A 128,118-nucleotide genomic window follows, 5' to 3' on the forward strand; every position below is an offset into this window, starting at 1 on the left:
TGACATAGCATTTCATTCCTACTAAGGTGCTAGAATCCAAAAGACAGACAATAAAAAGGGAAGAAATTGGAAGCTTCAAACAGCGCTAGTGGGAATGTGAAATGGTGCCACCACTTTGGAAGACAGTCTGGCAGGTCCTCAAAGTGTCAAACATGGAGTTGCTACAAGGCCCAGCAATTCCACTCCTATGTATAAACCCCGGAGAAAGGAAACCACACGTCCACACAAACACTTGTACATGCATGTTCATAGCAGCATGACTCACAGCGGCCAACACGTGGAAACCACCCAAATGACCATGAACAGGTAAACAGAGAACAGATACACACAATGTGCTCCATCCACACAATAGAATAGTACTCAGCCATGAAAAGGAGTGAAGCACTGACACACGTTACAATGTTGACCATCCTCAAGAACACATGCTCAGTGAGAGAAGCCAGACACAGAAGGACACTGTCTTAGTCTGCTTGGGCTGCCGTAAGAAACTACCAGGCTGGGGTATTCAACAGAAATGTATTTCCTACAGTTCTGGAGGACAGAAGTCAGAGATCAGGATGCCACTACGGTCAGGTTCTGGTGAGGCTCTCTTCTTGGTTGTACGTGGCATCTTCTCCCTGTGTCCTCACATGGAGAAGATGTGAGGAAGCTCTCTGACGTCTCTTTTATAAGGACACTAATCCTATAATAGGGGCTCCACCCTCATGGCCTAATCACTTCCCAAAAGCACGACCTCCTAATACCATCACCTTGGGGGTAAGGATTTCAACATGTGAATTTTGGAGGGACAAAAACATTCAGCCAAGAACAACCACAAACTATGATTCCATTTATATGAAATGTCCATTAGAGGCAAAGCCACAGAGACAGGAGGGGGTTAGTGGTGCCGAGGGCTAGGGGAGGGGGAGGAGTCTCCTTTTGGGGGGGTGAGAATGTTTTACAACCAGATGGAGGTGGTGCTGGCTCAACATCGTGAATGTGATCAATACCACTGAGTTGTTCAAGTTAATGGTAAATGGTGCATTTTATGTTACATATATTTTAATCACAACTAAAAAAAATAATTCGTCACATCAACAACTTGACACCTCAGGGAATTTCCATTTCTGCCAAGAGAACCTGTTGGCTTTCCCAGGTGATTCCTGGGACCCCAGGTGACCTCGTGGGGGCCATGGAGTGTAAATGAGGGCATGAACAACCCCACACAGGGACAGGCCAGAGGCAGACCCAGGACTCGTTCCCAACAGCACAGGACAGAATCCGTTTGGATTTGTCATTGCACTGTGAACAGCCCCATGAGGCCGGTGGCCGGGCACTGCCTGACTGCAGCCCTGGACACCAAGGCCGTTGCCCAATCTCCCTCGCCCCAAGCCTGGGACCTGCCAGGTGAAGTCAACGGTGCTGCAGTCAGTCTTCAGGAGCTGCAGGAGCACGGGCCCAGCCACAGAGTAAGGCCGGAGCACTTCCAGCTACCTGAACACCCGCATGTTAGAGACAGGATTTTCCCGTAACGCAAGGGGTACCTGAAAGTGTGTTTCCTCAGGTAAACTGATAACACTGGCCCCTCGATGTGTGGACGCCACCCTTATGGCGGCAGAGTTGAACCCTCACCCCTCCCCGACCAAAATTGACCTCCAAGGCCTCCTGGGGGTCCTCCCCAAACCCGGAGGATGTCCTACCTGAGGCTCCTGACACAATATGCTCCCACTCAGGATGGCCAGCAGAGGTCACGCAGAGGTCGGGCCCCATGCAGCAGGACATGACCCTGGACACAGGTGTGTCCACCCTGCACAGAGGGGTCCCTACGAGCAACTGTCAGGTTACTTCTGAGGGCCACGCCTCTGTTCCACTCGAGGTGCAAGGCCCACCCCACTGCCAGCCCACGTCCCTTTCTCTGGGGCACCTGCGGAACTCAAGCCCGCACCTTCCCCAGGCCTGCCTCCCCGCCATGTAAGGCTGTCAGCATAACTGATGCCATCCTGGGCTCGTCCTTCCGCTGACCTTACCCAGGACTGTACTGGGTGGTCAATCACTTCTCTGTCCTCAAGCCTTTTGTAGTTAATAGAGGCTGTTTAGTAATTATCGGGACCAGGTGGCCTCTATGATTTGTTAGTCCCCAAACAAGGAAGACCTTCACTGATGTGTTCCCGCTGCCCATGAGGCCAGTTACCCATTCATGAACCTTGACTTAGGAATGTGTGTCCTGTTTCCAAGCACACCCCGCCCACAAGTTAACCATAACTTGTCCCGGTGGCCCCTTGGCCATGCAGAGCGCGGCAGCACAAGCTTCCGGTCGTTGTTCACCACATCCCAATCCCACCCTGTGAGTAAACTACCCGATAATAAACTGATCCGTTAATACCTGGAGCTGCCTGCCTCCGTTTTCAGTCTGACGATGCCCTGTCAGTTTGGTGGGCACTTCTCGTTCCCTCCATCCACTAACACCTCACTTACTACTGTGGGTTCAGTAGTGTCCCCCCTCCCCCAATTTACATCCGTTCTGACCCCAGAATCAGGCCTTATTTCTGAAACAGGGTCTCTGCAGATGTGGTTAAGATGAGGTCATGCTGGATTAGGGAGAGCCCTAAATCCAGCAGGTGGTGTCCTTATAAGAAGAGGGAAATCTGGACACAGACACAGAGGAGAAGCCACGGGATGATGGAGGCAGAGGTGGGGGTGATGCAGCCCCAAGTCCATGGGCCCAAGGACTTCCGGAGATCAGAGAAGCCGGGAGAGGCCAGGGCATATTCCCTGAAGTTCCAGAAGGAACCAACCGCAACTTCATTGTGTATTTCCAGCGTCCAGAGCTGCGAGAGAGAAATCTCTGCTGTTGTGACCCCCCCAGCTTGCGGCATGTTGTCACAGTCGCCCCAGGACCCCCACACCTGCCAGATGATGAGACACGAGGCATCGGAGGAAAGAGCCCCTCGGTATCTGGACGAGCATCTCCACACACACGTCTGGGTGCTGAAGATGGAGGACACGCAGCCGCCTCCCCACCCGAGCTGGGCATCGGGCTGCCTTGCTGTCCCGCTCGCTCCTGTTGTATGTCCAGTGGATGACCCGCCTCTGTTGATGCGGGCGCCCCACAACTGTCCTGTGACCTCCCCGCGCACCTCCCACCCACAGGCCGTGCTCCGGCCCTGGCCGCTCGGCAGCCTCAGCTTGGCTGCAGGGACGGGTCAGGGGACCCGCTGGCCCCGCCCAGCCCAGGGGCGGTGCCCGAAGCAGGAGGCCCTGGGCAGCCGCCCTCCGCCCTGGACCAGGTGAGGCCTGGAGCAGGCATCTCGAGCTCCTCAGGGCCCTGAGGCAGCCCCACGTGCCACCAGCCCACACTCCCCGGCAGGCTGGAGGCTCCGTGTCCCCAGGTACAAGACCCTTCTCGAAGGCGGCCCTGGGGTGTGTCTTCAAACCGCTCCACGCTTGGCCCAACCTGGCTGGGAGCCCGCGGCCGGCCGCCTTCGTAGGAGCAGACAGAGGGCATCCTGAGACCCCCGTGCCCCTGCCCCTAAGTGACGCCACCCGTCGCAGCCCAGGCCGCCCGCCTCTGACCGCCGCGTCCCCCCGCCAGCTCCGGCCCGGCCCTCTAGAGACTCCCCCCTCCCCGGAGGGCAGGGCTGACCACCCCTCGGCCTCCCTCCCCCCTCTGCCCGTCCGTCCATCCTCCCTGAGTCAGGACACGGCTTCCTCCGTGAGGCTCCTGGATTCCGGCCTGGGGGACCCACACGCCCCCACGAGCTGTGTCGACCACGAGGATTGTCACCTCAAGAGGCCCCGGAAGATGGACTCCCCGGGACCTCAGAATGGGACTTCGTGTGCAGATGGGCCACCACAGAGCTTCCCGGGGTGAGCCGAGGTCACTGACCGGTGTGCGGGCGTCCTCATGGGGGACATTTGGACCCACACACACGGGGGAGAAGGCGATGTCATGGCAGAGACGGAGACGGGGCTGGGAGTGGCCTGGGACCGACTGACCCCAGAACCCGTGGAGGAGCAGGCCCCCAGCACCTTGACCTCGGGCTCCAGGCCTGAGAGAAAAAGTCCCCTGTCCCAACCCCGCCCCCCGTCTGGTGTTCTGTGCCGGGGCCACAGGAATCCCACACCCGGCCTGCGGGGCGCGGCACTGTGCCTGCTGACACCCAGGACCGTCACCAGCCTCCCCCCCGCTGGGCATGACCCCCACTCCTCCTCGAGGAGGGACCCAGGGCCCAGGACCCCTGTCCCACACTTCCCTGTCACAGCAAACTGCCCCCCTCACCCAGCCACCCCTGGGACATCTCAGGCCCCAGAAAGGAGCCGCAGCAGCGTGGTGAACTTGGCGAGTGGCCACAGGCCACCGCACACACCCCGAGACCTGAGTGTGGCCATCTGAGAAGGGACCCACAAGCCCCCCGACCCAGGCACCCTGTTTCACAGGGCAGGTCCTCTTGCCGAGTCTCTGGAGAGGAGTGTCGAGCAGGGGTGACAGAGGCCTGTGAACATGTGGGCCAGAGAGCTCCTCCCCAGGAGCCCAGGCACAGTGAGCCCAGGACGTGTCCATCCCTCCCCTCCTGTACCCCACGGAGTGAGGATAAAGCCCCAGTGACCCCCAAGAAGAGACATGACACCCAGAGGACTAGACCATCCACAGACAGGGGACTGAGTGTCCACCTCTTTCCCTGGAGATAACAATGTCTTCACCAAAACTGCAGACTGCCCCATGTCCCCCAAACACCCAGCTTCAGTGAGCCAGCCGACAGAAAATTCCCTTGCAGGGTCCCCTGTGTTAATAGACCAAGCCTTCGTGGGAGCGGGGCCGGCCCGACAAGGATGGATGTGCTGCAACAACGGACACTCACTGGTCCTCGACACATGCCTTGTCCTACGTGGTCTGAGGTCCCACGTGGCTGTCCTTTCGCCCACCGTGTTGAGGAAGATGAACCAGAATGTCCGGCCCTATGTGTCTGACATGCCCCCGCTGGGCCCCTGGATATGAGACTCCTGGTGGGAGAAAGCGCAGCCCCTCAAGTCCTTCTCTTTGGTCTCAGGTGCAGGGACCAGCCCTCTGCGGCCCGGATGCCTTGGTGAAAGCATGCACTGGCAGGGGCGCCACCACTGAAGCAGCAGAAGAGGAAGGTCGCCGTCACCACGGAGGTGACCCTCTTCAAGAAGTACTCTGCGCAGGTGCAACCACTGGACGTAGGAGCTGCTGGGGCACGTGGTGGGGGAGGGCTGCTCCACACCAGGCAGGGTCGGTGGCTCGAGCCCGTGGCAGCACTGCAGCCCTGTGGTGCCCTGCCCGCTAAGACGCCATGCGAACCTGATCATGAGGGTGTGCACCGCACCTGATCTCAGACATGTGTGCTCACTGCTGACCCATCATGTGTGCCTGATGTCACACACACAGATGTGCTCACCTGCTCACTGCAGGCCCGTCACATACGCTTCATCACACGCCTACTCACTGCTGCCTGTCGCCCCCAGTCCACGTGGGTCGAGTCCTCTAGGAGCTCGGGGTTGCCCTGCTGGAGCTCATCAGCTGGTCCAGCGCTGCCACTGCGAAGGGGAGCCTCACACGGGTGCTTCCTGGTGTCCTTCACACTCGGGTCCTGAGCCACACTCTCCTGCCCAGTCAGTTTCCAAGAGACCAGGCGGGCTCAGACCTCTTCGAGGCGCTGGCTTAGGTAAGGGGCTGGCTTGTTTCCTGGGCAACATTACTGTTACCTCAGACTGAAGGGGGATTGTGTACCCCCCAGGGAAAGAGACGTCCATGCCCTGACCCCAGGGGCTCAGGCCAGGACCTCATTCGGAAGTAGGGCCTGCTCGTGTAACTAGGTGAGACAGGGGCCTTTGGGTGGTCCCAATCCTGTGTAACTGCGTCCTTATATGATGATGGAGACACAGACACAGAGGGGAAGCCCCATGAAGATGAAGGCGGAGATGGGAGGGATGCAGCCATAAGCCCAGGGATGCCTGGAGCCCCAAGAAGCTGGAAGAAGCAGGAAGGACCCTCCCCTGGAGCCTCAGCACTTTCCAACTGGACAGTTAGTAGGAGTGGGCCTGAACTGAAGGCAGCACCGTGGTCCCTGACCAGTCTATCTTTCCCGCTTGGCACGGTGGGGAGCAGCTCTCACGAGATGCTGACGAGTGAGTGGGTTTCCCATGAGACCGTAGGACGCTGGTCCCGTAAACAGGCAGGCACTTCTCACCCTTCCTCCTGGGCTCTGGTCACACACGGCGACCGTGCACCGTGTGGGGCTGGGCTGTCAGCCTCTGCACAAGATCCCTTGGTGTTGGTTCAAAGTTCAGCTTACAGCCCAAGAATGATGGAAGGTGAAATCCTCATCAGCCCTGTGTGGTGCAGGCAGGGAGACACAACTAATTATAGAGTTAAAAGCAGAGAGACTAAGGGTGACTCAGCCACAGGAAAGGAGTGAAGCACTGACACAGGCTATGATGAGGATGAACCTCGAAAACATGACGCTCAGTGAGAGAGGCCAGACAGAAAAAGACAATTAGGGATTCCACGTACATGAGACATCCAGCACAGGCAAGCCCACAGAGACAGAACGTGGACCGAGGATGCCGGGGCTGCGGGAAATGAGGGGTGACCTCTGAAGAGTGGGGGTTTGGGGAGATGATGGAAATGTTGTCAAATGCATTGTGCTGGTGGCTGCACAACCCTGTGAATATGCAAAGCACCACTGAGCTTAATACTTAAAGTGGGTGAACTAACTGTGTGGTAAAGAAATTCAGTCTCAATAAAGCTGTTACCAAAAGCGAAAACCTGTAGGCTTGCAGGCCCACCTCCAGAATGTGACCCCAGAGGTGCGGGGTCGGACAGGACCTGCGTGTCTGAAAGCCCCGTGTGTCCAACCAGGTGGTCTGAGGGCACCTTGCGAAATTCTCCCTGTGGCATCAGAAGCGTGGGGCGCTAGTGTGGCCAGGCCTCAGGCAGAGAGGCTGGATTCCGTGGCCTTGCTGTCCTCTCTTAGGGACTGTGGCATCGTCTCCATAGAAGGACGTGGGTCAGCTGGAAATCCGGTTCCCTCTTCTGCACGTTTCTTCTTTCTCTCCCAGCGATGGTGCCGGCCGAGCTGTGCCAGAGCAACCAAGGCAAAAGGGTCGTGCACGGAATGACTGGGAACTCTGACCAGGTGCCGTGGGCTCCGCAGAGGCAGTGACCCAGGATTGAGGCCCCAGAGCCTCCTTCCGAGTGTCGTGGCCCCGGTGCCCCTCTCACGGGAGTTGCTGTCAGGCTTGATGGTTGAAGCAGCCATGGTATCGATACCTCACTGGTAGAAACTATTCCTTTTCTTCCCTGGGAGAAGCAGGTGTCCTTCTACTTTGTTGGGGAGACCCCTTTTTTAATAAACCAAAATGATAAGCTGTAAGTACATATTAAGGATTAGGTTATATACATGTAAAGAATAATCATAAACATCAAGAAAGAGAACCTGATGAGTGGACACCCCGGAGTGCCCTTCCCTCGTCCCAGCCTCCTCCCCGCCGTGAGGTAGCTGCTCTCCCGATGTAGTGTCAGTGACTTGTCGTCATAGCTTACGCCCAAGCACGCGTCCCTAAGCAACGCAGCCCAGCTTTGCCTAGTTCCAAAGTCCGTAAGTGGGTGGACCGTGCTCGCTGCTCTATTGCTGTTCATGGCTCAGCATTGTGGCCATGAGATTCTTTCATCTTGTGAATATAGTTTTTTAAAAAATAACTTTTATAGTTTTACTACCTTTAAACAAAACGTACTCCATTGCTGTGGAATATTCCTTCGTAGCAGCATGCATGGTTCATTTCTGCATCCGCTTGTGACGGCCTCCAGGTGCTTTCAGGTTTGGCTCCTGTGGCTGTGGAGTCCATGTCCGTGTGTCCTGGTGCAGGGCTGGGGAGTTTGTGTTCAGCTGGGAGGAACACTGTGGGTCTGTGTGCACGGAGCGCGCTCTCTGAGGCCCGATTGTTTCAGAAGTGGTTGCACCGCCCGCTGCGCACCAGGCTTTCCATTGCTCCACGTCCTGCTGAGATTTGATGCTGTGTCTTCATGTCTGCCATTCTGGTAGGTGTGTGCACAGTCGTTTTCTTATGGTTTTAACCCCTCGATTGTTAATGAAGTTGTGCATCTTGTAGTTTTCATGGACTATTTCCTGTTCTTTTTTTAAAAGTTTTGAAAATTGTGGTCAAATACACATAACATAAAATGTACTATCTTAGCCATGTTTAAGTGCACATTTCACGGTCAAGAAGTAATTCACACTGTTGTGCAAACCTGACCACCATCCTCCTCCAGAACTTTCTCATCTTGCAAAACTGAGAACAGTCCCCATTAAACACTCACTCCCCATGGTCCCTCCCTCAGCCCCTGGCACCCACCACCCTACTTTCTGTCTCTGTTTCCGACTGCTCTAGGGGCCTTGTATGAGTGGGTCAAGCACTGTTTGTTTTTTTGTGTCTCGCTTACATCACTGAACATGATGCCCTCAAGGTTCATCCCTGCTGCAGCCTGTGTCAGAATTGCCTTCCTCTTTAGGCTGAATAACATTCCCTTGTATTGATGGTCCATGTTTTGCTTCTCCATTCGTCCATTAATGGACACATGTAATATTTACATTCATTTCTCATGTCCTAATATTTGTGGAATAATGTCAGAAAGTCCCAGGAATCAAAAGTCTTTTGCCATTAACTTTTTTCTTAAACTTTTTTATTGTGAAAATCATCAAAGCTAAGAAAAAGGGAAGAATACATGTCAGCTTCACTTGTGTTCAGGAATGAATGCTTTACGAATTCACTTTATTCCCTGTGTGTGCGCTATGCGTGTGCATGTGCCTCTTTGCATACATGTGCTGTGCATGTGCATAGGTACGTGCACTTGCACACGTTAATGTGTGCATGGGTATTTGCGTGCACGTGCCTGTTTGCATACATGTGCATAGGTATGTGCACGTGCACACGTTAGTGTGTGCATGGGCATTTGCGTGCGTGTGTGTTCATATGCTAGCGTGTGAATATATTTGTGCTGTGCGCCTGCACGTGTGTGTGCTGTGCTTGCCTGTGCGCACACTGTGTGTTTGCTGGAACCACTTGCAGGTTGGTTGCAGGCTGAATTGTGCCCCAGATATGTCCGCACGCACCTGCTCTAACAATCCTGCGTAGCCACGCAAAGGTCACAGATCTCAGCGATTTAAATGGTTGGAGCAGGATGTCCTGACACAGAGTCTGTCTTCCAATGGCTGTCACTGTCTCAGTAACATCCTGCACACCTTCTTTAAGCCCCATTCAGGGTGCAGTTTAGACCCATCACAGTCAGTCACCTGCCCCAGGTCCCCTCAAGCTACAATGTCACAGTTGGAGAGCCCGGCCAGGGCCCGGGGTGCCCCTCCTGTTGGCCTGGCCTCCAGGCCCTGCACTTGGCTCCCGTGTTCCCATCTCTCAGCCAGGCCCCGACTTGGCTGGGGCCGCCACTCCTCACAGGGTCCCAGCGCCCAGTCAAGGGGGTGCATTCTCCCCAACTCAGCATCGGGAGGGGGGTGACCGCCCCCACTGGGTCCCCTTCATGTGAGACCCTGTGCTTTTGAAAGAGCAGGTGCCCTGCCCTCGGGGGTGGGGGCTGGGGGGTGACATGCGGCCCACGATGGGCAGGCGGGTCCCCGGGTGGGGCGAGCCAGTGTGCAAGGAGTTCCGCGATGGGTTCTCCTACACACACACACACACACACACACACACGCACACACACGCACACACACGCACACGCTGCAGGGAAGCAGGACCTGAGTGCAGGGCTCTCAGCGGCCCTGAGCGCCCCGCCCAGAATGGACAGACCGGATCTCCCGGCCCGGACCATGCAGGACTGTCCTGCCTGGGCTTCCAGTGCGGCCGCCTCCTTCTGGAAACCTGGGAGGCTGGAATCAGGCCCCTTCTTGTCAATCCTGGCAGCAGACTGGGCTGCACTCCAAGAAGTTCGTGGCTCACCTGTGGATCCTGACCATCAGGTGGCCAGAGATATTGGTAACATTTCTGTTTTGCCTGTTGAAATGTTTAATGACAAAGATTTTGTTCAGTTTCCTGATGTGGGTGTCCTAAGATGAGAGACGCATGTGTGTGACCTGTACCTCCTATGAGATCAGCCCTAAGCTAGTTTAAACATCATGAAGTCCTGTCTACACGGTAGATTTAGACCTCTGTCTGTCTTGTCTACTGCTTATGTTTAGAGCTGACCATGTGTTGTCTATAATAAGAAGATTTAGACCTGACCATGTTCTGTGTACGCTAGGACTATGGGGACCTGGGTAGAAACCCGGCCTGGCCTCAGTACTGGGAAGATCCGTGCATGGATCTGAAGGTCAGTGCTTAGACGTCTGGGGTCTGGAGCTGAGGTGGGCTTGTCTAAGTAACAGCCTCTCTTCTGAGTGTGGTTACCTGGTCCTCCCAAGGGTCAGTGCTGTGGTCGGGGCCTTAGTCTTAATCCCTGCAAGGTTCACCTTCCCTGGGGCTTGTGGAGGATCTGCAGGGGGGCTACCTGCCGATGATTCCAATTCACCAGCACGTGCATGGTGCGTAGGGAGGCAGGTTTAGCTGGTGAAATGACTGCAGGGCAGGCAGATCGGGCAAAAGGCTGATGGGTAACAGCCGAGGCTGCTGCTGAGCTCTCCTTCCAGTCTACCGTCCCCACTCAGCAGCGTCCAGAGCTGCCCCTCGGCTTTCAGCCCTGCTGTCCTGTGAGTTTTCTCAACGAGTATGTGAGACAAGAAGGGACTGAGCCTGCCAGAACCAAGCAGTGTGTTCACCTCTAGCATGAAAGCTTTAAACACAGGTAAAATCAACAGAACCAAAGGGAAAGAGGAGGACTTCTCTGGGACAAGTGTGGGCAGAGGAGACCCACCTGCCACTTTTTCCCATCCCAGGGACCCAGCTTGTTTCCACAGTAGGGGAGCCACCAGCAGAGCCATGGTGGCCAGACCAAGGGGAGGTGTGACCCCAGGTGCAGGGTCTGGGGAGGTGGGTCACCCTGGAGACTGTGTACCTGTGACCCCAGGTGGGGGAATCTGGGTAGGGCGATTCATCTGGGACTGTGGACATGTGACTCAGGTGGAGGGGTCTGGGTAGGAAGGATCACCTGTTGAGAGAGCACGTGTGACTTTAGGTGCAGGGTCTGGGGAGGTGGGTCACCGTGGTGAGTGTGGATGTGCGACCCCAGGTGTAGGGTGCGGGTCTGTGTGGGTCTCACCACATCTGCATGGGTCAGGATCATGTACGGGGAGACCCCATATGTGCTCTTTGCCTGCAGTGTGTCCTGTCCCCTTTGAGATTTCCAACCTCTGCATTGAGGGTGTTGCCCTGATTAACCTGGGGTTCCTTTTCTTCTCTTACTCTTGTCACATTCATATGAGGTCAGGCATGTTTGAGTGGGCTGCTGCCCTGTGTTCTGGTGAGTGACGATGCTTGGTGGTATCATATTAATATCATAGCATATGTCTAATCTATGGGGGTCACCACTGCCTGGGTCCCCCTGGACAGAGGTCAGGTGAGCACAGACTAGCCCCCCCTAAGAATGGTCTCTCACGTGCTCTGAAGGTACCGTGATGACCCCTAAGGTAGGGGACTGTGTCTGGGCCTCTGACATTTGTGATGAAGGGGAGTTGAAATGGAATCTCAATTAACAAGACATTATTTTAAGAATTTATTTTAAGTGAAATAAAACACACGTCACATCCCTTTACCATCGTCACCATGTTAAGTGCACGCTTCTGAGGCATCAGATCTATTCACTTTCTCGTGGAGCCGTCACCACCATTCCTAGAACTTTTCATCTTGCAAAACCAAAATTCCACAACCATGAAAGTCTCACTCCCCGTTCCCTCCCACTGCCCCTGGCACCAACATCCACTTCAGTCCCTGAGTTTTTGACCCCAGGGCACCCCCTGGAGTGGAATCCTGCAGTGTTTGCTGATGGGTCACTTTGGAAGAGCTGACTTTCAGTCTGAAGCTCTGCCTGTTTGCATGTGAAGAATCTGCATTTAAGGAGAGGGTGTATGAGGAAGGGGGTGTATGAGGGACAAAGGTGTCCGGCGTGCAGGTGAGCCAGGACCTGACCAGCTGCCTGTTGGGCCCTCTGGTTCCACCTCTAGGCCTGTGCCTCATCTGCATCATCACTGGCCCCGCTGGCACCCCTGGGATGTTGTCTGAGTAAGATTCCCCTGGTGCCCCTGCTCTCCTCCCCTCCTCCTGCTGGTTGGGGAGCGAGCTGCTTGCTGTGTGGTCTCTACTCCTGAGGCACGAAGGACCCTGCAGCATGGACCTGCAGAGTGTGGGTGTGGTCCCAAGAGCATGGGACCCACATAGGACACAGCATTGGGGCATGACAAGTGCTAGGGCTGCCTCATCACTGACAGGGGATGTTGCCAAGATGCTGCTCGGGGGGGCGTGGTGGGTGGCCTGGGACCCCAGAGGCCCCATTCCTATCCTGGAGCTTGGAGAGTGCATCCCCATGGGCTGCAGATTCACCCCATATCTCAGCCATATCCCTCTGTCCTGTCTTTGAACTCAGGAAAACGACCTCTACTGATCATTGCCCACAACATCGGCCTGGTCCTGTTGGTATTAGGGTTCTTTAATTTAGCCATCCTGGGTTAGCAGCTCTTTTTAGGCCTGAGAAGGAACAGCTCAGGAGTGTACAGCAATTTCAGATGAAACTAATATTCAATGACTATCTCTATACTGCTAGGTTGTTGACTTCTATCAGTCATTATTCTCCTGGTTTTAGCTCTGATGTGGGGATTACAGAGGAGTCAACATTTAAATCTTCATAATCTGTGTATTTGTAGCTTCAGTATCATTACTGACCCATAGTTTGTATGGTTGGGAAGAGTTATTGCTTTCATGTATCATGTAAAGGATTCCCAATGATGATAGAGCAGCTAAGATTACAATAATGGCTGGTAAATTGTTCACATTTTCTCTACCTGTGCATCTGTTGTCTGTATATGAGGTAGTTTAGTTGTCAATATTAGTGTAATAATAGAGAGGACTAGAGAACTTATCTTAAAAATAACTATTGTGTGATGATGAAAATCTAAAAGTTCTTCCATAATCGGTGATGCTGTATCTTGAGACCCTAGGTGAAATTGATATGCCTTCGTGATAGACACTATTTTAACCTATAATTTTACTTTGCAAAATTTGCATCAGTTTTTACTTTTATCTCATTTTTTGAGAAAGACATATTTGTTATGCTGTTGGCTTCAAACTACTTGAAAAGGACTTGAGGCCTTCCTTATTTTACATTTACATCTGTAGGATCTTCAAACATAGGATATGGTGGAGGGCCTCTGTGCAACCATTCTAGGTTAGGAGTAGCAGTTTCCAGTGCTGAGACTTCTCGTTTGGACACAAATGTTTTTCACAGTATGAAGATTATTAGCATTACTGTTGCTACTGAAATGAATGAGCCTAAAGACAAAATATTTCATGTTGTGTTTGCATCAGGGTACTCAGACTAACGTAGTGACATCCCTGAGAGGCCAAGAAAGTGCTGCAGGAAGTCATATTTACTACGACAAATATACCTGTGACGTGAGTTTTGCTACTGCTGAGTTAAGTGTATAACCTGAGAATAGTGGGAATCAGTGTAGGAAGCCTCCTATAATAGTGAAGTCTTCTCCCATGGACACTACATCACGGAAGTATGCTACTACATAGTACGTATCCTGCAGGACAATGTCCGGGGATGAGTTGGCTAAGATGATTCCTGTCAAACCACCTACTGTATAAAGAAAAATAAAGCCTAAAACTTGCCAGGGACCAGCCCCAGCTGGACAGGTTTCACCCAAAGGGGAGACGGAGTCGGCGTGGACAGAGCACAAGACACCTCAGAGGATGCAAGGATCTGACAAATTTATTTTTCACGATTCCAAAGTATTTATACTATAAAATAATCTCATTTTCAATCTTAACAACCTCATTCCCATGCCAAAAAATCTCTTACACAAGCCATAAAACAAAAGTAATTTACATCAACAGATTACATCAGCAGGTTAAACAGGTTAAATAATCTTCTTATCGCTTATAGTCTCTTTCATCCCCTGTGGCCATAAAACCTCCCCGCCACCATACCCAAGTGTTTCCTAACATATCTCTAACTCCCCAGGAGGGCCAAAACCCATTCAATTTGTCTTCTAAAGTAAGCTTTTGCCACACAAATGCTCCTATTGTATTTCCCTGAACCCAACGCCCTGGCCTGGGAGTGGGGATTTCAGGTGTAGCCATTAAAGGAGCCGGAGTAGTTACAATCTTTTTGGCTTTACCCTAAGTTGGGGTCTTTCCCTAAACCCTCCATCGGAGCTGGAAATATTTCCCAACACTAATAGCAATCCCATAAAAATCACCTTAAGCAAAAGCAGGGGGGAACAAGGGGAACCACGCAGAGGAGAGCTTTGCTTCTCCATATTTGTACCTGACAGTACCAGCTTTGCTTGGCACTATGGGTCTCGTCCGTGCTGAGACTCAAAGGCACTTCCTACACGGCTCCCGGCATCTCCCCCTTTTTTATTTTTTAAAAAGGCAGTATGCAATTCCACTTTGGTTTTATATACACTCTGGAGGGCAGCTTGAATTAATCGGATGATGACTGGAAAAGAAATAAGGAGCAAAATTATAACCACTCCGGCAGCCCCATAATTTATTAAAATATGCATAAAGGAATTACCCTTAAAATAACTTTGTAAATTTTGTAAAAATTCTGCAGCAGCCTTAGAGGGATTCATATCATATTGAGAGGCTGCAATATCATGAATTTGTTTGTGTAAATGTTCCAAATCAATTCCTAAATCACTAGAATTCCATATATTTAAAATGTGCATTTGAATTTTTTCCCAGGAGTATTCAGAATGATTTACTTTTAAGGGAGTAACACATATCCAAGAATATTTTTTATGGCATGTTAAAGATAGGCGAATTTTTAAAGCAGTAAGTTCTTGACCAATATGTAAAACTGCTTCTTCAAGGGCATCAACTTTAGCTTCTAACTTTCTATCTATTGCTTCCTGAGTCGCTAAAGCCAAGGATATATTTTTTGATAAATCATTAGCATATTGTGCTGTTTGTACTTCTTTTACTAAAGTATATGTTGCAACAGTAAAAGAACTCAGTATTCCTATCAAGGCGGAAATTCCCAAAATCAAAGTAGCCACAAATCTTTTTGGCCGCATGAGCTCTCCAACCTGTCTTACAATTTCCGCCCCTATATCTGTATACCAAGATTCATTAAGTGCTACTGGCAGCATAATATAAGCTGGTCTTTTTAACACCATTATGGTTGACACATTCATTTCAGGAATAATACAAGTGGTCAGTATGCATTGCTGACAGGTAATATAAAACCTCATATTATACTGCATAATCTGCAACTTTTCACTATCATTAGAAAGCAATAAGGAATACGGAGATGACACACAGGCTTGAACATGGTACTCTTCCACATGGGTAGTAGCTCTAACTAACATTATTTTATGAGTGGTTAAGGGTAATCTCCATAACTGAGATTGATAATAGGTTTTATTTTCATGAACAAAAGTATAGACAGGAGTCACCCATCCATGACTATTCCATCTATTTACCTTCAATGGACGGGGAATATAGGAATCATTCCATGGGTATAGCAAGCCTTTCTCTAAATATGTTCTATAATCTCCTTCAGGAAAATTACTACTCCAATCTGAAATATAATATTTAGTTCCAGGAATAAATATTTTATTCTCTTTATTATACATACAATATATCCATGAAGGATATCCAGTTTTAATATTTATCCAAATCCATTCATTTGTAGCTTCCCCTACAGCCTCATCACAATCATCATATTTAGAGGGATGAACATTTTTAGCTGAATAGTTATTAAAACCTTGATTTTGTCCTACAACTTTCCCTAACAATGACCATAAATATCTTGTGGTTTTATCTTTTCCTACTGGTCTTGTGGTTTTATCTTTTCCTACTGGCTTTTTAGGGGAATCTGTCAAGAATCCTGCATCAACTACTGACAAACATCCATTCTTTGTTTGACTATTTCCTATTGACCCTGAGCCAAGAAAAAAGCATATTGGAGGAAAATCAGTCTGACCTGTGAATGAGTAATTAAAATTGATTACAAATTGTTTATAACCTTGTATTCCTCGAATGCCATCGATCAATTCAGGAAATGAGGAAGTTACTGGAATATTGGAATCTTTCCAAGTACATGTATGTAAAATAGGGGGATCTGGAAAATAAGCCCAATACGTACCGTTGGCACTTACCTGAACTGAAAGCAGGCTAAGCATAGCCACAAAAAAATTAGCAGTCGTCAAAGGCAATCCTTGAGCATTTACGGCATTCTCAGCACTCAGGCAAAGCTTTTTAATTGCTCCCCAAGTTATTGGAGCCGCTTCAATGGTGGAGGCAGCGTACCTTCTTTTTCGTAAACGAGAAGGCAATGAAGGCTTCTTCTCCAAAATTTTTGGAGAAGTTTATACTTCCTTATCGCAAGATGATTCAAGCGACAGCTGTTTCATCGGGGGAACTAACATCGCAGCCACAAGACTATCTGGTTTCACTTTCTGTGGATGCGGTTCCGCCATCTCGGCAGTGAAATTTCTTTTCTGAAAGACGCTTCGATAAGTTCCCCACCTCAGGGTGTCTGATTAATCGATCAGGAATCCAAATTGGTGAATCAAAATTCTGGGGAAAAATACAAGCGTATCCTCTACCACTAGTTAATAATATATCTGGCCCATTCCATTTTCCTGTTAAAACATCCTTCCATAATACCTTTGGTTTTATATTTTCTTCATTTATCTCCCAATGTCTCATCATAGGAGTTTTCTCTTTATCATTCATATTTAAATAATTTAATACAAACATAGAATGGTTAAGTAAATGATGAGGAGAAAAATATTTTGAATCTCCATATTGCAATTTATAAATCATATTTTTTAATACCTGATTGGTTCTTTCAATTATAGCTTGTCCTTGTGGGTTATAAGGAATTCCTGTACTATGGGCTATGCCAAACTGTTGGCATAATTGCTGAAAAGACTTAGAAACATAAGCAGGGCCATTATCAGTTTTTAACTTTTGGGGAATCCCCAAATAACTAAAGCAAAACATCAAGTGCTGGCACACATCCTTAAAGGCTTCTCCAGTCCTAGCTGAGGCTACAATTACATGTGAAAAGGTATCTACACAAACATGTACATAGGACAGCTTTCCAAAACTAGGTACATGAGTCACATCCATTTGCCACAGATCATTAGCTCGCAAACCTCGAGGATTTACTCCTTGCTGAGGTGCATTAGTTTGTGTAGGGCACACAGAGCAATTTTTTACTATTTCCCTTGCCGCTTCTCTAGTTAGGCTGAACTGATATCTTAAGGCATTAGCATTTTGATGATGCAGCTGATGAGATTTTATTGCTTCTTGTACTTTATTTTCATCTACTATAAAAATTTTAGTCAGGGCATCAGCAGAGGCATTGCCTTCTGCTAAAGGCCCTGGCAATCCAGAGTGAGCTCTAATATGGCCTATGTAATAAGGTTGTGTTCTTTTCCATATACCTTTTTGTAGTCTCTTAAGCAACTTAATTATTGTACTCTTATTCTCAGGAAAGGCTGCTGTTTCTATTGCTGGAAATAATTTAACTATATATAAGGAATCAGTATATAAATTAATCTTTTTATCCCTGGTTAATTTCATCACTTCTATAACTGCCATAATTTCTGATTGCTGTGCTGAGCAATTTTCTGTATTTAATACTTTCTTTTCATTATTAATAATATAGGCTGCCCTCCCTAAGGAGGATCCATCAGTAAATACTAATATGGCCTCTTCCAAAGGTTTCATCTTATAATATGTAGGGAAAACCACCATATGTTCCTTGAAAAACTGTAGCAATACACTTTTAGGCAAATGAAATAAAATTTGACCTCTAAATGAGGCCAGGGCTATTCCTAATGAATCTTCTAACAACAGCAAGGCCTCTAATTGATCTCTATTATAAGGTATAATTATGTTATCCATATCTTTTCCAAATAACTCTCTACTTCTCTTTCTACCTTTAATAATTAGCAAACTAACCATAAAAGGGTATGAGGCAACAATCTTTTTTGGACTAGCAGCCAAATGTATCCACTCTAATGGTCCATCTTGCCATAATAATCCTGTAGGAATAACTGGAGTCCTTAAAATAATTAAATCCCAAGGTTTGGTATAATCTAATCTTTTAATAAAAACATTTTTTAAAGCTTTTTCTATTTTTTCTATGGCATGTTTTCCTTCTATAGTTAACTCTCTAGGGGATAAGGGGTTAGAATCTCCTTGTAATATTAAAAACAAAGGTTTTAATTCCACAGTAGTAATTTTTAACAAAGGCCTTATCCAATTTATATCTCCTAAAAACTTTTGAAAATCATTTAAAGTAACCAAATGATCAGTTCTTAGCTGAAAAGGTATATGCTGAATGGAAAATTCCTGTATTAATCTGCCCAAATAATTATAAGGAGGCTCAGTTTGAATTTTCTCTGGAGCAACTTTTAATCCATACTCCTGTAAAGCTTCCATCATATCCTGCAATGCCTGATGTAAGTAGGCCTTATCCTTATGGGCCAATAATATATCATCCATATAATGTATTAAATATATTTCTTTATATTTCTGTCTTATATTACATATGGCTTGGTCTACATATTTCTGACATAAGGTAGGGCTATTTTTCATGCCCTGCGGTAAAACTTTCCATTGATACCGCTGATATGGTCTGGTAAAATTAGGAGAGGGCACACTAAACGCAAACCTCTTTCTGTCCTCCTTATGTAAGGGGATCGTGAAAAAGCAATCTTGCAGGTCTATGACTATAATAGCATAATCTTTAGGGATGGCTACCGGAGAGGGAAGTCCAGGCTGTAAAGCCCCCATTGTTTCCATTGTTTTATTTATTGCTCTAAGATCTTGTAATAATCTCCATTTTCCTGATTTTTTCTTTATAACAAATATAGGAGTATTCCAAGGACTATTAGAGGGTTCAATATGTCCTGCCGATAATTGCTGTTCCACTAATTCTTCTGCAGCTGCTAATTTCTCAGAAGTTAGGGGGCATTGTTCCACCCACACAGGTTCCTCTGAAAGCCACACTATAGGGTCAGCTGCTTTTAAAACAATGGCCCCCGTTATAAATTTGGATAGCCCACTCCATGTTTATCATTTTTGGGCTCAGCAACCACAGGATACAATCTTCCCTCCTGATTTTTTCCTAAACCTTTATCTGGGTCATATCCCATTTTTAACATTTGTGAGGAGACCCAGTCATCTGGACTATACAAAAGCATTCCCATCTGCATAAGTATATCTCTTCCCCAAAGGGAAATTGGCAGGCCAGGTATTACATAAGGACAAAAGGAGCCTGCTTGTTTATTGGTAGTATTCTCCCAAGTTAAAATCTGGGCACTCTTAGCTACTGCTGGAGCAGTTCCCAGACCTGTTAACATATTGTCAGCATGCTGGGTAGGCCAGCTGCTAGGCCAATCTTTTCCTGCTATGCAGGAAGCATCTGCACCTGTATCTAACAATCCCTGAATATTCTTTCCATTAATTTTTAGAGTTTTTAAAGGCCTGTTTTTGGTAATTTCTTGAATCCAAAATGCCATATCACTGGAGCCAAATCCTTTCTCATTCCTAGTTTCTTGAATTACATTCTTTCCTGTCTTATAATATGGTAGCAATAACAATTGTGCTATTCTTTGTCCCACATAAATTTGCTGCGTCTTATTAGAGGGAGCCACCATTATTTGAATTTCTCCTGTATAATCAGAGTCAATTACTCCAGGCAAAACTGTTAAGCCAGATAAGGAAGTTGAACTCCTACCAATAATTAAACCCATTACTCCTGGGGGCAATGGACCTTTAATCCCAGTTGGTATTTTTATGACTGGAGAGTCAGGAGTTAGTATTGTTGCGGAGGTGGCACAGAGGTCCAATCCTGCGCTGCCTGGGGTGGCCCTAAACAATTCATCGATTCCCCTGAGGGAATAAAGGGATTGAGCGTCTGGTGAATTGCCCCTATTGTTTGTTGGGCCCGGGGTTGGGCCCGAAGTAAGTTTCCCGAATTAGTTCCAGCAGGTACATCTGGAAAAACAGGTGCAGGAAATATTGGCATTTGAGCTCTGGCCTGAGGCACTGCAAAAACCCCATTAGGGGGAAGAATATGTCCGTCCTTGTGATATTTACTCCTACACAATTTAGTCCAATGATTTCCTTTCCCACATCTTTGGCAAGGAGTCTTTGGGACCCCATCATTACCAGGAGATATCATTCTAACAGGACTTGTTGGAAGTATATTTTTATTAGGACATTCCCTACTAAAATGACCTGCGCCTCCACAAGCAAAACAATTATTTCCTTTTGGTCCCTTAGGGTTTTTTGTTTTTTGAACCATATTCATCATGCATTGAGGAAGTGTTTCTCCCTTTAGGGCGGCTGCCAAAGCAATCCCTTGCATATAGGAGGGACCAACGTCAGAACATTGTTTAATGAAATCGAAAATACTTCCAGTTTTTCTAATAGGGCGAATCAGGTTCTGACAAACAGGATTGGCATTTTCAAAGGCTAGTTGTTTAGCTAACATATTAGCTGCGTCCTCATCAGTTATCACTCTTTTTATCTCTGTTAGCAAGCGAGAAACAAAATCCTCATATGGCTCCTCAGGTTTTTGTCTTAAATCTGTCAAAGTGGAGGCTTTTCCTGGAGTCAAAGGCAAAGACTTCCATGCATTCACTGCACACGTAGTTACTTGCCATAAGGCCTCCTTTCCCATATGCATCTGCTGTTGGGCTGTATCATATTCTCCCTGGCCTAATAACATATCTTTAGTAATATTAAATTTATCCCTTTTCTTATTTAAAGCATGTTGCTTAGCCACCAATTCTTCATATTCTATTTTCCAAAGCAAATATTGTCCTCCAGATAAACAGGCCTTTGTAACCTGAATCCAGTCATATGGAGTCATCCATCTATTTGCCAAGGCATCTATAAGAATCATAGTATAAGGCGCCAACGGTCCGTAATCTACACAGGCCTTTTTAAGTTCTTTTAAAAGTTTTAGAGGCAAGGGATCCCAATATACATCATCATCATCAAAACCATCCTCAAAAATAACTGGAAAGCAGGCTGCAAAAGCATAATCATCATCTTCACCGTTTATTCTCCTATGCTTTTTATATTCGCCTTGGCTTTTATTAAAAGGTGGTGGAGGTGGTGGGCCCCTGACATTTAAAGTTGGATGTCCTGACCTTTTTGAAGGGAAAAATGAAGAACTTAAAGGTGCTGGTGGGGCGGTCGGTAGACGACCCAAAGGGCGCATATCCTGTAAATTAGGCCTATTTTTCTTAGTTTCTTGCATTGAAAAAGCACCATGGGGTTCATACTTCCTTCTTTCATAATCATATGCAGCAGCATCTAAATCATCCTGATCTGCAGGAGGCAATTCATCATCAAAAGGAGGGTTCTTTAACAAATGAGGCTTAGTATCAGTAGGTGACTCATTTTTCTCCTCTGAGTCATTGTCATTAAGGTTACAGTCTTTTAAAGCTATAGCCAAAACCTCAGTTTCTTTTGATGTTTTTGGGGAAAGTAACGGAGTACATTCATCTATTACTTCTGCAGGATATTTATATGGGTTCTTTTGACCTTCAGGTAAGGGAGCAATGCTCTCTCTAATAAGGTTCCATAAAGTAAAAATATCTACTGGAACCTTCTCAGGTCCAAAATGACTGTAATATACTTGCAAAGTTTGCCCCACCTTTTGCCAGGTTTCTATATTAACTGTTCCCTGTTCTGGAAACCATGGGCATTGTTCCTGTACAAACTGAAAAAACTGAGTTAATTGCTTATTAGTTACCTTAATTCCTCTTCCATTTATCATATGTTTAACTATATCAATAAATAAGAGCCTCTCTTTGGACTCAGCGTGTCCCATCTTGACACCGCCTTACTCACCTTCCTAACCAGTATTCTTAACTGGGGGTCTGCAGCACCCTACGGTGAGACTCCTATCCGTCTGAGAAAAAAATAATACTTACCCCTTCAAGTCCCTGTTCGGGCGCCACTTGCCGAGGACCAGCCCCAGCTGGACAGGTTTCACCCAAAGGGGAGACGGAGTCGGCGTGGACAGAGCACAAGACACCTCAGAGGATGCAAGGATCTGACAAATTTATTTTTCACGATTCCAAAGTATTTATACTATAAAATAATCTCATTTTCAATCTTAACAACCTCATTCCCATGCCAAAAAATCTCTTACACAAGCCATAAAACAAAAGTAATTTACATCAACAGATTACATCAGCAGGTTAAACAGGTTAAATAATCTTCTTATCGCTTATAGTCTCTTTCATCCCCTGTGGCCATAAAACCTCCCCGCCACCATACCCAAGTGTTTCCTAACATATCTCTAACTCCCCAGGAGGGCCAAAACCCATTCAATTTGTCTTCTAAAGTAAGCTTTTGCCACACAAATGCTCCTATTGTATTTCCCTGAACCCAACGCCCTGGCCTGGGAGTGGGGATTTCAGGTGTAGCCATTAAAGGAGCCGGAGTAGTTACAATCTTTTTGGCTTTACCCTAAGTTGGGGTCTTTCCCTAAACCCTCCATCGGAGCTGGAAATATTTCCCAACACTAATAGCAATCCCATAAAAATCACCTTAAGCAAAAGCAGGGGGGAACAAGGGGAACCACGCAGAGGAGAGCTTTGCTTCTCCATATTTGTACCTGACAGTACCAGCTTTGCTTGGCACTATGGGTCTCGTCCGTGCTGAGACTCAAAGGCACTTCCTACACGGCTCCCGGCAAAAACTCATAATATAGTGGGAGGTCATATAATATTACCTCCATGAAGAGTTGCTAATCAGGGACTTCCCTGGTGATGCGGTGGTAAAGAATTGGCCTGCCAATACAAGGGAAACGGGTTCGATCCCCGGTCCGGGAAGATTCCACATGCCACGGAGCAAAAAGCCCGTGCGCCACAACTACTGAGCCTGCCTTCTAGAGCCTGCGAGCCACAACTACTGAGCCCACGTGCCAGAGCCCGTGCTCTACAGCAAGAGAAGCCACTGCAATGAAAAGGCTGTGCAGCACAACGATGAGTAGCTGCCGCTCACCGCAAGCATAGAAAGCCCACGTGCAGCAACCAAGACCCAACACAGCCAAAAGCAAAAAAAAGAAAAATTAAAGAAAGAGTTGCTAATCAACTAGATACATTTACTCCTGTAGGGATAGAAGTAATTACGGTAGCTGATGCAAAGTATGCTTCTGAGTCGACAGCTATCCTTATGGTAAACATATGATGGGCCCACAAGAGAAATCCTAAAAAGCCAGTGGACATGACTCATAACATTCCCAAATCGCTGAAAGGCACTTTTCATCCTAAATAGTATGTAATGATATGTGAGTTTATAACAAGCCCTGGTAGGCCATGAACGCTGTCTTCAGGGTGACCAAAGAATCAAAACAGGTGTTGGTATAGGATTCGCTCTCCTCCTGCAGCGTCAAAGAAGGTAGTGTTGAGATTTCTGTCTCTTAACAGTATGGCAATTCTGGCTGCTCGGACTGAGCGTGGTAATTATAGTAATATGGCTATAGCTGGGGAAGATTAAACAAATAATGGTGTTTGGTATTGGGATACGACTGCTGGTTTTGTATGAAAGACTATAGTGATAAAAGTAATAGCACCAGGAGTTGAAGAGACACCTGCTAAATGTAAGGAGGAAATGGTTAGGTCGACAGAGGCTCCTGTGTGGGCCACACTGCAGGCCAGAGCTGAATACACGGTTCCACTGGTACCAGAACCAGCTTCTACTATTGGTGATACGAGTAGGAGTAAGAATGATGGGGGAAATAGTCAAAAGTTTACATGATTTATTCGGGGAAATGCTACCTCAGGTGTCTGAGTTATTAGTGGCCCAAGTCAGTTTTCAAACCCTGCAATATAATGGGTACAAGTATAAAGAAAATTATTACAAGTGCAGGGACTGTTATGACTACGTTAAAGATTTGGGCATCTCCAAGTAGCGCTCCGGGTTAGCATAGCTCAGCCTGGATTAATATACTCAAGGTGCTGCCTGGTACTCCAGCTCAAGCACCAAATAGTAAATATAAAATGCTGATATCTTTGTGGTTTGTTGAAAATAATCAGCAGTGTATGAACAGAGGTAAAATGACTGAGCTAGCTTTAGACTGTAAATGTAAAGACAGAGATTGAGCAAACGTGGTGAAACAACAAATTGAACTGGAATTTCAGAGAAGCAGCTTCAATTCTGCCAAAGATTTTTCCTGCTTTTTTTCTCTTTTTTTTTCTTTCTCAAATGAAGGAGAAGCAGATTGAAGCCAGTTGACTAGAGGATTTGCCTGTTAACTAAAGTTTCCTGGGGTTAAAACTCACCAATCTCCTAAAGGTTTGGCTGAATTACAATGTTTGCTTTGCATTCAATTGATGTAGGATGAAGTCTTGCAATCCTTATTTTTAGGAATTAAGTAAATTTTACTTGTTTAGGGTTATGAAAGCTCTTGGTCTGAACTGATCTAAATTCGTAGTCCAGCACTGATAGAATGGGTGTTATGTGTAGTAATCGTGTGGATATTATGATTGGTAATGATAGGAAGGTTATTTCTTTGTATGTTCAAATTGTTTTATTTTTGTGTTATTTAATGAAGGGAACATAGTTAGTGATGTGGAGTATGTTAGCTGCAAGTAGAAATATATGCTGAGGACTGCTATGATGCCTGTTAGTGTTGGTAGAATGATGTTATCATTTTTGTTATCTCTTGGATAATTATTCATTTGGGTAAAAACCCTGATAGTGATGGGTGATGTCCTAATGATACTATAATGGTGAGGAGAAGGATTGTGATGGGAGGTGTTTTATCTCATGTGTGTGATAATGATACTGTTGTAGTACATGATCTGGGCATAAATAAGAAGAAGAGAGTGTTGTTATGATATAAATTCGTATGTTTAGGATTGTTATAATTGGAATGTACTTTATAATAGCTGTCATTCATCCTATATGGGCAATTGATGAGGAGGGTGTAATTTTTTCCAGGTTAGTATGGCTAAGTCTGCCTCAGCCTCCAGCTATGATTTATAATATCACTATGATTAATAGTATATTTAGCATGATGGATGGTGACATGTGGTATAAAACTGATAGGGGTGCAATTTTGTCAGGCTGATAGCATCAGGCCTGCTGTTTATGGGATGCCTTGTGTGACTTCAGACACTCAGAAGTGAAATGGGGAAAGCCCTACTTTTGTGACAAGGGCAATTGTCATGAGGGTGGATGCTGCTGGATTAAAGATTTTTGTTATTCTTTGTGTTCTTTGACCAGAGTATATTAGATTAATGATAATAGCCATTATAAGTAGTATTGATGTGCTGGATTGTTTTAGGAAATATTTGTTGGATGCTTCTGTAGCTTATGGGTTCGTGTTTTTTATTAGAATGGGGATACCATTAACCAGCGTGAGCTTGTTATACAATTATATTTCCTGAGAAAATGGTCAGTAGAATGATAGTAAAAACCATGAGAGTTTATTAGTACAGGAATGATATACGACAACATTTTGAGGGTGTGGGCCTGAACCTTACTATATAGCATGTGGTGTAATGTGGTAGCATGGGGAATGTAAAATTCTTAGGAAGAATTCAATTCCAGGAATAAGAGCATTGAAACTTCTATGATTTCCTCTATTAAAGTAACTCTTTTGTCAGTCATATTTCTTAAGTTTGTGGTGGGTTGCCTGGTATGATGACAGGTAGTGAAAACTCTCATATACATCAGGCTAATGTTAGTAGTAAAAAAACTTTTTATAACAGATATAGACATTGATCATATCAAAATTGTGGGTAGAATGCTCGAATTCATAGAAAAGAGGTTGTTAGATGTGTTTTAATGATGACTTGGGCTGTATATGATTCTGGCACCTAGGGATTGTCGAATGCTCCTAAAAATAGACAGAAACCAAGCAGGATGACTCCACTCTGTACTCAGATCACGTGAGACTTTAATCGTTGAACAGACAGTTAATAGCAGTTATACCATTGAAATGTCGTGATCCAGCATCAAGATCATAAACCATATTGCTGATATGAACTCTAGAATACAATTACACTGTTATCCCTAGTAAAACTTGTTCCGTTGATCAGTGTTTTAGAAGAACAGGTGATATAGCCTTTTGACTAGCTGGTCTAAATTTTAATCACTCAGAGGTGGTTTTATTCCCCCAAAAATAAATGGCACACGGACTCAAGGCACCCCGGCTTCAGTAGTTGTGGTGTGCAGACTCAGTAGTTGTAGCCCCCTGGCTTAGTTCCTCCGTGGCACGTGGGATCTTCCCATACTGGGGATCAAACCCGTGTCCCCTGCATTGGCAGGCGAATTCTTAACCACTGCATCACCAGGGAAGTCCCAGAATTGCAGTCTCCCTTTTAATATACCTTAAGCCCAAATAATCCTTGGAAAATTGTTACAGAAAATAAGACAATAAAATATTATAAGGACTATAAAAGAAGCATATAGTACACAGTTCATATAGACACATCACAAGCAGTTACAAAGTATACTAAAAGGGAGACTGCAATTTTAAAGAATAAGATAAATTATACCGATAAACTCCCAATCTTTCCTGAAACGTTGCAATCTGCAACACTATTGTAGGAAGCAGAAGATTCCAGGAGACATTCTACAAATGAAGGACTCTAAACGCTATGGTTGGATAAGGAATTCTGGAAGGAAGGTATCCTCACCCAAGGAGAGCAGGTTCCTATACTTCTCTAACATCACATCCCTGTACAATTCCCACTGATCTTGGGCCAGGCATTCCCAGTCCTCTTGAGAGAAATCTATGGGCACATCCTGGAATGTCAGCAGTCCCTGAAATTAAAAGTATACATACCGTGTGGCCACGGGAAGTGTTCATAATGTGACCCAAGGAGAAAACAGCAAGTTAAGAGAAGTGGTTTTAATTTAGAAGAGTGTCTTCAATTATCCACTAATATATATATATATATATATATATATATATATAAAAAACAAAGTAACTTTACCTTATTTCTAACTACAAGAAAAGAGTATGGCATGTGATCCACAAAACCATTATAGAGACTATACTTATCTGGAAAAGAAATGATAAAATGATGGTTTCAACACAGGCATATGCATTTTTGAGTGTTTTATTTATACCAAACTGGATAAAATATGTGTATTTCTCAGACACAAAAGACATGTCGAGGTAGAAATGAACCTTTCAACTATTCATGGGTACAAAAGTACACTGGGGAGATCGTAAAAGTGCAGATTCTGATCCAGTAGTTCTGATGGGCTTGAATTCCATTTTTTTCACAAGCTCATTTTTAACTAGTGATGCCACAGTCTTTGTCATTAACTACAATTGGGAATAGCAGAGACATAATAAGGACAGGTAAAAATTCATAGGTAACCTTGAACTTAAAGTGTTTTATGGATTTTACACGTGTAATAGAATAGGAAGCACAGCAGCAACAATCATTTGTGAATATTTACTGTAGACCGTGTTTCTTTCTAAAATTTTTGTGTAGGTTTACAGGAAAAGGGCCTGGGCTGCGGTCACAGTGGGCGGGGCCCCCAGGCCGGACCGCCCCTCCAGGACCCACGACGGGGCCCTGCGCTCCTGGCGGCTCCCTCCCCCGGCGCCCCCTCCCTCCCAGAAGGCCTCGGGGCAGAGCGGTCCCACCCCCTGTGCCCAGAACGGAGCCCGCGTTTCCACAGAGCTGGAACTCCCGGCTCGGGGTCTCTTCCCTCCGCCGTCACGGAACTGCCCCGGAGCCCGAGGGGAGGGCGGCCTCACTGAGGCTGCCGGCTCTGGAGGGGCCCCGGCGGCCGAAGCCGCGACAGTCGTGCGGACGGCGGGCCGGGTAAGTGGGCGCCGACCCTCCGCCTGGTCCGGTGCCCGGGCGGCAGAGCAAGACCAGCTTCTGAGGGGCAGGGGTTCGCTGCCACCCGCCGCTGCTGTGCAGAAAGGGCGGCCCCCAGCATCTGGTCCCGGGGAACTGCGATCCCTCCTCTCGCCCCTGCCCTCGGCCTGGCTCGCGGGGCCTGGGGGGCGTGGGGAGCGGGTGGGCCAGAGCGTCCTGAGGGGAAACGGGGCAAGGGAGGCGCAGGGTCCGGCTGCAGCGTCAGCGCCCCTCCTCCCGACTGCGGGGAAGCGGCTGAAAACTCCTCCCGAGGCTCGCAGGTCCCTTATTCAGCCGAGCCCCTCTGCGCTCCTTCCCCCCTGAGCTAAAGTACCGGGGGGAGGGGACAGGGCAGGGGACTGGCGCAGGTAATGGGGAGCATAAAAGGTGATTGTTAACTAAGGAAAACCAGCTCTCCCGACGTGAGGAATGTAGCGCTTTTCTTCGTATGCGAAGATGCCAGAGTCTGGGCTCGCTGAAATCCTTCCTTTGATGTGCACCTCAGCTCCCTGGGGCCTGCATTCTGTATTTGCATATCCTGAGCTCCTCGGGGCTCGCGCCTCACACTGGAGGGCTACAAGTGCTAATGACTGGGACATCCTTTGTTTACTGAGATGGCAAGAAATACTCCATTTCTCGCAGGCTGGAGGGGCAGACAGTGAAAAAGAGTCGGAGAATCTCAATCGGCATGTACTTTGGTTTACATATAGATAATATTTATACGTAACTGTGCTAATAGAGGTTCTCAAGTCCAATCAACTTGTACTACTGCCCTCTATGTATTCATTTCATCAATATCATAAGATAAATGCCTATAAAATTGACTTAATCCATTTAAACAGGATAATGATTTTTCAAGGAAACATAATAGAAATATAACAACAAAACCCTTACCACAAAAGGCTGGGTCTGGAACAACCTAAATAAATGTACCATTGTGAAAATATTGAAAGATGTATTCAGTACAAATATCAACAAAAATGACAAATAATAAGGGCAGCAGAATGCTGAAATGTTCTCTCTTTATCATTAAAGTGGCAGAAAATCATTTATTCGTAGGCACTGGGGGCAGAGAATGACTGATTTTATATCTTTTCATATTTGTGCAGTTGTTTCAACAAGCAACTTAAAGACAAAGTGGAAAAACAAGGAGGTTTGTGCCTGAGACCATGTTGATGCGAAACTAGGGGTGGCCACCTTGTCCCAGGTGAGTTAAGTTTACCTGGCCAGGTAGACTGCAGAGCTCCTGAGAAGCCAGGGCTGGAATTCTGCTGGGTGCCCCTTAGCTTCTGTGACTTGACTGATTGTGAGTCATGTTGGGGGAAAGACCTGATCACAGGAAATGGGTGGAAATAGAGTGATTTGGGGAGCAGCCAACGACATTCATCACAGCTCATGGCCTGATTGAATTTTAAAGAAACAGGAAAACAAATGCTTCTTATGGAATCAGAGAATGTGAGGGCTGGACAATCCCACAAAATGAGAAACACCCCATCCCATTTTCCAGATGAGAAAACAGAGGCCCAGCAAGGTGAAATCCCTCGCCCAAGTTGATCACTGCTGAATGCCAAACAGGGCCAGGCATCTAGCAGCTGCTCCAAAAATTTTGGTTGACTGTATGAACAATGCTGTTTCTTTCTTTCTCACTCTTATTCAGGATTGTGCCAAGAAATCACCAGGTTGCAATGTATTTCGATAAATGTAAATATTAATTGAGTTTTGTTGTGATGATGGCTTAGGCTTTGAAGGTAACAGACTTGGTTCAGATCCTGGTTCTGCCACTCAATAGCTGTTTGGCTTTGCGAAAATTACTAAACCTCTCTGAGCTTATTTCCTCCTTTGTAAAAGTAGGGATAAAACTATCTGAGCCAGCAGAGCACCTGCATCATGGATGTGCACTAAGTTTTGGTCTTTCTCACTCTCCCACTCCTTCCCTCTGTTCTTCCCAGAGAACATGTACAGAAGGATATAGTACTTTTTTAAAAAAATAATTTATTTTTGGCTGCGTTTTATCTTTGTTGCTGCACATGGGCTTTCTCTAGTTGCAGCGAGCGGGGTTTGCTCTTTGTTGCAGTGCGCGGGCTTCTCATTGCGGTGGCTTCTCTTGCTGCGCTTATTGTGGAGCACCGGCTCTAGGCACGTGGGCTTCAGTAGCTGTGGCCTTCAGGCTCAGTAGTTGTGGCGCATGGGCTTAGCTGATCCATGGTTTTTGGAATCTTCCCTAACCTGGGCTCGAGCCCATGTCCCCTGCTTTGGCAGGCAGATTCTTAACCACTGCGCCACCAGGGAAGTCCGATATAATACTTTTTAAAAGGGGGTTTTAATTTATTTCAGGAAATATACATTTTTCTTGTAGAAAAGGTTATTCCACTATAGAAACATAAACATGCAAAACGACTACAAATGCAGTATTCTACATGTTACATATTATCAGTCACATTTTTTAAATAACTGGGCAATGGCCAAAGCACTAGCAAGTGGGGAGTAAGAGGATTCAAATCTGGGGTGCCCCCACCCCAATCTCAAGAGCAGGGTGTGTTTTCAAACCCATATTTCATCTGGTCTTTGCTTCTCATCCATCCTCTGTGTCTGCCTTTCTCAAGAAGGCTCAGATCCTCCGCTTTCAGACCCTCCCGCCTGGCTGTGCCCCGGCTCCCGCCCTGGACCCTCTGCACACCTGGGTGTGCCTGCTCTCCCTGTGCGTCACCAGCTTTGCCAGGGAGCTGCTGTATCGTGCACTGCTTGCTGTACCCCAGAGTACCTAGACCCTTCTTGTACATGAAGTACACCCTCATCACCATGTGTGCACGTCCATCCCCTTACCTTATATCCTGTCTCTAAGCCAGGCTTGGGGGTGACTACAGTGTGCATTTTGCTATGTGAGCTGCTGGGATCAAAGTGAAGTTCCCAACTTTTCAAGTTGCAGGCTTGAGGGGCAGACAGTGATTTAAGTCGGGTCACCTGATTTAAAGGGGGGCTGATTGATTTAAAGCCAGGGCAGCTGACTTAAACCCTGCGTCCCTCAGCTGCAGGACGAGACCAACTTTGGTGGTGCACGGGTTTGCTCCAAGCCAGCACTGCTGTTCAGGAAGAGCTTCCAGTAGCGCCTTAGTGCAGGGGGACTTGGTTCGTTGTCTTGCCGCTGCCCTCAGAGGGGGGCCACCTGCTCTTCTGGAGAAGAATCAGGGAAGGGGAAGTGCAGAGTCCCGGCTGGAGTTGTGGCAGCCCTTGTCTGATGGCAGGGAAAGGGGGACGCGCCTGTGTGGTGTCCTGGGGCTGGACTCACCAGGTCAACTCAGCCTCTCTGCCTCCAACCTCCCTGCACACACCCCACAAGAGTCTCCAGTAATATGTAATTGCGCCTTAGGTTCTCGGTCTTCAAACTCATACCCAGGCTCCCAGGTCCCTTGATTCAGCCAATTCCTCTGTGCTCTTTCTTCTATTAGATACAGTCCCAGAGGGAGGGGCTGGGGGATGGGACTGGAGGGACCCTGGCAGCACTGGCCTCAGCTGACTAAAGAGATCTGGGGCCTGCGTTCTCACACATGTGCGAGGACCCTTAAGGCGGAATCGAGGGGGCCAGTTAGAGGCAGTCCTTGCTGTCTCAAGTGATTATGGATCACCGTCGGGTGGGGAGCCCGCTGAGCCCTGAGAAGTACTGTTAGGAGGATGTGTTCCTCCCTCAGCTTCAAGGACGTGGGTGGGCTTCAGGGCTCCGGTTCCCCTCCAGGCCTCCAGGTCCGACTGCACCCCAGCGGCCTTGCAGACCTGCCATCTTGTCCCAGAACTTGCCAGGCTCCAGGAAGAACCCAGACTGCAGAGATGGTGCCTGAGCACTCCAGCTTAAGAATTGCTGTCCCTGGGGACCCAACAGTGGAGGGAGGAAGGGTGAAGGGAGTAGGGGGGTGGGGTACGGAGGGGTGGCTGCCCTGGGAGACGTTGAGAGAGAAATATCGCTCCCCACACCCCCTGCCCCCTGCAACTGACCCATTGATGTCATAGGGTCTCAGGGCCTTTTAGTCAGAGATGCCTCTGTTTATTTACTCCTGTGTTCAAAACTATGCAAAACCAACTCTTCATCCTGTTGCTGCCTTGCCAGGACTTTTAAAGCACTGTTCTTTTGAAGCACTCGTTCCCTAAACTGCAGTTTGGAGCTGTCCCAGCTATTTAAAAGTGTTCTCCTTAAACTGAGACTAAATTCTGCTCTTTTGGAAAAACGACCTTCACTTCAGAGGAGATAGTCTTTTCTGCCCATTCCTTCCTTCTACTGCCCTCTTAAGAAGTCCTGTGCACAAAGAACTTGGTGATTTATTTTTTGCTTCATGTCAAAAAAATAAATAAAACTTCCCCATGCACCCCAAAAAGCTTTCCTGGAACATAGGTGTTTCAAAACTATGACAGTGTTTTGCAGTTAGTATACACTGGGTAGACTGCCTAGCAGTCCCTCCAAGAGCCAGAGGTGAGCGACGCCTTTACTTATTTGATTGGATGCCCTTCAAATTTAGGAAGGTCCCATTCTTATGACCCAGCAGATGAGACAAGAGCCCTGGATGGCTGTGGCTCTGATTATATAACTTCTGGTGATTTTATTTCCCTTACTGAGCTGCTGCTTCTAGGTTAAATTCATTTTATTACCTGTCCATTTTTAAAGAAAGAGTGAAAAAGTCACTCTAATAAGTCAGGGGTCTGAGCTCAGGGTTGGTCAAAGGTACTCACAGGGTGGAAGGTGGATAAAACTAGATGGGTATAATAGGAGGGTTGGCAAGTACAGCCAGGACACCTGCGTTCACTGTGCATAGTAATAAAGGCCAGAATCTCCTCATTTATCTCTGGTGGGAAGTTCTGATGGTTTCACAGGATCAAACTCAAATCATATTTAAACTAGGGGATATCCCCTGAGCATAAAAGGAAGTATCCACCCCTTGCAGGAGTCGCTGCTGAGGAATAAAGATGCAGACATAGAGAATGGACTTGAGGACATGGGGAGGTGAAAGGATAAGCTGGGGCAAAGTGAGAGAGTGGCATGGATTTATATATACTACCAAGTGTAAAATAGATAGCTAGTGGGAAGCAGCTGCATATAGCACAGGGAGATCAGCTCGGTGCTTTGTGACCACCTAGACGGGTGGGATAGGGAGGGTGGGAGGGAGATGCAAGAGGGCGGGGATATGGGGATATATGTGTACGAATAGCTGATTCACTTTGTTATACGGCAGAAGCTAACACAACATGGTAAATCAATTATACTCCAATAAAGATGTTAACAACAACACCGAAAAAAAACAAAAAAACTAAGTCAACCGCACCAACGGAGGCACTGTATGTGTTTACAGTTCAAGAAATCCAGAAGAGAATCCTTTACTCTGTATGCAATGAATCATCCATTCGAAAAGAAAAAAGCTTTCTAAGATGTTTTTTTTCCATTTATTGTTCAGAACATCATTTTTATACCTCTACATGTCTAACTATTCAAAGCCAAGTCACATGAGTTAGAGGTAAGCAGCTGATTGATTTAAAGTTGGGTCATGTGATTTAAAAACCAGTGGCAGCTGATTGATTAAATCCAGTCATATGATATGAGGAGTGGGAGCTAAAAACTGCTTTTTCATCTCTGGCTCAGAATATCATATTTACCTTGGTTTTTCTTATGATTTAGGAAACTTGAGCTGTCTCCCCTTGGAATCATCAGGACAAAAATACAGTATTTCAGGTTCATTCTTGAAACCAGCTTCTCACAGTTAAGGTGTATTGACTAAAAGATCTTCCTTCTTCAAGAGATTCCAAACCTCTGTAGGACACTTCATTGTAATTGGAGAAAAAATAAGAATGAAATCATGTCAGCAGCTGCAGGAGGCCAGGCAGCCCCCGGGACTAGGGAAGGAGGAGGAGGCAGGGCTGAGAGTTGCCATTAGAGCAGACAACCTCCAGAGGGCGCTGAAGCACCGGCAGAGCCCACCTGCGCTCCCAGTTTGGCACTGCAGGGTCAGATTTGGGTTTGGAAATGGGGTTGCTGTAACCCCAAGGAGGAGAGCAGAGAGGAGGAGTTGATTACCGGTCTCCTCTGACTCTCTGGCCCAAATTGCCTGGCTTCACAGGGGGGACAGAGTTTTGCTTTCAGCAACTAATGGGGCACTTCCAGGCTGGTGGGGTTGCCCAGTGGCCCGACAGCCTGACAGGCTGAGTGCGGTGTGACCGCCCTTTGTTTCTGCAGAATCTGTACATCAGGAGGTGCATGGCTGCGGGAGCCCATTCACCGCCCTCCCCTCAAGGGGGATGGCATCTTCCCTGGCTGTACCCTGTGATCACCAGGTACTTGAAATGAATGCAAGTTTTTTGACTTCAAGGAAGAGCTCACATAACCCCTTCTGCTTCATAATGTGTGGGATTTACTATAATGGAAGGACATTATAAAGAACAGGTAGAAAACTCACCTGTTGGTCTCCATGTAGGAGTTTATTTTGCACGAATCCCTCCTACGCGAGTAGATAGCAGAGGTTTATTTTTGTTCCCGTGTGTGTAGTTGTGGCAGAGGATGTAGGTATGGCGATTTGAAGCCCTTAAAGAAATATTCTCAGAACTCTCAAGACTTCTCTTGATTGGAACGGAGAGACCTGGAAAAGGAGGAAAAGAAAAGAAAGAGGGAGAAAGAATGACTGTTTCTCAGTAAACTCACCTTCTTAGTTGACTGTTCTGTCTTCTCATTTCTTTTAACTTCTATGTATGTCTAATGGAATAATGTAGAAAGGTTGATTTTTATGCTTTAAAAGATTTTACATCACAAAGAGACTAGAAGTGGCTAACAGAACTTATTCAACGTTGACAGAACTTATTCAAATCAATTTTAGATAGAGTCTTTGATATTAAATTTCTACACTAAAATTGGTTAACCAAATTTTCTCTTTCTTTTTGAGTGAATATTTGTAACATATTTTTGTAGATAATAATTTACTCTAGATATACAAAATTGTGAGAATGGGTAACATTTTTTACCACTTAAATGGTTTCTTTTAAATGAATAGATGGAACACTTTAAATGCCAATGTTATTTCTTACATGTTGTTTTTTATTTTCTTGATTTCCAAAACTTGTGTTTATTTAATTGATTTCTGTCTAATAATCTGTGTCTCCCCTTTATTGTTTCTTACTTTATATTTTATTGATCTATAGTTAATTTACATTATTATATCAGTTTCAGAGGTACAACGTAGTGATTCATAAATGTTTAGGTTCTTCTCCATTTATCTTATTATAAAAGAGTGGCTCTATCCCCCATGCTATACAGTACGTCACTGTAGACTATTGATTTTATATGTAGTGGATTCTTCCTCAGAATCTCCTACCACTATTTTGCTCCTGCACCCTGTCTCTCCCTGATGGTAACCACTAGTCTGTTCTTTAATCTGTGCGTCTGTTTTGTTGTTGTTGTTGTTGTATTCAGTTGTTTAGATGCCACGTGTAAATGATATCATACCAGGCTTATTTTCTCTGCAACTTATTTTACTAAGCATAATACCCTCCAAGTCCATCCATGTTCTTGCAAATGGCAAAATTTCATTTTTTGTTGAAGTCATCATTAAAAATCTTTTTTTATCCAGTAACCTATTGACAAATACTTAGTTTGACTCTATATCTTGTCTATGGCAAATAACACTGTTTTGAACTTTGGGGTGCAGTTATTTTTTTGAAATAGTGTTTTTGTTTTCTTCTGATATACACCCAAGAGTGAGATTGATGGATATTATGGTAGTTCTATTTTTAGTTTTTTGTGGAACCTCCATTCTGCTTTCCACAGTAGCTGCACTAATTCACATTCACATCAAGAGTGTACAAGAGTTTCCCTTTCTCCACATCCTCACTAACCTTTGTTATTTGTGACCTTTTTGATGACAGCCATTCTGACAAGAGTGAGGTGATATCTCACAGTTTTGATTTGCATTTTACTGCCAATTAGCTATGTTTAGCATCTTTGTGTGTTCTGGCTGTCTATCTGTATTTTTTCCTTGGAAAATGTCTATTTAGGTCTTCTCACTTTTTTAAAAAAGATTTTGGGTGTTTTTTTGATATTGAGTTGTATGTGCTGTTTCTATATTTTAGATATTAACCCTTGATTGGTCCTCTTTTTGTGTTAACTTCTTATCATGTGCAAATATTTTTGCTCTTTCAGCACGTTGTCTTTTCATATTGTCTTTGGTTTCCTTTGCTATGCAAAATCTTTTAAGTTTAGTGAAGTCCCATTTGTTTATTTTTGGCTTTGTTTCATTTGCCTTAGTAGACTGAACCTAAAACTATTGCTATCGTTTATGTAGAAGAATGTTCTGTATTTTCCTCTAGAGGTTTTATGGTTCTGGTCTTACATTTAGGTCTTTATTCACTTTTGAGCTTATTTTATATATGGTGTGCTAAAATATTGTAATTTTATTCCTTTCCATGTAGCTGACCCTTTTCCCAGTACCACTTATTGAAGAGACAGTTTTTTCTCCATATTGCCTGCTTTGTCATAAATCAATTAAATACAAGTGTGTGGGCTTATTTCTGGGATCTCTATTCTATTCCAGTGATCTTTATGTCTGTTTTTGCTCCAGTACTATTCTCTTTGATTGCTGTAGCTTTGTGGTACAGTCTGAAGTTACAGAGCCTGATTCCTCCAGCTCCATTCTTCGTCCTCAAGATTGCTTTGGCTATTCGGGGTCTTTTGTGTTTCCATACAAATTGTGAAATTTTTTGTTCTATTTCTCTGAAAAAATGCCATTGGTTGTTTGATAGGGATTGCATTGAATCTGTAGATAGCTTTGGGTAGTATAGTCGTTTTCACAATGTTGATTCTTCCAAGCCAAGAACATGGTATATCTCTCCAGCTGTTTGTGTCATCTTTTATTTCTTCCATCAGTATCTTATAGTTTTCTGAGTACAGGTCTTTTGTCTCCTTACGTAGGTTTATTCCTAGGTATTTTATTTTTTTTGTTGCAGTGGTAAATGGGAGTGTTTCCATAATTTCTGTTTCAAATTTTTCTTCTTTATTGTATAGGAATGAAAGAGATATCTGTGCATTAATGTTGTATCCTGCTACCTTACCAAATTCATTGATTAGCTCTAGTAGTTTTCTGATAGCCTCTTTTGGATTCTCTATGTATAGTATCATGTCATCTGCATACAGTGAGAGCTTAACGTCTTCTTTTCCATTTTGGATTCCTTTTATTTCTTTTTTTTCTCTGACTCCTGTGGCTAAAAATTCCAAAAGTGTGTTGAATAATAGTGGTGAGAGTGGGCAACCTTGTCTTGTTCCTGCTCTTGGTGGAAATCGTTTCATGTTTTCACCGCTGAGAACGATGTTGGCTGTGGGTTTGTCATATATGGCCTGTATTGTGTTGAGGAAAGTTCCCTCTATGCCTACTTTCTGGAGGGGTTTTATCATAAATGGGTGTTTAATTTTGTCAAAAGCATTTAATCCATTTACATTTAAGGTAATTATCGATATGTATGTTCCTATTATCATTTTCCTAACTGTTTTGGGTTTGTTATTGTAGGTCTTCTCCTTCTCTTGTGTTTTCTGCCTAGAGAAGTTCCTTTAGCATTTGTTGTATAACTGGTGTGTTGGTGCTGAATTCTCTTAGCTTTTGCTTGTCTGTAAAGTTTTTAATTTCTCCGTCGAATCTGAATGAGATCCTTGCTTAGTAGAGTAATCCTGGTTGTAGGTTTTCCCCTTTCATCTCTTTAAATATGTCCTGCCAGTGCCTTCTGGCTTGCAGAGTTTCTGCTGAAAGATCAGCTGTTAACCTTATGGGGATTCCCTTGTGTGTTATTTGTTGTTTTTCAGTTGCTGCTTTTAATATTTTTTCTTTGTATTTAATTTTTGATAGTATGATTAATATGTGTCTTGGCATATTCCCCTTGGATTTATCCTGTATGGGACTCTCTGAGTTTCCTGGACTTGATTAACTCTTTCCTTTCCCATATTAGGGAAGTTTTCAACTATAATCTCTTCAAATACTTTCTCAGTCCCTTTCTTTTTCTCTTCTTCTTCTGGGACCCCTATAATTCGAATGTTGTTGTGTTTAATGTTGTCCCAGAGGTGTCTCAGATTGTCCTCAATTCTTTTCATTTTTTTTCTTCATTCTGCTCTGTGATAGTTATTTCCACTATTTTATCTTCTAGGTCATTTATCCATTCTTCTGCCTCAGTTATTCTGGTATTGTTTCCTTCTGGAAAATTTTTAATTCCACTTATTGTGTTGTTCATCATTGTTTACTTTTTCGTTCTAGGTCCTTGTTAAACGTTTCTTGTATCTTCTCCATTCCAGTTCCCAGATTTGGGATCATCTTTACTATCATTACTCTGAATTCTTTTCAGGTAGACTGCCTATTTCCTCTTCATTTGTTTGGTATGGTGGGTTCTTACCTTACTCCTTCATCTGCTGTGTGTTTCTCTGTCTTCTCATTTTGCTTAACTTACTGTGTTTGGGGCCTCCTTTTTGCAGGCTTCTGGTTCGTAGTGTCCCATTGTTTTTGGTGTCTGCCTCCAGTGGCTATGTTTGGTTCAGGGGTTGTGTAGGCTTCCTGGTGGAGGGAACTAGTGCCTGTGTTCTGGTGGGTTGGGCTGGATCTTGTCTTTCTGGTGGGCAGGTCCGCATCCGTTTGTGTTTTGGGGTGTCTGTGACCTTATTATGATTTTAGGCAGCCTCTCTGATAATAGGTGGGGCTGTGTTCCTGTCTTGCTAGTTGTTTGCCATAGGGTGTCCACCACAGGAACTTGCTGGTCTTTGAGGGGAGCTGGGTTTTAGCATTGAGATGGAGATCTCTGGGAGAGCTTTCGCCTTTTGATATTTCATGGCGCCGGAGTTCTCTGGTACACCAATGTCCTGAACTTGGCTCTCTCACCTCAGAGGCACAGGCCTGACACCCGGCCCGAGCACCGAGACCCTTCAGCCACACGGCTGGAGGTGAGAGCAAGAGGTAACTTTCGTACATCTCAAAGACCACCAATGGGATTCACAGACCATTTTCTCTCCAGAAGTGAAGAAAACAGAATTCAGTCTTCGGCTAGTCATCCACTTTGGTAGCCAGCCTCCAAGATGGCCCTAATCATCCCCTAATTATCTCCCAATCTTCATGCACCTGTGTGGCCCCTCACACTTGAAAAGGGTTGAGTGTTTAACTATTAAGACATTGCAGAAATGACAAAGTGCAGCTTCCGAAGGTGGGTCATAAAAGACATTGCAGCTTCTGATTTGTTTTCTGCTAGATCACTCATCCTGGGGTAAGCCAGCTGCCATGTCATGAGGACACTCAAGCAGTCCTAAGTAGAGATCCATGTGGCAAGGAGCTGAGGCCTCCAACTGCAGCCACGTTAGTAAGTCATCTCATAAGTCAAAAGATTTATTTATTTATTTTTCATTGTGTTGGGTCTTCATGGCTGCACAGGGCTTTCTCTAGTTGTGTCGAGCGGGCGTTATTCATCGTTGTGGTGCGCGGGCTTCTCCTTGTGGTGGTTTCTCTTCTTGTGGAGTGTGGGCTCTAGGTGCATGGGCTTCAGTAGTTGTGTCATGCAGGCTCAATAGTTGTGGCTTGCGGGCTCTAGAGCACAGGATCAGTAGTTGTGGCACACAGGCTTAGTTGCTCTGTGGCATGTGGGATCTTCCCAGACCAGGGATTGAACCCCTGTCCCCTGCATTGGCAGGCGGATTCTTATCCACTCTGTCACCAAGGAAGTCCAGTGTGCTCCTTTTTAAACCTAGTCTGTTTCCTTTATTTTCTATCTTAACTATTCTGTATTAAATTTAAAACATAATACTCCTTTCTACCCCTCCTCTTTGAGTATTATATATGAAGAAGTATGTCTTATTTATTAATCTCAAATTTTCAGCTTACTTTTAAGAAGTAATCACAAGGTCAAGTGTTTAATACCTTTCACTTCCACCTTGAAAAGCATGGATATTAAATTGCTAATATAATTACCTTCCCTAGTCTATATTTTTTACTTTTTGTTATGTATAAAAAACAACTAAAAACATACACGGTTTGTAAGAAAATGACAAATTTTGAAAATTCAGAATCTGAATACACTCTATACCTAGCTTCTAGATAAAGACACAGAAAATTTCCAGACACTCAGAGGCCCCCTGGTCCCATTCTAGTGGCTCTCCTTAAGGTTTACTATTGTTCTGGTATGTAACAAAAAGATCACTTTACCTGTATTTTGTATTTTATATAAATGCTATGACACAGTATAACCACTTTTGGACAGGGCTTTTTATTCCCTATGTTGTTTGTGAATATACCTATATGGTTGCCTGTTGTGATCATGTATTGACACTGTTGCATAGGATTCCATCGTGTAAACATTTAACTACTAAGTAATTTATTCCAACGTGTATTACAATATGAGTGATTTTTAGTTTGTGTCTCTTGAGAATAGCACTGGTATATAAATTCTAGAACTTGAGCTTTGGTGGTGTGTGTATAAATTATTGTTCAGTATACATGTAGTAGTAAAATTTTTGAGTCGTAACTTTCATGTGTTTATCTTTTTAGATACTTCTAAATATTTTCAAAACATTTGTATGAATTTTCATGCTCAGCAGCAGTGAATGAGATTCAAGGATTCCACACATTCTTGTCAAACCTGTTAATACCTGTCGTTTTCATTTGAACTTTGTGGTTCGTAAGTGATAATTCCAAGGATTGCTTTTGTTTCATTTCATTGACTACTAAGAAGCCAAGCATCTTTTGATATGTTTACTTAACATTCTGTATTCTCTTTTTTGAAATATCTTTTGGTATATTTTCCCCATTTTTTCTCTTACATTATCTTCTTACTGAAGACTTTTTTTTAAAAAACATCTGAAGACTTCTTATTTAGTAGTTTTTTATATATGCTTGATATGAGTTCTCTCTTTCTGTCACTCCTTCTCTTTCTTTAGATGATTGTCAGTTTTTAATGTTAATAACCTCTAATTTGTTATTTTCCTCTTTATTTACTTCTTTAGTCATATTTCTATTTATTTATGTAGTCTTCTTATCTGTAGCAGAGCACATTATTTATTCTAAACCACAAAGATATCTTCATTTCTTCAATATATCTAATTATTAAGCTTTAAATTTAAGTTAACTTTCTAAACTAAATATGTTGTATCATAGTGAAAATTAATTTTTCTATGACAGCTGAAAGGTTACATTTATTCAAAAAATGTTGTATTCAGCTTTCTTTTCATTTGCTCCTACCTCTCATTGATTCACAGAGGTAAACACCACTTCATCCATGGATCTGACTTTTCTTTGATGTCTCATGGTCATTCTCACCAATTCTTACGTCCTGAAATCTTTAGCAATCCCATTATTCCACAAAAGCAAAAACCCTCCTTGGGCCTTTTTCCTCAGAAGATTGATTATTCCCACATTTTAAATGGGAGATTGCAATAAGTTAGGAGAAAATGCCACAAGGGTCTCTCTTTTTTTCACATCTTTTATCAGCCTCTGCTTGCACTCTCTGTTCAAAGATTTTTGTACAACACATTGATGGAAGATGCCAGTTGTTCCTCTCCCTGGGGCAAAAGACAGATTAATTACCTGACAAATAAAATAATGACAGTGTCTTGCTCTGTTCAAATGTTGGACAGGATTGCTTGCATCCTACTTTAAAAGTTTCAGGTGACTGAAGCTTAAGATTCCTAAGCTTTAATCCATACTTGCACCGTGCACAGCACCCAACAGGACTGCCTTACATGACCCCATGGGACTTGTGTGTGCAAGTGGAACAGATAAAAATATAAAACTATTGCTGTCTGTTTGTGTCATAAAAATGATTTTTGTCTCATTTAAAATATTTTTTTCTAAAATCCAAAAACGTGTCAGGCTAAAATATTGGACTTTCAAATATGGTAAAATCTAAGACCATATTTCTTTCCAGTTTTGTTGATGATGGGATGCCGTCAGAGATATGACTTCATTAAACACAATAGGTAAGTTTCCTTCATAGGCCTGATTAGGGAATGTGAAAATAATCCCCGGAAAAATCTGGACATTCTCTAGTTCTCCAGTATTGGTTAAGATGGTAGTATGGGCCCCTCATTGTCCTATATGTGAATGCAGATCAGTTGTGAGAGGTGGGGATAAGACAAGCAGCCTAAGTATCCTTTATATTTGTTTGTACTACTACTAGTAGAAAGAGGAAGGCTCAACCTGTCACCATGGTTGATATAGGAAATGAGCTGCTTGAAACTACACAGAAATGTACCTGCTTGTATTTTCTGTGCAGTTACCCTCTCTTTTGGTGTGCCCTGATACCTCCCTCAACTTATGTACCACCTCCAGCAGCATTAAGCAGAAATCCAAAGAAATCTATTCTTTGGAATTATGAGGAAAGGAAGACTCGAAAATTTCATAGCATGTTTTATACAAGTATACACGTCACCATCCTTATCTATGTCATGCCATGCATGGAGGGTCAGTAGGTTCAGGGGATTCTGGAAGCAGCAAGGTCTGTGGGGTTAATCACAGCTGCATTCATGGGCAAGAAAAGAGAAGGGCCTTATCTTGGTCACTTTCTCAATGCTAGTAGCTACAAAAGAAGAGGACAGCAGACGTCTTAGGGAGAAGAGCCAACATTAAATGAAATGTCCTAATTACTCTAGGCAACCTCTCATGATAGCCTCCCATAGCTCCTCAAATCCCTACATCCTTGCCCAAGGGATAGTGTAATATTACTGGAGCGTGTGACTGCAGATTAACATTATTTTGTTGAAAAAAATAAAAACAGGTTCAAGTGACAGGATTTGAAAAGGGTTCGCAGTGTGAGAGAAACTACTGTAACAATGTAGACAGAACACTTTGGATGGATTCATCATGTTTTTATTTTCATTTCTTTTTTGCTGCTTCAGAACGTGTAGTAGAGATTGGTGTGTTCCATGATGCAATCCCACTTCTTATAAGTTTTAGGTGGAATACCCCATTAGGAAAAAGTGCACGTAAGGAAGATTAGTGAGTCAAACTCCTCTGCCTCTGTCAGCAGTGGGTGAAAAAGGATTTAGACCAAGAGCTTTCATCCTTTGATGTTCAAAGTTTTCACTATATGAATCATGTCTTGTTTGTTTGCAGGTCAGGAGGCTTAGTCTCAATATCCATGTTTAAAAAGTGTTATCACATGTCTGCCAGAAAGAATTGCTGATGATACTGGAGGAAATTGAGAGTTATCCCTAACAATTAAGGGTTTCTCAGCAACATGGTTGGAACGAGAGATGGTTACACTGAGTGAAGCAAGTCAGCCACAGAAAGACAGATATCATATGATATTGCTTATATGCAGAATCTAAAAAGAAAATGGTACAAAAGAACTTATTTACAAAACAGAAGTGAGTCATGTATATAGAAAACAAACTTATGGTTACCAGGGGTAAGCGGGGGAGGGATAAATTGGGAGAATGGGACTGACATATACACACTAGTATATATTAAATGGATAAGTATTGATATGGACCTGCTGTATAGCACAGGGAACTCTACTCAATGCTCTGCACTGGCTTATATGGGAAAAGAATCTTAAAAGAAAACAAGGGTTTGAGGATTATATAATAAATATATATGTGCAAAACCTTTAACATGAAAAGAAAAATCATCTAACTGTGGTCCCTGTTATGGTGTAAACATATTGTACCTCTAATTTTCAAATTTTGAAGCCCAGCTCCCATGTTGATGGTATTAGGAGATGGGGCTTTTGGGGGTGACTAGGTCATGAGGCCAGAGACCTCAAACATGGGATTAGTGACCTAATAAATGTAGGAACAGAAGATCTTATGCCCATTACATCATTTCATTGCAGAGCCAGAAAACCCACATTGTGAACCAGAAATTGGTCCCTCACCAGACAGTAAGGCAGCTGGCAACTTGTTCTTTTTTTAATTAATTGATTGATTAATTTTTTGGCTGCGTTGGGTCTTAGGTGCGGTGCCACGGGCTTCTTATTGCAGTGGCTTTTCTGGTTGCGGAGCACAGGCTTTAGGCGTGCCGGCTTCAGTAATTGTGGCACGTGGGCTCAGTAGTTATGGCTCATGAGCTGTAGAGCGCAGGCTCAGTATTTGTGGTGCCCTGGCTTAGTTACTCCATGGCATGTGGGATCTTCCCGGATCAGGGCTTGAACCAGAGTCCCCTGCATTGGCTGGCGGTTTCTTAGCAACTGCGCCAACAGGGAAGCCCTAAATGTCTGACTGTTTGTTTTGTAATTTAGTTCATGTGTAGCCAATTTTAGATTCCACCTATAAGTGATATCTTATGATAAGTCTCTTTTTCTGTCTGACTTACTTCACTTAGAATGATCATGCCTAAGTCCACCCGAGTTGCTTCAACTGGCTTTATTTCATTGATTTCATGGCTGAGTAATACTTCATTGTACATAAGTACAGCATCTGCTTTATCCATGTTTTCCTTCCAAGGACATTTAGGTTGTACCAACTCGAGGCTATTGTAAAGAGAGCGGCACTAAACGTTGTGGTGCTTGTGTCCTGCGGATTTGTTTTTTTCCAAAGATGTATGCTGATGACTGGAAGTTCCGTATGCTCTGTACATCTGTTTTATAGAATTTTTAGGAAACACAGTACACTTCTCTAGAGTGGCTGTTGGCAAATTACATTCCCACCAGCAGCGTAGAGGGCTCCCATTTCTCCACGCCCTGTCCTGAATTTCTGCTTTTTACACTTTGTGAGGACGGCCCTTCTGACTGATGCGAAGTGATACCTGCTTGTAGTGTTGATTTGCATTGCCCGCCTGTTTGGTAGGCCAAAAAGGGCGTATGCGTTTTTCCTTAATATATTCAGGAAAAACGCATACACCCATTTGGCCAACTGCATCACTGGCGAATTCAGCCGCTTTTCATGTGCGTTATTGAGGAGTCCAATCTACCTCTTGAAATACCTTTGCTGCAATTCTGTCTTGCTTTGAAGTCCTTTTTGATGACTTACCTCAAGAGATTTTTCAACAATAGGTATCATTTACAAGCCTGCAGGTTTGTGAATTGCAGTGCCCCAGAGCACCATTTTTCAACTTGCTTTTTTGGGAACTTTCCACAAAACAGGAGGGTTGCTTCAAGCCCTATTCTGGTTCTGGGGGCAAGCTGAGCCTTTGGTCAATTCCTCTTCCTGATTGGAAATTAGAGTGGCATGTGGCTGTCCAAATATCTAGGGCTTGTCTCTCATTGGTTCCCCATTTCTGCTTCATCCTCCGGACAAATTCCAAACTGTGCGGAAATAGGATGTTGAAGGTGCTGATTTCCCCAAGTGGGGAGATTAAGAAAGGCTCGAGGGGGAAAGCCTACCACAGAGAGATGAGGAGATGAGGTGCCTTTTCCAAACTTTTCCTGATCAGACGGTGTACGATCCTTTGGGTGTCCCATGCATGTTTTATCTGTGGGAAGGATCCCCTGTCCCTGGAGATTTGGGACCCATGGAATGGGGACCAGGCAGTATTACTCTAAAGGGGCTACATTTGCATACCCATCCTTATAAAGCCTCTCACCCCACGAGTGTCTAACCTTAGGTCCCATCCAGCTGTGGGTTTAGACATGGTCAGTCCAGGTTGGAACACAGCCCACTGAACGAATTCTGTACGAATTTCTATCTCTCTCAGTGTCTTTGTTTTTTTATTTGTAATTTATTTTTATAATGGGGTATAGCTGACTTTCAATGCCCTGTTCTTGCTGCTGTACATCGACTTGATTCACTTACAGAGAGACATAAGTAAATTCTTTTTCAGATTCTTACTAGTCATATATATTCTTTTCCGGTGACTAGAGTGTGCTGAGTCCAGTTCCTTGAGCTGCAGGGTAGGTCTTGTCGATTACCTATTTGGTCTTTGGAACGTATCTGTGCTAATTTCAACCTCCTGCTTTATGCCTCACCCCACTCCACCTTCCCCTTTAGCAAACAAAAGTGTGTTTACTGAATGTGTGACTCTGTTTCTGTTTGTAATTTAGTTCATGTATAGCAATTTTTAGATTCCACCTGTAAGTGATATCTTATAAGAAGTCTCTTTTCTGTCGGACATATTTCACTTAGAATGATCAAACCAAAGTCCACCCGAGTCGCTGCAACTGGCCTTATTCCATTGATTTCAAGGCTGAGTAATATTCCATTGAACATAAGTACCACATCTTCTTAATCCATTTTTTCCTTCCAAGAACATTTAGGTTGTATCCAAGTCTAGGCTCTTGTAAACAGAGCAGCACTAAACGTTGGGGTGCCTGCATCCTGTCGAATTTTGGGTTTTCCAAGATATCCGCCCATGAGTGGAAGTGCCCTAGGCTCTGTAGCTCTGTTTCTTAGATGTTTTAGGAAACACCATATACTTCTCCAGAGTGGCCGTTGGCAACTTACATTCCCGCCCCACCCCCCCACCCCCACCCCCAGCAGCGTAACAGGGCTCCCTTTTCTCCACGCCCTGTCCTGCATTTGTGGTTTTTACCCTTTGTGAGGATGGCCCTTCTGACGGCTGCGATGTGATATCTCTGTAGTGTTGATTTGCATTGTCCACTTTTTTTTTTTTCTTTTTGCAGTATGCGGGCCTCTCACCACTGTGGCCCCTCCCGTTGTGGAGCACAGGCTCCGGATGCACAGGCCCAGCGGCCACGGCTCACGGGCCCAGCCGCTCCACAGCACGCGGGATCCTCCCGGACCAGGGCTCAAACCCGTGTCCCCTCCATCGGCAGGCAGACTCCCAACCACTGCACCACCAGGGAAGCACCCGCTTTTTTGTTTGGCAAAAAAGGGCGTATGCGTTTTTCCTGAAATATTCAGGAAAAACGCATATGCCCTATTTGGCCGACTGCATTCTTGGCGAAGTTCAGCCGTTTTTCATGTGCTTTAAGGGCGAGGCCAGTGTACCTGTTGAAATCCCTTTCCTGCAATTCTGCCTTGCTTTCAAATCCTTTTTGTTGACTTACCTCAAGATATTTTTCGACGATAGGTATCATTTACAGCCCTGCAGGTTTGTGAATTGCAGTGCCCCTCAGCTCCATTTTATAACTTGCTTTTTGGGGAACTGGCCACAAAACAGCAGGATTGCTTCAAGCCCTATTCTGGTTCTGGAGGCAAGCTGAGCCTTTGGTCATTTCGTCCTCCTGATTGGAAATTAGAGTGACATGTTCCTGTGCAAGCATGTAGGACTTGTCTCTCATTGGTTCCCCCCCTTCCTCTTCATCCTCTGGACAAATTCGAAACTGTTCAAAACAGGATATTGAAGGTGCTGATTCCCCAAGTGGGGAGATTGTTAGGAAAGAGGCTGGTGGGCAGAACCTGAGCACCAGGAGATGAGGAGATGAGGTGCCTTTTCCAAACTCTTCCCGAACCTACGGTGTACCATCCTCTGTGTGTCCCATGCATGTTTTAGCTATAGGAAAGGTCCCATGCACCTGGTGGTTTGGGACCCATGGAATGGGGAGCAGGCAGTATTACTCTAAAGGGGCTGCATTTGCTGACTCATCCTCATGAAACCTCTCAGCCCAACGAGCATTCAGCCTTAGGTCTCATCTCTCTGTGGATCTAAATGTCGCCAATCCAGGTTGCATCACAGCCCCTGAACGAATTTTGTAATAATTTCTCTTTCTCTCTCTCTGTTTTTGTTTTTGGAATTTATCTTTATAATGAGGTGTAGGTGATTTTCAGTGCTGTATTTCTTGCTGCTGTACATCCACTTGATTCAGTTACAAAGAGACATCAATAAATTCTTTTTCAGATTCTTACCAGTCGTATCTATTCTCTTCCGGTGTCTAGAGTGTGCTTTATCCAGTTCTTTGTGCTTTAGAGTATGTCTTTTTGATTCCCTATTTGGTCTATGGAATGGTACCTGTGCTCATTTCAACCTCCTGTTTTATGCCTCACCTCACCCGACCTTTCCACTTTAGCAATCATAAGTGTGTTTTCTAAATGTATGACTCTGTTTCTGTTTTGTCATTTAGTTCATGTGTAGTCATTTTTAGATTCCACCTATAAGTGATATCTTATGATAAGTCTCTTTTTCTCTCTGACTTATGTCACTTAGAATGATCGTACATACGTCCACCTGAGTTCCCGCAACTGGCCTGATTTCATTGACTTCATGGGTGAGTAATATTCCATCGTACATAAGTACCACATCTTCTTTATCCATTTTTTCCTTTTAAGGACATTTAGGTTGTATCCAAGTCGAGGCTCTTGTAAACAGAGCAGCACTAAACGTTGGGGTGCCTGCGTCCTGTCGATTTTTGGTTTCCCCAAATATACACCCATGACTGGAAGTGCCCTATGCTCTGTAGCTCTGTTTCTTAGATTTTTTAGGAAACACAATACACTTCTTCAGAGTGCTCTCGGCAATTTACATTCCCACAATCATCGTAACAGGTCTCCCTTTTCTCCACGTCCTATCCTGCATTTCTTGTTTTTACACTTTGTGAGGACGGCCCTTCTGATCGATATGAAGTGATACCTCTTTGGATTGTTGATTTTCACTGCGCACCTGTTTGGTTGGCCAAAAAGGGCGTATGCGTTTTTCCTGAATATATTCTGGAAAAAAGCATATGCCCTTTTTGGCCAACTGCATCGTTGGCGAAGTTCAGCCGCTTTTCATATGCTTTAATGGCGAGTCCAATCTACCTCTTTAAATCCCTTTCCTGCAATTCTGTCTTGCTTTCAAGTCCAGTTTCATGACTTACCTCAAGGCATTTTTCGATGTTAGGAATCTTTTACAACCCTGCAGCATTGTGAATTGCAGTGCCCCTGAGCTCCATTTTTCAACTTGTTTCTTTGAGATCTGTCCACAAAACAGGATTGTTTCAAGCCCTATTCTGGTTCCGGAGGCAAAGTGAGCGTTTGGTCAGTTCCTCTTCCTAATTGGAAATTAGAGTGGCATGTGCCTGTCCAAACACCTAGGGCTTGTCTCTCATTGTTTCCCCCCCTTCCGCTTCATCCTCCGGACAAATTCCAAAGTGTGCGAAACAGGATGTTGAAGGTGCAGAATTCCCCAAGTGGGGAGATTGTTAGGAAAGAGGCTGGAATGGCGAACCCGAGCACCAGGAGATGAAAAATGAGGTGCATTTTAGAAACCTTTCCCGATCACATGGGGTACCATCCTCTGTGTGTCCCATGCATGTTTTAGCTGTACAAAGGGTCCCCTTCACCTGAAGATTTGCGACCCATGGATTGGGGACCAGTCAGTATTACTCTAAAGGGGCTGCATTTGCTGTCCCATCCTCACCAAAACTCTCATCCCCACGAGTGTCCAGCCTTATGTCCTGTCTAGCTGTGGATCTAGATGGGGTCAATGCAGGTTTCATCACAGCCCCTGAACAAATTTTGTAACAGTTTCTCTCTGTCTTTTTTTGTAATTTATTTTTGTAATGAGGTGTAGCTGATTTTCCATGCTGTCTTTCTTGCTGCTGCACATCCACTTGATTCACTTACAGAGAGACATCCATAAATTCTTTTTCACATTCTTACCCGTCGTATATATTCTTTTCTGGTGACTAGAGTGTGCCCAGTCCAGTTCCTTGAGCTATAGAGGAGGTCTTGTCGATTACCTATTTGGTCTTTGGAACGTATCTGTGCTCATTTCAACCCTCTGGTTTATGCCTCACCCCACCCCACCTTTCCCCTTTAGCAGCCATAAGTTTCTTTTCTAAATATGTGACTGTTTCTGTTTTGTAATTTAGTTCATGTGCAGCCATTTTTAGATTCCACCTATAAGTGATCTCTTATGCTAAGTGTCTTTTTGTGTCTGACTTATGTCACTTAGAATGATCGTACCTAAGTCCACCTGAGTTGCTGCAACTGGCCTTATTTCATTGATTTCATGGCTGAGTAATATTCCATTGTACAGAAGTACCACATCTTCTTTATCCAGTTTTTCCTTCCAAGGACATTTATGTTGTCTCCAAGTCGAGGCTCCTGCAAAAGGGCTGCACTAATAGTTGAAGTTCCTGTGTCCTATGGATTTATGGTTATCCCGAGATATACACCCTGGCGTGGAGGTGCCGTATGCTCTGTAGCTCTATTTTTTTAAATTAATTCATTGTTTTTGCCTGTGTTAGGTCTTTGTTATTGCGTGCGGGGTTTCTCTAGTTGCAGCAAGTTGGGGCTACTCTTCGTTGAAGTGCGTGGGCTTCTCATTGCACTGCCTTCTCTTCTTGCGGAGCACAGGCTCTAGGCGTTGGACTTCAGTACTTGTGGCTCACGGGCTCTAGAGCACAGGCTCAGTAGTCGTGGCGCACGGGCTTAGTTGCTCCGCGGCATGTGTTATCTTTCCGCACCGGGGCTCGAACCCGTGTCCTCTGCATTGGCAGTTGGATTCTTAACCACTGCGCCACCAGGGAAGTCCCTATAGCTCTGTGTTTTAGAATTTTTAGGAAACATCGTACCCTTCTGCAGCGTGGCTGTTAGCAGTTGACATTCCCACCATCAGCGCAGCAGCGTTCCCTCTTCTCCACGTCCTCGCCTCCATTTCTGGTTTTTACACACTGTGAGGGCGGCCATTCTGACTGGGCAAAGCGATGCATCTCTGTAGTGTTGATTTGTTTTTCCCGCATGTTTGGTTGGCACAAGGGCGTATGGATTTACACCTTTACGCCCTTTTTGGCCAACTGACTCGTAGGCAATGTTGAGCAGCTTTCATGTGCTTTAACGGCGAGTCCAGTCTACGTCTTGCAATCCGGTTCCTGCAATTCTGCCTTGTTTTCAAGCCCTTTTCAATTACTTACCCCAAGACATTTTTCCACCATAGTTGTCATTTACAACCCTGCAGGCGTTGTGGATTGCAGTGCCCCTGAGCACCTGTCTTCAACATGTTTCTGGAACTAGCCACAAAGTGGCAGGATTGCTTCAAGCCCCATTCTGGTTACAGGGGCAGCCTGAGCCTTTGGGAAATTCCTCTTCCTTATTGGAAATTAGAGTGGTATGTGCTGTCCAAACACGTAGAGCTTGTTTCTCATTCTTTCCCCCGCTTCCCCTTCATCCTCCGGACAAATTCCAAGCCGTGCACGACCGGCTGTTGAGTGTGCTGACTTCCCCAGGTGGGGAGACTCTAAGGAACGAGGCTGGAGCGGGGATCCCTCCCCTAGGACATGTGGAGATGGGGTGATTTTCCAAACCCTTCCCGCCCATCCGGCCTCCCATCCTCTGGGGTTCTGTCCGGACACCGCGGGGTTTCCAGTGGTGCGGGGCTCTGGCGCCGACCTGGAGGGAGCAGCCCTGCTACCCGCGCCTACAGCGCCGCCTGCTGGTCTCTCCGTCCTGCCATCGGGCACAGTCTTCACCTTCCCCGCTGCCTCGGATGCTCTGTCTCCGCACTGTCCTGTGATCAGCCCCTCCTCCCCACCGCCGTCACCCCCAGCTCCACACTCCTCCTCCAGCCTCAGGGATGACCCAGGACCCTTCGTGGGCTCCCCGCCTGCCCACCCTTCGTCTGTGTCCTCAGTCCACCTGTGCAGACAGGTGAGGATCCCCTCCAGAGGCTCCCAAGGGCTTCACCCCTACATCCTCCCCAGGGTCGGCCCGTGTCCTGTCGGGATGTTCCACCCTCAGCAAGCCCCCAAGTACATGGCAAGGGCAGGCGTCAGGCCTGCTGCGTGCACTGCTGTGCATCCTGCTGTATACTCAGGCATGACCCTGCCCCAAGGTGCAGGAAAGGCAGCCTTACCTCGGGACGTGGGGGGAGGGGCTGCCCACAGGGTGGACGTCAGCTCTCGGCTCACCAGGCAAGGGCAGCCGGGTTCTCGCTCCTTGGACCCTTTCTCACCCAGCCAGACCATGACCAGGCTTTGTTCCCACCCCTGTTGTCCCTCCATTGGCCTCGCTCTTGTGAGCAGAGCAGGACAGTGTGGTCTGTGATTACAGGCTGAGACACACAGACACTGGCTGACCTGCATGCACCTAGCTGACCCCACGGAACGGGCACTGCACCAGCGCCTGTGCGGTGTGGGTTCATCTGCCCACACAGAGGCTGGGCCTCTGTCCTGGCTCCAGAGGTCACCTTGAGTCTGACGGGAGTGTCCATGCTCCGTGGGTCTCGCTCCAGGCTGGTCTGTGCTGATGGCGTGATATACGGTGGGACTTCCTGAGTCCCCCCCCGGGAGCTGGAGGCTAAGGTCAGGCACATGGTGGTCCCACATTGACGTGACAGACCCCAATAAACCCTGCACTTCAGGACTCAGGTGGGCTTCCCTGGGCTGCCACAGCCAAGGAGGCTGGACCCTGCTTGTCCCCCTGTCCTCGCTGATTTTAACTTGCATCCTTCACCATAATAAACCCTGGGTATAACAGCTTCAGGGAATTCTGGGAGCCTCCAAGGAAAAAGAAGCCAGGGAGGGGGTCTCTGGGTCCCCAACTCTGCAGTTGGGGTCAGAAGTCGGTGGGGAGGATCTTGGGGCCCTGGAATCTGAAGGGCCCCCCAACCAGGGGAGGGGTAGGAGACCCCGGGTGGTAGTTAAGCTGAGTCCAAGGCCCTCCCGCGTAGGAGGCTTCCTAGCCCCAGGGATCTTGAAGAGGCCGGCTCCCTCCTCCCCTCCACCTCCAGGCCTGGTCCCTGCTCTTGAGAGATTCCCTAGGGTGGGGTCCTGGTGCTGGAGGTGCCCCGATGCTGTGGCCTCCTGAGTCTCCAGGGAGGATAACGGGAGTGGGGGAAGACTTGTTCACAGAAAGGGAGCTTCTGCCGGAACAGAGCCTGGGTCTGCTGCCCCCGACCCCAGGTGCACCGGGGCAGGAATGTGAGAGCGAGGCTCCCTCCCCTCCCAGGACACACAGGACACATGGGCGCTGGTCGCTGGACTCCCGCACAATATTAAAATCTCCCACGCAGGCCTCATGGATGAGAGACACTATTTAAAGACTATTAATGGGGCCAGGGGGGCCCAGGGAGTGAGGCTGATGTGAGGAGAGTTGGAAATCACCCAAGGATACGCTCTCTCTGCAGCGACCCCCCAGGTGAGCCCAGGTGGAGGTGGACCCATCAAGTCAGAGCCCACATCCTGGGTCTTTGGGGGGCAAATAGCCAAGCACCCCCAGTCCTTGCCTCCACCTGCTGCAGTTAGGGCCTGCCCTGTCTTCTTCATGGCCAAGTTCTCACCCCTCCCAGAAGGCCTCTTGGGGCTTAATGTGATGGGGATGTCCATGGCAGGACTGGAGGCTCTGTGGTGGGCTGGAGGCCACATGGCAGGCAGGCGGGCTCCCACCGATCCTGCCGGTCCACACCTCCTGGTCATAGGCCCGCACAGAGTCCACCAGGCTGTGGATGTGGTAGAAGGTGCCAGGGACCGGTCCAGCCCATGCAGGTGTCTGACCACCGAGCGGTCTGTGTGGAGTATTCCCAGGGAGCCCTGGCCGTGCTTGCACCCTCCCGGGAAGGACACGTCAGCGTGGTCCCTGGAATGACCGGGAGGTCAGCCAGAAGCGCCCCCCACCCAACTTCACTGTTACCACAAGCAACAAGAGACAACTCCGTGCAGAAAGACAGAACATCACCAGCCTGATGCTGTCCTGAGGAAGGTCGGCTGGCATCTGGGAACTGGGTGCTATGGTGGGTTGAATGGGGAAGTCCCCCCAGAAGTTATGTCCACGTCATGCCCCCCAGAATCTGAGAATGGAACCTTATTTGGAAGTAGGGTCTTTGCAGGTATAATTAGTTACGGATCTGAAGATGAGGTCATCCTGGATCAGGGTGGCCCTGAATCAGTGACAGTGTCCTTCTAAGAGACTAGAGGAAAGACACAGACACACAGGAGACACCACGTGAAGATGGAGGCAGAGACAGGAGGGATGAGGCCACAAGCCCAGGGACGCCTGGAGCCCCCAGAAGCTGGAAGAGGCGGGAAGGACCCTCCCCTGGAGCCTCCGGAGGGAGCGCGGGCCTGGGACACCTTGACCTCAGACGTCTGGTCTCCAGGACTGAGAGAGGACAGGTTTCTGTTGCTCTGAGCCTCTGTGGTCGTTCGTCACAGCTGTCCCGGGAAGCTAATGCAGCTGGTGAGCAGCTCCCTGGCCTGATCTAAACCCTCCCGCCTCCCGTTAGGGGCAGCCCCCTGCGCCTGTGCTGTTTGCACAAACCACGTGGCTCGTGCTGAACCCCGGCTCCCCTTCTGGGCACCGGCATTTTGGAGGGTGAGGGCAGACAACACCACGTGACCAGCCCCCAGCCGGGTACCAAGCCTCTAATGAGCTTCCCTGGGGGGACGGGGGTGGGGGTAACTGTAATGGCTCTGACCTTGTTGCTGGGGGAAGAGACACCCTAGAGACCCTCGAGGGAAGGAGGGGGCATGAAGGGTCACGAGGTGACCGGAGCAGGGGCCCTCCCCCCCGGGCATCCCTACTGTGTGCTGTGACCCATCTCAGCTGTGAGGACACAAGTCACAAGCATGTGCTGGGTCCTGTGAGCCTCCCAGCCAGTCCCTGAAGGTGAGGGCGGCCCTGCAGACCCCAGCCTTCTCCTGCACGTCTAGTAGGTGGAAGACCCACTTCTCCTTGCAATTCCAGAAGCGGTTCTGGAGCTGTCCTGGGAGGGCTTCTGGGGTTATGCAGGCTGAGCCCCTGTTGCTACGCCCCACTTCCCCACAAGAGCCTCCAGAGCAAGCTGTTTGCCCTGTTGCCTGAATGACTGCCCACCAGTTTTCTCAGGAAAGAATCGGGTTTCTGTAGCGGCATCTACAGGCAGCTCTGCATCTGGGCCCACGTTCACATCTTCTGTGTAAACACCGAGAACCTTCCCTGACACGTGCCCCCAGCTGACCCCCTCCACATGCCGACCACAGGCCCCAGTGTGGGCGTCAGACTGACCGCCCATCTCAGCCTCCTGTTGTTGTCAGAGCTGCTCCAGGCTCTGCTCAGGACCCGTGCACCCACCTTTCACAGGGCTGTCCTGCACCCCCACCTTCAGCAGGAGTTCCCCTAAGTATTTAAGTGAAGGGGTCCAGAGATAAGAAACGATGCTACAAACAAACAAACAGATGGAACCAGCTGGGACCAAGATGGCAATGAGTGTGACCTCCAACCGACCCCGAGTCTCATCACGTGTTGAATTTACTACATCAGCATATTAAGTGACACACCCACGGGCGGCCGTGGCTGGACATGAAGGACCAGAAACGGGTAAAAGGAGGTGGTACCCCAGCCCCTTGGAAGAAGCCCCGCCCCTTTCCCCGGAAGGCCTCTTCATCCCATCACTAGCCTCCCTCCTCCTCCCTTTGTCTTTACTCTTTAAAATTAAACCTCTCTCTCCAGGAGGGCAAGAAGGTGACCTGTGAACTCAGTTCCCGCTTCTCCACTCTTTGGCCACTGGGTAGAGCCTGTGCTGTGTTGGTCTCGGCTTTGGTTCTGTTATTTGCCTACTTGAACCCACGTGGAAAAAGGAAACCTTCCCCGCTGGGGCAGAGCGCCTCGCAGGCTGGGGCCCGAGCAGGGTGCACATGACTTCACTTGGTAACAGTCTGTAAGGGGACGGTGGTCTCTGCCCGCGGGGTGGGGAGGGAACACCTACAGCCACAGCACCGGCTCCGTGGACGGCACGGCCCCTCGTGGGCCTGGACCGTGTGCTCTCGTCCCCCCACGCCTGGCACCCGACAGTCATGACGCGGTGACACTGGCTGCTGGGCGTCCAGTCAGGAGGGACCAGAGGCAGCACCTGGTGCCAGGTGAGACGTGCCTTTTCACGGGCAGGGGACATAGGAGATATTAGGACTTTGTGTCTAGAAAACAAACCAAACGGCCAGAAGGTGATCTGAGCTGTGGACTTGAAACCCACGTGCAAGGTGAGGGCTCCCACTGGACACTGGCTCGGGAGCTTCCGCACAGGCGAGACCACACCCGTGCTTCCCGCTCGACCCCTCCAGGCCTCCCTGTGGGCACAGCTGGGCCTGCGCCCCTCAGGCTCCCCGACCCAGAGCCTGGAGGGCTGATGCTGCTAGGGCCTGGGGATGCGAGGGGTCCCTCCACCAACGTTGCTCGGCCCCTCCTCCCCAGTGACCAAGGGAGGGAAGCCCCGTGGATTGTGAGGCCCGGCACAGGCGAAGCTCGCACCACCCCCAGCAACCCCGGCCCCGCCCTGCTTCCTCAGGCCCCCGCCTGCCCCTCCCGGTGCCCGCGTCCCACCGACCCCCATTCCCGGTGTGGACGTCCACGTGCACAAGCCGCTCCATGTCCTGTTCCCACATGGGACACCCCCATCCCTGCTTCTCCCTAATGACGGCCCGGACCTCGAATGTTCTGGGCAGGAAGAGGGCCGAGGAGGACGCCGGCCTGTCCCGCCTGCCTCCCGGGGGCCCAGACACAGGGCTCGGGGCTGCTGGGCCTTGAGGTCTGGATGCTCCCAGGTGTGGGATGAACCTGCCACTGCCCGCTGGAGCTGCTCCTTCCGAGATTCGGGAACCAGGGGGCCCCACCAAATGGAGCCCGTCCCCAGGCTCTGCTGCAAGTCTGCTCGGATTTGCTCTCCCGATCCTGAAGACAGACCTGCGGGAAACAGGGCCTGCGATTCCCACACTGACGGTGTTCTGTGGAATTTCCACTAGACCCCTTCCTACCCTGTTCTGAGCGAATTACTAGCCAGTCCATGCTACCATCACCCCATGAGCAGACCAGGAAGCTGAGGCTCCGAGAAGCCAAGTAATCCAGCCGGAAGCACAGCTGTGGGACCACAGAGTGGGGTCTGTACCCGCCGCCCGCCCAGGGGGACTGCCCACTCCCCGCAGCTTCCACGCCTGTTCCCTTCACCCCCTCCCGGGGCCAGCTCACAGAGCCTCCTCTTGGGGGGATTCACTTACCTTCTTCTAACAGGATCCGTCTCACTGTCCTGTTCTGGGATCACCCGGAAGCTTGTCACCGAAGCACGATCAGCCTCACGTCACCAGGGCAGCTTTCCTAGATCACACTCACCACCTGCACGTCCACTCTCAGCTCAGACCCAGAAAGACCCCCTCGGCCCCGAGCCCCATGGCTCTGCCTGGGCTCCCACCTCCTCCTGCCTGGTCCGACCCTCTCATGTCCCCTGCAGGGTCACCAGGAGCTCCCACCTGCCCCAGGCAGGCTGTCTGCTCTGTCCTGGGGAGGCCTCTGTGGTGTCAGGTGGAAGACACAAGAGGTACCCGTGGGGCCTCCCTCATGCAACACAGTGGCAAGCACCCACCTACTGATCTCATCATCCTGGATGGACAGGGGTTCAGGGGGTCTGTGGCAACTCCTGGTTCTCATTTCATCCCAGCACTGCCCACAAGGAAGTTGCTAAGCAACTCTGTGCCGGCTGCACAGAGAGGACGCTCATACATATAACCCCCTCCCAGCACACGGGGCCCTCGTGGTCAGGCCCCTCCCAGGGTATGGAGCTCACCTGAGCAGGTACCCAGAAGCCCCCGGGGCCCTCATGGTCAGGCCCCTCCCAGGGTATGGAGCTCACCTGGGCAGGTACCCAGCAGCCCACGGGGCTCTCGTGGTCAGGCCCCTCCACGGGTATGGAGCTCACCTGTGCAGGCACCCAGCAAGTCTGGGCACGCAGGAACCGTGCACGTAGCCCTCAATGCAGAGCACCCCCAGCTCACCTGTCGCTCAGAGCTGACACAGAGCACCTCAGAGCAGGACTTGAACGAACAGACAGCAGCTCCGACAGGTCTGTGACCCTGGGCTTCACTCTGGACGGCCTCCCTCTGCCTGGTCTTCCAGAGGCTTCCACTGCAGCCGGGGCACCAGGCCTCTGTCTCCACCCACCACCCCTCCTCTCCCTGACTCCTGGATTCCTCTCATTAGGAGAGGGTCTTCTTGAAGTTGTCTCCCACTCATGGACCAGATAAAATTATTAGAAAACAAGCTAGAGCTGCAGCCCCTTGTCTATCCTGACCCTCAGGAGCCCACACCTGTTCCTTGGACCTGGCCGGTGCAGCAAGGCCCATTTTCTGCAGCTATGAGCCCGTGATGGGCGAGGATTGGCTGACCTGGGCAGCATGACCCGGCCGGCCAGCCCTTCCCAGGTGTGCCTGGTTTGAGGTCAATATAAACCGCTCCAGCCAGCAAGAGCCCCTGCAGCTGTGCCTGACGCCATATTCTCTGCCCCGTCAGCAGTGTCGGGGCTGGGCTGCTGGGAGGGAGTGAGGGGCCACGGCTTTGTGGGTGGCCCGGTGTGAGTGGGGCTCTGCTGGACTTTCTGCAGGAGTTGCTGGGCTGCCACCTGCTAAAGAAGAGGATGTGTCACACATACCTGCCGCTGGAATTTCTCCCTGGGCAGAGGTGAGGAAGGAAAAAAGCAGTGGGGGCCGGGACAGGAGGGGTATCTCAGGCAGGGAAATAGAAAGCTTCCAGAAGAGCGCCCGGGGCCAGGACCATCCTGGCTGGCCTGCAGGCACCAAGTCGGCCTGCGTGCTGTCGCTGGGGTGGCTCCACGGCCCTTCCTGTAGGCTTTCAAGTCCTTGTACATATTCAGGTGTTTTACCTGGGAAGGGTGGGAACAGTTCAGCAGCAGCTGGCCTGGGGCTCAGCTCACGTTTACTCACAGACGCCTCGGCACCGTCCCCCAGCTTTGCAATGAGGACGCTCCTTGCGGGGGGGCTGCTGGCTGCATGCGAGACGATTCCCCACCTCTGACCAACTTCAGAATTATTTACCACTGGAGCAAGTGCCCTGATAGGGTTTTCATCTGTGTAACTAGTGGGTTCTTAATTAGCAACGTGAACGGTGACATCAGAGGCCCTGAATCAGGATGGAAATACTTATCCCCAGCATGTACAGGCGTAAAAACCTGGGGAGGCCGTGTACAGCCGGCACCCTTAGGAATGGGCTTCTGACTGACCCCTCAACATTCTGGTGTCCAGCCTCTGCTTTACGATTTTTGGGGCCCAGTGCTGACTCTAAGGGCTCTGCAATCCAGCGTCTATCGGCCTTTAATGAGACCCGCACTTCCACGATCCTACAGAACAGGGTCTGTGTGACTGCTCTGTGGCTTCTGTAACAAATGACCACAAGCTGGGTGGTTTAAAACAACAGGAATTCATCCTCTCCCAGTCCTGGAGACCAGACATCTGAGATCAAGGTGTTGCAGGACAGAAGTCTCTCCAGAGGCTCCAGGATAGGGTTCTTCCTGCTTTTTCCAGCTTTTGGGGGCTCCAGGCATTCCAAGCTTGCGGCTGCATCCCTCCCGTCTCTGCCTCTGTCTTCACGTGGCTTCTCCTCTGTACCTGTGTTTCTCCTCTTTTGTCTCTCATAAGGACTTTCTCAATTGGATTGAGGGCCACCCTAACCCAGGATGACCTCACTTCGAGATCTTTAACTACATATAGAAAGACCCTTTTCCCAGATATGGTCCCGTTCACGTGTTCTGGGGGGGGGGCACGTCTTTCGGGGCCAGCATTCAACCCATTGCCTGTGTATAAAATAACCCTTATTTTAGGAGATTGCCAAGGTCTCGTATGGACGGGCACAGACAGCAGCCATGTGGGTGGGGTCTGGGCAGAGTGAGGACCCTGGAATCACCTGGAAAGGATGAAGTCCTGGCTGCATTAGGTGAACTCTTCCACCACGGGGCACGTGGAAACAGCCACTCCCCTCTGTCTGTGGAAAGGGACCCAGTGCCGAGTCCAGAAATGGTTATATTGCAAAGCTGGCTCTCCTGGGATTTCATCATCAATAGCACCATGTAACCAATAACTACAGGCTTGGAGGAGTCACTCTCTGGCACATGATGACAGCACTGTCTCTTTAGGCTCATCCAGCCTAGAATAGGAATGTTTGAAGGAGAAGAGTTTGGGAGATTGCGAAGCTTGGTTGTCCAGGAAACTGAGCAGGTTTGTCGAGGAAACTTCTCCCTTAAACTGAAGGCAGGGCTGGGAGAGCTGAACTCCAGGGATCTTTTAAAGGGGATGCTCTGAAGCACCATCACCTGAGAGGTGGTCTCAGTGTGAGCTGGGGTTTGAGAAAAGTGTGATGAGATGAAGCCTGACTTTCTGTGACAGCTGGGGAGGGGGTTGTAAAACACCTTGGCTTTTAAGGCAGAAGTTTGTTACTGGAACAAAGTGTCTCCCAAAACTGGGCTGGAGCTCAAGATGTGTCTGTCCCCTTCTTGTGAGAGTCCAGGGCAGGTGGGTGTCAGGTCCCAGGCTCTGGCCCCCTTGTTTCTCCTCCCTGCTTCCAGGTGAGGGCTCCAACCAGCAGGGTGGGGTGACCAGGTGGGCATCATGCCCTCTGTTGTAGGATGCAGGCTGGCCAAGGCCCTCACCACCTCCACCCCTTCCCCTTGGTAACGCGAGAAACTGCGCCCCAGCTGTAAGGGGTGGGAAGGCTGGGAGGTGCAGGGTAGCTGTGAACAGGAAAAAGGGAAATGGGTTCTGATGGGCAGCTGCACGGCCCTGTTGTGACGGTCACCTGGACGGTAGCGCACAGACACTGGGGCCTGTGAAGCTTCAGTGCTCTGTGGTTCTGGAAATCCTATAGGAGACGGTCCACAGCAGGTGAAGCTAATGCTCTCAGTGGAGCTGGTGAAGCCCAAGATCTGCAGTTCAGACTGAAGGTGCCGATGTACATACAGGACAAAACCATCTCGTGTGAATGGACTTCACGCACGTTTAACACGAATACAGTCATGTTAATGCCTAGCATCTTCTATCTTGTGCCTCTCCTCAGGGACCCCCTCCTCAGTTCCTGAGGATCCTGTAACTCACGTACAGGGGGATGGAGCGTGGGCTCTGTCCAGTCTGAGCCCTGAGTTAACCCTGCATGTGAGTCTGCTCAGGACCGCCGTAACAAATAGCACAGACAGGGCAGCTTGGGTAACAGACCTATCTCCCAGTCCTAGATGCTGTTGGAGATCAAGGTGTGTGCACGCTGGCTTCTCCTGAGGCCTCTCTCCTTGGTGCTCAGACAGCCATCTTCTCCCCAGGTCCTCACATGGTCTCCCCCTGTGCCTATCTGTGTCCTAATCTCTTCTTGTAGGACATCAATCCTATTGGATTAGCATCCACCCTAGTGACCTCATTTTTACCTTGATCACCTCTTTAAAAATCCCATCTCCAAATACAGCCACATCCTGGGGTCCTGGGGGTTAGGGATTCAGCATGTGAATTTGGGGGGACGTGACTGAGCCTATACCATCCTCCTTAGGAACCAGGTGTGCCTCAGTCCTTCCTTCCCTCAAGTCACACGAGGTGACGTAATGGCTCAGGGAGAGGCCACTCGTGCAGAGTTTGTGTCCCAGCTGGGGACCCCTTCTCTGCTCTCTTTGATGAGGCCGTGGCGGTGCCTGCCCCGTCCTGAGGTGAGCAGTTCTGGGCTTTCCTGCCTTGTCGCCCGGCCTGCTGAGGTGCTCATAGGAGCCAGCAGCCTAGTGGGGATGCCGGGGACTCTCAGAGCCTTGGCAGGTGTCTCTCCCGGCAGATACCCTAGTGGAAGTTGGGAAACATTTGGGGGATTACAGGCGGGAGAGAGTCAGTCTCGTTTATGCTTCAGAAAGACCAGGTTGGGGTGGGATGTGAGACACACCGTGCGGGCAGGGAGCTTTGTCAGGCCTGATGGAGGAACCAGGCACCAGGTCGGGCTTGGGCCAGGGCTGTGGGCGTAGAGGGGAATTAGTGTGGGAACTGGCCACAGACTGTTGTCGAAATCTCGGCTTCCCTGTGCACCGAGGCCAAACAGAAATACGGAGACGGGTTTTGGAGGAAGAGAGAGATGGCTTTATTTTTCTGCCAGGCAGAAGGGAAGACACAGCTGGTTAGAGCCTCAAGAACTGGGCACCCCTCCTCGAGAATCAGGGAAGATTTTATATGTGGGGCTCCCGCAGTCTGGGGTATAGGATAAGGATAAAAGTAGTGAAGGTCTTGCATTCCTCCTTTCTTCTGCGTTACTTCAAAACTGTCATAGCTGGCATCAGGCTGCCTGGTAATTGGGGTCCAGCAGTCTGGTAATTGCATACGTTTGCCTCTGGTTTATCGGTGGTGACCTCGTTTCTGAAATGCAAAATCTACAGGGGGTGATTTGTTATGAGGGGCGTATAGAATGTAAGTGCTGGACATAATAAGGTTAGGGAGTGAGAGGCAGGGGATGTAACTCACAGAGTTAGCGGTGATGGGTGCCGAATGTAAATTACATAGTGTCAGGGAGTGAGGTTAGCTTTGTAAAGTACAAATCTAGTTACTACAAATGAGTGACAGGAAAACAAGGAGTGATGAACTCTTTCAGACCAGGTTATGTTTCTTCTCTAGCCTGTTCGCTGTTCCTTTTGTTTTCCTTGTTCTCAGGGCAGGGGAAACTTCATTTCTACTTTTGCTGCAACAAGACTGGAGGAGCAGATGACAGTCACTGGGGCACAAGGAGGGTGGGAGCCTGGGAGACCCCAGTGTTACCGAACAAAACCTGGGTCCCCTTGTCTGAGTGCAGTAAAGCCAGTCTACTGACACCGGGTGTGGTGAAGGAAAGTGCAGCCTTAATTGTAAAAGTGCCAATTCAAGGCCAGGCAGCCTGTGCTCTAAAACCCCAAGCTCCCTGAAGGATTTCAGTAAAGCAATATGAAAGGCCAGGTGAAGGAGGGGCGTCGCAGGGTATGTGATCAGCTGGTGCACAATTCTCTGGTTGATGGTGAGGTAACAGGCGGTTAACATTATAAATTCTTAGGCGCCAGAAGCTCCGGGGCTACCTGTTCATGATCATCAAGTAGTTAAGTTCTTCCACTTGGTGGTGGAGGAAGCGTGCTTCAGATACTGTTATCCAGGTACCTCAGAGAGGAGCTACAGCAGAGCATGTGGGGGAGGGGTCTGTCCTGGGAAGGCCCAGTAGGGTCCTGCTCGGTTACACCCGGTGCCTGGGCTCGGCAACCTGGGATGGTGGGGCTGCTCCTGGGTGTGGGGAGCTGCAGGCCCAGTCCTCTGAGGGGCCTGTTAGCCCCCAAGGTGAGATGGGGGTGCAGTGGCTGGACAGAGGCGTCTGGCCTGGGAGAGGGGTCCAGGCTGGAAATGTCACGGGAATCATCACAGGGAGGAAGAGGAAAGGCCAGTGGGGGCAGGTAGGTCACAGCAGACTACATGCAGGTGACTGCGGACCTGTTGGAAGCAATTCAGAGCCAGAAAGGAGTGGCCGTTAGGGGCTCAGCTCCATTCTCTTGTTCCTTTGTAAAACCGCTGTGTCAGAGTTTGAGACACCTCCAGGAGACGTCTGGGCCCAGTGCTGCCATGGCTTCATCAAAGGGCCCAAGGGGAACAGAGAACCACTGCAGGCCCCGCCCATGTCCGCACTGGGAATGAACCCCATCGGGGCTCCTGGGCTCACAGACTTGAGGGAACCTCTGTCCTCAGGACCGGTCTTCCTCCCTCCTCTCACCTGCTGGTCAGAGGCCCAGGAACCCCCAACCTGGCTCCACCCCCGGGGCCTGGATTCAGAGGCCCAGGAACCCCCAACCTGGCTCCACCCCCAGGGCCTGGATTCTGGGACAGCTTAGGGGTAAGCAAGCCCCTCATGCTCCTTTATCTGCCTGGGGGTGAGAATGTCTTAAACGCTGCAATTGACTGATTATGGAGGGCTGAGTGTTTCCAGCAGGTATGGGTGGAAAGATGGGGCGTGAAGTTCCTATGTCTGCAGGGTCTTCCCAGCATGAAGATCTGTGTGTTTCCCCCGGCCAGTCAACATCCTCCCAGGAAGCCCAGCTCCAGGATTACGAGGGCAGAGGCTCTCCCCTTGCTTATCCGTAACTTCCCACTCCCACAGCAAGGCTGTGGCTGGCTCCCTGGCTCCCACCATCCGCCATTTATCTGTGCATTGCTCCTTTCCAGGTTACATGTGCAGAGGTTTCAGAATTGTTAGCTACTGCACCCTGGAAAGAACTTCGTAGAATAAAGCCCACTGTTTATATACGGTCCATTTTGCCTTTAGTCTGCAGATTCCATTCATTTCCAAAGGTGACTTAGGTCAGCAGCTTTTACCCCATCCCCTACAGTGAGTTGTTTCCATATATTTCTAATACAGTTGGATTCTGTGACATTATGTATTCCATCCTGCAACACGCCTACATCCTAAGTAACTAAATTTGAATAGATTATGATTGGCCCCTTGGGCTATGCACATCTGTGGGCTTAGACAAATGCATAGTGACAGGTATCCACCCTAGAGTATCACGTGGACTACTTCAAACCCCCCACCCCATGATCTGCTTATCATCTACGTAGCTTTGCCTTTCCCGGGATGTCATCGATGGGGTCATACTGTGTGCAGCCTCCGCAGACTGGAGTCTTTCACTTAGCAGCATATACTGAAGATTTATCCATGTCTTTCCATAGGTTGGTGGTGCATTCTTTTCTGCTGAGTAGTATTCCACTGCACGTGTATGGGAGGAAAAACAATTTTCCCTCTACTTTTCTAGGTTCTTGGTTGAGGCCCTCTCCCACCCCTGTAATAAAAGACAGATTACCAGGAGAAAAGCCGAAGTTTAATAACATGTATAACTTCTGAATACAGGGGGGATACCACAGAAAACTGAATCACTCCCTGAAATGACCAAAACCATCCCCTTAAATACCGTCTTCAGCTAAAAACAGAAGAAAGATGCTGGGGAAGGGGGGAAGGCCAGTTATGGCAGGTTATCATGCAAAGCATAGTAAACAAGAGTATGATTGTTTGCACATTTAAGTCAGGACTTCTCCATTGAAAAGAGTTATTTAAGATTTTATTATCCTTCTATGTTTGGTGCAAAGAGGGACATACCCTTATAAGTGGAGATTTCTCTATTGTAAATGTCCCTCATAAAACGGCAATCTCAGTTTTCTGAGATTTTTTAAAAATAAATTTATTATTTTATTTTTGGCTGTATTGGGTCTTTGTTGCTGCGTGCAGGCTTTTCTCTGGTTGTGGCGAGCAGGGGTTACTCTTCATTGCAGTGCGCGGGCTTCTCATTGTGGTGGTTTTTCTTGTCGTGGAGCACAGGCTCTAGGCATGCGGGCTTCAGTAGTTGTGGCCCGCGGGCTCAGTAGTTGTCGCTCGCGGGTTCTAGAGTGCAGGCTCAGTAGTTGTGGCGCACAGGCTTAGTTGCTCTGCGGCGTGTGGGATCTTCCAGGACCAGGGCTCGAACCCGTGTTCTCTGCATTGACAGGCGGGCTCTTAACCACTGAGCCACCAGAGAAGCCTTTTTTCCTTTTTTTTTTTTAAGCAGACCAATAATCCTTATGCCAGAGAGACATATTTTAGGGTGGCATATTCTACTCGCCTTGACATGGATGTACCCCAGTTTGCTTATGCATTCATCTTTTGAAGGATATCCTGATTTCTTCAAGTTTTTAGCCATTATGGACGTGCTGCTGTGCATAATTGCATCCTTGTTTGCATTTGGACATAGATTTTCAAAGCAGTTGCCTAAATACTGGAAGCATGATTGTTGGAGCCCAACATGAGACTTGTTTAGCTTTGGAAAATCTGCCAAATTGTCTTACAAAGTGGCCGCACATGCATCCCCCCAGCTATGAGGGAGAGTTCCTTTTGTTCCTCGCCCTCTAGCAATTGGTATTGTCATAGTTTTGGAGCTTAGCAGTCCTAATAGGTGTGCTGTGATAGCTCATGATTTTAATTTGTAATTCCCTAATGGTATATGATGCTGAGCTTGTTTCTGTACGACTTTTACTATCTGTATATCTTTTTCGGCGGGATGTCTGTTCAGATCATGCTGTTCGTGTTCATGCTGAGAGGAGCCCTGTCTCCTCAGGACCTGCTGGGGCTTTGGCTTCTGGAACACGTGGGGCTGAGTCCACGCTGATGGCCGAGCTTCAGGACAAGCTGGGGTCAAGTCCACACTAACAAAAGCCGGGTCTCCTCAGGACCCACTGGGGCTTCAGCTTTGGGACACTGGGGGGTCCAGTTCATGCTGACAGGAGCCTGGTCTCCTCAGGACCTGCCGGGAGGTGATGCCGCTGAGGGAAAATGTGAGGAAAAGTGAGGAGAAGGTTCCTGTACGTTGCTGACCGCTGAGGGTGTCTGTCTTCAGAGGACCCAGGAGAGGAAGGGCTTGATATGGAAAACTGGGTTTTTGGCCCCTTTTGCGTGTGGTGTAGACAGAGTGCAGTGTTGTTCTTTGGTGTGTGGCATCTGGTTTTCCCAGCATCGTTCATTGAGGGGACTGTCCTTGCCCTGGTGTGTGTTCTTGGCTCCTTTCTTGTGAATGAACTGACCGCATACCTATAGGTTTATTTCTGGGCTCTCTGCTCCGTGTGCCTGTTTTTGTGCCAATTCCACACTATTTTGGGACTGTAGCTTCATAATGTAGTGTGAAGTCACGGAGCGAGATGCCTCCAGCCTGTTCTCCTTCCTCAGGGTCGCTTTGGCTCTTCTGGGTCCTTTGTGGCTCCACACAGATGTTAAAATCGTTTGTTCTGTTTCTATGAAATGACATTGAAATTTTGGTAGTGGTTGCGTGTATGTGTACATTGCTTTGGGTAGCATGGACATTTTCACAATATTTTCACCCATGCGCACGGGATATCTTTCCGTTGATTTTTGTCTGTTCAGTTTCTTTCATCAATGTCTTAGTTTTCAGTGTGCAGGTCTTTCAAGTCCTTGGTTGAATTTATTCCTAGTTTTTTGGGGGATGAGATTATAAATGGAATTGTTTTCTTAATTCCTCTTTCTGATAGTTCATCATTAGTGTATAGAATCACAAATGATCCTGCAGTTTTACTAAATTCATTTTTTTAGTTCTGACAGGTTTTTTTTGGTGGTTTTATGTAGAAACCTAGAATTCAGAAATCCCACTGTTTTCCTCTACATCCAGGTCATCCACTGCACCCAAGACATAGTGGCTCCTAATATTATCTTCCCACGGTGCCTCTCAATACCATGTGGACAAAGTGATTAGCATCACCACTTTGGTTGAATTTGGTCTGGGTAAGAAGTCTTGACCTCTCTAGCAATGTTTGATGTCATCTCTGATTTTATGGCATATTACTGACATGGTTGTATTGAAAGGTATTTTCTAGTAAATTTCAAACTTAAAGTTTAAATTTTAAATAGCAATACAAAGTTTTCTACATTCACACCAAATACTACAGTGTGTTTTAGCCAACACAGGGCCAGTCTCCCAGGGAACCAGGACATAACCCCAAAATGAGGGATAATTATGGTTTCCACATTATAATCCTATCCACAGGACCACTTCAGCTTTCACCAGCTGCCCCAACTTTGTGGAAATGTCTTTTCCCATTCTAATCCAGGTTTATTTTTCTGGAGCCATCACTGGGCTTTCCCTCATTTTAAAAACCTTCATGGATTGAAAGTGTACAAGATGAGTATGATCTCGTGGCTTTTCCTGTATGGCTTCTTTCACTTAGGATGTTTTCAGTGTTTATCCATATTGTAACATGTATCATTTTTTTTCATTGTGATTGAAAACACATAACATTTATCATTTAAGTCATTTTAATTATACATTTCTATAGCATTAAATACATTCACATTGTTGTAAAAACGTCCTCATCACCCATCTCCAGAACTTTTTCATTTTCCCCAAGTGAAACTGTAACCATTAAACACTTATTCCCCTCAACCTCTGGCAACCTTTGTCTACTTTGTCTTTGAATTTGACTTATCTGGGTACCTCATACTAGTGGAATCATAGAATGTTTGTCCTTTTCGTGTCTGGCTGGTTTCACTTAGCATAATGACTTCAGGGTTCATCCACATTGTAGCATGTGTGAGAATTACCTTAGTTTTAAAGGTTGAATCATATGCCATTGCGTATATACTACCCTGTACTTATGCATTCATCTGTTGAAGGACACTTGTGTTGCTTCCACCTTTTGGCTACTGTGAATAATGTTGCTATGAATATGGGGTACAGATATCTGTTCCAGTCCTTGCTTTCTAATATTTTGGGTGTATACCCTGGAGCAGAATTGAGGGATCATACGTTAATTCCATGTTTAAGTTTTTGAGGAGCCGCCATACTGTTTTCCACAGCAGCTGCACAATTTTACTTTATTCCTTCATATGACAGAATAATGCAGCTTACGGATCTACCTTATTTTGCTTATCCATTCACCCGCTGGTGGACATTTTAATTGTTTCTACCTTGGGTTATTGTGAACAGTGTTGCTATGAATATTGGTGTATACGTTTTTATTTGAACACTGTTATCCGTTCTTTGGGTATATATCTAGGAGTGGAGTTGTTGAAACATATGATAATTACATTTTTATATTTTTGAGAAAATGCCAAAGTTTTGTACACATAGATTGCACCATTTTACATTTCCATAAGTAAAGTTTAAGGGTCCCCATTCCCTACATTGTTGCTAACATTTGTTATTTTTATTTATTTTTAATATAACCTTTCTAGTGTGTGTGAAGGTATCACATTGTGGTTTTAATTTGCATTTCCATCATGACTACTGATGTGTGACATCTTTTCATGTGTTTGTTGACCGCTTGTATGCCTTGTGTGGAGAACAGTCCATGCAAGTCCTTTGTGCCTTTCAAAACTTGGGTTGCCCTTTTACTGAGTGGTAAAAAGTTCTTGATATATTCTGGAGAAAGTCTCTTATTAGATATATAATGTGCCTATGTTTTCTTCCATTCTGTGGGCTGTCTTTTTACTTTCTGGAGAGCCTTTTTTGATGTACAAACGTTTGTAATTTTGAGGAACTCCAGATTATCGGTTTTTTTCTTTCATTGCTTGTGTTTTAGTGTCAGATCTAAGAAACTATTGCTAAATGCAAGGTCATGAATCCCTTGGTTTATTCCAGAGTACCATCATCCCTCGGTATCCACTGGGCTAGGGTTTAGGTCTGGGGTTTGAGTCAGGTCAGGGTTTAAGTGTCAGGGGTCAGGGTTTGAGAGTCAGGGTAGAGGGTCTAGGGGTCTGGGGTTAGGGTGTTAGGGTTAGAGGTTAGGGTTCCTTAGGGTTAGGGTTAGGTTTAAGCATAACTGGCCCCCATTGTCCTCCCTTTATCTTCTCTGAGGTCTCCAGGATGGATAGGATTTGCCCAGGGTCACACATGAGTCAGGGAGGTGAGCTGGACCACTGTCTTTCTATCCCCCAGTCCTGGGCTCTGAGAAAAGAGTGAAATTTCTGTACTGTCTCTGAGTGTTTCACATCGAACGCGATGTCAGTCACGGGTTGTGGAGGGTGTCTGGAGTCATGCATGGTTGCATCCTTGTTAACAGTGCAGTCATTCCTGTCCTCCCATCTGGGAAAGGTGGTGTTGGCCCTGCTCTGCCTGGGCAGCCCCAGTTCCAGCAGAGTGCCCAGACAGGAGGGCACTCAGTGGACATGTGTGGATTAATGCAGGACTGGGTGTAGCAACCTGCCAGCCCCCTGGCTACTTGAGGGCTGGTGGGACCCTCCTGGGGCTGCAGGCATCCTTTGTCCCATCTGAGTGGGTAGCAATAGACAATCAAGTCTCAGGCAGGACAATCCTTGGCCTCTGACCATTCAGGCAGGCATCTGTGGTCCTCTAGCTCAGTTCAGCCTGGGCCCTGTCAAGACCCCACGGACAATTAGTGAGCTGACCATGCTGCTGAGTAATGGAACAGCTACCTGCGCAGTGTAGACATTCCTTTAAGATGTTTCAACTACCAACATCCATGTGGTTGAGAAAAGGGCCTCCCCTTCAGAGCCTTCACAGCCTCGTAGCCTGCCAAGTGAGGTAATAACCCTCTAAATATTTGAGTGTGTCCCTGACACAACCACCATACAGCACACCATGGCCCTTCAATCCTTTGTCCTTTTAGGTGTTAGAAATTTTTTTTAATGGAATTTTATTAAGAATTTATGTTCATCAAGACAAGCATTTTAGTGTCTAAAAGCAACCCATGGGCAGAAAGAAAACATTTATAGTATATTTATCTGACAAAGAACTTATACCCATGATATATTAAAAAGAACTCCTACAAATCAGTAACCTCTTGCAAATTACACAACACATAAAAAAACTGTACAAAAAGAGTTGAACCCTTCTCACAAGAGCATGTCCAAATGCTTAATAAACATAAAAAGATGTTGATCTTCATGAGCCACAAAGGAAATGAAAATTAAAACACCCACAATGGAAGATGATATATTTGTAATACAGTTGCATGACACAAAACTAGTACACAGAGTATAATAAAGTATTTCTGAAAATCAAATCAGTAAGACAGACTACCCAATAGAAAAATGGGCAAAAGACTTGAACAGGGTTTTCACAGAGAAGAAAATCCAAAGAACCAATAAACCAGTAAAGGTGGTCAACTTCCCCCATCATCAGGGAAATACAAGTTAAAAACCACAGTGAAATATTACGATATAATGACTAGTCAAGTAAAGTCTACCAATAACAAGTGTGGGTAATAATTTAGAACTAGTTGTTAGAAAAATTTTGACATTCATATTCATTAAGAATCAAAGTTATGGGAGAAACTGGGCCTCCCAATGGGAGGTTCACACTGAGACTGGATTGTCTTGGAGAGCCATATGCATCCATGTGGCCTCTGGAAACCTGCCAATTATGGGTTCCATGGCATGGAATAATTCTCGAGCCTCCCGTTACTTCATTGCACAAGTGTCCTTACAACCCTAGCATTTGGTTTCTTCCCTTAGAAAAGGAGAGAGAAGAAACTGGAAAAGGAGCAGTATTACTTTTCAGGGATGGGTAGTTAATATGGCCAGGGAGATGGCATAACTCAAGGGCTCCCACCTCTCAGGGGCAGGAATGAGGTCTGTGTGTCTTCTGACGGCACATGGGCTGTTTTGGGCCATCCTCTGAGATGTGAGGGCCTGATGCCCAAGGCAGGAGACTTGAGTTTACCAACAAAAATGATCCTGCCTTTTCAGCAAGTGAAAGAACTTGCAGTCTTGGGAGGACAGTAAGAGCACTGGATGAGTTGCTGCAGCCCCTGACCCTAAGAGAACCCCTTTCTTCCTCTTGTGTCAGATTCTGTGTTGTGCAGTGAGCTGTCATTGACATAGAATCTGCTGCTTTCTCCCAGCCAGCATCTATTCTCATGTCCAAGCCTAGTGCCTCAGTTTTCCTTTGGGAATTACATCTCACCTGCTTCCAGTCCAGATAGTTCCAGAAGGATGACCCCATGTTCCACCCAGCTCGAAGATGGGTTTACAACCCACATCTAGCCAGTCCCATTTTCCATCTTCTGGTGATGGGTCAAGGATGAAAGTGAAACCCAAGCCAGGCCAAAGGTATTCAAAACCATGACTTTTCTTAGAACCCAAGAAAAGAGAAAATTTTCTCGGAAAAAGGATGGTGGGTGGTTGTCAGCCTAGAATTTCTGTTGGCCCAAGGGCAGTGAGAGAGCCTGTGCCTGTGAATGGAGTCTCCCAAAGGCACTGAGCAGGACAAAGGTTTGGAAAGAAATAAGGTCACACAGAGACAGTGTGAGACACTAGACCTGCCAGGTCCAAACTCATTCTTCAAGTTGCCACTTGCAAGTATTAAATTATTTCTACCCTTACAATAAATACTAATTTATTTTACTTCCGTAAGTGTGTCCAGTCGCTGGGAAAAGAAAAAGTCCTGGTTGATTCATCTCAGTCGATAATCCCTGACCCTTCCTCAGGTGTCCTCACTGGGTAGGCGTGGCTGGGGGAGGTGAAGACACTGGGTGAGGTCATATACTAGGGGAGGTGCCAAACAGCTCTGTCCCTGCTCCTTCCCTGTCCCGGGAGAGGGAAAGCCTGGAACAGTGATAGGATAGCCAGTAGGGGAAGAGGTTCCTCAGTGGTTAATTGGCCTTTTTGTGTTTTCCTTCATTTAGGGTCCATTTTGGTAATGTGTTTTTACAAAGAAATCCCCCTTCTCCTCTAGACTTCCAGTTTGTTACAGCAGGTTTCTCTTACTTGATGTTTAACTTTTCCTGTCTAATTTTCTACAGAATCATCACAAATAATGAACAAATATTGATACTTTACTATTAACTGAGGTCTCTATTCATGTTCCCTTTGTTATACCTTTCCTTGTTCCAGGGTCTCATAGGACATGGGGTCATCATGTCTGTTTAGTCTCTTCTGGGCTCTGACAGTTGCTGAGACTCTCCTTGTTTCCATGACCTTGACAGTATAGGGGAGGGCTGCTCAGGTATTGTATAGACTGCCAGGCGCTGGGATTTGCTTGGTGATTTTTTTGTAATTAGACTTGGCTTTGAAAAAGCAGACCACAGAGGTAAAGTGACTCCTCTTCACTGTATATCAAGAGAACAGGCTCTTAAGGGAATTTCTTCCTTATATTCTTAACTTTGGTCACCAGGCTGAGGTAGTGTTTGTGAAGTTTTCCCACAGTGAGGTTAATTTTTTCCCATGTCCATCCTGTGTGTCTTATGTAGGAGGCAGTCATAATGCAGAAGCCACACTTGAGGAGAGAGGGGTGAGCTTCACATCCTTGATGGACAGCTGAGTGGCTCTATACATTGTTTAGAAGCTTTCTGCACAGGAGATTTCTGTTTAACACCATTCATCAAAAACTATGTAATTTATTTTTACCAGTTTGGACACGTGAATAATTATTGTAAACTTTTGGTTATAATCCAGCTCTACATTATTAGACTGCTTAGTTCATTCTTGCTTTGGCTGTTGAGAGCTTTTTCCATTTGCTCCTGTTTTCATTTTACATAATTTTTCTTTTTGGGTTTTTTTAAATTTTTGGTACTTCTTTACTTTCTGATATTTTAAGATTATCCTGTTTCATATATTTACTGTCTCAGTCCTAGCATCAGCCCTTTCTTCAAAGAGCCCTTGTTCCTTTTATTAGAGAATGGTATTAAAGACTTACATGTTGGAGCTGAATATGCTCAGCTGACAGTACATCGAAATATATGCATGTATCCCAGCCTGTGCATATACACATAATCATAAAGATTTCCATGTGGAACTATGTGTGTCTCTGTTAGGCTAAAGATACTTTATACTGATGTCTCCAACCTGATCTGTTATGACATGGATATTGCAACCTTCTTTTGTTTGTGACTTCTCACTCCAGTGGTAAGAAACCTGGTTTCCACCATTTTTCATGGCACATATATACAATGGAATATAACTCAGCCATAAAAAGAAACAAAATTGAGCTATTTGTAATGAGGTGGCTAGACCTAGAGTCTGTCATGCAGAGTGAAGTAAATCAGAAAGAGAAAGACAAATACCGTATGCTAACACATAGATATGGAATTTAAGAAAAAATAATGTCATGAAGAACCTAGGGGTAAGACAGGAATAAAGACACAGACCTACTAGAGAATGGACTTGAGGATATGGGGAGGGGGAAGGGTAAGCTGTGACAAAACGAGAGAGAGGCATGGACATATATACACTACCAAACTAAGGTAGATAGCTAGTGGGAAGCAGCCGCATAGCACAGGGAGATCAGCTCGGTGCTTTGTGACCGCCTGGAGGGGTGGGATAGGGAGGGAGACACAAGAGGGAAGAGATACGGGAACATCGGTATATGTATAACTGATTCACTTTGTTATAAAGCAGAAATTAACACACCATTGTAAAGCAATTATACTCTAATAAAGATGTAAAAAAAAATCAATAGAAAAGTGAACCTAAAAATAAATAAATAAATGCAGTGCTTGTTCCATCCGATGACTGATATAGTAGTGCCAGTACTGTTAGCTACTACTCCCCATGGGAAAGAACTTACAGAGTCCACTGTGTATGTATGGCATATTTTGCCCTTGGCCTACAGAGTCCTCTCATTTCCAAAGTTAACTTAGGTCAGCCCATTTTGTCCCACCACCAACCGTGAGTTTTTTTCATACTTTTCTAAATCAGTTAGATTGTTTGTTACATTCTGTATGCCAGTCTTTGACACTCCCATATCCGAAGTAAGTAAATTTGAATAGATTATAATTTACTTGTTGGGTTGTAAAAAAATCTGTGGGTGTAGACAAATGCATAGTGACAGGTATTCACCACTGAAGTATCATACGGACTTTTCAATCACATATTCCACAAACTGTTTACCATGTCTGTTTTGCCTTTTCTAGAATGTCATATAAATGAGGTCATAGAGTGTGTAACACTTCAGACTGGGTTCGTAAAAGAATATATTAGCAATATAAGTGTTAGATTCATCTATTTTTTTTGCACGGGTTGATGATTCATTCCTTTATATCTCTGAATATTATTGCATTGCATGTATAGGAGAGGAAGAATAATTTTTCCTCTACCTTTCTATGTTCTTCATTGAGATCCCCCTTGTAATGAAAGGGAGATGAACTGGAGAAAAACAATCAGAAGATTAATATATACCATGCATACCTTCTGTATACTTGAAAGATACCCAGGAAAACTTAGTCTGGCCCAAGCCATTACCTTAAAGGTTACCTTCAGCTAAGAACAGAAGAAAGATGTTAGGGAATGGAGGAAGCCATTTAAGGGAGGTTTTAGGCAAAGCACAGTAAACAAGGGGATGGTTGTTATGCAGATTTCCATCCAGACCTGTTTCATTGACAAGGTTTTTTTTTTTAAATATTTATTTATTTGGCTGCACCAGGGGTTAGTTGCAGCATGTGAGATCTAGCCCCGTGACCAGGGATCGAACCCAGGCCCCTGCATTGGGAGTGTGAAGTCTTAACCACTGGACCACCAGGGAAGTCGTGACAAGTCTTTCTTGATATTTAGTCATCAATTCCTGGTCCAGAGAGGGACATAGCCTTACAAATGGAGATACCCTTAATAAATGTAAATTTACCTCATAAAAGGGCATTTTCTACTTGGTTTTCAAAAATTCTCCTGGGTCTGCTCTTTTTTAAATTAATCAGTCCAAAATAATCCTTTTGTTAAAGGGACATATATTGGGGTGGTATATTCTACTCCCCTTGACATGGATGTGCCCTAATTTGCTTATGAATTCATCTACAGAAGGACATCCTGATATCTTTAAGTTTTTAGCCATTATGAATAGAGCTGCTGTGCATTACTTGATCCTAGTTTTTGTTTGAACACAGGTTTTCAAAGCAGTTGTCTAAACACAAGACGTACACTTCTTGGATCCTAAGGTAAGACTACTTAGATTTGGAAAAAACTGCCAAACCATCTCCCAATCTCGGTTGTACATGCATTCCACCAGCATCTTGAGTATATTCTTGTATGCTTGTTTTAGTATCTGTTTATCTTCTTTGGCCAGGTGTGTGTTTCAATCTTTACCAAATTTTAATGGCACTGTTTGGTATAATTTGAGTACAAACCTTTTATCAGATATGTGTTTTGGAAATAGTTTCTTCCAGTTTGTGGTTTGTCTTTTGGTTTTCTGAATAAGTTCTTTCATAGAGTAGAAATTTTTAATTTTATAAAGTCCACATTATCAATTATTTTTCTTTTGTAGATTGACTTTTGGTGTTGCGTGTTTAAAACGCATCACCAGACCCAAGGTCATGTAGATTTTCTTTTTTTTTAATAAATTTATTTATTTATTTATTTTTGGCTGCGTTGGGTCTTCATTGCTATACGTGGGCTTTCTCTAGTTGCGGCAAGCAGGGGTTACTCTTCATTGCTGTGCGCGGGCTTCTAATTGCGGTGGCTTCTCTAATTGTGGAGCATGGGCTCTAGAGCACAGGCTCAGTAGTTGTGGCGCATGGGCTTAGTTACTCTGCGGATCTTCCTGGACCAGGGCTCGAACCTGTGTCCCGTGCATTGGCAGGCGGATTCTTAATCACCGCACCACAAGGGAAGTCCTAGATTTTCTGTTTTCTTCTAGAATGTTTATAGTTTGGTAATTTAAACTTGTCTGTGGGCACTTTTGAGTGAATTTCGGTTTACGTTGTAAAGTTTGTGTCTACATTCATTTCATTACGTACGGTTTCTAATTAATTGTTAACCATGTTTTGAGAAGATACAGTGAGATACTTGGCTCCATTTCAGTTTGGATTTCCAAACTTAGTATAAACAGCAGAACAGCATTCAGGATGAGGCCTCTGGGTTTGTGAGTGTGGCGCTCCCGGTACTTCTCTGATGTCCCACAGCGGGCAATGTATACACCTGTTTGACCCTGGGGGCACAGGTGCATCCGGCCCACAGACTTTGCTCTGTGACAAGCTGACGGGAGCTTTGTCTCCTGTCGGGGCTTAGGTTTCTGGACCACGGGGCAGTGTCTATACTGACTGGAGCTGGTTTTTCTCAGGACCCACTGGTGAGGAGATGTCACGAGAGGAAAAAATGAGAAAGTGTGGAGAATCCTCCTGTGCAGCTGACTGTGGGGCGGGTGGGGTGCATCTTCAGGGGACTCAGGAGAGAAAAGGTTTAATGTAGAATACTGTGGGCTTTTAGTTAGTTTTATGTGCAGTGTAGATGGTGACCAGTGTCATTCTTTGGAATCTGGTGTCTGGTTTTCCTGGTTCTGTTTGTTGATGGCTTTGGGTAGAATAAACACTTTAATAATAGTAATTTTTCTGATGCACGAGCATGGAATATTGTTTTCCATTGTGTCTTTAATTTCTTTATCAATGCTTTATAGTTTCCTGAGTATAGGTCTTTCATCTCCTTGGTTGAATTTATTCCTAAATAGTTTGTTCTTTTTGATGGAGTTGTAAATGGGATTGTTTTCTTAATTTTTCTTTCTGATGGTTCGTTAAGTGTATAGAAACAAAACTGATTTGTGCGTATTGATTCCATGTTTTGCAACTTTACTGAATTTATTTTTTTAACATTTTTTGAAGTAATGTGAAAATTTTTAATGCTAAAATCTCACTGTTTCTACTGCACCCCAGGTAATCGCAGGACCCAAGACTTGGTAGCTACTAATATACTCCTCTCATGATGTCTTTTTTAAAAACAAATTTATTTCATTTATTTTTGGCTGTGTTGGGTCTTCGTTGCTGTATGCGGGCTTTCTCTAGTTACGGCGAGCGGGGGCTACTCTTCGTTGCAGTACGTGGGCTTCTCATGGCAGTGGCTTCTCTTGTGATGCATGGGCTCTAGAGCACAGGCTCAGTAGTTGTGGCCCACAGGCTTACTTGCTCCACGGCATGTGGGATCTTCCCGGACCAGGGGTTGAACCCGTGTTCCCTGAATTGGCAGATGGATTCTTAACCACTGCGTCACCAGGGAAGTCCCTCTCACTGTGCCTCTTAATACCATGTGGACTCCTACAAAGGAAATACCAGTCACAATTTTGGTTGAACTTTGTCTGGGTAAGTCTTGGCCTCTACAACAAAGTTTGTTGACTGTCTTATCTGATTTTCTGGCATAGTGCTGACATGCTTGTTTTGAAAATTAATTTACTTTCCAGTAATTGAAAATGTACAGAAAAGCTTCAGTAATGGCAAAAGCACTCACATTTGCCACTTCACAAAATGCTCACAAAACCATGACTCGTTCTGGAGAAGCCATGGGATAGGGAGAGGGACACTCTCCTGAGGAATCAACACATAACCCCTAAAAGAGGAAACCATGATGTCTACATTAGAATTTAATACTCAGACCCACTTCAAATTTCGCCTGTTGTCCCAACTGTATGAAAATGTCCTATTCCCTCCCGATCCAGTTTTCTTTTTCTGGACCCATTACTGAGTTTCCCCCTCATTTGGACAACCTTGATGGATTTGAAGCAGGCAAGATGAGTATGGGATCTGGGTGGCCTTTTCTGCATGGCTTTTTTCACTAAGAATGTTTTTAATATTCATTTATGTTGTAAGAAGTATCAGCACTAAACTTTTGTTTCTTTGTCATTAAAAATACAAAACATGCCATTTACCATTTAATTCATTTTACGTATAGAGTTTTGTGGTATTAGCTACCTTCATATAGTTGCACAAACAAGTTAACTAACATGTGTACCTCCTATGTGCATGGGAGATACCCAGGAAATTGAGTAACACCCTGAAATGGCCCAAGACATCACCTTAAATACCGTCTTCATCTAAAAAAGGAAAGGAAAAAAAAGGAAAGGTATAGCTGTTTCTGTCTACATTCATTTGATTGTGTATGGTTTCCAATTGATTGTCGTATGACTAGTTTTGGAGAAGTCATGGGATAGTTGGCTTCATTTCAGTTTGAATTTCCAAATTTAGTGGATTCTGCAGGCTTGATACAAGGTTTACAAACTTGATATTGGATCAGGACATCCCATGGTGTAATTGGTATTAATGGTTTGTTCAACAGTTAAAGTTCTGTGTGATATGAGTACAAACTGGAGTAATCGTGGTTAGTTTCTATCTGTTATACATGTGACCCAGGATGAAAGGACAAGGGAAATAAGGCCTGCTTTATAAAAGTGTCTTCAAACTAATTGATGGTATAATCTCAACCTAGTTTTTTAAAAATTTATTTCATTGAAGTATAGCTGACTTACAATGCTGTGTTAATTTCTGCTGTACAGCAAAGTGATTCAGATATATATACACACACACACGTACTGTTTATTACATATATACATATGGTTTATTACAGGGTACTGAATATAGTTTCCTGTGTTGTACAGTAAGACCTTGTTGTTTATCCATCCTATATATGATAGTTTGCATCTGCTAATCCCAAACTCCCAATCCATCCCTCCCCTGTCTTCCACTTGGCCACCACAAGTCTGTTTTCTATCTCTGTGAGTCTGTTTCTGTTTTGTAGATTCATTTGTGTCTCATTTTAGATTTCACATATAAGTAATATCATATGTTCTTTGTCGTTCTCTGTCTGACTTCACTAATATGATAACCTCTAGGTCCATCCATGTAGATGCAAATGACATTATTTCACTTTGTTTTATGGCTGAGCAATATCCCATTGTGTGTGTGTGTGTGTATATATATATATATATATATATATATATATTTTTTTTTTTGCTGTACGCGGGCCTCTCACTGTTGTGGCCTCTCCCGTTGCGGAGCATGGGCTCTGGACGCGCAGGCTCAGCGGCCATGGCTCACGGGCCTAGCCGCTCCGCGGCATGTGGGATCTTCCCAGACCGGGGTACGAACCCGTGTACCCTGCATCGTCAGGCGGACTCTCAATCACTGCGCCACCAGGGAAGCCCCCCATTGTATATATTTATCACATCTTCTTTATCCATTCATCTGTTGATGACATACGGGTTGCTTTCATGTCTTGGCTATTGTGAATAGTGGTGCTATGAACATAGTGGTGCATGTATCTTTTCGAATTATAGTTTTGTCTTCTGGATATGTGCCCAGGAGTGGGATTGCTGGTTCATATGACAATTCTATTTTTATTTTACTTATATTTTGATAAATTTATTTACTTTATTTTTTATTTGTGGCTGTGCTGGGTCTTCATTGCTGTGTGCGGGCTTTCTCTGGTTACGGCGAGTGGGGGCTACTCTTGGTCGCAGTGCGTGGGCTTCTCATTGCGTTAGCTTCTCTTGTTGGGAGCATGGGCTCTAGGCACTCGGGCTTCAGTAGTTGTGGCATGTGGGCTCAGTAGTTGTGGCTTGTGGGCTGTAGAGCGCAGGCTCAGTCGTTGTGGCACACGGGCTTTGTTACTCCGCAGCATGTGGGATCTTCCTGGGCCAGGGCTCGAACCTGTGTCCCTTGCATTGGCAGGCGGATTCTTAACCACTGTGCCACCAGGGAAGCCCCAGCAACTCTATTTTTAGTTTTATTAGGAACCTCCATGCTTCTTTTCATAGTGGCTGCACAAATTTACATTCTGACCAGCAGCGTAGGAGGGTTTCCTTTTCTCCACACCCCCTCCAGCATTTATTTGTAGATTTTTATTGATGACCATCTTGCCTGCTATGAGGTGATACCTCATTGTAGTTTTGATTTGCATTGTTCTAATAATTAGCGATGTGGAGCATCTTTTCATGTGCCTATTGGCCATCTGTATGTCTTCTTTGGAGAAATGTCTACTTAGACCTTCTGCCCACTTCTTGATTTTTTTTCAGTTTTATAAGCTGTTTGTATATTTTAGAAATTAGGCCCTTGTTGGTCACATCATCTGCAAATATTTTCTCCCAAACAATTAGCACAGTTGCTGGGACGGCTGGATACCCACACGCAGAAGAATAAAGTTGGACCCTTACCTCCCTCCCCATCCCGTATACAAAATCAACACAAAATGGATCAAAGGTCTAGATGCAAGAAACAAAATTCTAAAACTGAGAGAAGAAAACATGAGAGTAAATCTTCATGACCTTGAATTTGGTCATGATTTCTTAGATCTACCAAAAGCACAAGCAACAAAAGACAAAATAGATGCATTGGACTTCCTCAAGATGAAAAACAGTTGTGTATAAAAGGAGCAAGGAATAAGATAATCCACCATCCAAAATGGCCCAAGGTGTTTGCAAACCATGTATCTGATAAAGGACTGTAGCCCACCAGCCAAGCCCCCGGTGGTCCAGGGGAGTGTCTGTGCGGCCCCTCCCGTCCTCGGTGATCAGGGGATTTCAGGCCCCACAGCACCCGAGGGGTGGACACGGGTCATCCTCAGCACCCTCAGGGAGTGAGAGCTGGATGGTTTTGAGCCCAGATGCACTCCCATTACTGCCCTCAAAGGCTGAAGGCTTCGGCATGCCTCCAGAAGGACACAGAGTATTTGCAAGTCTTTGAGGACCAAGGGGACAGTCTTCACTTTTCTGAAAAGGGCATCTTATTACTTCACAGCGTGACCATTTTCAATCTGGCTCTCAGGGGTGCCCTCCCACCTCCCTGATTTCTCTGAAAGTGGCCATGGTGATTTGGCTGCCCCCCGTCCCCACACCAGGTGACAAGGCCAGTAGGGCCAGACCCTGGTGGTCCTTAGCTTTGCTGGAGACTAACCCAGACTCTCAGCCTGCGATTGAACGTGGACGCCCCTGCTTCTCCCCGTCACCGATTGTCATCTCCTCCTCTGTCTCTCTTCCTCCTGCTTTTCAGTCTCAGATTTACCTGACGGCCACCACTCACAGCTCCCGCAGAGCCCAGAGATTTCTCCTGGAAGGAAAGGTTCTGGAAAATCAGAGGGATAAATAAAGGATGCAGCTGATTCCCGCCTTGTGCTGACGCCCAAGAGGGTGAGGAGAGTGAGTGTTTTCATTAGAATTTGAAATCCTCCAAGTAATAGATCATTGTGGGGGCATCCAGTGTTCTCCTGCTTATTCTAAGAATGTCATTCCTGGATTTTAATGCAGCAAATAATTTATGTTATAAATATGCTGGGGGAGATCTATTTTAAAAATGTTAGAGGTAACTCCAAGGGTTTTTACAACAAACAAGGACATAGAACCCTGTTTCCAGACACTGGCTGAGCGATTCCTACCCTGAGCCTCAGTCTCCTGGAGGGCAGAGTGGCCATGGCCCTCCTCCTGCAGGTGAGCCTACTCAGGCACATCCCACGTGGGACCACTGCACTGCAGAATCTTAGAGTGGCCAATGGCAGGCAGCTGGCTAGAGATGCGGACAAGAGAACACTGCCCAGCAGCCTGGGACAACCCCGGGGTGAGGCCTTAGTAAGGGTCAGTGTCAGGTCATTAGTTAGGGCCAGCATATCAGGGCTGGAGTTAGCACCAGTGTCAGGGCATTAGTGAGGAATACAATTAGGGTGTTAGGTAAGGAGTCAGGTCATTAGTTACAGGTAGAGACTTCATCGAGGCCTTAGTTAAGAAGAACATGGGGGCTTCAGTTAGGGACAGTGTCAGGATGTTAATTAGGGCCAGCAACCAGGCCTTAGGGATAGTGTCAGGACCTCAGAGAAAACTTGAGGGCCGTAGTATAAGACAGTTCAGGCCATTAGTTAAGGACACATCAGAGACTTTCTTAGGGACATATTCAGGGCCTTAGTAATGGACAGGATCAGGACGTTATTTAGTGACAGTATATGCTATGAGGGACAGCGTCAGGGCCTCAGTTAGAGATAACTTAGGGCCTTAGTAAGAGAGAGTTCAGGCCGTTAGAGATATCGTAAGAGACTTTCTTAGGGACATATTCAAGGCCTTAGTTATGGACAGGATCAGGGTGATAGTGTCGGATATCTCAGTCTATTAGGGTCACCGTCAGGGACTTAGAAATAGTTCAGGCTGTTCCTTAGGTATATTCTCATGGACTTAACACCAGAATCAGAGATGTAGGTATGACCAGTGTCAGGGTGTTATTGTTGAGTTGTCTGCAGCTATTAGGGACATTGTCAGGGTAATAGTTAGGGAAAGAGGCAGGCCATTATTGTAGACAGTGTCAGGGCCTCAGGTAGAGACAGCGTCAAGGCCTTAGGAAGGGCATCAGGGCCTTAGTTAGGGACAGTGTCAGGACTTCAGAGGAAACTTGAGGGACTTAGTAAGAGACAATTCAGGCTGTTAGTCAGGGACACCTCACAGACTTTTTTAGGGACATATTTAGGACCTTAGTAATGGATAGGATCAGGACATTATTTAGTGACCACTTAAGTTCTGAGGGACAGCATCAGGGCCTAAGTTAGGGAGAGTGGCAGGGTCTTAGGGACAGGGTTAGGGAATCTGTAAGTTACAGTTCAGGCCATTCATTAGCTTGGGACAGCATCAGGGACTTTGTTAGGGAGAATGTCAAGGCTTCAGTTAGAGATAATTTGCAGGCCTTAATTAGACACAGTTCAGGTTGTTACTTAGGGACATCTTCAGAGCCTCAGTTAGCGACAGCATCAGGGTGTTAGTTAGGGAAGGAGTCAGGTCATTATTATAGACAGTGTCAGTGCCTCAGGTAGAGAGTGCATCAGAGTCTTAGGGACATACTCAGGGCCTTAGTTATAGACAGGATCAGGGCATTATTGAGAGATATATGAGGCTATTAGGGACAGCATCATGGTGTTAGGGAAAGAGTTGGGGCTCTTATTATAGACAGTTTAGTGCCTTAAGTAGAGACATCATCACAACCGTAGTTAGGAAGAGGGTCAGGGCCTTGGTTAGGGACAGGGTCAGGCCTTAGGTGAGGGCATCTAAGGCTATTAGGAACATCATCAAGGCCTTAGACTGGGTCAGCATCAGGGCGACCAGTGTCAGGGCATTAATGAGGGGCAAAATTAGGGTGTTAGTTAGGCAAAGAGTCAGGTCATTAGTTACAGGCAGTTTTAGGGCCTCAGATAGAATCAGCATCAAGGCCTTAGTTTGGAAGAACATCAGGGCCTCAATTAGGTTTAGCATCAGGACGTTAGTTAGGGCCAGCAACAGAGCCTTAGTTACGGACAGTATTGTCAGGACCTCAGAAATAACTTGAGGGCCTTAGTTAGAGACAGTTCAGGCCGTTAGTTAAGGACACTTCAGAGACTTTCTTAGGGACATATTCAGGGCTTTAGTAATGGACAGGATCAGGGTGTTATTTAGTGGCAGCCTAGTCTATGAGGCAGAGTGTCAAGGTCTTAGGGACAGGGTTTGGGTCTTCATAAGTTATAGCTCAGGCCATTAGCTTGGGATGGCATTAGGGCCTTGGTTAGGGAGAATGTCAAGGCTTCAGTTAGAGATAACTTGAGGGCTTTAATTAGACACAGTTCAGGCTGTTACTTAGGAAAACTGTCAGGGCCTTAGTTAAGAGTAGTGTCAGGGCGTTAGGGACAAAGTTAGGGTGTTAGTTACAGAAAGAGTCAGGTAGTTAGTTACAGATAATGTTAGTGCCTTAGGGAGACATAGCATCAAGTCCTTAGTTAGGAAGAGCGTCAGGGCCTCAGGGACACTATCAAGACATTAATAGGGCCAGACTCAGAGTGTTAGGTAGGGCCATTGTCAGGACATTAGTTAGGGGCAGCTTCAGGGCCTTAGTTAGGAACAGCATCAGGGCCTCTGTTAGAGAAAACTTGAGACCCCTAGTAAGAGACAGTATAAGTGTTAGTTAGGGACAGTGTCAGGGACTTAGGGATAGCATCAGCACCTTAGTTATTGACAGTATTGGGGCCTACGTTAGGGACAGTGTCAGTGTCTATTTAGGGAAATGTCAAGGCCTTAGGGACAGTGTCAGGGCCTTTGTTAGGGCCAGTGTCATAGCGTAATTAGGGGAAAAGGCCATTAGTTAAAGACAGACTTAGGGAATTAGAGACAGTGTCATGGCCTTAGTTAGGACCAGTGTCAGGACATTAGCTAGGGATAGTGTCAGGACCTTAGTTATTAACAGCATCAGGGCCTACATTAGGGACAGCATCAGCGTCTAGTTAGGACCAGCGTCAGGGCCTTAGTTAGGGACAGCGCCTCAACCATTATGAGAATAAAATATTCTGATGCTTATAAACTACCAAGTCTCTGTATTTCATTTTAGCAGCCAAAGAGCTGGCTGAGGATAAATGTCTCTGAGCTTGAGTACCTATCAAGAGAAAACTTCAAATCTCAAAACAAAAGAGAAAATGGGCTGGAAATAAACCAACAGAACCAAATAATAATTGTGGAACAACTAAAAATGCTATGACATATACATAATGGGTATAGCAGGAGAAAAATAGAAAACAAAACAAAAAAAAATATATATATATATATATATATATATATTTTTTTTTTTTTTTTTTTTTTTTTTTGCAGTACGCGGGCCTCTCACTGTTGTGGCCTCTCCCGTTGCAGAGCACAGGCTCCGGACGCGCAGGCTCAGCGGCCATGGCTCACAGGCCCAGCCGCTCCACGGCATGTGGGATCTTCCCGGACTGGGGCACAAACCCGTGTCCCCTGCATCGGCAAGCGCACTCTCAACCACTGCGCCACCAGGGAAGCTCCAGAAAATATTTTTTAAATGACTGATAATTTCCTCAAATGAATGTCTCACACCAAAAACACAATGTGGGAACTCAGACAAAAATGTGAATAGTAAAGAAAACTACTGACTAATATCTCTCCAGAACTTAGATGCAAAACTCCTCAAAAAAAATTAACGAATTGAATCCAATAATGTTTTGACAGAATTGTATACCATGAATGAGAAGGATTTATCCCAGGTATGCAAGGCCTGTTCCACATTCTAAAATCAAATAATTACAGCCATCATATTAACAACCTAAAGAAGAAAACTATATTATCATATCAATAGATGCAGAAGACTTTTTTAAAAAATCCAACACTCGTTCTTCATGAAAACTCTCAGTAAAATAGAAATAAACAGGAGTTTTCTCAAGTTGATAACAAAAATCTACAAAAATTTTCACCTTACATTGTGCTTAGTGGTAAGAAATATGAAACTTTCCCACTAAATTCAGTTAAAAATCAAGGATGTCCCTTGCTCATGCAATAAGGCAAGAAAATAAATAAAATACAGATTGGGTAGGAAAAAACAAGAAAAGCAGCTCAGTTAAAAAGTGGACCAAAAAAAAAAGTGGACCAACACAATTTACAGCCACCTCACCAGAGAATACAGACACTTTGCATGTAAGTATATGGAAGAATAATCCAGATTACATGCTGTCATTAAAATGCAAATAAAAAATACAATGATACACCACTATGTAACCCTTAGGCCAAAATGTGGAACAATGACAGCAACAAATGCTGTAGAGAATGTGGAGCAATAGGAACTCTCGTTCGTTGCTGGTGGAAATGAAAAATAATAGAGCTACTTTGGAAGACAGATTGACACTTTCTACAACATTGAACATACTCTTACTGTACAATCCAGAAAGTGTTCTCGTGGATGTATACTGAAAGGAGTTAAAAACATTTGTCCACAAGAATCTGCATATGGATATTTTTAGCACCTTGATTCAATATTGCCAAAATGTGAATGAAACCAAGGTGTCCTTCAGTAGATGAATGGAAAAATATATTCTAGTATATTCTGGGAATGGAATAATATTCAGCACTAAAGCAGTAAGCTATCAAGCCATAAAAATATATGGGAAATCGTTTTCTCTCTTTTGAAGTAGAAATGGTTTAAAATAATGTTAGTTTCTGTTGTACAGCATGCTGATTTTTTTTTGCAGATTATATTCCATTATAGGTTATTATAAGATATTGAATAAAATTCCCTGTGCTATACAGTAAATCCTTGTTGCTTATCTATGTTATGTATAATAGTTTGTATATGTTAATTCCATACACTAATTTGTTCCTTTTCCCCTCCCTTTCCCCTTTGGTAATAGTAAGTTTGTTTTCTCTGTTTGTGAGTGTCTTTCTGTTTTGTATAAAAATTTCTGTATTATTTTTTTTAGATTCCACCTATAAGTGATCATACAGTATTTGTAATCCTCTGTCTTATTTCATTAAGCATAATGTTCTCTAGGTCCGTCCATGTTGTTTTAAATAGCATTATTTTATTCTTTTTATGGCTGAGTAATATTCCATTATACAGGTACATACACATCTTTTTTTTTTTTTCTTAACGTCTTTATTGGAGTATAATTGCTTTACAATGGTGTGTTAGTTTCTGCTTTATAACAAAGTGAATCAGTTATACATATACATATATCCCCATGTCTCTTCCCTCTTGTGTCTCCCTCCCTCCCACCCTCCCTATCCCACCCTTCTAGGTGGTCACAAAGCACTGAGCTGATCTCCCTGTGCTATGCGGCTGCTTCCCACTAGCTATCTATTTTACGTTTGGTAGTGTATATATGTCCATGCCACTCTCTCACTTTGTCCCAGCTTACCCTTCCCCCTCCCCATATCCTCAAGTCCATTCTCTAGTAGGTCTGTCTTTATTCCCGTCTTGCCCTTAGGTTCTTCATGACCATTTTTTTAGATTCCATATATATGTGTTAGCATACGGTATTTGTTTTTCTCTTTTTGACTTACTTCACTCTGTATGACAGACTCTAGGTCCATCCACCTCACTACAAATAACTCAATTTCGTTTCGTTTTATGGCTGAGTAATATTCCATTGTATATATGTGCCACACCTTCTTTATCCATTCAACTGTTGATGGACACATAGGTTGCTTGCATGTCCTGGCTATTGTAAATAGAGCTCCAATGAATATTTTGGTACATGACTCTTTTTGAATTATGGTTTTCTCAGGGTATATGCCCAGTAGTGGGATTGCTGGGTCATATGGTAGTTCTATTTTTAGTTTTTTTAAGGAACCTCCATACTGTTCTCCATAGTGGCTGTATCAATTTACATTCCCACCAACAGTGCAAGAGGGTTCCATTTTCTCCACACCCGCTCCAGCATTTATTGTTTGTAGATTTTTTGATAATGGCCATTCTGACCAGTGTGAGATGATATTTCATTGTAGCTTTGATTTGCATTTATCTAATGATTAATGATGTTGAGCATTCTTTCATGTATTGGCAATCTGTATATCTTCTCTGGAGAAATGTCTATTTAGGTCTTCTGCCCATTTTTGGATCGGGTTGTTTGTTTTTTTGATATTGAGCTACATGAGCTGCTTGTAAATTTTGGAGATTAATCCTTTGTCAGTTGCTTCATTTGCAAATACTTCCTCCCATTCTGAGGGTTGTCTTTTCGTCTTGTTTATGGTTTCCTTTGCTGTGCAAAAGCTTTTAAGTTTCATTAGGTCCCATTTGTTTATTTTTGGTTTTATTTCCATTTCTCTAAGAGGTGGGTCAAAAAGGATCTTGCTGTGATTGATGTCATACAGTGTTCTGCCTATGTTTTCCTCTAAGAGTTTGATAGTGTCTGGCCTTACATTTAGGTCTTTAATCCATTTTGAGTTTATTTTGTGTATGGTGTTAGAGAGTGTTCTAATTTCATTCTTTTACATGTAGCTGTCCAGTTTTCCCAGCACCACTTATTGAAGAGGCTCTCTTTTCTGCACTGTATATTATTGCCTTGTTCATCAAAGATAAGGTGACCATATGTGTGTGGGCTTATCTCTGGGATTTCTATCCTGTTCCATTGATCTATATTTCTGTTTTTGTGCCAGTACCATACTGTCTTGATTACTGTAGCTTTGTAGTATAATCTGAGGTCAGGGAGCCTGATTCCTCCAGCTTTGTTGTTTTTTGGTTTTTTTTTCCTCAAGATTGCTTTGGCTATTCGGGGTCTTTTGTGTTTCCATACAAATTGTGAGAATTTTTGTTCTAGTTCTGTGAAAAGTTCCACTGGTAGCTTGATAGGGATTGCATTGAATGTGTAGATTGCTTTGGGTAGTAGAGTCACTTTCACAATGTTGATTCTTCCAATCCAAGAACATGGTATATCTCTCCATCTATTTGTATCATCTTTAATTTCTTTCATCAGTGTCTTATAATTTTCTGCATACAGGTCTTTTGTCCCCTTAGTTTTATTCCTAGATATTTTATTCTTTTTTTTGCAATGGTAAATGGGAGTGTTTTCTTAATTTTACTTTCAGATTTTTCATCATTAGTGTATAGGAATGCCAGAGATTTCTGTGCATTAATTTTGTATCCTGCTACTTTACCAAATTCATTGATTAGCTCTAGTAGTTTTCTGGTAGCATCTTTAGGATTCTCTGTATAGTATCATGTCATCTGCAAACAGTGACAGCTTTACTTCTTCTTTTCCAATTTGAATTCCTTTTATTTCATTTTCTTCTCTGATTGCTGTGGCTAAAACTCCAAAACTATGTAGAATAAGAGTGGTGAGAGTGGGCAACCTTGTCTTGTTTCTGATCTTAGTGGAAATGCTTTCAGTTTTTCACCATTGAAGATGATGTTGGCTGTGGGTTTGTCATTTATGGCCTTTATTATGTTGAGGAAAGTTCCCTCTATGCCTACTTTCTGGAGGGTTTTTATCATAAATGGGTGTTGAATTTTGCCAAAAGCTTTCTCTGCATCTATTGAGATGACCATATGGTTTTTCTCCTTCAATTTGTTAATATGGTGTATCACGTTGATTGATTTGTGTATATTGAAGAATCCTTGCATTCCTGGAATAAACCTCACTTGATCATGGTGTATGATCCTTTTAATGTGCTGTTGCATTCTGTTTGCTAGTATTTTGTTGAGGATTTTTGCATCTATGTTCATCAGTGATATTGGCCTGTAGTTTTCTTTGTGACATCCTTGTCTGGTTTTGGTATCAGGGTGGTGGTGGCCTCGTAGAATGATTATGGGAGTGTTCCTCACTCTGCTATATTTTTGAAGAGTTTGAGAAGGATAGGTGTTAGCTCTTCTCTAAATGTTCGATAGAATTCGCCTGTGAAGCCATCTGGTCCTGGGCTTTTGTTTGTTGGAAGATTTTTAATCACAGTTTCAATTTCAGTGCTTGTGATTGGTCTGTTCATATTTTCTGTTTCTTCCTGATTCAGTCTTGGCAGGTTGTGCACTTCTACGAATTTGTCCATTTCTTCCAGGTTGTCCATTTTATTGGCATAGAGTTGCTTGTAGTAATCTCTCATGATCTTTTGTATTTCTGCAGTGTCAGTTGTTACTTCCCCTTTTTCATTTCTAATTCTATTGATTTGAGTCTTCTCCCTTTTTTTCTTGATGAGTCTGGCTAATGGTTTATCAATTTTGTTTATCTTCTCAAAGAACCAGCTTTTAGTTTTATTGATCTTTTCTATCGTTTCCTTCAGTACTTTTTCATTTATTTCTGATCTGATCTTTATGATTTCTTTCCTTCTGCTAACTTTGGGGTTTTTTCGTTCTTCTTTCTCTAATTGCTTTAGGTGCAAGTTTAGGTTGTTTATTCGAGATGTTTCCTGTTTCTTAAGGTAGGATTGTATTGCTATAAACTTCCCTCTTAGAATTGCTTTTTCTGCATCCCATAGGTTTTGGGTCATCGTGTCTCCATTGTCATTTGTTTCTATGTATTTTTTGATTTCCTCTTTTATTTCTTCAGTGATCACTTCGTTATTGTAGTGTATTGTTTAGCCTCCAGGTGTTTGTATTTTTTACAGATCTTTTCCTGTAATTGATATCTAGTCTCATAGCTTTGTGGTCGGAAAAGATACTTGATACAATTTCAGTTTTCTTAAATTTACCAAGGCTTGATTTGTGACCCAAGATATGATCTATCCTGGAGAATGTTCCATGAGCACTTGAGAAAAGTGTGTATTCTATTGTTTTTGGATGGAATGTCCTATAAATATCAATTAAGTCCATCTTGTTTAATGTATCATTTAAAGCTTGTGTTTCCTTATTTATTTTCATCTTGGATGATCTGTCCATTGGTGAAAGCGGGATGTTAAAGTCCCCTACTATGAATGTGTTACTGTCAATTTCCCCTTTTATGGCTGTTAGTATTTGCCTTATGTATTGAGGTGCTCCTATGTTGGGTGCATAAATATTTAAAATTGTTATATCTTCTTCTTGGATCGATCCCTTGATCATTATGTAGTGTCCTTGTTTCTTATAATAGTCTTTATTTTAAAGTCTATTTTGTATGATATGAGAATTGCTACTCCAGCTTTCTTTTGGTTTCCATTTGCATGGAATATCATTTTCCATCCTCTTACTTTCAGTCTGTATGTGTCCCTAGGTCTGAAGTGGGTCTCTTGTAGACAGCATATATATGGGTCTTGTTTTTGTATCCATTCAGCCAGTCTGTGTCTTTTGGTGGGATCATTTAATCCATTTACATTTAAGGTAATTATCGATACGTATGTTCCTATTCCCAGTTTCTTAATTGTTTTGGGTTTGTTATTGTAGGTCTTTTCCTTCTCTTGTGTTTCTTGCCTAGAGAAGTTCCTTTAGCATTTGTTGTAAACCTGGTTTTGTTGTGCTGAACTCTCTCAGCTTTTGCTTGTCTGTAAAGGTTTTACTTTCTCCATCAAATCTGAATGAGATCCTTGCTGGGTAGAGTAATCTTGCTTGTAGGTTTTTCTCCTTCATCACTTTAAATATGTCCTGCCACTCCCTTCTGGCTTGCAGAGTTTCTGCTGAAAGATCAGCTGTTAACCTTATGGGGATCCCCTTGTGTGTTATTTGTTGTTTTTCCCTTGCTGTTTTTAATATGTTTTCTTTGTATTTAATTTTTAACAGTTTGATTAATATGTGTCTTGGTGTGCTTCTCCTTGGTTTTATCCTGTATGGGACTCTCTGTGCTTCCTGGACTTGATTAACTATTTCCTTTCCCATATTAGTGAAGTTTTCAACTATAATCTCTTCAAATATTTTCTTGGTCCCCTTCTTTTTCTCTTCTTCTTCTGGAACCCCTATAATTCGAATGTTGGTGCGTTTAATGTTGTCCCAGAGGTCTCTGAGACTGTCCTCAGTTCTTTTCATTCTTTTCTCTTTATTCTGCTCTGCAGTAGTTACTTCCACTACTTTATCTTCCAGGTCACTTATCCATTCTTCTGCCTCAGTTATTCTGCTATTGATCCCTTCTAGAGTATTTTTAATTTCATTTATTGTGTTGTTTATCGTTGCTTGTTTCCTCTTTAGTTCTTCTAGGTCCTTGTTAAACGTTTCTTGCACTTTCTCTATTCTATTTCCAAGATTTTGGATCATCTTTACTATCATTATTCTGAATTCTTTTTCAGGTAGACTGCCTATTTCCTCTTCATTTGTTAGGTCTGGTGGGGTTTTTTCTTGCTCCTTCATCTGCTGTGTGTTTTTCTGTCTTCTCATTTTGCTTATCTTACTGTGCTTGGGGTCTCCTTTTTGCAGGCTGCAGGTTCGTATTTCCCATTGTTTTTGGTGTCTGTCCCCAGTGGCTAAAGTTAGTTCAGTGGGTTGTGTAGGCTTTCTGGTGGAGGGGACTAGTGCCTGTGTTCTGGTGGATGAGGCTGGATCTTGTCTTTCTGGTGGGCAGGTCCATGTCTGGTGGTGTGTTTTGTGGTGTCTGTGGACTTATTATGATTTTAGGCAGCCTCTCTGCTAATGGGTGGGGTTGTGTTCCTGTGTTGCTAGTTGTTTGGTATAGGGTGTCCAGCACTGTAGCTTGCTGGTCGTTGAGTGAAGCTGGGTGTTGGTGTTGAGATGGAGATCTCTGGGAGATTTTTGCCGTTTTATATTACATGGAGCTGGGAGGTCTCTTGTGGACCAGTGTCCTGAAGTTGGCTCTCCCACCTCAGAGGCACAGCACTGACTCCTGTCTGCAGCACCAAGAGCCTTTCATCCACATGGCTCAGAATAAAAGGGACAGAGAGAGAGAGAGAAAGAAGAGGGATAAAAGAAAATAAAATAATGTAAGGTAAAATTTTTAAAAGTTATTAAAATAAAAACATAATTATTAAGAAAAAGATTTTTTAAGTTAAAAAAAAATAGGACAGATAGAACCCTAGGACAAATAGTGAAAGGAAAGCTATACAGACAAAATCTCACACAGAAGCATACACGTACAGACTCAAAAAAGTGGTAAAGGGGAAAAAATAATAAATCTTGCTCTCAAAGTCCACCTCCTCAATTTGGGATGATTCGTTGTCTATTCAGGCATTCCACAGATGCAGGGTACAACAAGTTGATTGTGGAGATTTAATCCACTACTCCTGAGGCTTCTGGGAGAGATTTCCCTTTCTCTTCTTTGTTCGCACAGCTCCCAGGGTTCAGCTTTGGATTTGGCCCCACCTCTGCATGTAGGTCACCGGAGGGCGTCTGTTCTTCGCTCAGACAGGACGGGGTTAAATGAGCCGCTGATTCGGGGGCTCCAGCTCACTCAGGTGGGGGGGAGGGAGGGGTACGGAGTGCGGGGCAGGCCTGCAGCGGCAGAGGCCGGTGTGACATTGCACCAGCGTGAGGCACGCCGTGCATTCTTCCAGGGAAGTTGTCCCTGGATCCCAGGACCCTGACAGTGGTGGGCTGCACAGGCTCCCCAGAAAGGGGGTGTGGATAGTGACCTGTGCTCGCACACAGGCTTCTTGGTGGCGGCAGCAGCAGCCTTAGCGTCTCATGCCCGTCTCTGGGGTCTGCGCTGATAGCCGCGGCCCGGGCCCGTCTCTGGATCTCCTTTAAGCAGCGCTCTTAATCCCCTCTCCTCGCGCACCAGGAAACAAAGAGGGAAGAAAAAGTCTCTTGCCTCTTCGGCAGCTCCAGACTTTTCCCCGGACTCCCTCCCGGCCAGCCGTGGCGCACTAACCCCCTGCAGGCTGTGTTCACGCCGCCAACCCCAGTCCTCTCCCTGCGCTCCGACCGAAGCCCGAGCCTCAGCTCGCAGCCCCGCCCGCCCCGGCGGGGGAGCATACAAGCCTCTTGGGCTGGTGAGTGCCAGTCGGCACCGATCCTCTGTGCGGGAATCTCCCCGCTTTGCCCTCTGCACCCCTGTGGCTGCACTCTCCGCCACAGCTCCGAAGCTTCCCCCTCCACCACCCGCAGTCTCCGCCCGCGAAGGGGTTTCCTAGTGTGTGGAAACCTTTCGTCCCTCACGGCTCCCTCCCACTGGTGCAGGTCCCGTCCCTATTCTTTTGTCTCTGTTTATTCTTTTTTCTTTTGCCCTACCCAGGTACGTGGGGAGTTTCTTGTCTTTTGGGAGGTCTGAGGTCTTCTGCCAGCGTTCAGTAGGTGTTGTGTAGGAGTTGTTCCACATGTAGATGTATTTCTGATGTATCTGTGGGGAGGAAGGTGATCTCCGCGTCTAACTCTTCCGCCATCTTCCCCCTCTCTATGATCCCTCTTTACCTTAAACTTTTGGAGCTTTATAATATGTCTTCGTGTGAACCTGTTTGTCTTCATCTTGTTTGGGTCTCTGTGTTTCCTGGAGCTGGACGTGTGTTTCCTTCCCCAAATTATGAAAGATATCAGTTACTATATCGTCTAATAAGTTCTCTGCCCGTTTCTCTCTTCTCCTCGTTCTGGGACCCCTGTAATGCTCATGTTAATATTCTTGATGTTGTCTCAGAGGTCCCTGTACCTATAGTCTTAATTGTTTTTTCTTCATGCTATTCAGCTTGGGTGATTTTCACTACTCTGTTTTCCATTTCACTGATCTGTTCTTCTGTATCATATAATATAATGTTGCTTCCCTCGTGTGTGTGTGTGTTTTAATCTCATTTACTGTATTTTTCAGCTGTTTGGTTCTTTTTGACATTTTGTTACTCTTTGTTGAAATTCTCACTATGTCCATGCATTCTTCTCCTGACTTGGGTGAGCATCTTTATAATCATTACTGTGAACACTTTTTTTATTGGGTAGAATGCTTAACCCTATTTTATTCAGTTCTTTTTCTGATGTCGTGTCTTGTTACTTCATTTGTAACTTATTCCTCTATTTCGTTATGTTTCCTAATTCTCTGCACATTTCTATTCATTAGGTTCATGTTGTTACATTCCTGGGTCTCAGAGAAGTGGCCTTATATAGGAGACGACTGATAGGTCCCAGCAGCACGCTGTCCTCTGGCCAGCAGAGCCACATGCTCCAGGGATGTCCCCTGTGTGGGCTGCACACACCTTTCTCTTATGGCAGAGCCAACTACCGTGGACAAGGTGGTAGGCGGTATTGAACCCTGGCCTAAATGGCTGTAAGGCCCTGCAGTATGTGACTGCCGTGGGTGTGCTGGTAGCCAAGGCAGTCCTCCATTATGGGTGGCTGTGTGGTGCTCCAGGTGCACAGGCGGACAGGGTAGGTCCCCAGTGTGTCTGGTTGTGAGGCCTTGTGGTGCAGGAGTGCTATGGACATGGTGGTAAATAGGGCAGGCCCCTGATTCTAATCAGTTCCAGAGAAGACTCTAAAATGTTGCTTGCCAATGTCTCAGTTCCTAGCGGGAGTCCCAGCTGCCTCTTGCCTTTCCAAGAAGCTCTCCGAGAATAGCAAGTGGGTCTGACCCAGGTGTCTTTCACACTACTGGCCCTGCACAGGGACTGAGAACGTGTGAGATTTGTGTGTGTCCTATGAGAGCAAAGTCTCAGTTTTCTTTAGCCTCCAGCTTTCCTGAAAGTAAGCCCTGCAGGTTTTCAAATCCAGACCTGCTGTGTTCTTTTCTTCCAGTGCAGGAACCCTGGGCTGAGCAGCCTGTTGCAGGGCTCAGACCCTTCCCTCCATGTGGAAGACCCATGCAATTGTGATATCTTCCAGCTGTGGGTCACTGTGCTCTAGGTGTGGGTTCCAAGTAGACTGTGTTTCCAGTCCTCCTACCTGCCTTGTGGTTTCTCCTTCCTTATATCTTTAGTTGTGGAAAAACTTCCCTGCTAGTCTCCAGGTCATTCTCAGAGATAATTTCCGTGGAAGTTGTTGTAATTTGGGTGTGTCCATGGCAGGAGGGGAGCTCAGTATCTTCCTACTCTATCATCTTGATCCCCTCAAGAATGTTTTTTAAATATATGCATTTATTACTGTAAACATAACTCTTTGAATTACATTGTTTTTCCTATATTCCATAAATTTAGGTACTTTGTGTTCCCTATTTTGTTTACTTTAAGACTTTTTTTAAAATTTCTCTTGATTTATTCCTGTATGCATTGGCTATTCGGGAGCTTATTGTGCAATTTCTAAGTGTTCTTGAATTTTCAATTATTCTTTTTAATATTGAATTTCAATTTCATACCACTGTTGTTGGAAATGATCCTTGATATGATTTCAATATTATTGGAATTTTGAAGACTTGTTTTGTGGCTTAACATAGGATCTACCCTAGGAAATGTTCTATGTGTACTTAAGAAGAATGGAAATTTTGCTGCTGTTGAGTGGAATGTACTGTATATGTCTGTTAGGTTCATTTGATATCAAGTGTGTGTTCAAGTTCAGTGTTTCCTGATTGATATTCTGTCTGGATGATCTATACAGTGTTGAAAGTTGGGTATTGATGTTTCTTACCATTATTTTATTTCTGCACATTTTCCCCTTCATGTGGGTTAATATTTTATGTATATATCGAGAGGCTCAAATGCTGGATACATACATATTTATAATTGTCATAATTCCTTAATGAATTAATCCCTTTATCATTATATGATAACCTTCTTTCCTTTGAGAGGTTTGATTCAAGTCTTTTTGCCTGATAATAGACTAGTCAGGCAAGTATCATTTTCATGGAGTATCTTTTTTCCGGTCATTCAATTTTATGCTATATATGGATTTAAAGTTAACATGAATCTCTTGTACACAGTATATAATTGAACTTTCTTTAATCCATTCAGCCACGCTATGGATTAAATTGAAGCATCGTTGATTTACAGTATTACATTAGTCTCAGTGGTACAACATATGGATTTAATATTTTTATAGATCATGCTCCACTAAAGTGATTACAAAATAATGGCTATATTTCCGTGTTGTACTATATATCCTTGTTTGTTTATTTCATACATAGGGGTATTGGATTTAGAGAAACAAACTACTGTCTTTCCCTCCCCCCTTCACTCGCCCCACTAGTAACCACTAATTTGTTCTCTGTGAGTCTATTTCTATTTTGTTATATACATTCCTTTCTTGCATTTAGATTCCACAGAGAAGTTAGAACATAGATTATTTGTCTTTCTCTAACTTATTTAAGTAGGTATAAATATTCTAGACCTATCCACGTTGTTGCAAGTGGCAGAATTTGATCCTTTTTAATGGCTGAGTAATAGTCTATTGTGTATAGATACCACATCTTCTTTATCCACTCATCTGTTGATGGACACTTAGTTTGCTTCCATATGTTGGCAATTGTAAATAATGCTGCTATGAACATTGGGATGCATGTATCTTGTCAAATTGGTGTCTTCATTTTTTTTGGACATATACGAAGCAGTGGAATTGTTGGCTAATATGATAGTTCTATTTTTACCTTTTTTCAAGACCTCCATATTGTTTTCATAGTGGGTTTACCAGTTTACAATCCCACTAACAGTGTACTAGGATTCCCTTCTCTCCATTTCATGAACAACATTTCGTATTTGTAGACTTTGGAATAATAGCCACGTTGAGAGGTGTGATGTGACGTCTCATTGTGAGGTTTTTTTGTGGGTCATTCATTAAATTTAATTTACAAAAGAAGGTGATAAGCTGGATGTGATCTCCAGGTTGGGTTTGCTAATGCCTGGTATAGGTTAATTTGAAGAGAATTAATACCTTTACAATGTTATTTATTGCTTAATTTTTTCAGGTTGACATTTAATGATTGGTAACAGATTTTAAATTTTTTCTCTCTAAAAGATATCTGAAGTCTGTTGGTTTGTTTCTGTTTTATAAATTTGTTCATTTCTATCATTTTTCAGACTCCACTATAAGTGATGTCATATGATATTTGTCTATCTGACTTACTTCACTTAGAATGAAATAACGCCATTTGCAGCAACAGGAATGGACTTAGAGATGGTCATGCTTTTTCATTTCTGAGTAATATTTGATTGTGTACATGGGCCCCTTATTCATCATCCATTCATCTGTTGATGGACATTTTGGTTGCCTCCATGTCTTGGCTACTGTAAATAGTGCTGCAGTGCATGTTGGGCTTTGGGTGCATTTGTCTTTTCAAATTCTGCTTTTCTGCAGATGTACGCCCAGAAGCAGGACTTCCGGATGATATGGTAGCTCTATTTTTAATTTTAAAGGCATCTCCATACTGTGCTTTATAGTGGCTGTTACCAGATTACATCCCACCAACAGCATAGGAGGGTTCCCTTTTCTCCATGTCCTCTCCAGCATTTATGTTTTGTAGACTTTTTGATGATGGCCATTCTAACTGTACGAGGTGATACCTTGTTGTAGTTTTGATTTGCACATGTCTCATAATTCGGGATGCTGAGCATCTTTGCATGTGTTTTTCTTAAATACTGTGAGAAAAAGTTACAGTTGACATTGGCTTTTTGAAAGTCTGACTCTTTTGAGTTTCTGTTCGATAACTACCACAGGACATTTGTAAAGGGCAGGTGTCATTTACATCCTGGCAGACCTTGTGACTATTAAGTGCCCATAAGCATATGTTTTAAAGTTGCTGTTGTGGGAATGGGCACAAGCGGCAGGGTTTCCTTCATGCCCCTCTCTGGTTACTGGGGTAACCAGAGCCACTGTGGAAGATGGGCTCCTGGATTGTAAGTTAGTGTGGACTTTGCCAGAACAGACACCCAAAATCTTGTGTTTTGTTACTTCTTGTTTTTTTAAAATTTAATTTTTCTTTTTTATTGGAGTAAAGTTGATTTAAAATATTTTGTGTTTGTGGTAGGCGTACAGACCTTGTTCAGTTACGTATATTCATATGTCTATTCATCTTCAGATTCTTTTCCCATATAGGTTATTAGAGAGTGTTGAGTAGACGTCCCTTTGTTATACAGTAGGTCCTTGTTGATTATCTATTTTACATGTATTAGTGTGTAAATGTTTTTCCCAACCTCTTGATTTATCCTTCCCCTCACCTTTCTCATTGGGTAATCATAAGTTTGTTTTCTAAGTCTGTGAGTCTGTTTCTCTCTCTTTTATTTTATTTTTTTGGCTGCACTGAAAGGCATGCGTGATATTAATTCTCCCAACACCAGGGATCGAACCCACGCCCCCTGCAGTTGAAGCTCGGATTCTTAACCATTGGACAACCAGGAAGGTTCTTGTTTCTCTCTTGTAAATTAGTTCATTGGTACCAAATTTTATTTTCACCTATAAGTGGTATCATATAATATTTGACTTTCCCTTTCTGACTTACTTCACTTAGAATGTATCTCTAGGTCCATCTATGATGCTGCAAATGGCATTCTTTCATTCTTTTTCATTTCTGAGTAATATTTCACTGTGAACATGTACCACTTCTTTATCCATCCATCTGCCAATGGATATTTTGGTTGCTTCCATGTCTTAGACATTGTAAATTGTGCTGTGGTGCATATATGGGCGCATGTGTGTTTTCCAATTCTGTTTTCCTCTTGTTATACACCTGGGAGTGGGACTGCTGGATCATATGGTAGCTCTAATTTTACCTTGTAAAGCCACCTCCATACTGTTATTTATAGTGGCTGTTACCACCTTAGATCCCAACAGCAGCATAGGAGGGTTCCCTTTTTTCTACAACCTCTCAAGCATTTTTTCGATGATGGCTATTCTGACTCACGTGAAGTGATCCCTCCTTGTACTTTTGATTTCCAGGCCACTAATAATACAGGAATTAGAGCATCTTTTCAAGTGCTTTTCTTTTAAGCAGTGTAAAATTTACCTATGGAAATAGGATCTTAAAAGTCTGTTTATTTTGAATTTTTTTTTTTTTTTTGCTTACCTACCCCTGGACATTTCCTGATTGTGGGTGTCATCTACAGCCCTACAGTCCATATGAATATTATCTACCCATAAGCATTGGTTTTGAAGTTGCCGTTGCAGGGAATGGCAACAAGGCAGTGGAATTTCTTCATACTCAACTTGATTGATAGGGCAAAGAGAGCCTTAGTGGAACTCCTCTTGCTAGGTTGTAAATTAGAGTGTAAAGTGACAGGACAAATACCCAAAAGCTTGTGTCACATACCTTCTTGTTTAATTGAATTTTTATTTCTTATCAGAGTAAATTTGATTACAATGTTGTGTTTGTTCTATGTGTACAGAATCTGGTTCATTCACACATATACATATATCTAATCAGGCTTACATTCTTTCCCATGTTGGTCATTACAGAGTGTTGAGTAGACCTCCCTTGGCATGCAGTAGGTCCTTCTTCATTATATATTTTATATGTATTATTAAATGTATATTAACCCCAACATCCTAACTTTTCCATTCCTTTCACCTTTTTTCTAAGTCCGTATGGGTCTTTCTCTGTGGAAATATGTTCATGGGTATCAGTTTTTAGATAACACCAGTAAATGATATCATTGGATATTTGTCTTTCTCTTTCTGACTTACTTTACATAGTATGATTATCTCTAGGCTCATCTGTGGTGCTGCAAAGGACATTGTTTCCTCTTTTCCACGGCTAATATTCCATTGTGTATGTGTACCACTTCTTTGTCCATTCATCTGTACGTGGACATTTTGGTTGCATCCATGTCTGGCTATAGTAAATATCACTGCAGTGCACATTTGAGTGCCTGTGTCTTGCTGAATTCTGGTGTTCTCGGGTTATAGGCCCATTAGTGGTTTGGCAGAATCATATGGTAGCTCAATTTTTAACTTTTAAAGGCACCTTCATTCTGTTCTGATTAGTGGCTGTTACCAGTTTACATCCCAGCAGCAGCATAGGAAGGTACCCATTCTCGGAAGAGCATTCAGCATTTATTGTCCGCAGACATTTTTTTCTGATGGCCATTCAGACTAGTGTGAGGTGATACCTTTTTGTAGGTTAAATTTGCATGTCTCTAATAATTCTTGATGTTGAACATTTTTTCATGTCCTTTTGAAAAAATAACCAGTGTGAGCAAATTTACCTCTTGAAATGGTCTTCTCGAGAGTTTGCCGTGTTTTGCATATTAATGTCCATTCCTGACCGCAGGACATTTTTTGAGGGCAGGTGTCATTTAAAGCCCTGCAGTCCTTGTGAATATGAAGTGACTATTAGCACTGAGATTAAAGCTACCGTTGCGGGAATTGGCCACAAGGTGGCAGCATTTCTCCATTCCCAAATCTTGTTACTAGGGCAGCACAGCCTTCCTGTAAGTCGTGTTCATAGGTTGCAAATTAGAGTGGAATGTTCCAGGACAAATCCCCAAAAGCTTATGTCTCCTTACTTATGTTTGTTTTTTTAATTTAATTTATATTTTTTATCAGAGTAAATTTGATTAGACTGTTGTGATTGGGTGTACAGAATCTGGTCAATTATTCATACATATATCTGTTCATCTTCGGATCCTGTTACCATGTAGGTTATTACAGTGTTGAGTACACCTCCCCTGGTATTTGGTAGGTGTTTGGTGATTATATATTTCATGTGTATTAGTGATTATATAGTTTATATATTTTATATGTTTATATACAAATAAGATACATTAGTATGCTAACCCCATAATCCTAATTCATCCATCCTCCTACCTTTCATTTTGGTTAACCATTAGTTTGTTTTATGAGTCTGTGAGTGTCTTTTTCTGTGGAAATATGTTCATTGGTAGCAATCTTAGGATAACATTGATAAATGGTATCATAGTATATTTGTCATACCCTTTTGACTTACTTAACGTAATATGATCATTTCTGGGCTCACCTGTAGTCATGAAAACAGCATTGTTCATTTTCTTCCAAGGCTAATATTCCAGTGGGTACATGTACCACTTCTTTGCCCATTATCTGTTGACAGACATTTTGTTTCCTTCCATGTCTTGGCTATTGTAAATACGGCTACAGTGCATGTTTGCCTGGCTGTGTTTTTCCGATTCTGGTCTTCTCAGGTTATAGGCCCATTAGTGGATCAGCCAGATCATGATGGCTCAATTTTTACCTTTTAAACGCAGCTTCATTCTGTTCTCATTATTAGCTGTCACCAGTTTATATCCAACCAACAGCATAGAGTGGGTATGCATTTCTCCACAAATCCTTCAGCATTTATTGCTTGTAGACATTTGCTGATGGCATTTTGAATGCTGGGTGGTGATGCCTTTCGGTAGTTTGGATTTGCATGTGACCAGTAATTCCTGATATTGAGCTTTTATCCATGTACTTTTATTTAAAAAAAAAAGAGTGAGTAAAACTTACGTCTTCAAATTATTTTCTTGAAAAATTTTTGCTGTTTTGAATTTTTCTGGCCATTACATACGCCAGGACATTTTTTGAGGGTAGGTGTCATTTACAAGCCATGCAACAATTATGAATATTAAGTGACCATTAGCACTGGGTTTAAAGCTGCTGTTGTGGGAAACGGCCACAAGGAGGCAGCATTTCTCCATTCCCAAATCTGGTTACTAGGGCAGCACAGCCTTTCTGGAAGTCATGTTCCTAGGTGGTAAATTAGAAATGAATGTGCCAGGAAAAACCTCCATAAGTTTATGTCTCATTACTTGTTGTCTGTTCTATTTTTTTTTTTTTTTTTTTTTTTTTTGCGGTACGCGGGCCTCTCACTGTTGTGGCCTCTCCCGTTGCGGAGCACAGGCCCTGGACGCGCAGGCTCAGTGGCCATGGCTCACGGGCCCAGCCGCTCCGCGGCATGTGGGATCTTCCCGGACCAGGGCACGAACCTGCGTCCCCTGCATCGGCAGGCGGACTCTCAACCACTGCGCCACCAGGGAAGCCCTAATTTAATTTTTTTTAATCACGGTAATGATTACAATATTGTCTGTTCTAGGTGTACACAATCTGGTTCATTTGTACATTATATATATCTATTCATGTACAGATCCTCTTCCCATGTACATTATTACAGAGTGTTCCACAGACCTCTCTTGTATATGGTCGGTCTTTTTAATATATGTATTTAATATGTATTTGTATACATATGGTAAACCTAATCTTAATTTATCCATTCCTCCCACCTTTACTTTTAGATAACCATAGTTTGTTTTCTAAGTCTGTGAGTGTCTTTCTCTGTGGAAATATTTTCATTTGTGTCGGCTGTTGGATAACACCTATAAGTGATATCATAGGATATGTGTCTTTTCCTTTCTGGCTTACCTCACGTTCTGTGATTATCTCTAGACTCATCTATGGTGCCTCAAAGAGCAGTGTTTCATTGTTTTTCATGGCTAATATTCCATTGTGTACATGAACCACTTCTTTATCCATTCATCTGTTGATGGACATTTTAGTTGCTTCCATGTCTTGGCTATTGACGATATGGCTGCAGTGCAGCTGTTGCAGCCTGTGTCTTCTTGATTCTGGTCTTCTCAGGTGAGGGGCCCAGCGGTGGGCCTGCTGGATCGAATGGTAGCTCAATTTTTACTTTTAAACGCAGCTCCTTTCTGTTCTCATTATTGGCTCTTACCACTTTACATCTCACCAGCAGCGAGAGGGTACACAGTTCTCTAAAACCCCTTCAGCATTTATTGTTTGTAGAATTTTTGCTGATGGTAGTTGACTTGTGTGATTTGAAACCTTTTTGTAGGTTAGATTTGCATGAGTTTAATAATTCCTGGTGTTGAGCTTTTATGCATTTTCCTTTTCTTTTTTTTTTAAGAGTGAGTAAAACTTACCCCTTCTTAGGATCTTCTTGAAAAATTTGCTGTGTGTTGAGATTTTTGGCTATTCCCTACCTCAGGACATTTTTTGAGGGCAGGTGTCCTTTACAGCCCTGAGTCCTTGTGAATGTTAAGTGACCGTCAGCTGTGGGTTTAAAGCCGCTCTTGCGGGAAACGGCCACAAGGCGGCAGCATTTCTACATTTCCAACTCTGGGTTTTTGGCCAACAGAGCTTTCCTGGAAATCGTGTTAGTAGGCTGCAAATTAGCGTGGAATGTGCCAGGGCAAACCCCCAAGAGCTTATATCTCCTTACTTCTTGTTTGTTTTTTAAATTTAATTTTTATTTATTATCAGGGCAAATTTGATAAAAATGTTGTGTGTGTTCTAGGTGTACAGAATCTGGTTCATTATATCTATGTATCGATCTATTCTGCGTAGGTTATTACAGAGTGTTGAGTAGACCTCTCGGTATTCCATAGGTATTTTGTGATTATATATTTCATATGTATTAGTACATGTCTGTTAACCCCCATATCCTAATTCATACATTTCTTACACCTTTCCATTTGGTTAAACATAATTTGGTTAAACATAATTTGGTTTTCTGAATCCATGCGTGTCCTTCTCTTGGAAATAATTTCATGGGCATCAATTTTTAGGTAACACCTATAAGTGATATCACAGGATATCTGTCTTTCGGTTTCTTTCTTACTTCAAGTTGGGTGATTATCTCTAGATCCTTCTATGGTGTTGCCAACAGCATGGTTTCATGCTTTTCCATGGCTAATATTCCATTGTGTACATGGACCGCTTCTTGGTGCATTTTTCTGTTGATGGATATCTAGGTTTTTTCCAAGTCTTAGCTATGGTACATGTGGCTGAAGTGCAGGATTGCCAGCCTGTGTGTTTTTGATTCTGGTCTACTCAGGTGATAGGCCCATCAGTGGGCCTACCAGATCACATGGTAGCTCAATTTTTACCTTTAAACGCACCTCCATTCTGTTCTCACTACTGGCTCTTACCAGGTTACATCCCACCAGCAGCTAGAGGTACGCAGTTCTCTAAAATCCCTTCAGCATTTACACTTTGTAGACTATTTGCTGATGATCATTCTGACGGCTGTGAGGTGAACGTTTTTGTAGATTGGATTTGCATGACTTTATTAATTCCTGATGCTGAGCATTTTTCCACGCCCTTTTTGTTAAACAACAAGAAAAAGGAGATGAAATGTGCTTAAACTATGCCTCGTGAAAATGTCTTCTGGAAATGTGACGTCTTTTGAATTTTCTGGTCGATTTACGACCCCAGAAGGTTTTTCAGGGCAGGTGTCATTTACAGGCTGGCGATTATTTTGAATATTAAGTGACCATTAGCGCTGGGTTTAAAGCTGCTGTTGTGTGAAACGGCCACAAGGCGGCAGCAGTTCTTTACCAAAACTGGTTACTAGGGCAACAGAGCCTTAGTGGAACTCGTGTTCTAGGTTGTAAATTAGAATGGAATGTGCCAGGAAAAAGACTCTTAATTTTTATTTTTTTTATTATTTTTTTGGCAGTACGTGGGCCTCTCACTGTTGTGGCCTCTCCCGTTGCAGAGCACAGGCGCCGGACGCGCAGGCTCAGCGGCATGGCTCACAGGCCCAGCCGCTCCGCGGCATGTGGGATCCTCCCGTGCCGGGGCACGAACCCGTGTCCCCTGCATCGGCAGGCGAACTCTCAACCACTGCGCCACCAGGGAAGCCTAATTTTATTTTTTATGACAGCAAGTTTGATTACAGCGTTTTGTTTGTTCTAGGTGTGCAAGATGTGGTCCTTTCACACACATACGTATATCAATTCTTCTTCGGATCCTTTTCCCAGGTAGGTTATGACACGATGTTGAGTAGTCTTCTCTTGCTATTCTGTAGGTCTTTGGTGATTATATATTTCACCTGTGTTTGTATATCTCTGTTAACCCCAATATCCTAAAGTATCCAATCCTCACACCTTTCCATTGGTGAACCATTAGTTTGTTTAATGAATCTGTGATTGCCTTTCTCTGTGGAAATATCTTCACTGGTATCAATTTTTAGGTAACACCTATAAGTGAGATCATAGGACACGTGTCTTTCACTCTCTGACTTACTACCAGTTGTGTGATTACCTCCAGACTCATCTACGGTGCTGCAAGTGGCATTGTGTCATTTTTCTCCTTGGCTAATATTCCATCTCTACATGTACCAGTTCTTCTTTGTCCACTCATGTGTTGATGGACTTTTTGGTTGCTTCCATGCCTTGGCTATTGTAATACTGCTGCCATGCAGATTTGCCTGCCTGTGTCTTTCCAACTCTGTCGTCTTAGGTTATAGGCCCAGGAGTGGGCGTGCTGGATCACATCGTAGCTCAATGTTTACCTTGTAAAGGCACCTCCATTCTGTTCTCATTAGTGTATCTTACCAGATTACGTCTCACTTAAAATTGAGGGTATGCACTTCTCCACAAGCGCTTCAGCATTTATTGTTTCTGGCTTTTTGCTGATGTTTATTCTGACCGGTTTGAGCTGATACCTTTTTGTGGTTGGATTTGTATGCGTCTAATAAGTCTTTGAAATTGAGCTTTAAGGCATGTCCTTTTTTTTTTTAAACTGTGAGTACATCTTACCTCTCCAAGTTGTTTTCTTGAAGTCTGTGCCACATTTTGAAATATTTTGGCCATTACCTCCCTCAAGACATTTTGGGGTCAGGTTTCATTTACAGCCCTCCAGTAGCTGTGCATATGAAGTGACCATTAGCACAGGTTTTAAAGCTGCTGTTGCAGGTAACGGCCAGAGGGCGGCAGCATTTTTACATTCCCCACTCTGGTAACTAGGGAAACAGACCTTCCTGCCAGTGGTGTTCCTTGGTTATAACTTAGAGTGGAATGTGTCCGGATAAACCCCCAAAAGCTGATGTCTCCTTACTTATGTTTGTTTTTTAAATTGAATTTATATTTTTATTGAAGTAATATTCCAGAGTACATGGACCACTTCTTCTTTGTGAATTCATCTGTTTATCGATGTTTTCGTTGCTTCTAAGTGTTGCTATGGTAAATACTGCTGGAGTGCAGGACTGCCAGCCTGTGTCTTTTTTATTCTCATCTCCTAAGGCGATGGGCCCAGCAGTGGGTGTGCTTGATTGAATGACAGCTCAATGTTTATCTTTTCAAGGCACCTCCATTGTGTTTTCATTAGTGGCTCTTACCACGTCCCACTTTGAACCGAGGGTATGCATTTCTCCACAACCCCTTCAGCATTTATTGTTTGCAGAAGTTTTGCTGATGGCCATTCTGACTGGTGTGAGCCGATAGGTTTTTGTAATTTAGATTTGCATGTCTTTAATAATTCCTAATGTTCAGCCTTTTCCCACGCCTTTTTCTTTTTTGTTAAAAAAACTGTGAGTAAAATATACCTCTTGAAATTGTCTTCTTGAGAGGTTGCCCTCTTAATTTTTTGGTCAATTTTCGACCCCAGGATTTTTTTTAGACGGCAGGTGTCTCTTACAGGCCTGCAATGAGTGTGAATATTTAGTGACCATTGCCACTGGGTTTTAAAGCTGCTGTTGTGGGAAACGGCCACAAGGCGGCAGCATTTCTCCATTCCCAAATCCGATTACTAGGGCAGCAGAGCCTTTCTGGAAGTTGTGTTCGTAGGTTGTATATTAGAAAGGAATGTGTCAGGAAACCCCCCCATAAGTTTATGTCTCGTGAGTTCTTGTGCGTTGTTGTAGTTTTTTTAAATGGGGTAATGATTACAGTATTGTTTGTTCTAGGTGTACACAATCTGGTTTTTTTGTACATTATATATTCATGTACAGATCCTCTTCCCATTTAAATTATTAGAGTGTTTAGTAGACCACACTTGCTAAATGGTCGATCTTTTTGATATATGTATTTGTATACGTATGGTAAACGTAATCTTTTTTTTTTTTTTTTTTTGCAGTACGTGGGCCTCTCACTGCTGTGGCCTCCCTCGCTACGGAGCACAGGCTCTGGAGACGCAGACCCAGCGGCCATGGCCCACGGGCCCAAACGCTCCACGGCACGCGGCACCCTCCCGGACCGGGGCACGAACTCTTGTCCCCCGCATCGGCAGGCCGACCACCAACCACTGCGCCAACAGGGAAGCCTGGTAAACGTAATCTTAATTTAACCATTCCTTCCACCTTTCCTTTTAGATAACCACAGTATGTTTTCTAAGTCTATGAGTATCTTTCTCTTTGGAAATATGTTCACTGCAGCCGTATTACACTAGCTAAGACATGGAAGCAACCAAAATGACCATCAACAGATGAATGGATAAAAAAGAAGTGGTCCATGTACACAATAGAATATTAGCCATGGAAAACAATGAAACGCTGCTCTTTGAGGAACCATAGATGAGCCTAGAGATAATCACAGAACATGAGGTAAGTCGGAAAGCAAAAGACATATCCTATGATATCACTTATAGGTGTTATCTACCGACTGACACAAATGAACGTATTTCCACAGAGAAAGACACTCACAGACTTAGAAAACAAACTATGCTTATCTAAAAGGAAAGTTGGGGGGAATGGATAAATTAAGATTAGGGTTACCATACGTGTACAAATACATATATCAAACACACCCACCATATAACAAGGGAGGTCTATAGAACACTCTGCAATCATTTACATGGGAAGAGGATATGTACATGAATATATAATGAACCAGACTGTGTACACCTAGGACAAACAATATTCTAATCATTACCCTGATTAATAAAATTAAAACAACGCACAAGAGGTAATGAGACATAAACTTCAGGGGCTTTTTCCATTCTAATTTACAACCTGGGAACAGGACTTCCAGAAAGGCTGTGCTGCCCTAGTAACCAGATTTGGGAATGGAGAAATGCTGCCGCCTTGTGGCCGTTTCCCACAACAGCAGCTTTAAACCCAGTGCTAATGGTCACTAAATATTCACACTCATTGCAGGCCTGTAAATGACACCTGCCCTCAAAAAAAATCCTGGCGTCGAAAATCGACCAAAAAATTCAATAGAGGCACCCTTCCAAGAGGACAATTTCAAGAGGTTTATTGTACTCACAGTTTCTTTCTGTTTTTGCTTAACAGAAATTAAAAAAGGCATGGAAAAATGCTGAACATTAGGAATTATTAAAGCCATGCAAATCCAAATTACAAAAACCTATCAGCTCACAACAGTCAGAATGGCCATCAGCAAAACTTCTGCAAACAATAAATGCTGAAGGGGTTGTGGAGAAATGAGTACCCTCGGTTCTAAGTGGGACGTGGCAAGAGCCACTAATGAAAACACAACGGAGATGCCTTGAAAAGGTAAACATTGAGCTACCATTCAATCAAGCACACCCACTGCTGGGCCTATCACCTGAGAGGATGAGAATCAAAAAAACACAGGCTGGCAATCCTGCACTCCAGCAATATTTTCCATAGCCAACACTTGGAAGCCATGAAAATGTCCATCAACAGGGGAATGCACAAAGAAGATGTGGTTCATGTACAGAATGGAATATTACTCCAATAAAAAATATAAATTCAGTTTAAAAAACAAACATAAGTAAGGAGACATCAGCTTTTGGGGGTTTATCCGGGCACATTCCACTCTAATTTAGAACCGAGGAACACCACTGGCAGGAAGGTCTGTTTCCCTAGTTACCACAGTGGGGAACACAGAAATGCTGCTGTCGTCTGGCCGTTACCTGCAACAGCAGCTTTAAATCCTCTGCTAATGGTCACTTCATATGCACAGCTACTGGAGGGCTGCAAATGAAACCTGCCCTCAAAATGTCTTGAGGGAGGTAATGGCCAAATATTTCAAAATGTGCCACAGACTTCAAGAAAACAATGAAGAGGTAAGCTGTACTCACAGTTTGAAGAAGAAAAGGACATGCCTGAAAGCTCAATTTCAAGGGATTATGAGACGCATGCAAATCCAACCACAAAGAGGTATCAGCTCACACCACTCAGAATAACCATCAGCCACAAAACTACAAACAATAACTGCTGAAGCGTTTGTGGAGAAGTGCATACCGTCAACTTTAAGTGGGACGTAACCTGGTAAGAGCCACTAATGAGAACAACATGGAGGTGCCTTTACCAGGTAAACATTGAGCTACCATATGATCCAGCATGCCCACTCCATGGCCTATAACCTAAGAAGACAGAGTTGGAAAGACACAGGCAGGCAAATCTGCATGGCAGCAGTATTACAATAGCCAAGGCATGGAAGCAACCAAAAGTCCATCAACACATGAGTGGACAAAGAAGAACTGGTACATGTAGAGATGGAATATTAGCCAAGGAGAAAAATGACACAATGTCATTTGCAGCACCGTAGATGAGTCTAGAGGTAATCACGAAACTGGTAGTAGTAAGTCAGAAAGCGAAAGACACGTATCCTATGATCTCACTTATAGGTGTTACCTAAAAATTGATACCAGTGAAGATATTTCCACAGAGAAAGGCAATCACAGATTCATTAAACAAAGTTATGGTTCACCAATGGAAAGGTGTGAGGATTGGATACATTAGGATATTGGGGTTAACAGAGATATACAAACACAGGTGAAATATATAATCACCAAAGACCTACAGAATAGCAAGAGAAGACTACTCAACATCGTGTCATAACCTACCTGGGAAAAGGATCCGAAGAAGAATTGATATACGTATGTGTGTGAAAGGACCACATCTTGCACACCTAGAACAAACAAAACGCTGTAATCAAACTTGCTGTCATAAAAAATAAAAATTGAATTAAAAAAAGAACAAGAAGTAGTGAGACATAAACTTAAGGGGCTTTTACCTGGCACATTCCATTCTAATTTACAAGCTAGAACACGACTTCCTTTGAGGCTCTGTTGCCCTAGTAACCAGATTTGGTGAAGGAGAACTGCTGCCGCCTTGTGGCCGTCTCACACAACAGCAGCTTTAAACCCAGCACTAGTGGTCAGTTGATATTCAAAACAATTATTGGCCTGTAAGTGACACCTGTCCTGGAAACAAATCCTGGTGTCGTAAATCGACCAAAAAATTCAAAAGACGTCCACATTTCACAACGACAATTTCAAGAGGCATATTTTGCACATATTTTGTCTTCCCTTTTTTGTTAAAAAAAAGGGCATGGAAAAATGGTCAACATCAGGAATTAATAAAGTCATGCAAATCCAATCTACAAAAACGTTCACCTCACAGCCGTCAGAATGATCATCAGCAAATAGTCTACAAAGTGTAAATGCTGAAGGGGTTTTAGAGAACTGCGTACCTCTAGCTGCTGGTGGGATGTAACCTGGTAAGAGCCAGTAGTGAGAACAGAATGGAGGTGCGTTTAAAGGTAAAAATTGAGCTACCACGTGATCTGGTAGGCCCACTGATGGGCCTATCACCTGAGTAGACCAGAATCAAAAAGACACAGGCTGGCAATCCTGCACTGCAGCCACATGTACCATAGCCAAGAATTGGAAGAAACCAAAATGTCCATCAACAGAAAAATGCACCAAGAAGTGGTCCATGTACACAATGGAATATTAGCCATGGAAAAGCATGAGACCATGCTGTTGGCAACACCATAGAAGGATCTAGAGATAATCACCCAACTTGAAGCAAGAAAGAAACCGAAAGACAGATATCCTATGACATCACTTATAGGTGTTACCTAAATATTGATACCCATGAAATTATTTCCAAGAGAAGGACATGCGTGGATTCAGAAAACCAAATTATGTTTAACAAAATGGAAAGGTGTAAGGAATGTATGAATTCGGATATGGGGGTTAACAGACATGTACTAATACATATGAAATATATAATTACAAAATACCTATGAGATACCAATAGAGGTCTACTCAACACTCTAATAACCTACACGGGAAAGGGTCCAAAGTTGAATAGATCGATACATAGATATAATGAACCAGATTCTGTACACCTAGAACACACACATTTTTATCAAATTTGCTGATAATAAATAAAAATTAAATTTAAAAAACAAACAAGAAGTAAGGAGATATAAGCTCTTGGGGGTTTGCCCTGGCACATTCCACGCTAATTTGCAGCCTACTAACACGATTTCCAGGAAAGCTCTGTTGGCCAAGAACCCAGAGTTGGAAATGTAGAAATGCTGCCGCCTTGTGGCCATTTCCCGCAAGAGCGGCTTTAAACCCACAGCTGACGGTCACTTAACATTCACAAGGACTCAGGGCTATAAAGGACACCTGCCCTCAAAAAATATCGTGAGCTGGTGAATGGCCAAAAAAATTCAAAACAGGCAAATGTTTCAAGGAGATAGTATGAAGAGGTAAGTTTTACTCTTTTTCAAAAAGATGGAAAATGGATAAAAGTTCAACATCAGGAATTATTAGACTCATGCAAATCTAGCTACAAAAAGGTTACAACTCACGCAAGTCGACTACCATCAGCAAAAAGTGAACAAACGATAAATGCCGAAGGGGTTTTAGAGAACTGTGTACCCTCTGGCTGCTGGTGAGATGTAAAGTGGTAACAGCCAATAGCGAGAACAGAAAGGAGCTGCATTGAAAAGTAAAAACTCACACCATTCCATTCAGCAGGCCCACCGCTGAGCCTCTCACCTGAGAAGACCAGAGTCGAGAAGACACAGCTGCACTGCAGCCATTTTCACAATAGCCAAGACACGGAAGCAACCAAAATCTCCATAACAGATGAATGGATAAAGAAGTGGTCCATGTACACAATGGAATATTAGCCATGGAAAACAATGAAACACTGCTCTTTGAGGCACCATAGATGAGCCTAGAGATAATCACAGAACATGAGGTAAGTCGGAAAGCAAAACACATATACTATAATATCACTTATAGGCGTTATCTACCAACTGACACAAATGAACGTATTTCCACAGAGAAAGACACTCACAGACTTAGAAAACAAACTGCTTATCTAAAGGTAAAGGTGGGGGCAATGGATAAATTAAGATTAGTGTTACCATACGTATACAAATACATATTAAATACATATATCAAAAAGACCAACCATATAGCAAGGGAGGTCTACGGAACACTCTGTAATAATGTACATGGGAAGAAGATATGTACATGAATATATATATATACAATGTACAAATCAACCAGATTGTGTACACCTAAGGCAAACAATATTCTAATCATTACCCCGATTAAAAAAATTAAAACAACGAACAAGACGTAATGTGATATAAACTTATGGGGGGTTTTCCTGGCACATTCCATTCTAATTTACAATCTGGGAACAGGACTTCCAGAAAGGCTATGCTGCCCTAGTAACCAAATTTGGGAATGGAGAAATGCTGCCACCTTGTGGCCGTTTCCCACAACAGCAGCTTTAAACCCAGTGCTAATGGTCACTAAATATTCACACTCATTGCAGGCCTGTAAATGACACCTGCCCTCAAAAAAAATCCTGGGGTCCAAAATCGACCAAAAAATTCAAAAGAGGGCACCCTTCCAAGAGGACAATTTCAAGAGGTTTATTGTACTCACAGTTTTTTTTTCTTTATTTAACAGAAATTTTAGAAAGCATGGAAAAATACTGAACATTAAGAATTATTAAAGACATGCAAATTACAAAAACCTATCAGCTCACACCAATCAGAATGGCCATCAGCAAAAATTCTGCAAACAATAAATGCTGAAGGGGTTGTGGAGAAATGCATACCTTGGGACGTGGTAAGAGCCACTAATGAAAACAGAATGGAAGTGTCTTGAAAAGGTAAACACTGAACTACCATTCATTCAAGCATACCCACTGCTGGGCCTATCGCCGGAAAGGATGAGAATCAAAAAGACACAGGCTGGCAATCCTGCACTCCAGCAATATTTACCATAGCCAACACTTGGAAGCCATGAAAATGTCCATCAACAGAGGAATGCACAAAGAAGAAGTGGTCCATGTACACAATGGAATATTACTCCAATAAAAAATATAAATTCAATTTAAAAAACAAACATAAGTAAGGAGACATCAGCTTTTGGGGGGTTATGCGGACACATTCCACTCTAATTTAGAACCGAGGAACACCACTGGCAGGAAGGTCTGTTTCCCTAGTTACCAGAGTGGGGAACGCAGAAATGCTGCCGCCCTCTGGCCGTTACCTGCAACAGCAACTTTAAAACCTGTGCTAATGATCACTTCATATGCACAACTACTGGAGGACAGTAAATGAAACCTGCCCTCAAAATGTCCTGAAGGAGATAATGGCCAAAATACTTCAAAATGTGGCACAGACTTCAAGAAAACAATTTGGAGAGGTAAGCTGTACTCACAGTTAGAAGAAGAAAAGGACATGCCTGAAAGCTCAATTTGAAGGGATTATGAGACACATGCAAATCCAACCACAAAGAGGTACCAGCTCACACCACTCAGAATAACCATCAGCAAAAAATTACAAACAAAAAATGCTGAGGGGTTGGGGAGAAGTGCATACCGTCAACTTTAAGTGGGACGCAACCTGCTAAGAGCCACTAATGAGAAGAGAATGGAGGTGCCTTTACCAGGTAAACATTGAGCTACCATATGATCCAGCAGGCCCACTCCATGGCCTATAACCTAAGAAGACAGAGTTGGAAAGACACAGGCAGGCAAATCTGCATGGCAGCAGTATTACAATAGCCAAGGCATGGAAGCAACCAAAAAGTCCATCAACAGATGAGCGGACAAAGAAGAACTGGTACATGTAGAGATGGAATATTAGCCAAGGAGAAAAATGACACAATGTCATTTGCAGCACCGTAGATGAGTCTGGAGGTAATCACGAAACTGGTAGTAAGTCAGAAAGCGAAAGACACGTATCCTATGATCTCACTTATAGGTGTTACCTAAAAATTGATACCAGTGAAGATATTTCCACAGAGAAAGGCAATCACAAGATTCAATAAACAAACTAATGGTTCACCAATGGAAAGGTGTGAGGATTGGATACATTAGGATATTGGGGTTAACAGAGATATACAAACACATGTGAAATATATAATCACCAAACACGTACGGAATACCAAGAGAAGACTACTCAACATCCTGTCATAACCTACATGGGAAAAGGATCCCAGGAAGAATAGACATGTATATGTGTAAAAGAACCACATCTTACACACAAGGAACAAAGAAACCATTGTAATCAAACTTCCTGTGATAAAAAATAAAAATTAAATTAAAAACGAACAAGAATCAGTGAGACATAAACTTAAGGGGCTTTTTCCTGGCACATTCCATTCTAATTTACAACCTAGAACACGACTTCCACTAAGGCTTTGTTGCCCTAGTAACCAGATTTGGTAAGGAGAAATGCTGCCGCCTTGTGGCCGTTTCACACAACAGCAGCTTTAATCCCAGCACTAATAGTCACTTAATATTCAAAATAATTGCAGGCCTGTAAATGACACCTGCCCTCAAAACAAATCCTGAGGTTGTAAATCGACCAAGAAATTCAAAAGACGTCCACATTTCAAGAATACAATATCAAGAGGCATATTTTAAGCACAGTTTGTCTTTTCCTTCTTCATTTTTTTTTTAAAAGAGGGTATGAAGAAATGCTGAACATCAGGAATTAATAAAGCCATGCAAATCCAATCTACAGAAACGTTCACCTCACAGCCATCAGAATGATCATCAGCAAAAAGTTTACAAAGGACAGGGCTTCCCTGGTGGCGCAGTGGCTGAGAGTCTGCCTGCCGATGCAGGGGACACGGGTTCATGCCCCGGTCTGGGAAGATCCCACATGCCGTGGAGCGGCTGGGCCTGTGAGCCATGGCCGCTGAGCCTGCACGTCCGGAGCCTGTGCTCCGCAACGGGAGAGGCCACAACAGTGAGAGGCCCGCGTATCGCGCAAAAAAAAAAAAAGTCTACAAAGAATAAATGCTGAAGGGGTTTTAGAGAACTGTGTACCCTCTAGCTTCTGGAGGGGTAACTGGTAACAGCCAGTAGTGAGAACATAATGGAGGTGGGTTTAATGGTAAAAAATTGAGCTACCATGTGATCTGGTAGGCCCTTTGATGCGCCTATCACCTGAGCAGACCAGAATCAAAAAGACACAGGCTGGCAATCCTGCACTGCAGCAACATTTAACATAGCTAAGACTTGGAAGAAACCAAAATGTCCATCAGCAGAAAAATGCACAACGAATAAGTTGTCCACGTACACATGGAATATTAGCTATGGAAAAGAATGAAACAGTGCCGTTTGCACCATCATAGAAGGACCTACAGATAAACACCAAATTTGAAGTAAGGAAGAAACCGAAAAACAGATATCCTATGATATCACTTATAGGTGTTACCTAAAAGTTGATACCCATGAAATTATTTCCAAGAGAAGGGCACGCATGGATTCAGCAAACCAAATTATGTTTAACTAAATGGAAAAGTGTAAGGTATGGGTGAATTAGGATATGGGGGCTAACAGACATGTACTAATACAAATGAAATATATAATCACAAAATACCTATGGAATACCAAGAAAGGTCTACTCAACACTCTGTAATAACCTACACAGGAAAGGATCCAAAGATGGATAGATCGATACATAGATATAATGAATCAGATTCTGTACACCTAAAACAAACATTATAATCAAATTTGCTCTGATAATAAATTTAAAAAACAAACAATAGTAAGGAGATATAAGCTCTTGGGGGTTTGCCCTGGCACGTTCCACTCTAACTAGCAGCCTACTAACACGATTTCCAGGAAGGCTCTGTTGCCCAAAAACCCAGAGTTGGAAATGTAGAAATGCTGCCGCCTTGTGGCCGCCTTGTGGCGGCTTTAAACCCGCAGCGAACAGTCACTTAACATTCACAAGGACTCAGGGCTGTAAAGCACCTCTGCCCTCAAAAAAATGTCCTGAGAGAGAGGGGGGGGAAAGATGGCGAAAGAGTAAGACGCAGAGATCACCTTCCTCCCCACAGATACATCAGAAATACATCTACACGTGGAACAACTCCTACAGAACACCCACTGAACGCTGGCAGAAGACCTCAGAACTCCCAAACGGCAAGAAACCCCCCACGTACCTGGGTAGGGCAAAAGAAAAAAGAATAAACAGAGACAAAAGAATAGGGAAAGGACCTGCACCAGTGGGAGGGAGCTGTGAAGGAGGAAAGGTCTCCACACAGTAGAAGCCCCTTTGCGGGCGGAGATTGCAGGTGGCGGAGGGGGGAAGCTTCGGAGCTGTGGAGGAGAGCACAGCCACAGGGGTGCGGAGGGCAAAGCGGCGAGATTCCCGCACAGAGGATCAGGGCCGACCGGCACTCACCAGCCCGAGAGGCTTGTCTGCTCCCCCGCCGGGGCGGGCGGGGCTGGGAGCTGAGGCTCGGGCTTCGGTCGGAGGGCAGGGAGAGGACTGGCGGCGTGAACACAGCCTGCAGGGGGCTAGTGCGCCACGGCTAGCCGGGAGGGAGTCCGGGGAAAAGTCTGGAGCTGCCGAAGACACAAGAGACTTTTTCTTCTTTGTTTCCTGGTGCGCGAGGAGAGAGGATTAAGAGCGCCGCTTAAAGGAGCTCCAGAGACAGGCTCTAGCTGCGGCTAAAAGCGCGGACCCCAGAGACGGGCATGAGATGCTAAGGCTGCTGCTGCGCCACCAAGAAGCCTGTGTGCGAGCACAGGTCACTCTCCACACCCCCTTCCGGGGAGCCTGTGCAGCCCGCCACTGCCAGGGTCCCGGGATCCAGGGACAACTTCCCCGGGAGAACGCACGGCGCGCCTCAGGCTGGCGCAACGTCACGCCGGCCTCTGCCGCCGCAGGCCCGCCCCGCACTCTGTGCCCCTCCCTCCCCCCCCCCCCCCCCCCCCGGGCCTGAGTGAGCCAGAGCCCCCGAAGCAGCGGCTCCTTTAACCCCGTCCTGTCCGAGCGAAGAACATATGGCCTCAGGCGACCTACACGCAGAGGCGGGGCCAGATCCAAAGCTGAGCCCCGGGGGATGTGCGAACAAAGAACAGAAAGGGAAATCTCTCCCAGCAGCCTCAGAAGCAGGGGATTAAAACTCCACAATCAACTTGATGTACCAGTATCTGTGGAATACCTGAATAGACAACGAATCATTCCCAAATTAAGGAGGTGGACTTGAGAGCACGATTTATTATTTTTTCCCCTTTTCCTCTTTTTGTGAGTGTGTACGTGTATGCTTCTGTGTGCGATTTTGTCTGTATAGCTTTGCTTTCACCATTTGTCCTAGGGTTCTGTCCGTCCGTTTTTTTGTTACTTTAAAAAATAATTTTTTCTTCATAATTATTCTGTATTTTTTATTTTAATAACTTTATTTTATCTTACTTTATTTTATTTTATCCTCTTTCTTTCTTTCTACTTTTTCTCCCTTTTATTCTGAGCCATGTGGATGAAAGGCTCTTGGTGCTGCAGACAGGAGTCACTGCTGTACCTCTGAGGTGGGAGAGCCAACTTCAGGACATTGGTCCACAAGAGACCTCCCAGCTCCATGTAATATCAAATGGTGAAAATCTCCCAGAGATCTCCATCTCAACACCAACACCCAGCTTCACTCAACGACCAGCAAGCTACAGTGCTGGACACCCTATACCAAACAACTAGCAACACAGGAACACAACCCCACCCATTAGCAGAGAGGCTGCCTAAAATCATAATAAGGTCACAGACACCCCAAAACTCACCACCAGACGTGGGCCTGCCCACCAGAAAGACAAGATCCAGCCTCATCCACCAGAACATAGGCACTAGTCCCCTCCACCAGGAAGCCTACACAATCCACTGAACTAACTTTAGCCACTGGGGACAGACACCAGAAACAATGGGAACAACTAACCTGCAGCCTGCGAAAAGGAGACCCCAAAACACAGTAAGATACGCAAAATGAGAAGACAGAAAAACACACAGCAGATGAAGGAGCAAGATAAAAACCCATCAGACCTAACAAATGAAGAGGAAATAGGCAGTCTACCTGAAAAATAATTCAGAATAATGATAGTAAGGATGATCCAAAATCTTGGAAACAGAATAGAGAAAATGCAAGAAACATTTAACAAGGACCTAGAAGACCTAAAGAGGAAACAAGCAACAATGAGCAACACAATAAATGAAATTAAAAATACTCTAGAAGGGATCAATAGCAGAATAACGGATAGAGGCAGGAGAACGAATAAGTGACCTGGAAGATAAAACAGTGGAAATAACTACTGCAGAGAAGAATAAAGAAAAAAAGAATGAAAAGAACTGAGGACAGTCTCAGAGATCTCTGGGACAATATTAAACGCACCAACATTCAAATTATAGGGGTCCCAGAAGAAGAAGAGAAAAAGAAAAGGACTGAGAAAATATTTGAAGAGATTATAGTTGAAAATTTCTCTACTATGGGAAAGGTAATACTTAATCAAGTCCAGGAAGCACAGAGAGTCCCATACAGGATAAAACCAAGGAGAAGCACACCAAGACACATATTAATCAAACTGTTAAAAATTAAATACAAAGAAAACATATTAAAAGCAGCAAGGGAAAAACAACAAATAACACACAAGGGGATCCCCATAAGGTTAACAGCTGATCTTTCAGCAGAAACTCTGCAAGCCAGAAGGGAGTGGCAGGACATATTTAAAGTGATGAAGGAGAAAAACCTACAAGCAAGATTACTCTACCCTGCAAGGATCTCATTCAGATTTGATGGAGAAATTAAAACCTTTACAGACAAGCAAAAGCTGAGAGAGTTCAGAACCACAAAATCGGCTTTACAACAAATGCTAAAGGAACTTCTCTAGGCGAGAAACACAAGAGAAGGAAAAGACCTACAATAACAAACCCAAAACAATTAAGAAACTGGGAATAGGAACATACGTATCGATAATTACCTTAAATGTAAATGGATTAAATGATCCCACCAAAAGACACAGACTGGCTGAATGGATACAAAAACAAGACCCATATATATGCTGTCTACGAGAGACCCACTTCAGACCTAGGGACACATCCAGACTGAAAGTAAGGGGATGGAAAATGATATTCCATGCAAATGGAAACCAAAAGAAAGCTGGAGTAGCAATTCTCATATCATACAAAATAGACTTTAAAATAAAGACTATTACAAGAAACAAGGAAGGACACTACATAATGATCAAGGGATCGATCCAAGAAGAAGATATAACAATTTTAAATATTTATGCACCCAACATAGGAGCACCTCAATACATAAGGCAAATACTAACAGCCATAAAAGGGGAAATCGACAGTAACACATTCATAGTAGGGGACTTTAATCCCCCACTTTCACCAATGGACAGATCATCCAAAATGAAAATAAATAAGGAAACACAAGCTTTAAATGATACATTAAACAAGATGGACTTAATTGATATTTATAGGACATTCCATCCAAAAACAACAGAATACACACTTTTCTCAAGTGCTCATGGAACATTCTCCAGGATAGAACATATCTTGGGTCACAAATCAAGCCTTGGTAAATTTAAGAAAACTGAAATTGTATCAAGTATCTTTTCCGACCACAAAGCTATGAGACTAGATATCAATTACAGGAAAAGATCTGTAAAAAATACAAACACCTGGAGGCTAAACAATACACTACAATAACGAAGTGATCACTGAAGAAATCAAAGAGGAAATCAAAAAATACATAGAAACAAATGACAATGGAGACACGACGACCCAAAATCTATGGGATGCAGCAAAAGCAGTTCTAAGAGGGAAGTTTATAGCAATACAATCCTACCTTAAGAAACAGGAAACATCTCGAATAAACAACCTAAACTTGCACCTAAAGCAATTAGAGAAAGAAGAAAAAAACCCCAAAGTTAGCAGAAGAAATCATAAAGATCAGATCAGAAATAAATGAAAAAGAAATGAAGGAAACGTTAGCAAAGATCAATAAAACTAAAAGCTGGTTCTTTGAGAAGATAAACAAAATTGATAAACCATTAGCCAGACTCATCAAGAAAAAAAGGGAGAAGACTCAAATCAACAGAATTAGAAATGAAAAAGGGGAAGTAACAACTGACACTGCAGAAATACAAAAGATCATGAGAGATTACTACAAGCAACTCTATGCCAATAAAATGGACAACCTGGAAGAAATGGACAAATTCGTAGAAGTGCACAACCTGCCAAGACTGAATCAGGAAGAAATAGAAAATATGAACAGACCAATCACAAGCACTGAAATTGAAACTGTGGTTAAAAATCTTCCAACAAACAAAAGCCCAGGACCAGATGGCTTCACAGGCGAATTCTATCAAACATTTAGAGAAGAGCTAACATCTATCCTTCTCAAACTCTTCCAAAGTATAGCAGAGGGAGGAACACTCCCAAAATCATTCTACGAGGCCACCATCACACTGACACCAAAACCAGACAAGGATGTCACAAAGAAAACTACAGGCCAATATCACTAATGAACATAGATGCAAAAATCTTCAACAAAATACTAGCAAACAGAATCCAACAGCACATTAAAAAGGTCATACACCATAATCAAGTGGGGTTTATTCCAGGAATGCAAGGATTCTTCCATATACACAAATCAATCAACGTGATACACCATATTAACAAATTGAAGGAGAAAAACCATATGGTCATCTCAATAGATGTAGAGAAAGCTTTCGACAAAATTCAACACCTATTTATGATAAAAACCCTCCAGAAAGTAGGCATAGAGGGAACTTTCCTCAACATAATAAAGGCCATAAATGACAAATCCACAGCCAACATCGTCCTCAATGGTGAAAAACTGAAAGCATTTCCACTAAGATCAGGAACAAGACAAGGTTGCCCACTCTCACCACTCTTATTCAACATAGTTTTGGAGTTTTAGCCACAGCAATCAGAGAAGAAAATGAAATAAAAGGAATCCAAATCAGGAAAGAAGAAGTAAAGCTGTCACTGTTTGCAGATGACATGATACTATACATAGAGAATCGTAAAGATGCCACCAGAAAACTACTAGAGCTAATCAATGAATTTGGTAAAGTAGCAGGATACAAAATTAATGCACAGAAATCTCTGGCATTCCTATACACTAATGATGAAAAAACTGAAAGTAAAATTAAGAAAACACTCCCATTTACCATTGCAACAAAAAGAATAAAATATCTAGGAATAAACCTACCTAAGGAGAAAAAAGACCTGTATGCAGAAAATTATAAGACACTGATGAAAGAAATTAAAGATGATACAAATAGATGGAGAGATATACCATGTTCTTGGATTGGAAGAATCAACATTGTGAAAGTGACTCTACTACCCAAAGCAATCTACACATTCAATGCAATCCCTATCAAACTACCACTGGCATTTTTCAGAGAACTAGAACAAAAAAGTTCACAATTTGTATGGAAACACAAAAGACCCCGAATAGCCAAAGCAATCTTGAGAACGAAAAATGGAGCTGGAGGAATCAGGCTCCCTGACTTCAGACTATACTACAAAGCTACAGTAATCAAGACAGTATGGTACTGGCACAAAAACAGATATATAGATCAATGGAACAGGATAGAAAGCCCAGATATAAGCCCATGCACATATGGACACCTTATCTTTGATAAAGGAGGCAGGAATGTACAGTGGAGAAAGGACAGCCTCTTCAATAAGTGGTGCTGGGAAGACTGGACAGGTACATGTAAAAGTATGAGATTAGAACACTCCCTAACACCATACACAAAAATAAGTTCAAAATGGATTAAAGACCTAAATGTAAGGCCAGAAACTATCAAACTCTTAGAGGAAAATATAGGCAGAACACTCTATGACATAAATCACACCAAGATCCTTTTTGACCCACCTCCTAGAGAAATGGAAATAAAACCAAAAATAAACAAATGGGACCTAATGAAACTTCAAAGCTTTTGCACAGCATAGGAAAACATAAACAAGACGAAAAGACAACCCTCAGAATGGGAGAAAATATTTGCAAATGAAGGAGCTGACAAAGGATTAATCTCCAAAATTTATAAGCAGCTGATGCAGCTCAATAACAAAAAACCAAACAACCCAAAGCAGAAATGGGCAGAAGAACTAAATAGACATTTCTCCAAAGGAGATATACAGATTGCCAACAAACACATGAAAGGATGCTGAACATCACTAATCATTAGAGAAATGCAAATCAAAACTACAGTGAGGTATCATCTCACACCAGTCAGAATGGCCATCATCAAAAAATCTAGAAACAATAAGTGCTGGAGAGGGTGTGGAGAAAAGGGAACACTCTTGCACTGCTGGTGGGAATTTGAATTGGTACAGCCACTATGGAGAACAGTATGGAGGTTCCTTAAAAAACTACAAATAAAACTACCATATGACCCAGCAATCCCACTACTGGGCATATACCCTGAGAAAACCATAATTCAAAAAGAGTCATGTACCAAAATGTTCATTGCAGCTCTATTTGCAATAGCCAGGAGATAGAAGCAACCTACGTGTCCATCATCAGATGAATGGATAAAGAAGATGTGGCACATATATACAATGGAATATTACTCAGCCATAAAAGGAAACGAAATTGAGTTATTTGTAGTGAGGTGGATGGACCTAGAGTCTGTCATAGAGAGTGAAGTAAGTCAGAAAGAGAGAGAAAAATACCATATGCTAACACATATATATGGAATCTAAGAAAGAAAAATGTCATGAAGAACCTAGGGGTAAGACGGGAATAAAAACACAGACCTACTAGAGAATGGACTTGAGGATATGAGGAGGGGGAAGGGTAAGCTGTGACAAAGTGAGACAGTGGCATGGACATATATACACTACCAAACGTAAAATGGATAGCTAGGGCTTCCCTAGTGGCGCAGTGGTTGAGAGTCCGCCTGCCGGTGGAGGGGACATGGGTTTGTGCCCTGGTCCGGAAGGACACCACATGCCGCGGAGCGGCTAGGCCCGTGAGCCATGGCCGCTGAGCCTGCATGTCCGGAGCCTGTGCTCCGCAACGGGAGAGGCCCCAACAGTGAGAGGCCTGCATACTGAAGAAAAAAAAAAAAAAAAGAGCTAGTGGGAAGCAGCCGCATAGCACAGGGAGATCAGCTCGGTGCTTTGTGACCACTTAGAGGGGTGGTATAGGGAGGGTGGGAGGGAGGGAGATGCAAGAGAGAAGAGATATGGGAACATATGTATATGTATAGCTGATTCACATTGTTATAAAGCAAAAACTAACACACCATTGTAAAGCAATTATACTCCAATAAAGATGTAAAAAAAATGTCCTGAGGTAGGGAATGGCCAAAAAAATTCACAACTGGCAAATTTTTCAAGGAGATAATATGAAGAGGTGAGTGTTACACACTCTTTTCAAAAAGGGAAATGGATAAAAGCTCAACACCAGGAATTATTAGACTCATGCAAATCTAATCTACGAAAAGGTTTCAACTCACATCAGTCGAATGGCCATCAGCAAAGTGTCTACAAACAATAAATGCTGAAGGGGTTTTAGAGAACTGTGTACCCTCTAGATGCCGGTGAGATGTAAAGTGGTAAGAGCCAGTAATGAGAACAGAAAGGAGCTGCATTTAAAAGTAAAAATTGAGATGCCATTCGATCCAGCAGGCCCACCGCTGGGCCCCTCACCTGAGAAGACCAGAATCAAGAAGACACAGGCTGCAACAGCTGCACTGCAGCCATATCGTCAATAGCCAAGACATGGAAGCAGCCAAAATGTAAATCAACAGATGAATGGACAAAGAAGAAGTGGTCCATGTACCTAATGGAAGATTAGCTTTCGAAACAAATGAACAATGCTGTTTTCATGACTACAGGTGAGTCTAGAAATAATCATATTACGTTAAGTAAGTCAAAAATGTATGATATATATCCTATGATATAAGTTATAGATGTTATCTTAAGATTTCTACCAATGAACATATTTCCAAAAGAAAAGACAATCAGAGATGTATAAAACAAACTAATGGTTAACCAAAATGAAAGGTGGGAGGATGGATAAATTAGGATTATGGGGTTAACATACATACACTAATGTATGTTATATATATATAAACATATAACATATAAAATATATAAATTATATAATCACTAACACATATAAATTATATAATCACCAAACACCTACCAAATACCAAGGGAGGTCTACTCAACACTCTGTAATAACCTACATGGTAACAGGATCCAAAGATAAACAGATATATGTATGAAAAATTGCTCAGAATCGGTACACCCAGAGAATCACAACACTCTAATAAAATTTTATCCGACAAAAATCATAAAATAAATTTAAAAAACAAACACAAGTAGGAGACATAAGCTTTTGGGAGTTTGTCCTGGAACACTCCACTACAATTTGCAACCTAGGAACACAACTTCCAGGAAGGCTCTCCTGTCCTTCTAACCAAAGCTGGGAATGTAGAAATCTGCTGCCTTGCGGCCAATTCCCGCAACAGCAGCTTTAATCCCAGTGCTATTGGTCACTTAATATTCACAAGGACTGCAGGGCTTTAAATGACACCTGCCCTCAAAAAATATCCTGCGGTCAGGAATGGACATTAATATGCAAAACAGTAGAAAATCTGGAGAAGACAATTTCAAGAGATGTTTCCACAGTGTTTTTTTTTTTTAAAGAACATGAAAAAATGTTCAACAACAAGAACTATTAGGAACATGCAAATTTAAACTACAGAAAGGTATCACCTCACAATAGTCTGAATGGCCATCAGAAAAAAGTGTCTGCAAACAATAAATGCTGAATGGGTTTCCGAGAATGGATACCCTCCTATGCTGTTGCTGGGATGTAAACTGGTAACAGCCACTAATCAGAACAGAATGAAGATGCCTTTAAAAGGTAACAATTGAGCTACTATGTGATCCTGCCAAAGCACTAATGGGCCTGTATCCCGAGAACACCAGAATTCAGAAAGACACAGGTACCCAAAAGTGCTCTTCAACGATACTTACAATAGGCAGACATGGATGCAAGCAAAATGTCCATGTACAGGTGAAAGGGCAAAGAAGAAGTGGTACATGTACACGATCGAATATTAGCCGTGGAAAAGATGAAACAATGCCATTTGCAGCACCACTGATGAACTAGGGGTAATCATACTATGTAAAGTAAGTCACAAAAAGAAAGACAAGTATCCGATGATATCATTTACTGGTGTTATCTAAAAATTGATACCCATGAACATATTTCCACTGAGAAAGACCCATACAGACTTTGAAAAAGGTGAAAGGAATGGAAAAGTTAGGATGTTGGGGTTAACATGCATTTAATAATTCATATAAAATGTATAATCAAGAAGGACCTACTGGATGCCAAGGGAGGTTTACACAACTCTCTCTAATGACCAACATGGGAAAGAATCTAAACCTGATTAGATATATGTATACGTATGAATGAACCAGATTCTGTACACCTAGAACAAACACAACATTGTAATCAAATTTACTCTGATAAGAATAAAAATTCAATTAAACAAGAAGTTATGCGACACAAGCTTTTGGGTATTTGTCCTGACACTTTACACTCTAATTTACAACCTAGCAAGAGGAGTTCCAGTAAGCCTCTGTTTTCCCTAGCAATCAAGTTGAATATGAATAAATTCCGCTGCCTTGTTGCCCTTCCCTGAAACTGAAACTTTAAAAACAATGCTTATGGGTAGATAATATTCACAAGGACTGTTGGGCTGTAACTGACACCCACAATCAGGAAATGTCCAGGGGTAGGTAAGCAAAATAAATTCTAAAGGAACAGACTTTCAAGATCCTATTTCCATAGGTAAATTTTACACTGTTTAAAAGAAAAGCACTTGAAAAGATGCTCTAATTCCTGTATTATTAGCGTCATGGAAATCAAAACTCCAATGAAGGATCACTCCACGTGAGTCAGAATAGCCATCATTGAAATGTCTACAAACAATAAATGCTTGAGAGGTTGTAGAAAAAAGGGAACCCTCCTATGCTGCTGTTGGGATCTAAGGTGGTAACAGCCACTATGAATAACAGTATGGAGGTGCCTTTACAAGGTAAAATTAGAGCTACCATATGATCCAGGAGTCCCACTCCCAGGTGTATAACAAAAGGAAAACAGAATTGGAAAACACACTTGCACCCATATGTGTACCGCAGCACAATTTACAATGTCTAAGTCATGGAAGCAACCAAAATACGCATCAGCAGATGGATGAAGATGTGGTACATGTTCCCAGTGAAATATTACTCAGAAATGAAAAAGAATGAAGGAATGCCATTTGCAGCATCATGGATAGAATTAGAGATAATCATACTAAGTGAAGTAAGTCAGAAAAAGAAAGTCAAATATCATATGATACTACTTATACCTGAAATTTAAAAATTGATACCAATGAACTACTCTACAAGGGACAAACAGGGACTTCCCAGGCGGTCCCATGGTTAAGAATCCGAGCTTCCACTTCAGGGGGCATGGGTTCGATCCCTGGTGTTGGGAGAACTAATATCACGCATGTCTTGCAGTAGAGCAAAAAAAATGAAATAAAAGAGAGATAGACAGACTCACAGACTTAGAAAACAAACTTATGGTTACCCAATGAGAAAGGTGAGTGAAAGGAATAAATCAGGAGGCTGGGAAAAATACTTACACACTAATACATGTAAAATAGATTATCAACAGGGACCTACTGTATAACAAAGGGAAGTCTACTCAACACTCTCTAATAACCTATATGGGAAAAGAATCTGAAGATCAGTAGACATATGAATATACATAACTGAACAAGGTTCTGTACGCCTACCACAAACAGAATATTTTAAATCAACTTTACTCCAATAAAAAAGAAAAATTAAATTAAGACAAAAACAAGAAGTAACAGAACAGAAGATTTTCGGTGTTTGTTATGCCACAGCCCACACTAATTTACAATTCAGGAGCCCATCTTCCACAGTGGCTCTGGTTACCCAAGTAACCAGAGAGGGGCATGAAGGAAATCCTACCACCTGTGCCCATTCCCACAACAGCAACTTTAAAACATGTGCTTATGGGCACTTAATATTCACAAGGACTGCCAGGGTGTAAATGACACCTGCTCTTAACAAACGTCCTGTGGTAGTTATTGAACAAAAATTCAAAATAGTTAGACTTTCAAAAACCCAATGTTAACTGTAACTTTTTCCCACAGTGTTTAAAAAAAACACATGCAAAGATGCTCAACATCTCGAATTATTAGACACATGCAAATCACAACTACAACAAGGTATCACCTTGCACAGTCAAAATGTCCATCATCAAAAAGTTTACAAACCATAAATGCTGGAGAGGACATGGAGAAAAGGGAACCCTCCTATGCTGTTGGCGAGATGTAAGCTGGTAACAGCCACTATAAAGCACAGTATGGAGATGCCTTTAAAAAGTAAAAAGAGAGCTACCATATCATCCAGCAATCCTACTTCTGGGCGTACATCTGCAGAAAGCCAGAATTCAAAAAGACAAATGCACCCAAACCCCAACATGCACTGCAGCACTATTTACAGTAGCCAAGACATGGAGGCAACCAAAATGTCCATCAACAGATGAATGGATGATGAATAAGGGGTCCATGTACACAATCAAATATTACTCAGAAATGAAAAAGCATGACCATCTCTAGGTCCATTCCTGTTGCTGCAAATGGCGTTATTTCATTCTAAGTGAAGTAAGTCAGATAGAAAAAGACAAATATCATATGATATCACTTATAGTGGAGTCTAAAAAATGATAGAAATGAACAACTTTATAAAACAGAAACAAACCAACAGACTTCAGATATCCTTCAGGGAGAAAAATTTTTAAATCTGTTACCAATCATTAAATGTCAACCTGAAAAAATTAAGCAATAAATAACATTGTAAAGATATTAATTCTCCCCAAATTAACCTATACCAGGCACTAGCAAACTCAACCTGGAGATCACATCCAGCCTATCATCTTCTTTTGTAAATTAAATTTAACGAATGACCCACAAGAAAACCCATAATGAGATGTCACGTCACACCTCTCAACGTGGCTATTATTCCAAAGTCTACAAATACGAAATGTTGTTCGTGACATGGAGAAGGGAATCCTAGTACACTGTTGGTGGGATTATAAATTGGTACACCCACTATGAAAAGAATATTGAGGTCATGAAAAAAGCTAAAAGTAGAACTATCATATTAGCCAACAATTCCACTGCTTGGTATACGTCGAAAGAAAATGAAAGCACCAATTTGAGAAGATACATGCATCCCGATGTTCATAGCTGCATTATTTACAATTGCCAACATATGGAAGCAAACTAAATGTCTATCAACAGATGAGTGGATAAAGAAGATGTGGTATCAAAAAAAAAAAAAAGAAGATGTGGTATCTATACACAATAGACTATTACTCAGCCATTAAAAAGGATCAAATTCTGCCACTTGCAACAACGTGGATAAGCCTAGAATATTTACACCTCCTTAAAAATGTTAGAGAAAGACAAATACTCTATGTTCTCACTTCTCTGTAGAATCTAAAAATGAAAGAAAGGAGTGTATATAACGAAACAGAAATAGACTCACAGAGAACAAATTAGTGGTTACTGGTGGGGCGAGTGAAGGGGGGAGGGAAAGACAGTAGTTTGTTTCTCTAAATCCAATACCCCTATGTATGAAATAAACAAACAAGGATATATAGTACAACA

General features: G+C 44.2%; 1 long non-coding RNA gene across 3 annotated transcripts; it reads left to right on the forward strand.

The window, feature by feature from the left end:
• Positions 1 to 27,720: 27,720 nt before the first annotated feature.
• On the forward strand, positions 27,721 to 115,386 carry LOC132595694 (uncharacterized). Of its 3 annotated transcripts, none has more exons than XR_009561828.1 (10): positions 27,721 to 27,947; positions 29,096 to 29,193; positions 74,859 to 74,909; positions 80,718 to 80,863; positions 84,308 to 85,141; positions 104,295 to 104,359; positions 106,455 to 106,643; positions 106,753 to 106,920; positions 107,611 to 107,832; positions 112,035 to 115,386. It is a non-coding gene; the product is annotated as an uncharacterized lncRNA (long non-coding RNA). The 3 variants fall into 3 exon arrangements; XR_009561829.1 differs by having other exon boundaries at positions 80,718 to 80,854; XR_009561830.1 differs by lacking the exon at positions 74,859 to 74,909.
• Positions 115,387 to 128,118: the final 12,732 nt, after the last annotated feature.

The sequence above is a fragment of the Globicephala melas genome, unplaced genomic scaffold (assembly GCF_963455315.2).
Source record: "Globicephala melas unplaced genomic scaffold, mGloMel1.2 SCAFFOLD_469, whole genome shotgun sequence".
NCBI classification, from domain to species: domain Eukaryota; kingdom Metazoa; phylum Chordata; class Mammalia; order Artiodactyla; family Delphinidae; genus Globicephala; species Globicephala melas.